The sequence below is a fragment of the Mesoplodon densirostris genome, chromosome 1 (genome assembly GCF_025265405.1).
Source record: "Mesoplodon densirostris isolate mMesDen1 chromosome 1, mMesDen1 primary haplotype, whole genome shotgun sequence".
Taxonomy (NCBI): domain Eukaryota; kingdom Metazoa; phylum Chordata; class Mammalia; order Artiodactyla; family Ziphiidae; genus Mesoplodon; species Mesoplodon densirostris.
Genome location: NC_082661.1, coordinates 87,509,815 through 87,653,993, shown reverse-complemented (window position 1 = coordinate 87,653,993; position 144,179 = coordinate 87,509,815). Strand labels below are relative to the sequence as shown.

Sequence of the window (144,179 nt, the reverse complement as noted above, 5' to 3'; positions counted from 1 at the left end):
TTCTTGTTTAAATCCTATCTTCCCCCCATTAAGGTCTTCCTAATAGGAGTCTGACTGGCTGACCTCCCTTATCTAGACATCTAAATAACATAATTTAAGGTGTTGTTCATGTAGACACATGACCCATGTGTGCTGGAGCTGGCTTGGTTTGGCTTGTGAGAGACAGTTTTGCGCACCCCTTTCCAACTGTGCATTCAGTGATGGCCAGGGTGGGAGTATATGTACCACAGAAACTGGCAAACACTACAAGTCAGAGTTTTATGTTTTCTAAGAGAGCTGATTTACCAATTCACCATTGCATATAACCCATACACTTGTAAACATACCTGTCTCGTATACTTAAAATGCTTTTATAGCTAAGTCAAATATAAAACCTATGATCTCCTTAGGGATGGAATCATGTTTTATGACTTTCTTAATCTCACAAGTGTTGGTCAAACAGTAGGCGTTTCATAAGTACTTTATGATCACATTAAAAGAGTGTTTTCATTTCTCCTCTTGCCATGGTGATTCATTAATGACATCCACTTTTCCCTGTTTTTGTTATCCTGAATTTTAAAATGCTATTTGAAATTACTCTGATAGTTAATTGCTTTCTCTCTCCCTGTGAGGTAATTTCATAAACATTGAAATATCAAGTCCTTATAGCCCAGAAAGATCCATTCCAGTAAATGATAGTCTCTCTGGTCCTGTGCATCCCCTGGCAATGCCGAGCTCTATGACCCCAGCCACTTGCTCGGTCTATTTCTCAGCTGTGCTCTCTGCACATTCCGCATCACCCAGCAGGTCTCTTTTGGAGGCCTGGCTTGATGCAAATCATTTATTATGAATCTTGAGAAAGGGAGGGGTGGAGTGAGGTACATTCTTCTGGATCAGCAAAGAGTCCTTAGCAGGGACCACAGGAGCTGTCAGAGTGACACGGAGTCAGATGTGAGCAGTAACAGTCGTGTACAAATTTCTCAGAGTCCTGGCCTTTTTTTTGTTTGTTTGTTTGCGATACGCGGGCCTCTCACTGTTGTGGTCTTTCCCGTTGTGGAGCACAGGCTGGGGACACGCAGGCTCAGCAGCCATGGCTCATGGGCCTAGCCACTCCGCGGCATGTGGGATCTTCCCGGACCGGGGCACGAACCCGCGTCCCCTGCATCGGCAGGCGGACTCTCAACCAGTGCGCCACCAGGGAAGCCCAGTCCTGGCCTTTTTATGTCCCCATTTCTCATTCCACTAATTACACAGCAAAGCGTTATTGGAGAGACTGACGCTCATATGTGCGGACCATGGTCGGTGCTCGTTACAACTCTTATGCAAGTATAGAGATTCTCACAGATCAGAGGTATGTTGCATACAGCCTATCCTGCCTGAGGTGTTCTTTAAGAGACCAAGGATAACTGAATTTTTCTCATTTTTCCTCTTTCTTCAGTAAACCACTCTAGTATTCCATTACTTTGCCCATTTTGAAATGGTAAAAAAAAAAAAAAAAAGTTTTTATTTTCTTTATTCTAGCAAAATGAAAATAAAGAGTAGGTTATGATTATACCCTGTATTCTGAGAATTTAAAGAAAGTTACTTGCCAGCTTTCTTTTCCCCCATCATATTTATGGGGTGTGGAAGGGTAGGGGATAGAGGGTGCTTTATGCTCTGAGATACGACTGTTTATTTAGGTTTATGCTACACCAGTAAATGAAACAGCAGCACTTCCTTTTCCCATCTTGCCAGAATTCCCAATGTCCAGATCACTTAGCTCATTCTCAGTCTGAAGATGTTGCCTCAAATTCATCCTCCTGATATCTGCCCCTTTTCAGTGCCCTTTAATAAACCCTCAACCCTAGGGAAGGAAGCAAAGGCTATCAACAAGTTTCCCCTTCTTTCCCTTGTCAAATGGCTTCAAAATTCTCACTTTGAAAAGAAAAGGCTTTGCAGAGGTGGTGGCTTCTTTCTCTTTGTGTTAATGACAGCTAAAGAAATTTGTCCCTCCTGCCACCACACTCAGTATGACCATGGTGTGCGCCCACAGCAGCTTCACCAGCCAGTACTGTGCCCACTGTTTTCCAACCCAGCCTGTGACGATAGGCCAATAGCTCACTTCTGGCTCAACTGGAACCACATTTCTGTTGGTTTCCTAAATCACAATCCTTAGTAAGAATTACACTTTTCTGATCAGTTACAGAATGACTGAATTTAATCATCACTCCACAGGTCCATCTGTAAGAAGTTTTTTTTGTTTGTTTGGGCTGAAACAGAGGAAGTAGGTAATATCCATCTTTCTGAACCACTCATGTGCACAGGGGCTGAGGAGTTCTTAAGAAAAAACACTAATCACTTTCTATGGTTTGAGTCCAGACATGTCTGATAGATGAAGGGCAACGGAAACCAGATTAATAGTTCTGAGGATGACAAGAGAGTCTCTCTATAAGGGAGAAAGGAGACTTGCAAGATAAGCCAGACCTATCAACAGCACCCAAGCAACATTTATTTCAATATTTAATTCAATAAATGTTTATTGGATACCTACCATGTGCCCGATCCTGCACCAAGTATCAACCTTAATTTTGCATGTTTTATCGTCTGTGACCCATTTGGCGGTTTCTACATGTGCTTTTGGCAGTCAGGACAATTATACTATTGTGGCCTTTATAAACTTGGCACTTTTAGAGAAATGATTAATTTTGGTAACTGCTGATATTCAAATTGAGTTACATTTTAAATATTAACTAATGTTGCCTAAGATACTGGAATAAGAACCCTAGAAATGTTAAAATATTTCAAAATATTTATCAATGTAATCTAATAATTTTCATGTGAAATACTATTATTTCAACAAAAATTGGCCATTCCATTTTATATGATTTTATACAATTACCTGACAGAGGTAACTTCCCATCTTTTTTGGTCAGATGCTTGATTAGATATGTCTGAATCCCCCAATGCATTAAACAAATTAACACGTTCTATATAATTTCATGTTCATGTGCTGTGTATAACTGTGTTGGCACGTCTGTCTTGCCATCTCATCTCAAACAAAGGCACCAAACACTCAGAATATAGAATGAAAACACTGGTGGGTTTGAAGTGAGGTGGAAACTCACGAATCTTGAGTTTTTGCCCTACCCAAAATTTGCCCATCTGACTTTGATTCTCAGGGTAAACCCTGAAATGATGTGGTAGTTACTGTGTTGCTGGTGATAGTGTAAATGCAATGTCACTGGAATTTGTATCAACTTCTGCTCCTGGGCATATTGTACCAGAGGAACGGTGTGTGGTGGAAAAGAGGTACAGGAGAGTTGAGATGTACCCAGTTTGCATTTCAAGACATACGTGATCCCAGAGGGCAAAGTTGTAAGGGCATTGGTGAGCACAGACCACTCAAGCTATTCTGCTCATGTTAAATGAAGAAATATTATGGAAGCTATCAAGAATCTAGGTAACCTTTCCCAAACAGCTGGACATTCCACCTCCTCTGTGGCTTTGGGAGCAAATCCATCTATTGCTGAAAGTTTTTCACTATAGAGAATAGGCAAATAACCACATAAAGAGGCACATAGATATAAAGAAGACCAGAACCAACTTCCAGCTATAAGAGGAATAAGGTCTGAGAATCTAAGGTAAAACATGGTGACTGTAGTTGATAACACTGTATTGTATAATTGAAATTTGCTAAGAGAGTAGAACTTATTTTTTTTAATTGAAGTGTAGTTGATTTACAATGTTGTGTTAGTTTCAGGTGTACAGCACCTGAAAGTGTTTCAGTTATACATATATATGTATATATACATATATTCTTTTTCAGATTCCTTTCCATTATAGGTTATTACAAGATATTGAATATAAGTTCCCTGTGCTCTACAGTAGGTCCTTGTTGTTTAATCTGTTTTATATATAGTAGTGTGTATATGTTAATCCCAAACTCCTTATTTATCCCGCCCCCCACGTTCCCCCTTTGGTAACCATAAGTTTGTTTTCTATGTCTGTGGGTCTATTTCTGTTTTGTATATTAGTTCATTTGTATCATTTTTTTAGATTCTACATATGAGTGATATCATATGATAGAACTTAAATGGGCTCACCAAATAAATAAATCAATCAATAAATGAATGTATTAATCAACTAGATGAGGGGGATTCTTTATCATGTTTATGTATATTAAATCACCACTATGTACCCTTTATATATCTTAAAACTTAATAGGTCAATTATACCTCAACAGAGCTGAAATTTAGGGACTTCCCTGGCAGTCCAGTGGTTAAGACCTGCATGCCACGCAGCGTGGCCAAATAAATAAATAAATAAATGCTTTAAGAGGAATAAATAAATAAAACTGAAATAAAAAAAAATACCTACACATAGTGAACCTCACTTACTGCTGTAATGTGTAATGTTATAACTCCTGATGACACAAACTGTCAGAAGACAGGAATTTCCCTTCATAACATTCTGGGTATAGAGATGAGACTATCTTCTCATCTTCATAGTTGAAAGTCAATGTATCAAAGTAACTTAGCAGATTCTCGGGCAGCAATGTAAGGGTGGAAACTTCAAAACCACTCACCACTTCCCACTTCCCTGCATCTAAAAATATTCTAAGCCCATGTCCTGAGACTGTGATCCATGCCTCCAGCCTTGGAGTTTGTTACAGTTGCTTATGTGGTATCAACTTCTGCTGCTTTCCCGACTGTCACATCATGCTAGGGGAAGCCCGACTTTCCCTGAGGATAACATAAGTGGATTGGGCTTCCAGACTGCTTCCAATAAATTTCCACTATTGTTTGCCTAACACATGAGGAACCACTACCAACCATATTATACAGCAATAATAGATACGACTAATAATACCTAAGAAAAGTAGCATTGGCGATTCTGGTACCTGGTGTCATCAAGTCATCCAAGGCTACAGGAATTGTCAGCCCTAAGAATCAAGAAGCGGGTAACTGAAGTTCTAGGACATTTTCCACTGTGAGGGAAATATCCACATTGGGACACAAATATCAATTCCAATGATGACTGAGTACAACGGCTGACAACACAGGATGCCAAAGAATGAAGTGTCCTGGAGATTCAGTTACACTCACTTTGTAGCAATGCACAGGAGAAACAACAACAACAAAACTGTATAGTATACAACAGACCAAAACTCTTCAAAGTTTGGGGAAAAGCAATAAAGTAACTAGGGATCTCATTTAATGCCATTTTACATTTTCCTAATCATGCAATATTTTAAAGATATTTTGCCAGTTTGTCAGGTAGCATATCAACCTTCAACTCTTAATGACTCATAGTCAACATGTGAGGTGATGTGGATTCTCCTGTCACATTCCAGCTCATTTATTTCTCTACCCACGTTAATCACATGGTCCAGTATTATACTCCCTCTGGACACCCTCCTAGCTTTTCTGATGCTCTGTAAAGTTTTCACATCAAGCCTTTCAGCAAATTGCCACCAAGTATACATATTCCAACTGCCCCTTATTTGAAAACAAGTTTTTAGCATTTTATAAGTACTGGAATTATTTTGACTATTTTGGGGGGCAACAATTTCAATTTCTTCAAACTTTAAGCATTTTTAGAGTTTTCTATTTTTGGCCAGTTCTTCAAATGACATATCAGCATTAATTGTGTATGTTTTATCATCAGTAACTAAAACTGAGTATTCCTTTTCAAATACTAAAACCATTTTTGCTAAATCAGTAATTTTTGGCAAATTGGTCATTCAATTAACTGAATCTTGTCTTTCAAAGTATTGATTTTTGGGTGAGTTGATCTACAAGGGTTGGAGGTTCTAAACTAGCTCCTGCTTACATTGAACAACTTCTAGAGAACATAAATATACATTAACATTTTTGAAGCATTTTGGCTACAGTAATATCTCAGATGGAAAGCATATACATTAGAACACATCATGTATGATGTAAGTGATTAATAAAAGGACAAGCCCTTGAGAGATTTAGGCTCCAGAAATTGAGAATCATCTTTACCACAATCCCAAACAGACTTTATAAATAACCCCGAAGGCACAGGACTCTGTTTATAGATATTACATTTCATCCTTCATCAGGGAACATTGCTAAACACTGCTGGGCCTTTTGTGTGCTTATTTATTCATGATACCTTATAGGAACTTTTGTTTCACTGTTTCGGCCATGAAGTTCCCACTTGTTAAAAGTTGTAATAATAATTACAGTTTGCATGATAATATATTGCTTATAAAATGTTTTACATACCACTATCTCTGTTAATAGGGCCAGTTACCTCACAGTGCATTTTTTAATAAGGAGGGAGAATTTTGTATAGTAGTGTAGAAGAATATTTCAATTCTTCAGTTAAAATTTCATCTCATGACACATTCACACGTAGAAATTTCAGTTGAGTCAGGATTCTGTGAACAATCACCTTAACACTCAGAAAGCCAAGCTCCTGTTCCCTAAGTTGGTTTAGCATGGACTTATGCCTTCATCACTACTATGCTTCAACTCTAATGTAGCCTCTTGTAAGACTGAAGATAACACCTTCAAGAAGAATTTATTTAGCTGAGGCTAACACTAGGATGGAGATTGTTAGAATGGCTTTTTGATAAAGTCAGGAAACAAACTGACAGCACCAATGAAAACTGGGATATCTTTGGCTTCATTGATAAGACAAAAAACCCAAGAAGCAATGTTTGGCTACAAAACTGAATAATAGCAAATGTGCACATACCAAAATTTTTCCCTAGTATTCATGAAGTGAAGTTACTGTCCCTAAGTTTCCCCCAGCCATCCCTGCCCCCACCAGGCTCTATTCCAATCTATCCCTGGAAATAGTACAATCACTGACCAATCTTGAGCTATATTCATATTGGTGACTGGCAGGGACTAATATCCTCTCTGAATTTCAGTAAATTCCTCTGAATAAAACCCATGCACAAAAAACCCACTCTGATTACAATATATAAGTATGGTATAAAATTAAGGAGCAAAATCTCTGGACACTGAAAAACAAAATAGCTTCTTAACCTTTTTTCCTAAAATAGGTTATATGAAACCTCCTTTTATAAAGAGATAATTAACCACCATAAATAGTATAATAAAAGCAGTCTTTTGTTTCTGCTGCAAAAATTGAAATATATTCATGACAAAAGAGAACACTCTTGAGTTCTAACCTTGATTTTTAATACAGAAGTCATTTTGCAAAAATATCTGATGTGTTATTTTATACAGTTGTTAAGCTAGCTAAGACTTTTCTATCAAATGGTTACCTGCTTGGGTACTGTTAAATGACTTAATTTCCAACATATTTCTTCACTTAATAATTAGGGCCATTAGTCACACTTTAGCCCATATAATTTATAAATGATTGATATGATTAAAACTTAACTCATGATCTAATTATGGGAATATGCCTATATATAAAGCAGAGGTTGCAGTGTGAGAGCATATTTTTAAGGTTGTAAAATAACAGTTTGACCAGCTGAATCCTAAGTTTGAGAAGTTTTATAAATTAAGGATAATAATGCTATCAAAATAGCAAACTATCAAAAGTGTCCTTCCTGCCCTGTGTTTTGAGATCGTCTCTACCTTGTCATTGGAAGGCCAGTTCAGAATCCAGTTCCATTTTATGCTGTTAGTGTAGAGCTCTCCCCAAACGAGGAGTGATCAAAGACATGATGATGGCAACTGGAAAGATATGAAAAGTTGCTTCTGTGAGGGTGGGTGCTTACAATGTAAGGCAATAGAAGGCAAAAGAATTTTGTGATTAGCTTTCACCATGGCCCGTGCCCACGCCCCCACCATCGGGGATGGTGGTAGCAAGAACTACCCAGTGGTCTACAATGGGCCTGGCTACAGGCTACAGGCCATGAGAAAAAGCCCATGGTCATCTGCCCATAAATGAACCATTCAGCTCCAGAGGTCAAAACCAATCATCGATTGAGAAGCCCCATCTTAATCTTGAAAAAGTCTGCTTCAAACAGTGCGGCCAATAGTCACATATAGCTTGGCATTGAATTGATGAAAAAGAGTGAAGGAAATCATGTCCTATAACTCTGTCTTACTATGATAAAAACAAAAGAAAATCAGTGGATGGTATGGTCCAAAGAGGGGGTCAGTACCATTTGACATATGCTAAGAAAGACAGGCAATCATGATAATTATAATAACAGTTACATTTGAATGCTCACTCCATGCCAGGCTAAGCATTTTATATACTTATCTCTCCAACCTTGCAAGATAAATGTTATTATTACCTCATTTTATAGATAAGGAAACTAAAGTTTAAAGAGATTAAGTAAATTGCCCAAAGACACACGATAGTAAGTGTTATTAGAATTTGCACTCAAACCTGTATCATAGACACCAAAGTTCTATTGTCTTCCCAGGACAAATGGGAAGGGACAGCCCTTGGGTTTCCCCTCAAAAGCTGAAAACCTTGGGGGTAGGGAAAGAGGTGAGCTGCATTTTTAAAAAATGGAATTCTCCTCCAGATTTTGAACTCTGGCTATAAGGCCCCTATTTTGCAGATGACGTTCTTGGAGGTTGAGTAATTTGCTCAAAGTCACACAATTATTAAGTAGCACAATCCAAATCTTGCCATCCTGAGATGAATAATAATATGTTTGTAATGAGTTAAGGCTGAACCTCCATGTTTGAGAAGCTTGTGAGTATTAACCTTGGAAATTAAAGTGCTGATCAAAACAGAACATATTTTCCCCAGAAAAGGACTCTGCTATGAACTGAATTAACAAACCAGATGGAGTGCCTCTGGAAGGTACTTTTTCTTTTCTTTCCTTTTTTTTTTGTTTGCTTTTTTTAACTTTTTTAAAAAAATTGTATTTATCTTTGGCTGTGTTGGGTCTTCGTTGCTGCACGCGGGCTTTCTCTAGTTGTGGCAAGCGGGGCTACTCTTCGTTGTGGTGCACAGGCTTCTCATTGCGGTGACTTCTCTTGTTGAGGAGCATGGGCTCTAGGCACATGGGCTTCAGTAGTTGCAGCACATGGGCTCAGTAGTTGTGGCTCGTGGGCTTAGTTGCTCTGCGGCATGTGGGATCTTCCCAGACCAGGGATCGAACCCGTGTCCCCTGCATTGGCAGGTGGATTCTTAACCATTGTGCCCCCAGGGAAGTCCTCAGAAGGTACTTTTTCCTCAGGGTTCCTCAGGGTACAGAGACAAGGCTGTAAGATCAGGCTTGGTCTCTTACAAAATTGTGTGGAATAGCAATTGGCAATGTGGAGAAATATTTGGAAGAATAGATCATATTGGCCCAGAATCACTCAAGAGCTAAAAGACAAAAAGGTATTTACCGTGTAGTAACAGCCCAAAGGGATGATTACTGAAAAATGACCAGCCTCAGTTCAGTGGAATTGAACTAAGTTTCGAACATAGTTTGGTAGTTACAAGACTTATGTTTGTAAATTTTATACTATGTATTGATGCTAATTGAGAGATTAAGGTTTAAAACACATTTAAGATACAGCAAAGGACATTCATAGTGTATGTCTAAGGTAGTGATAAGAAAGTTAAAAAGGTAACAGAGACTAACAATGTAGGTAACTGTGGTACTCTAGTTATAGCTGTGCCTTAATGGCCCTATATAAAGTTTCTTCTGTTCCCCTAAGAGATATTCTTTGTGATTTCACTTCCACAGAGCTGTGCTGAGGAGTTCAGGAATGAAAAAATATTCTAATAGGATGATAATCTATTCTCTGTAGTTCTCAAACTTTAGAGTGCTTGGAACAGATTTCAGTGCCCCAACCTCAGAGTTTCTGACTCATCAGGATTTGGGTGGGGCCTGAGACTTTGCATCTCTAACTTGTTTTCAGTTGATGCTGATGGTGTTGGTCCAGGGAAGACACTTTGATAATCTCTGACCTAACTGTATGGGCAGATCTGTTGCCTTAGATGAGAGACACCCGGGAAAGTCTGTTTTTCTCCATATGTTTCTAGCAAGGACCAGTTTCACATGCATGACAAGGTTAGAGTTGAGGTTTAGAAATGAAAAAAGTGTTGGCATCTCTATTCCAACCCAAACACAGAAGCCAACAAAATGCTGTAAGATGAACCTAAAATCAAAGCGCCAAAAGAGAAACCCCCCAAAGCCCCCAAAAGGCCAATCTAACTTTCCATAAGATTTTGCTGTGTTATATGGACACATTGTATTATGATTTATTTGGTGAAGACAAGCAGTAACTCTCAATAAAATCATGTGAGAAAAGCACTATTTCTTCATTTAGCAGTTAACAAAAATGCAGACTTGAATGGCAGTAAATAATTCACCCATTGCAGCAGACTAAAGGAATGGTAGAAGAAATGAAGACAGAAGAAAGTCACAGAAAGAGAAAAATTATCAACTTTCCTATTTTCCTTTGCATGTAAAGTACACATATCACACTTGTATTGATATGAGTAGGAAAGATTCCTGATGGTCCTGTTTGTCTATCATAGGATCATAGAATGTGAGAGCAAAAGGGGATTTCATTTTACAGAAAAGGAAAATGGGGCTCAGAGATCAAGCAATCATTGCAAGTTTCTCTGGCTGGCAAGGAGAGACTTACTGGAAGTCCTGGGGCTCTGATCCAGTATCCTCTCTACCACCCAAGTTAATCCAGTTCTAAAGACAAAAGACTCTCTGGTTGAAACAGAAAGAGCACTATGCTAGAGGCTGGGTTCTGGCTGTCCTCTCTGGACCTGTTATAAAAATCGATCTGATTTCAGTTTCTTCAATTCTCAAGTGGGAATAACAATTCCTGCTCCACAGGGTTGTTCTGGGGCTCCATGATGGGCTGGACATGATGTCACATTTTGTAAACTGAGAAGCACTGCATGGATCGTTAATACTCTGGTGGTACATCTGGTGTGACTGATGGGCCTGTTGGCATTTTAGAGCTAAATGTAAGGTTATAGATAGAAAGGGGCAAGGTCTTAAACAAAAAAATATATCCAAAATAAAAAGCCAATAACAAGTAATTCCAAAAGACTTCTGGTTCACATTCCTGCTGCTGAATGGCATATGCTTTTGAAAAAAATAGAAAGTCAAAAAAAAAAAAGAAAAAGAAACAAGCAAAAAGTAAGAAAAGATTTAACCAAGTCACATCCCATAATACCCAGGTTATCCTCTAGGCTAGCACTGGCTGGGAGAACTGAGTAAATCACACTATAAGTCTTTTGTATTAGTGACATATTCCATAGAGCCCGTGAGCTAACTCTAGCTATTCATGCCAAGTTGTCTGTCTTCCTGCTTCAGCTGGGGAAGTTCTAGGTCAGTAATACCCAGACCTCAACTTTCAAATGGTTTATGGCTCTTGTAATTACCAAGAGACTCCCAAACTTCTGGGTTTTGTCTTAGAATATCCGTGAGACTATTTAACAACACTGTGGCTCATCCAATTAATGGCGATTGTAGCTGTGAGGCTCCAGAATCCCAGGGCTGCAGATACTACTGGCCTGGGTATTAACTTTGAAGCACTAGAAGTGATATGGTGACTTCTGTGGAAGGACCCAAAATAACCAAGGCCAAGCTGAGATGAAATAAGGAAAACTGAGCCTGAATTAGCACCCATGATATACAGCAAGAAAAACAGGGATTGCTTGTCTCCACAGTCTATGTTTAGCAGACTGTGCTCCTTCGAAAGCTGGAAATGTGTGGCTGTTATTTATAGAAAGCACCGTAAGCATGTCCAGGACCTTTCTGTGGTATAAAAAAGCAAACTATGGTGAGCCACAGAGAGGAATTTATTGTCAATGTTGATAAACCAAAACCACAGTGATAGGGATGTGATTATGCGACTCACTGGGGCTACTTCCCCCATCGGTCATGTGTTCCATGAGGATCAGGGCAGCTATGAGGGTAGAGATGGAAGAGGGAAACATTGATAGTAAGAAAAAAAACTTTTTTAAGTTAAAATAAGTGTTTACTCTTCTGGTATCCCTATGTGACAAGAGAAGTGATACAATAGGATTGTCATCAATACTCATGCTATTGAGTAGAGTGGACCAAAACAAAAAACAAACAAAAAAACCCCCCAAAAACAGCTATAAGAAATAAGCCATGAAAAGAAATAAGAACATATAATTTAAGTCATTTGCTTTCACTTTCCTTCTGGCATATTATCAAGAAAACCATTACCTTTCTTCTTCGATAAGGTATTCATTTAGTTTAATAAGCACTTATTGGGCATTTATGTGCTTAACTTTTATAGGGAAAATGTTACTTCTGTCTTTATTTGTCTGTTTTGTGTTTCAGAAGAATGCATCTTTCCTTCAAAAGAGTTTTAGGTCCCAGGCAGGTTTGCTTTGTTTTCAGTAGGGCCACTGCTGGCCTACATGGTGCCATTGAAGGCGTGCAGGCAGCCTCGTGGGCACATGGCTTAGGGTGAGAAGTGAGGGCTAGATTTCAGCTCCCACGTGTGCTCCAAGCTAGGTGTCATTGCGCAGTGCACAAACTACATACCCGTACTCAGCAGCCTAGCTTCATGTAATAATATGTTTTTTAATAAGTTGCGTGTGAATTAAATGTATGTGGACTCACTATGATCTTTGGTTTCCACATAAGAGGAGATTTTGTAAATTGTCAGGGCAGTGTTTTATACTCTGAAACCAAATATTTGCAGCAATTCCATGATGCATTGTTTGTTAAGATGAAGCATTATCTCACAATTTACCCATGATACAAATCAATAAGTAATAGTAATATTATACCAATTATTTAATTATTGTAGAATAATTTAATGAGGAATTAAATTAAGCTCAGCTCACTTCCTCATGTCCAGGGTGGCAAAGAACCTCTATTTATGTGCCCCAGAGTTCTTCAGAATAAAAACTTTATTACCAGCTATTATGTAGAAATATGTAATACTATAAAAATTTATTTCTCACTGTCTGATGGTCAGGAAAGTCTCCTTGCAATATAAAATTCTTGACAGTCAGCAAGGAATATACTAAAACAGGAGTGCTACTGGTGGAATTCCAAAAATTTGTTTCTCTGCTCTGTCAACCCTTACCACTACCCTCCCATCTACAGCTGCAGAGTCTAAGTTTAGTGATAAGGAAGTGTATGCCATCTCCAAAGACAAAAGACAAAAAGTATTTTCCCCTTTCTCTCAGTATAAACATGAACTTAATGTGTTAGTGAGAATTTTTATAAACACGGCGTCTTGGTCAAAACTATTTTGGTTGTAAGTGACTAAACCCAACTAGTTGGCAAGGGGATGTAAGGAAAAGAGTGGAGATGGGACCTAAGAACAACATGATACCAGGTCTCAAACTCTGCCATTCCTACTATCTCTCCTTCTCTCCTCATGGTTTCTGTGTCTCAATTTCTCCGTTTCTGACTACAGAAATATATATGTATTTACATATAATATACATTATATATATGTAAATGTCTATATATTTACATATAATATACATTAGGTCTGGGAATATAAAGGTCAGCTTTATATTCCCAGACCTAATGTAGAAACACCAGCTGCTCTCATGCCAGACTTCTCCTAGCTTCGCCACCAGAGGGAGACTGAGACTAAGGTCCCAGCTGCAAGATCAGAGGGGAGGACTCTGATTGGCCAAGCTTGTGTTCACCCAGCTGGGCCCAAACCTGTTCCAGTCATCTCTAAGCAGGGCCAATCAGAGGAGGCACGAGAGAGTGGGATGGGCAAGTGAAGGGCAGCTCCTCTTTGCATATGGGTAGAGTAGGGGAAGGAGCATTTCCCAGAAGAAGACATGCGGTTGTAGGCAAACAATGGTTACTGTGCCCGTTCTTACACCAACAGGTGAGAGTTGAGCTAACAGGCTCCATCATGTTTGTTTCACACGTATTTATTGAACTCCTCCTTAACTTCCAGGTAGGAAGCTTGGAGTTGGAAGACATAGTTAATTGGTGTATTCCAGAGCCCAGTGCAATGAATGGCATTTAGGGGAAGGATGCTTAGTGATTAAGAACTTGGGCTCTGAGATGAAGACAGGAGCTCAAAGCTCAGCTTTACTATTTACTTGGGGTGTGATCTTGGGCAAGTTTTTTTTTTAACTTCCTTCAAATCAATTCTTATTATACTCAAAGCACTTTACCAAAGAGCATGGCATAAAGTAAGCACTCAATAAGTGACAGCTATTATTATTTAAAAATCATACGGAGAGGGTCTATACTGTTTCCTTTCAATGGGTGGTGGGGGATGCTTAGGTACCTCACCAGAGCAGTCCCTGTTCTGGCACAGAATATAGAGAACCCCTGTGCAAACTAGACCTTACCGCAGAATGATTTTCTTATTATGGTGGCACCTGGTCCTAAGTGCCTTGTGTGTCTGGATTTTGTGCATTTTCCCTGACCCTTCTCTAATACCTCCTGCCTCTCAGTCTGTGCTGTGATTCTCAGGTTCCTGACATCCTTGTTGTTTCTGACTTTCTCTACTTTTACCTTCGTGGCAGGTGTTCCTGACTCTCCAGACAATTGAGGCCTCCATACTTTCATACCGTTGCTGCTGTAACTCATAGTGTACAGAGAATGAGGAACACACTGGGATATCAGCACGGCACAGGAAAAGCAAATGGAAAACAGGGAAGGGTTGGTGAAAATATTGGAGGAGAGAGGGATAGAATGTAAGTGGACCACCAAAGCCCTTATAAGAAGAGAAGGATACGTCCCAAGGATCAGCCAGTAGCTAAATTTGAGTGGAGCGTTGCCATAAGGCAGTCTATGGGCTGGTCCAAAAGGGACTGGGAAAGAGCAAGGCAAGGAAAATGAAGACACACTGCCAAAAAACACCCTCAGGTAGAAGGATTATCAGGGAGCCACTAAATTGCCAGAAGGTGGAACTATCTGAGTTGGAAATGGGCAGGCACCAGGGCAGCTCTGGAAGAACAAGAAGGAAGAACCCTAGCAAGGTCTCCTGACAGGTCAGGGTACCACTGATGAAATGCATCAAGCCCCTGTGTTCCTTCATTATGTCCCTCACTCCAGATTCAGAGACCATGTGATTGAAGGAGCAAAGCCCTTGCTGTCCTGGGCCTTTGAGAGGAAAGATCAGGTCACTTTAGCTCCTGTGGAGGGAAGCCCCTGGATTCACCATCCACCAGCAGCACAGTCAGTGGGAAAGAGGTAATTCCCCAAAAGGAAATCAGGGTGCTGCTAGGAAAAGGGAGTATATCCCAGGCAAATATCCTCCACACATTCCTGAAACATGATATTTTGGTTATTTCAATGCAGAAAAATGATTTGCTTCGATTGGAAAAAAAATTAATGTCTCCACGATTCCATCATTCAGGGATTTAGAATTTTTTCCCCTCAGAATCTATTTTTTTATTGTAAATTTTATGTAGAAATCCAAATGTAAAACATAAAAAGCAAAACTCCTGGGGTAGGAAGGGGAAAGAACCCTCCCCCCACACACATTCAGCCCCAATTTTGGCAGCCCTGAGGTACCACCATGGAAAACCTGTGGCTTTGAGAAACACATTTTGAAAACCTCTGCAGAAAATCTCTAATGGTGGCTATATTTTTTTTAAAAAAAAAACTTCAACCACATATCAAAAGGCAATTCTCACATTAGAGTTTTTAGAGGAGGAAAATATATGAACCAGTGTATTTATATCCTAGTTCTTGTCCTTCCTTCCTGTCAACCAAAGGTTAAATTATGGTTGCTAAGAAATTCAGATGCAATGGTGATAGACTGCCTATAAAAATGTTTCTTTGCTTTTTTAGATATTTGTCCCTTGTTGCTGTGTCCTTTCAAGCTGTTCCTTAAAAGGCTAGAAAATTTATTCTTCATCATTAACATGTTGTACTTGGGACTTGAAAAGGATGAGACTGAATGCTGTGTGATTGTTAGAAACACTGGTACAGCCAGCAGACACTGATCTCTACACAAGTAGCTTCAATGGAGAAGAAACTAACACCTGGAGGGCATGAACTGTACAATTGCAGAGTATTCTCTCCAGCTCAGAATGACAGTGCATTGACTGGACAGAAAAGCAAATTGCTAGCACTAAGCCCCATGGTATGAATAAGGGAGTCAGAGGTATCTGCATTACTGAACAGGCACGGTTCAACAGCAACAAAATTTATAGTCACCTTTTTTTTTTTCCAGTTTAAAATGGTTTCCAGCATCTTCAAACAGCAACTTGCATAAAATTTGTGAATACGTGCTTGGTTCAAGTTCTTAGTCTTTACACTTAAAACACTTACTCCCAAACTTCCCTTTGCTTAATTGCAAAATTAATCATGCCTACCTGAAATGATAAACTTTAGCAGCTTGTTCTTCTCACAAGTAGAAAAAGAGAACAAAAAATGATGAATATCACTGTTTAACATTTAGGATCAGAGAGAGGCAATTCAGGAATGGAAAGAAGTACTTATTACTGTTGTTGTTATTATTGAAAAGTAGACTCATAATATCCAGCACAAATTCTACTAAACCTGCTGACTTTCATTTCAAATGAGAAGCTAAATATGGGTGAGAGAAAATCAGTAGTGTGGGGAATTTCAAAGAGATCTCACATTCTAATCCTTCCTTTCACAATTTGTGATATTGTTCAATATGCTTTTATGGGAGAGTTGGGGGAAATGCTAACATTAATTAGCCCTTGAGGAAAAAAGAAAATTAAATGTATTTCTCAGCAACTCATATTTATATAGGAATTAATTTTATCCTCAGGGAATTCATTGTTGTGCCTGTGAGCCAGAATTACTGGGGCTGAATTCTTACATTTAGCCCAAGCTAGAATCATACAATGACATTTATAGGACATTTATAAGCCTTATGTGACTTCTGACTTTTCATTCCTGATGTACCACCTACATAGACTGTTGATAATTGCTTTAGGTACCTAATGATGATGATGATAATGATAATAAAAATAATAATAAATAGCCTTCTACAGTTGGGAATTTATAATCTAGTTGGGCAAGTAGCACATGAAAAGCCATATAAGAAAGTAAAGCAGTACTTATTTAAGGTCCAAATAGGGTAACAGTGCCCTAGGAGTTAGGAGAAGAGAGAGGTCACCATGAGCTGTAATGGTCATCAAAAAGTTTGTGGGGGCTTCCCTGGTGGCTCAGTGGTTAAGAGTCCGCCTGCCAATGCAGGGGACACGGGTTCGTGCCCCGGTCCGGGAAGATCCCACATGCCGTGGAGCGGCTGGGCCCATGAGCCATGGCCACTGAGCCTGCACGTCCAGAGCTTGTGCTCTGCAACGGGAGAGGCCACAACAGTGAGAGGCCCGCGTACCGCAAAAAAAAAAAAAAAGTCTGTGGATTGGGTAAGATTCCAGGTGGGTTTCTACACATTGGTAGGATTTTGATTAGAAAAAATGGAGGGAAGAGAGTATACACTTTAGGTAAGAGAATTCCCATGCACGATACTGAGGGTTGCATTAGGGTAAATGGCACTCACTGTTATAACAATCTTCGAGTCTCAGTGGCTTAACACAATAAACCTTAGTTATTCATTTACATCCCAATCTAACCATTCAGAGACCTAAGCTCATCTATCTTTTGATGTCATCATCTTCCATGTGTGATTCCCAAGGTTACCACAGAAGAAGAGGAAATGGAGGATTGGGGATGGAAGAGTTTTATGGGCCAAGGCTCACAGTGGTGTAAATTGCTCTGCTTGCTTACATTCCACTGTCCAGAACACAGTCAGATGGCTCCAACCTGACTGCAAGGAGATTGGGAAATGTAGTTTGTCTGTGTACTCAAGAGTAAACTTCAGTTATTGAACTAGGCATTGTTTTTGCTGCAGGAGGTCATGTGAAAGACAGTAAGAAAAGCATATCATGGTGGCAAACTTTAATGGCAATTGCTGGCCACGTCCTTAGTCCCCTTTCCTTCTCTTAATATTACCCCAATTTTGGTACCCTATGTACTCCTTCACTTCAAGGGATATTGACACTAAGTTTAAGTACAGCTGGAGAAGAGAAGTTCAGACTAGATATCAAAGATAGTAAATTGGAAGCCACTGCTGGTTCCTTTTTAGAGAAGTGACATGGCAAAAAATGGTGCTAGTAGACAGTGGTATCAAGATATTGAAAAGAGGGTAGAGACCTGAAAAAGCATAATATCTTTGTAATCTTTTAAACCATATTTTTCTTATTTGTCTTTTTTTATCCCTACAATCTCTTACTATTACTAGACCAGGAGATTCTGGACTTTTGCTTAGGGAAGAGGAAAGCAAATGCTGTCCTAGGGAAGGTAAAAGAAGCTAGGGTGATATTTAAGTATCTGAGAACTTAAATGGTCTCTGGGGGGAAGTGCAGGAGGAGAGGAGGGGAAGAATCTAGAACTGGCCAAGCTTAAATGCTAAAGGACTGACCCTATAATAATCTAAAGAGACTTTTTAAACCGAAAGACGCTGAGTTACCTTGGACCAAATAAGTACTCCCCCACCCCAGTTACAAAGTAGAAGTGGAAACTTCATTATTGCAAATATTAAAAAAGTATATTTCTACCCGTTACATTTAGTTATGAAAAAAGTGTATCTGTTATAGACCAGTTAGGAGGCTGCCTTGGCCTGGGTGTTCCCAGAAAGTGAAGGTCTGAGGCGTAGCTTGCGTGCAGGTAGTTCATTTTGAGAAGTGATCTTGAAGAACAAGAGTGGGGAACTGGGTAGTGGGAAACAGGTAGGGAGGAGAGCCAACACAAGGGTGTGTTGTCTGGTTGGTTGCCACTGTGGGCAGCTGGAGCTTCCTGCCAATGGCACCACCTGTGGAACCATGTAGAAATGCCTCAGATCTATCCACCCAAGGGATGGAAGAGAAGGGAATTTGGTTACCCTGCCTCCAAGCACAGACACTTTCGGGCCACAGGTGTGAGTCCCGTAGGTCCCACAGGCATCCCACACTGAGGCGTCTGAGGAGCCCCACAGTATTATGTGAGAGAGCTCGGAGCACCTTGTGTCTGGTGCTGCAAGGTGATCCTCTGTGGAGCTGGGTGGCACTGAAGAAGGTTAGAGCCTGGAACAGTAGGTGGGCTGAGATGAGGTGTCTGAAGCAGGTGCAGTGTTCCAGCCCCAGGATGATGAGGGCACAGATTAGAGTACTGAAAGCTGAGGAAAGGAAAAGATGTCATGTTACCCTGCCCTTCAGCGGCAGGTCTCCTCTGTCCTTTTTTTTTTTTGTAGTACGCGGGCCTCTCACTGCTGTGGCCTCTCCCGTTGCGGAGCACAGGCACCGGACGCACAGGCTCAGCGGCCATGGCTCACGGGCCCAGCCGCTCTGCGGCATGTGGGATCTTCCCGGACCAGGGCACAAACCCGCGTCCCCTGCATTGGCAGGCAGACTGTCAACCACTGTGCTACCAGGGAAGCCCGCCTCTGTCCTTTTAAAAAGAGCAACACTCCCAGGCTTCGTAAGAAAGCAAGATTTTACTCATGGGCTTCAGTAGAATATGCTACTTAAGGGAGCCTCTAAAAAATGGAGAAAGGGGAAAAGACTACCAATTTCCCTTTCTAAAAAATCCTACTGATAAACAAAGCCAGACCAATTTGGGTGCCATGGCTCCTCAGTGTCATTACTTAGTCTGCTGTAAATTGCGGCTTCCCAGAGGGTAAGTCACTGGTTAATGCATTTCACTTACTTTTCCTATAGAATTCTGTGATACTTGCCATGACACAGAAAAAGCAGCTAAAATAGTTATGTCTGGCACTGGCCTCCTCTGTGGTGCCCACTGTAAATGAAATGTTTTTGGCTTATACCCACAGTCACACAAATGTTTTTACCAGATAATGGTCTCTGGGCACTGGATTCCTTCCTTTAGAGAGTTTCTCATACTGAAACATTCCATTTTCCATGCTCCTTCACCCCTGCTGGTTTTCACAGTTCAGCGTCTTTGACATTGTCCTTAAGTTGATAGCAGCAGGCAGTAATGTCATAATTAATAGAGTCAAAACTTTACTGCAGGTTCCAAAACAAGGAGATTTGACATGAAAATGAGGATAAAGAAATGTCTTGGTGGGATTTTTCTGTTAATCACTGTACTCTCTTACATTTTTCTAAGCACAAGAATCCATTTAGCTTGTGTCACCTCTTTTAAGTGATTACAACTTCAGTTATTCTGACTGAAAAAATTTCCATGCTGAGTATGTGAGATAGAAAATTACAAGCAAGCTGTGCTTCTATAATATATTGCTAATGCAGTCATTTAAAAAAAACTGTGCTAATATGGGGATCTTTTAAGTCAGTGTTAATACATTTATTCACTCTGCTTATTAAGGAGCTGTTATGTACTAGGTGCAGGGATTCAAATGTGAGGAAGCCCCTACCCTCAGGGAGTGCACAGTCTAGTGGGGGAGAAAAAAAAGTAATTAATGATACTCCCTGTGGAAAATGCTCTAAGAGGAGCATGCATAATGTGTCAGTGGGTCAGAGAGAACCCTAACTTTCTCTGGGTGTGTGGGGTGTGGTGATAGGATGGGAGAAGATGGGGAGGAAGGCTGTGAAGAGGAGGCTGCTCTTGCACTGAATGTTGATGGTTGGGTGAAAAATTGTCAGAAGAACAAAGGGGAAGGGCAAGTGCAGAGGTGTGGCTTTGATCATGGCTTACTTGAAGAGCTGCGAGGCAGAGAGTCAAGTTGGACTGTAGGGTGCAACTGGAGAAGATCCAAGAGGGAAAAACGGATTGTGAAGGGGTCGGCTGAGCTTCAACTCTACACTTCATCCAGGCATTGGGAAGGCAGTCTGGGGGTTTAAGCTGGAGCGTGACATGACCACATTTTCATCTTAGAAAGAAAACCAAGGTGTGGGAAATGGACAGATGGGTTGGTGCAATACCTAGGCAAGAGGCAATGAGTGCCTGAAGGAGAGCAGTGGTGATGGAGTGGAAAAAAAGAGTGTACTTGAGAAATATCCAGAGTGTAAGACTGGCTGGTTCCATAGCCAGCAGAGGAGAGGATATTGAGAGGGAGAGGGTAGGGTCTGGGTTGACTGTGTTTGCTCTTCTGTCTTTCCTCACTGGCATCAGTGGCTCTCTGCTACAATTGCTGCCTGCTGTCCTGCCACGAATTCTCCCCACATAAGTGACAGAGTAAAAGTGGTGTCTCATTTGAATGTACTGGTTATAGTCTTATCTTCTGGCATTTGACCTTTGACGTAGAAGATGAGCTGTTTTTAAATATCTGGGGGACAATCGTGTTTGCATTCAAATTTTAAAATAACTCTGCAGTTTATAAAGCAGTTTTCCATTCGTCATGTCACTTGAGACTCATGTCAGTGCTCTGGTGGGTAGAGCAAGGGCTATGACTATTCGCTTGTTGCCAGTGGGCAGCTGTGAGTGAGGGAGGTTAGGAGACTTGCCCAAACCTGCACAGCTTCTGAGGAGCTGACCCAGGAATCCCATAACACCTTTCTCCATAAATTTACAGTACCCCACATCAGCTGAGATTTTTGGTTTTTAGTTTGGAATGTCATATATTGCTTTTTATTTCCATTTTAATGCTTTTTTATCCAACTTGATTATGATTCTCAAAAGGCTAGGAACTAGGTATTAGACTTCTTCTTCCTTCCACATATACTAACTACATAATCGATAACCATCACTGATAAGAGTGATTTCTTTTAAAACTAAAATGATCTAGGAATTTGGGGCAGCATTTAAAGGCATCACTTAATTACTTCTGCTAAGGGAAAGGAGTGTGGATCAAAGAGTGCGAATCACTACTGTGGAGCTAATAGGGACCCTGGAAAGGCAGTATAAGTTGCTGGTTAAAAACATGGGCTTTTGTATCATGCAGATCTATGTTCTCAGTTTAGCTTCAGCATTTATGACCTAAGGCAAGTTATTTAACATTTCTATGCTTCGATTTCTTCATCTCAAACAGGGAAAGTGATTAAAACCATGTGGGATTGTTGCAAAGAATGCACAATAGAGAACTAGTAAACTCTTAGTCCAAGGTCTGGTACATAGTAAATCTCTCAATACATGTTGGTAATCATTAGTATGTTAGTAACCCCGATGTCAACTCAAGCCACCATCCCATTCCCTCCTTGGAATTTCTGTGCCAACCTTGGGCTCTATTTGTGACTCTGTGAGCTCCTGCCCTACGGAGCTCTCAGTCTCATTGAAGTCTTGCCTCCATTTCTTCGAGTCACACTACCTTGGATGTGGAACTTAGGCTGTTTTTCCTTAAATTCTAACCACACCCTCCCCCTCAAAAAATTAATGTACAGCAAATTATTACTGATGATTCCAAGGAATGGCAAGAAGGTTACATCACAGATTACTAAGACAGACGACTTAAAATATAATGCTAGGCTTCCTTCTTTGTTTCACTAACTCTAGCTTCCCACCAGGCTGCCCATCTGTGGCTCTGCCTCCCTCTTTGGCTGCCACAAATGACTAAAACAACAACAATAACAATGGTTCTTCCTACAGTTGACAGGGTGGGAGCGAACTCCGCAGCTCTCTCCAACATCTATCCTCCAACTCAGTACCAAGCCCCTCATGAATGGCCAAAGACTATGAATGATGGGTCCCTGCTCCAGGTCTCACTCTACTCTCCCCTCCTCCAAAGTCTCTGTGAGGAGGAAAGAGCCATATAGAGATTTATAGAAATTGATTTCTCCACTGAAATGAATTATGCCACCTCTTCCTTATAAGGAAGAACAGGCCACAGCCAGTTTTAGTTTCAGATACATGCTTTTCTCTTAGTAACATATTATTATTGTACATTCTGGTGATGGATGCAGCCTGCTTAATGAGATATTAAAAGATGATATTGAACGGCTTGGGCTTTTTTTAAGATAGCTCTTTGTTTGATCGACACCTTCACTCCCATCCCAGGACTTGTCATCTGCACTGACTGTAACATTGCACAACTCCTCAGGTGATAACTTAAAAAGGAGTTGGGTTTGCATGAGATGCAAGAAACTCCTTGCAAAGCAATGCCATAATTTTCACTCAGATAAACCACCTCTTAAATAGCTAATTATTCCTCAGCCTGTGGAATAACAATGTGTCTTACAATTACATAGTATCTATAAATTACGGCAATGTTTCCAAGTTACCTCTACCATTTGAAATAAAGGACATCTTGTTATTCTGGGATAAGGAACTAATGTGTTTGTCTTTGCGCCAGTGAAAATGAGGCAATCTCAAATTCATGCAGGTCTAGAGATATGGTTCTTAAAAAGGTGAATCCCTGAACTCACAATAAATAAAAAGTTCAGTTAGAAATTTGAAGTATGCCTTTCATTTCATAGGAACTCTTTTTAGATTTTTTCCAGTAACTCAGGTCATTCACTATCTTGTGACTGGAAGATTTTAATACAAGCTGTTGAAGAGGAAAGGATGATACACGCTGTTACTTTCCAATACATGGAGTCAGCTCCCTAACTAAACTGTCTTTTCTGACAAGCAGTCAGAAATGTTGATATGAACCCAATCAAGTTATGTGACTTTACATCCGGGCTTTTTAACTGACACTTTGATGGAGCATAATAGATAGTTCCACTCAAGAATCTTGCTTTGTTATCTCTAATCTGTCATCATTTTGATTTGGTAATATACATAATGTCTCTGGTTTCAATTTCACTCCTCTTTCAATTTACATTTGAAGATTAGACATGTGTGAATTCACATATCCCTTCAATTTAGAAAGAGAATGAGTCTTTAGAATGATTAGACAGAAGACTACAATTTTCACTCAATTCTCCAAACTTAACTGGTATATTAAGAAAAAAATCTTAACTTCTAAAGAAATTAGTGTTGGATTCAGAATTCTTTATTTTGACTTCTGAATAACATTTGTTTTCCCCTGCAATACTTGCTATTAATAGAATAAAATTTCAACACTAGTCTGTTGTACAATAGTAACATAGGCAACTTGGTTTTGCCTGCCTAGAATCTTTTCCCTCATCTTCTGAGACAAAACCTATGTTCTCCTTCAGAAACCAGCCCTCCCACATTGTCAGTCTAGGCGACTGGGGTAGGTGAACTCCTGTTGCCAGCGCAGGGTATGTGAGGAGACCCGCCCAATCAGAGCACTGTATCTCTCAAGGATGGGCAGAGCCAAGAGATGCAGAAAGAAAGAGCATTAATTATGTGAGCCTGGATCCAGCTGGGCCAGAATTCAGTCCATCTTGGAGCCCCTGACTATGTAAGCTAAGTTAGTTTCATTTAGGTTTCCTGTTACTTAAAATAGACAAAGTCCTGACTATAAGGAATAGCTTACGATTATATTTGGCAACATCTCGAGAAAGATGTCCCTTTAGTTTATCTCTATTTTGCCAATAAGTAAGTTCTTGAAGCTAGTTATAAGTCACTTACAGTGGTAATTTCAAAGGTGACACAAAAAAGCACATTCGAGGATTTATTGTTTCTGCTTCTGGAGTGGTAGGTGGCTTTTACTCACATGTTGCCCTCAGGAAATCTTATACATAAATAAAAGTTTCTATTACCAAAACGGTTTCTGAAATCTGGGTTTGCATTTCATTTATTTTCTGAGACTTTGCTTCCTGTTTCTAAACTTTCTATGTATTGTTTCAACATCTCACAAGAGAGAGAGAAACTGGACAGTATGAGATGGGTCTCTTTAGTGGGGAAGCAACACTTTCAAGAAACCTTGTCCTTCTGTGCTGCATCACAATTTACATTTCTATCTAATATTTTCTGTTCTCATTTTTATGTAAGAATTTACTTTTATGTAAGAATTTCTTTGATTACTAAGACATAAGAATTGAGCTGCTTTTAGCTATAAGAGGAAAACTCCAACTCAAACAGCTTAAGTAAAAAAAAATTATTATTTTACATAACAAGAAGGCAAGCAGGAATGGCTTCATAGCTAGTTAATTCAACAGCCAACTGGTGGATTCCTTCTCTCTTTTCAGTTTGCCATCCTCAGTAGGGTTCCTCATTTAGCGAGATGGCTACGGCAATACTGGACATTCTTGCACAGATAATAATGTCTAGGGAAAGAAGACCTGTTTCTTCTCCTGTGTCTCTTTTCATCAAATGACATGATATTATACATAGAGAATCCTAAAGATGCTACCAGAAAGCTACTAGAGATAATCAATGAATTTGGTAAAGTAGCAGGATACAAAATTAATGCACAGAAATCTCTGGCATTCCTATACACTAATGATGAAAAATCTGAAAGTGAAATCAAGAAAAAACTCCCATTTACCATTGCAACAAAAAGAATAAAATATCTAGGAATAAACCTACCTAAGGAGACAAAAGACCTGTATGCAGAAAATTATAAGACACTGATGAAAGAAATTAAAGATGATACAAATAGATGGAGAGATATACCATGCTCCTGGATTGGAAGAATCAATATTGTGAAAATGACTCTACCCAAAGCAATCTACAGATTCAATGCAATCCCTATCAAACTACCACTGGCATTTTTCACAGAACTAGAACAAAAAATTTCAAAATTTGTTTGGAGAAACAAAAGACCCCGAATAGCCAAAGCAATCTTGAGAACGAAAAATGGAGCTGGAGGAATCAGGCTCCCTGACTTCAGACTATACTACAAAGCTACAGTAATCAAGACAGTGTGGTACTGGCACAAAAACAGAAAGATAGATCAATGGAACAGGATAGAAAGCCCAGAGATAAACCCACGCATATATGGTCACCTTATCTTTGATAAAGGAGGCAGGAATGTACAGTGGAGAAAGGACAGCCTCTTCAATAAGTGGTGCTGGGAAAACTGGACAGGGACATGTAAAAGTATGAGATTAGATCATTCCCTAACACCATACACAAAAATAAGCTCAAAATGGATTAGAGACCTAAATGTAAGGCTAGAAACTATCAAACTCTTAGAGGAAAACATAGGCAGAACACTCTATGACATAAATCACAGCAAGATCCTTTTGGACCCACCTCCTAGAGAAATGGAAATAAAAACAAAAATAAACAAATGGGACCTAATGAAACTTCAAAGCTTTTGCACAGCAAAGGAAACCATAAACAAGACCAAAAGACAACCCTCAGAATGGGAGAAAATATTTGCAAATGAAGCAACTGACAAAGGATTAATCTCCAAAATTTATAAGCAGCTCATGCAGCTCAATAGCAAAAAAACAAACAACCCAATCCAAAAATGGGCAGAAGACTTAAATAGGCATTTCTCCAAAGAAGATATACAGACTGCCAACAAACCCATGAAAGAATGCTCAACATCATTAATCATTAGAGAAATGCAAATCAAAACTACAATGAGATATCATCTCACACCAGTCAGAATGGCCATCATCAAGAAATCTAGAAACAATAAATGCTGGAGAGGGTGTGGAGAAAAGGGAACACTCTTGCACTGCTGGTGGGAATGTGAATTGGTACAGCCACTATGGAGAACAGTATGGAAGTTCCTTAAAAAACTACAAATAGAACTACCATATGACCCAGCAATCCCACTACTAGGCATATACCCTGAGAAAACCATAATTCAAAAAGAGACATGTACCAAAATGTTCATTGCAGCTCTATTCACAATAGCCCGGAGATGGAAACAACCTAAGTGTCCATCATCGGATGAATGGATAAAGAAGATGTGGCACATATATACAATGGAATATTACTCAGCCATAAAAAGAAACGAAACTGAGCTATTTGTAATGAGGTGGATAGACCTAGAGTCTGTCATACAGAGTGAAGTAAGTCAGAAAGAGAAAGACAAATACCGTATGCTAACACATATATATGGAATTTAAGAAAAAAAAATGTCATGAAGAACTTAGGGGTAAAACAGGAATAGAGACACAGACCTACTGGGGGTGAGCTTGGGGATATGGGGAGGGGGGGACTGTGACAGGGCGGGGGAGAGGCATGGACGTGTATACACTGCCAGGCGTGGGATGGATGGATGGTGGGGGGTGGCCGCGTGGCGCGGGGGGATCGGCTCGGTGCTTTGTGGCCGCCTGGAGGGGTGGGATGGGGAGGGTGGGAGGGAGGGAGACGCAGGAGGGAGGGGATGTGGGAACAGATTTATATGTATGACTGATTCACTTTGTTGTAAAGCAGACACTAATAAAAAATAAATAAAATAAAAGGAGAACAAAAAATAGAAAGAAAAAAATGAAATCAGATCTCACTGGCTGGAAGTGTATCATACGATCAGGCCTAAACCAATTTCTGACAAAGGAAATGGAGATATACTATTGGCTTATTCCTCTCCCTTGGATTTGAGGATGGGACAAGCCTCCCCCTACCTAAAAGGATGACCATGTGAAAGCAAAGGAATATCTGAGGATGGCGTTGGGAAGTAACCAAAGAGTTCTGCTCAGGGTCAGTGTCATGAATGTATATCCTGGACAGCAGCACAGAGACCAGCCCCAGAAGGGCCCTGCTCTTAGTTTAATCCTCTGCTGTCATGAATTTCTTGATACATTTTGAACAAGGGGCCCTGAAAATTATGTAGCATGTTTTAGCTGTGGTAAATCAAATAGCTATGCCAGGGGCTTGGTAGAGTGTCTTCTTCATCTTTTTCTTTTCCTTCTCTCCTTGGAGGAATGTGAAATAAAATTTTGCTGTGTGGAAGTGAAGCAAAATTAGGCAGAAGAAGGTGGAAGACAGTAGCTATGAAAGTAAGGAGGAAGCTGTCAGTAGAGATGTGAGCAATCAGAAAGAGTAAAGAAGGGATGGAAGATGGAATGTAGGATACAGGAAAAGACAAGAAAGAAGTATACCCTGAGGATGGGCCGGAACAGGTCAGCACAGCTCATTTTCAGGGGGCTTATTACCAAGAGAATGTGCGTTCTGCAGGAATTGGTCAAGGCAAAATGCTGTGATTAACTTTATAGCTTTTTAATAATCCTCATATTTGTTTATAATTATTTCTGTTTGTTTGTTTTAAATCTCTCTTTTAATATTTGCTTTCTTTTTCATGCTATTCCTTTTTCTTTCTGTCTCTCAGTTTTTCTGCTAGAGGGTTGCTTCCCTCACATCAGTTATTGTCTCTTTCCCCTTTTCAAGAACAGTTTCTGCTGTTAGGTAAAAAGGGACCTGCCTCCCCTGCACGTGCAAAGGCCTGGTGAGAACATGGGACTTGGACTAATAAAACCCTCTGACCTAACGCAGGAATGCAGCACATGTATCCATGCAGCTGTTCGTGTGGTTGACTTCCACTCCCAACCCCCCTTTTAGGAGTGGGCCCATGGTGTAAGCCTGGCCTATTGGTAAAGCCCAGTCCCCTGGACTCAGAGGGCTTTTCAGGAATGGACACTTTATTTCACCACTGTGTTAAATAAAACGTAGCTCCAAGATATCTGCCAAAACAATTGGGAAAGAGCTGCCCACTATTTGCTGGAGTTCATGGACTGATAGGATGTAAGCCTAGAGCTGCTGGCTGCCACTTTTCTCGTGACTTGTTCAGAAACTGGGAGTGAAGTTATTAGCATAGAGATAAGCAGAGTTGAGAAGTGGAGGGAGACATTTCTAATGACAGTATTTGAGCATTTGGGTTCAGATGAGCTTGAACTCTCACCAAGACTTTCAATTATGAGGACCAGCAAATTCCCTTTTGGGTTTAATTCAGTTTGGTTTAATCCAGTCACTTTTAATCTAAAGAGATCTGACTCATACATATCGCTACCACCAGAACATATAACTGTGTAAATATTTTCAGCCACTTTTAAGGAAGAGATGTGTTTTGAAGGAAATTTCATTTACTATCTTTCCAACTGTTTAATATCTACTCAGAAAAATAAGGGACAGTAAGTGTGACCTGCCCTTGCACACGTGCCCTCTGACTGGCTAGGTCCAATCAGGCCAGTGGATTCAGCCAATCAGAACTGAGCAGCACGTGGGCGTCAGCTGCCGGGAGGAGAGGACTGTTTGCCTTCACATCTCACAGAGACAGTGCACTGGAAATTTATGTGGCCCTAGGTAAATAACATAGATCAATTGAAAGGTGACTAAGTCCAAAGTCCTTAGCTTATACCCATGGCAGAAATGTCTTCAAGCCATGGAGAAAATGAAAAAGACAGATTTTAAATCAGATTATGAAAAAATATATATAGATAGATAGATGAGGAGGCAACCTTAGAAAACGTCACTACTCCCTATAGGCCTTTCACATGGCCCTCAATTTCACACACTCTGGAGTTCCATTAGCCTTCTTCTTCTTCTTACCTTCTTGTTCTTATTATAGTAGAAATAAGAATAAAAAGACAGACATAAAAATTGTTGTTGTTGTTAATCACCATTGAGACTAAAGTCTGTTTTCTGGTAATTAGCCCCACTTGCTACAGAGAGTTTTTGAAGAATAAATGTACTTATATAAATTGTGCCTATTATGTTAACATCACCAAAACCTCAAAAATTCATTATTTCAAAGGTATAGTGACTCCTAAATTTAAGAAGCAAAACATCTTTGCGCATTTTTAAAACTAAAATCCAGTGTATAAAAACTTTCATTCTTTTTTCTTTCTTTCATAGACAAACTCCTCAAAAGTTGCTCTACACTTAGTCACCATTTCTTCACTTTACTGCCCTGCTTCTAGCCAGCTTATACACATGAATATATCAAGAAGATACGGCAGAAGTGAAGTAAAGAGGATGTTGGACTTACCTATTAAGTCTTTTTTTCTCCTGGGTAATAGGTGCCATCGAATGGCTGACAGTAAAGGGCTATTGTGATAGGATTAAACATACTCTATACACACACACCCCAGACCATGAAGAAGAATTAGAACCACTCGCCCCCAGCCCAGAGCTCTCAGCAACCGCCCAGCTTCTCTCCCTGGGCTGCAATCTGTTTCCCCTCTAACCCTGTCTACCTAGCCTCACACCTTTGCTCTGCAGTCCCAACTTGAACCTCTTGGAAGTTGGCTTCTCCAGGGCTCAAAACTTGTCTTTTCTCAAACAACTAGAATCTAATTCCCTTCACCCTACCACCTCCCCTACACATGAGCTCTTTTTCTGCTTTGAGGAGAAAATTCTGCCCTTAAACTTTAGGGTAAAGAACTCACTCCAGACAACACAAAGAACAGGGTGGGGTGAGTCAGGGAGTATCTGGAGGCGGCTAATGGTGAGGGGGGAGGATTTGAATCTCACTTTGAATTGACTTCTCCAGCACTCTGGCAAAGGCCACAAGGCCTTCTACTTGTTAAATCCAGTGAAAATCTTTCAGAACTTAATCATACTGGATTTCTCTGGACCTTCCGACATTGCTGACAATCCTTCCTTCCTAAAACATTCTTCTCCTTTTCCCCCTTAGGCCTCTAAGACACACCTTCTTTTGCTGAGCTTTCTTTTCCTCCAGCCATTCTTTCCTATTCATACTCCTCTTCGTTTCACTGATCCTCAGGAGTCATCTTATCCATTCCCATGGCTTTGACCTACAACCTACATGCCAATGGTGTTCAAACCTTTATCTCCACCCTGTTCTTTCTCCTGAGTTCCAGTCCTATGTATCCAACACCTATACTGAACAACCCTACCTAGGTAGTCACAGATAGCTCCAGGATGTCAAAGACAGAACTCTTCATCTTTACTCCTTAATTCCATTCCACTTCCTCTGCACCCAAGCTACCCCACATCCTGCATTCCTTATTTTAGTAAATGGCACCGCAATTCATCAAGAGTGCAAAACAAGAAACTGTGAGTGTCACCAAAGTCTATGTTCTATCAACTCAACCTCCCAAATAACTCTCCATCTCTTCCCCCATATTAGGCTCTCACTGTCCTTGTCTTAACTACTATAATTACTCTGTAGTGGGATTCTATGTCTCTAGTCACTTTTCCCTCTAATTCTTCACCTGATGGCTCTCAGTGTTATCTTAATAAAACAAAATCTTATCACATTATTCCCTTCTTGCAAGCCATGTGATGACACCCTATCAATCACCCACAAGAGAAAATGTTTTAATAAGAAAGTTCACTGCCATCTTTATTTCACTTCTGCCATATTTCCTTGATAACCTCATTTAGACACACTTAGAGACTATTTTCCCCCTAGTTCTCTCCTCTTATTCAAGACTTTAAGACTACATACCCTAAAAGAAATTAATTTGTGTTTGATTTCTCAATATTGCCATTTCATTTCCCTTCTATAGATTAATGCATACTTCCCTTTGTACATCACCATATGTTGTGGCATGAGGGATACAAAGATACCCCACAGAATACCCCTAGTAGGACCCTGTATTATAACAGTGCTGGTCAGGCAATGGTTAGCATGTAACTTATTATTTTATACAAGTAAAAAATAAAATTATCTTCAGAATTATAAAACCTCATCTCCTCCTACTCCTCCCCTTCACTCTATGCTTTCCAAAATAATTCACCTCAGTTTTTTTTAATATAAAGACTGCTTACCATAATTGACTGTGATTTGATTTACAGAAATCTAATATGTGCATAACTTTGGGGGAAAATATTTGCATAAAGCTGAGTATACTACACAAATATGTATTAACTTTTAGATTTCTCTTTGCAAAGGACTATATGTTCTGCAAGCAGAAAGAATAAAAAAGTTTTGTGTTTAAGATTAGCCCACTATGCTAACTAAAAAAAAATTAGAGCCAATAAAATTGCCCATTGGAAAGCAACTAAAGAGAGCTTAAGGAGGGCTTCCTGAAGGAAGGGGTTTCCTGGGCTCTCTTTGCAGAAGAAATCATTGCCTGTTCTCCCCACAGACATGTTACATGCTGAACATCCCTGAATCCCTGTGAATGGAGTAATGGCTCCAATGAATAAGAAGTCTCTAGAATTACAATAAATGGTGAAAGACTGAGACATTCTGCAAGTGAGAACATATGTAAATTTAAAAAGATACTTAAACTAAGGTATCTTGATTTTTAAAATTTGAAGAGAAGCATTGTTTGCCCAAACATAGAAGTAATGTGCTGTATATCCAAGTGATTTTGGCAATTAACTTGTAAAATCTGGTCTAATTATTATTCTCCTTTTCTTGGATTAAGGTGGGCTTTTAATTTGTTCTCTTTTTAAAAGAATATGCTACAGAAGAGACTTTATTTTTCACATAAAATAGCCTATTTTTTATTTGTGGGTTATTGGGATTGAATCAAAGTTGATGTTTTAGTGAAAAACTTGAATATATTCATTAATTCATTTAAAGTGATACTGTTCAATTTATAGTGTTAACAAAATATGGCGGTTATGTTTTATTGAAAGAAAAAAATAACAACAATAAAAAATAAACAAGGCAATCTTTGAGAGTCATAAGTGCCCTAAAGGAAATAAATAAGATGGTATGAAAATACATATGAATAATAGTTAACATTTATTGAATACTTATTATGTGCCAGCATATTACATTCTTTACATGTAATCCTGTAATGTAGGTACTATCATTATCCTTATTTTATGGATGAAAAAACTGAGGTATATGGAGCTTAAGTGATTTATCCAAAGTCACACAGCTACAAAGTAACAGAGTAAGGATTTGAAGTGAAGCAGATTCCTGTGTAATGGTGGGCTATGATATTTGAATCAATTGTCCTGCTGAAAATAACCAAAACACTTAAAAGAAACCTCTTCTTAACATCATTAAAAAGATGACAGTTTTTAAAAAGGCCAAAAGTGAAGGGAAAATGAGAACTCTGGAAGGTAATGGATACAGAAGGGAAGTGAGCATTGAAACTGTTTTTGACTTAAAGGTACTTCCTAATCTGGGGAGATCAGAAGCTTTGTTTTGATGGCCTTGTTGGACAAGGGAGATGACCTGGTGGAGAATCTAGTAGAAGACCCTCCTTTCAACAGACTGAGAATCCTCCTCCAAAGGGCTGCACATTCAGGATAGGCATGAATTAGAAGGGAAACAGCCCAGAAGATAACTTAAAGCCTCTGATTTAATTGCTATCTCGAGACTTAGGCTTATGGTTTAAAGTAGTAATGCCCCAGAAGCCTAGCAAAAACAGGAAAAAAAAATTCTCTCTGGAATTGAGTACCTTCATCTGTGGGTCTCAAATTGTTTCCACAAATAATTTTCAAATATAGTGTTCTACACACAAAGAAAACCAGGAATATAAGGAAACTAGACTTGCGACCCCAAAAGACTTCAGAGGGAGACAGTAAAAGAACTATGCTGACTTTGTTGAAACAAATAAAAGATAAGCTTGAAGACAGTAGGAAATAGAAAACTATAAAGTGGCTGCTTTGTAAAGGAGGAATTTAAGATGGAAAATGATAGAGACAACAATTAAAAGGCCATTGTAGGGCTTCCCTGGTGGCGCAGTGGTTGAGAGTCCACCTGCCGATGCAGGGGACACGGGTTCGTGTCCCGGTCCAGGAAGATGCCGCAGAGCGGCTGGGCCCGTGAGCCATGGCTGCTGAGCCTGCGTGTCCGGAGCCTGTGTTCTGCAATGGGAGAGGCCACAACAGTGAGAGGCCCGCGTACCGCAAAAAAAAAAAAAAAAAAAAAAAAAAGGCCATTGTAATAGTTTGCACAAGGGATATTATTTAAAGAATATTAATGTATAAATAGGTATCAACCAGAATAATGGATTTGTCTTGGCCACATCTCAACACTATATTCAAAGTATAGATAAAGTTATAAAAATGTCTATCAAATCTGTGGATAATGTGCAGTTAGGAACAAAGGAGACTACTTTAGGTGATAAATTAGTACCCAGGAAGACATCAACTTCTTGGTGTGAACAAATAAAATAAACTGAAATTAAGCAGGGTAAACATAACATAGGAATGACAGGACTTAGTATAGCTCACATAAGGGAAAAAACCAGAGATTTTCTCTGACAGTGAGCCCAAGATGAGTGAACAGTGATTTCAACAGTAGGCTCACTAATTACTCTAAATGATAGTACCACATTTCTTTGTACTACTTAACACAAACCTTAAAGCTAAGGTCATTTATGGGCACCTTGCTAAGAAAAGGGGGACAAAGGTGATGAGAGAGGGCATAAAACCACATCATATTAGGAGTTTTGGAAGAACTGGTAATATTTAACATTGATAATTCAATTTGATTTCACTAATATTTGTTGAACATTTCCTTTATGCCAGAGATTGTTATAGGCAAAGGAAATACAGAAATATACATGACTGGTTCCCAGTCTCAGAATGTTCATAGTTTCATTACAGTGTAAACAAGAATAGAAGATTAGAAATAAAAATAATAACTGTCTTAAAATAATTTAAGGTTTATGATGTGGAAAAAAAATGGCTATGACACCTAGGTAAGATTCAGGACCTGTGAATAAAATATAACCTATTAAAGTGAACTATTTCCTAAAAATTATAATTTCCTGAAGATGGGATGGACTACTTTTCCATCTTTACTACCTTTTAGAGTAGTGAGTTTTATGTCATCTATGCCATTTAAACATAAGCTAGACATGTACTTGGGGGAAATTCACATTAGACTGTTGGACTGTGTGTATACACACACTACTATATATAGAATAGATAACTAATAAGAACCTACTGAATAGCACAGGGAACTCTATTCAGTGTTCTGTAATAACCCATATGGGAATCTAATAAAGAATCTAGAAAATAGATTTTTTAGAATCTACAAAAGAGTGGATATATGTGTATGTATAACTGACTCACTTTGCTGTGTGGCAGAAACTAACACAACATTGTAAATCAAGTATTTGCCAATAAAATAATTAATTAAAAAAAGAAGGTTGGACCGTGTGAACTTAAAAAAGTTCTTCCCACCCTGAGAATCTATTATGCAATGTGTATTAGTTATCTACTACTGACTAACAAATTACCACAAGTTTAGTGGCTTAAAACAATACACATTTATTATTTCACAGTTTCTGTAAGTCAGGAATCCAAGGATGGCTCAGCTGGGTTCTCTGCTTCTCCGTATCTCACAAGGTTCCAGTTAAGTTTTGGCCAGGGCCGGAAGATTTGACTGGGGAAAGATCTGGTTGTTTCCGTTCTTCAAGGGCTATTGGACTGAGGGCTGTTGGCCATAAGTCACCCTCATTTCCTTAGCATGTGGGCCTCTCCAATATGGGAACTTGTGTTATCATAGTCTGTAAGGGAGAGAGTCTGTTAACAAGATAGGAGTTACTATCTTGTGTAACCTAGTCATCGACGTGACATTCCATCATCTTTGCCCTATTCTGTTGGTTAGAAACAAGACTCAGGTCCTTCTCACATTCAAGATGAGGGGATTACACGAAGGCATAACTACCAGGAGGCCAAGTCAGAAACTACCTGTGTCACGCTATGAATAAATAAAAGAGGTGTGTTTGGAGTCTTTAGGAGATAGGAAAATCTGGGGGAATCAGAGAGTGGGTTATCTAGTAAAGAATAAAGGGACTGAGAAAGAGAAGTTAAAAATCCAGCCAGAATTTAGCAATCTCTGATAAAAAGTTCTTTAGGACAAAATCTGTTACGTTGGAAACTTTGCTCTGACAGAGTTATAACTAGTACCAAAATCTGGCAAATGTATCACTAAAAGGAAAACTACACTCCATTCATAAACATGTAAAATCTTAATACCAGGAAAGAGATTAATCAGTATAATAAAAGAACTCTAACCACAATCAAGTACAGTTCTTTCCAGGCATGCAAAGAAGGTTCAATATTAGAAAATCTATTAAGATAATCAATCCTTTGTTTCAAAGAAGAAAAACTCCAATCCATGATCATTTTCACATATGCAAAAAAAGGGGGGGTGGCATTTAATAACATGAAATAGTCACTCCTGAATAAAAAGTCGTGATAAAATGGGAATAAAAAAGATGCTTCTTTGGGGCTTCCCTGGTGGCTCAGTGGTTGAGAGTCTGCCTGCCGATGCAGGGGACGCGGGTTCGTGCCCCGGTCCGGGAAGATCCCACATGCCGCGAAGTGGCTGGGCCCATGAGCCATGGCCGCTGAGCCTGCGCGTCCGGAGCCTGTGCTCCGCAACGGGAGAGGCCTCTCAAGATACTTCTTTAATAAATGTTTTAAAGTGTTAGAAGAACAGTAGCTAGTATGGTAGATTGGTCACCTGACAGTCCCCATTAACAGCCTCCTGGTATTCATGCCTTTTAATGTGAGTTTGCCTCTCCTCCCATCAAGAAGTAGCATCTGTCTCCCATGTCTTGAACTTAAGTTGGCCTTATTACTTACTTAGGCTAACAGAATATGGCAGAAGTGAACCTGTGTCAGTTTTAAGCCTAGTCCCCAAGAACCCTAGCATGCTTCCACTTTCTGTCTTGGACAGAAAATAGCACAGACTCTGGCTAGCCTCCTGCAGGATGAGAAATCACGTGGGGCAGAGGGAAGAGGTGCCAGCCAAGCCTTGGAAGCAGAGTTACCTCGCCATCAAATGGTTGCATGCAGACACATAAGGGAGCACAGGGGATACTAGCCTAAATTACCAACTTGACTTGCAGGATCATGAACTAAATAAATGGTTGTTCGAAATAACTGTTTTGAGGTTGTTTGTTATGCAACAATAGCAACTGATACAGCTAGCAAGTCCATAAAATCCTTGATTGATTTTCTTGGTTTTGGAAATGATAATGTCTGGCTACTTCATCCCTTTATTCAAAAGAATGGAAGGAAGGAAGAAGGCAGGGAGGAAAGGATGGAGGGAGAAGAAGGGAGTTCAGGTTACATCCAATTCACTATTAGATTTCTGTATGGTGACAGTGGGAAACATAATGAAGTGCTTAATCTGTATGAATAAGAGCTTTTATTACTGTTTTTAGATCAGACCTAGGACAGTGATACTTGGCCCCTCATCTCATGATGAAATTATCTCTAAGAACGCCTTGATTCATTTAAAGGAGAATTGGCTTGGATGAGAATTTTAGCTAGGTTATGCCTTTTTCCCTTACTCAAAGCTTGAAATGCAGATCCATGACTATTACTCAGGCTTCTTATTCATGTTTTGTTTTTGCCAAGATGATTACTATAAGCTACAACACTTCAAATCACAGTGGAGGCATAGAATTTCTAGAGGCATAATATTACCTTTACGTTTTGGTTCAAAATCCATCTACTTTTCAACATGTTCTTACGGCAGTTGAGCACTTTCCCCCCTTGTTGTGCAATTAAAATGCAGTCCTTATATTTCCATTTCCTTTTGGAAATTTTCCAGCAAATTATGGAGTTGGAAGGATGGTTTGGGGGACACTATCTCCTTACTATTCAATGCTTTTCATTTTTATTACATGTTACTAATTGCTCTGCATTAAATACTACTACTTTTCCTTTTATGGTGCTCTGCAGGATTGGCTACAATGTAAAATATAACTGAGATATTCAAGGTTATCTTTTGAGGATAGATAGTCATTCTATTATGTGCCATAAAAATTAGTTCTCTAGTTTAGAATACACAAAGCAATGTAAATCTGAGAGGATAAATAGTCTGTTAAACAGCCAAAGTCACGATTAAGTAATCATTGGGAGCTCTAGACAATTCTTGAGGAAGAAGTGATGGATCTTGGGGATTCTTCATAATTCCCCATGATGTCCTTGAATCCAAGATAAAAAGTGAAGGATATGAGTAATTTAAGTCTGTTTAGAATCTCTAGAACTGAGATTTCCCTCTAAACTTAATCCCAACTCTTGAGTCAAATCTTATAAATGAGTGAACCAAATAGTCCTCAGGAGTAAACAGCCTTCCCTCTTTGTTTTTTTCTCTGAAGATCTATTACCTGAGTGTAAGAGGGCTCTCCTGGCATAAAAGCTTTAAAATTCTATCACTGCTTAGTATTCCTCCCATCTCAGGTCTTCTCTTTTTGCTCCAACCTTGTCCTGCTATTTCTCTTATAGATATGTACGGAGCAACTAGCATGATTATGGCACTAAGCCCTATGATAAAGAGGTCATGGTCTTCCCTCAGGAAGAGAGATATTGAAGTTATTCTTTGAAAGACACTACTTTAAAAGGTATTGTTACCTCTATCATCATCAAGAAAGCTTTTTGGCATCCTTTCCTTACGGAGTGCATTCACAGTTCCTCCCCTTTAATAATTAAGAGAATTATGCTTTGGCATCAAGTTCCAACCTCACTTTTCCGGCTTAGAAAATGAATGCACTCTAGCCAATAAACTAAATTCTGATTAAAAAAATACATGCTTAATTGCTTGGCAATCAGTGACTGAGCTCTGGCAGGTTCAGATAGTGAGTTGGGAGGACAGTGAAGATGCAAAAGAGCTTTAAGACACTTATCTTTCCATTGCCATCACTGGAACGCACAATTGTGCTTGGTCAAAAGCAGTACTACTGTTAACCCCATGGAATAGAGGAGTCTGCTTCAGGCAAATTCTTTTCACATCTATCACCTCATCATTTTTTTTTTTTTTTTTTTTTTTTTTTTTTTTTGCGGTTACACGGGCCTCTCACTGCTGTGGCCTCTCCCGTTGCGGAGCACAGGCTCCGGACGCGCAGGCTCAGCGGCCATGGCTCACGGGCCCAGCCGCTCCACGGCATATGGGATCCTCCCAGACCGGGGCACGAACCCGTATCCCCTGCATCGGCAGGCGGACTCTCAACCACTTGCGCCACCAGGGAGGCCCCATCATTTTGTTTTTTGTTTGTTTCATTTTGTTACAAATATACTCCCAAAATTGGGAATCATTTCACTAGCAATATGGTTGTGTGGAAAATGTAACATGGTGTGAAAGAATTATCAACCTCTGGGACTAGATTTGGTGACAATGATCCAGTTCCTCTTAATCATGCAACACTCACACCCAATCAGATATCAACTCCTGTCAAGCTCACCTCCAAAAGTTCCCCCATTTTTCTACAGTCTACAACCACAACCCTAATTCACTTCCTTTCCTCTGTTCTTTTGCTTTGGGCTCTAATTTGGTCCCCCCAATTCCTGTCTTTCCCCTCCCTGTCCATTCTGATTTTAATCATCTTGAGGCCCACTCCAATGTTGTCACTGACATGCTTAAAATTCTTTGCTTATTCTCCATTACCTACAGGATAAAACTCACACCTGTTCTGAGGCATTCACAACACTCTTCCATCTTGACATAACGCCTCTTTCCCACTTTCCTCAGCTCTCCCCACCCTCACACACACTGCTTCTCTCCTATGGCAGAGGCAAATTGATCTACTCACTCTGTCCTATACCCACTCTTCTCTTTCCTGCCCTTCTGCCTCTGCACTTTCAGTTCCCTCTAACTGAAATATCTTCCTTAATATCACTTCTAGTGTAAATGCTATCTTTCCTTCTCAGGTCAAATCAGATGCCGCCTTATTCACAAAATCTCCCTAATATCCCCATGTAAATGGAACTGATCTATCCCACTTCCCCAGCTTGAATGGAAGAAAGAAATATTTTCCCTTTCATTTTCAGCATAAATCACTCTGAGGTTCTATCTTACAGAATATCCTTCCCATTGGACAGTTGTCCCTTCATGGTAACTCCAGTACCCCCAGGCATGCTTTCTCAGTCCCCGTGGGCAATATTAATTACTCTCATCTCCAGGGGGGCAGAAAAACAGAAAACCTATTCCATCAGCCAAGAGGCCCTTTCCTGTCACTCTTGTTGCTCTCATTATCACATTACATTGTTGGGAAAACACCAAGAATCTGGTTATACCTGTGCCACACTTCACGTCCATTATTTGAGGATCCTTTGTCATCTTGAACATGTACTACAACCAAAATCTGGCAACCAGTCAGCTGGTGCAATCCCTGTCCTCTGAAGAAATTCCCTTGGGCCACCTAGGATTACACGACTTTGTTGCTTTGACCGTCATTTTCTCCAAATGAGGGGCAGAAGGTAAAGCCTCTCTACTTGCAGGCACACATAGCTGCCTTCATCCCCTACCACTCAGAATGTTGCTGTACTTTGGTTACTTGGTTCCTCAAGTCTACAACATGTACCCCTAGAGCCTTTGCCCAAGGTAATGTGGGCAGTGTCAGAACAGCCTGTTCTTGAGGGACTTCCATCTCAGCCCCATGATCTACCTGTAGTCCTCCATCCCATGCCACTCTGTGCTTTGCTGCCTGACTTGCATCTCATTACCACGACCAAAGCTTCACATCACTGTCCATTCAGGTACATGTGCCTTCCAGGTAAGCATCAAAGTCTTTAGGAGATATGTTGGTTAAAAATGCCCTTAGTTTTAAGGGTCAAAAAACCTGAAAATGAACAAACAAGAAAAACCTCAAACTGGATTAAACAATAATGAGACTTGCTGATTGACATATCTGGAAACTTAGAGGTAGAATAGACTCAAGGATAATTTAATCCCGTAGATAGCCCTATTTCCTTGTGACTCTTGGCACTGTTTTCCTCATTGTATTGATGTCACCCTCGAGCCTGGTGATGGGGTATCCTTAGAGGTCTGAGTCTCACACCTACACATGACAATACACCCAGAAAAAGAGTCAAGGGGTCACTTCTGCAGACATTCCTGGAGTAGTGGGCAAAAAATTTCCCAGGAGCCCCAGGAAACCTCTCTTCACGTCTCATTGGTCAAAATGGGGACTCACATTCCTCAGCCAATCACTGGCAAGGAGGAGCAAGATTACCAACCAGGCTCACCGCCCCCCCCCCCCATGAATCACATAGGTTGCATGTGGCACAGGAACAAAAGTGGGTTCTGTTAAGAATGACAGTAAAGAATGCTGAGCAGGCATCCTCTAGAGAGAAATTTCATGCATGCCTCTTAATAGCTGCCTTCTTTCTGAACTGGTGATATGGAAAACATCTCATATACATTGATTAAAATCTTAGATACTGCAATATTACTTATTTAAAAAAAAGCTTTTAGAATCTTACAAGCATAATATTGAGAGAAAGAAGATAGACACAAAAGAGAATACGTACTGTATGATTCCATTTATATAAAGTTCAGGCAACAGTCCTTTGTGTTAGCAATAAGAGAGACAAACACTGTAAAGGGGCATGAAGAGTTATTCTATGGATAATGTTCCTTTTCTTGATTTATGCTAGTTACAGCATGACTTTCATTTGTGAAAATTCATCCAGCTGTGCATATATGATATATGTACTTTTTGAGATGCATGTTTTACTTCAATTAAAAAAGTAAATGTTTAAAAATGAAATTACAGGGCTTCCCTGGTGGCGCAGTGGTTGAGAGTCCTCCTGCCTATTCAGGGGACACGGGTTTGTGCCCCGGTCTGGGAAGATCCCACATGTCGCAGAGCGGCTGGGCCCGTGAGCCATGGCCGCTGAGCCTGCGCGTCTGGAGCCTGTGCTCTGCAACGGGAGAGGCCACAACAGTGAGAGGCCCGCGTACCGCAAAAAACAACAACAACAACAACAAAATATGAAATTATAGCATAAAGTGCAGGTATTACAGATATTGAGATAAAGTCTCCTTAAGATTCAAGGACTTCATAGCTGAGTGGAAGATTCATATATGCCCATAACCCATTATTATACCATGTTAGGATACTTTCTATGATATGCGGCATCAAATCCAAGGTCGGGAAAGGCTTTCCAAAAAGGATGACATGTCAGTTGAAACAAATACAATGTGTGGGTAGGAATGTGCCTGGTGAAGGATGAAGGATTGCTGTGAATGCAGAGGTAACAGACTACCCGAGACCAGGTCAGCATGACTGGATCTGAGTGTTTAAGGGGAGAGCACACATAAAGGCTGGAGAGGTCAGCAGAGGCCTTCTAGGTTATGTTAAGGAGATGGACTTTATCCTGAGGGCAAAGGAAGGTCATAGAAGGGAATTGCCTGATCTGTCATGAGCCAAGAGCACACTCAGCACCCTTAGTGAAGGGACTATTACTTGTATGTCTAAAAGATTGGAAGAAACCTCCATCAAGAAGTTGACAGTCCTCAGAGCTTGGCTGAAAGGAATGAGTGGGAAACTGACTGGTCTGCAAGCCAGATGATCTAGATTCTTACTCCAGTTTTCCTATAACCTTGATCTGTACCCTTAAGCAAGGGAGAGCAGGGAAGAGAAAGAGCACTTACTGAATAGATTCACTACTTAGGCACTAGGCTTAAAAGGCAGAATTTCTCCAGGCAGAAAAGAGCATAAGCGTTCTCTAGAGTAGAGGAGAATGAGTATTAAGGCTATGGCACTAACAAAGGCATCTAGGCACTAGGTGTGGTCACGCCAAGTGACCAGGCTCAGAAACGGGAGTGTGGTGAGAGAAGGATGCTGAATGAGTGAGAAGCAGCAGGGTAGGGCCTGCAAAGGTGACTTCAGGCTGAGTTCAATCCTGAGGCTGAGTTCAATCCTGAGGCTGAGTTCAATCCTGGTAGGATGGCAGACTAGATACTCTGAACAGCTCTCCAAACTGCCAATTCCTTAATGCAGTTTTAAAAGCATGCTTTTAAGAGAATTGCTCAGCTCACAAGAAATCAAGAGAAATAGCTTAGGGCTGACTTATTCAAGTGACTGGGAAGGATGATGAAGGGAGGTGCAGGTTTACAAGGGAACTGGCCAGCTGAATGACCTTCAGGAAGTCAGCTGGCTTCTTTATATCTCATTCTCTTCACGTGTGAAATGAGGGTTTCAGGCAAGGAGATGAAGATCTCAGCTCTAATGTTCTCACTGTCTGGAGGCAGGGTACTTTTCCTCCCAAGCCCTTCAATTCTCACTACTACATCTACTGCTCAGATCTCCCTGAGGCTGAGAGGTCCCTTGGAAAGATCATAGTTTCCTTTTTTCTATTCTTGTTGTCTTCCAGAAATTTAGAGCCTAATAAATTATTTAGAACTTTTAAATTTCAGGTAAAAATATAACATCAAGAATATTCAGCTTTGGCCAAAAGCAGCAGAGAAAAAGCAACTGTTATTTCCTTTTTAAAAAATCCTAAATTTACTTCATATGTAGTGAATAATGTAAACAGTGACTTCTGGGGGGTGGGGAGAAATCACTTACTCAGGAGAATGTTTATCTCTATTCCATCAGTAATTTTATAAGCAGAATTTCTAGCTTCAGGTATAGAAAAGTACACAATGAATATTATCTTGGGAAAATGATAATATAGTCACTTAAATGAACAATTTGTGTGTTTTAACAGGCTTATAGTTATGCAAGAGTGAGTGCAATCTTAAAAATCATTGTTTAAAAAGATTTCAATTTCAGAGAAACAATGTTCTAGTATTACGGGAAAACAGTAATCTAAAAAATTTTTACACAGAATACATTACTTGAAAAAAGCATTCACTTGGTTATGTTTATTTTAATTCAGATAAATTATTTTTAGGTTTTAAAGGAGCTGTTAAAAAGTTCTGTTACAGTAAGGAGGCTACTGTTGTTTTCCTTTGGGCTACCATATTTGCTTTGTTCCCAGACAAAAGGATTTATAAATTTGAAATCTAATTTCAAACATGTGTATATAAATTATTGTTAGAAAATAAGATGGAAGGAAGGAAGGAGAAACCCGTAATAAGGAGGAAAAAATAAATTTTCATTAGATAAATATAATTCACAAGTGCTGCTGGAAACTATCCCTGCATCTTTCTCACTTACCAGGCATGAAGAAATGTCATTAAGACCCTGCTATCACTTTAATCATATCAGTTTTTAAATTTATCCTATACTTAAGTCCCCTCTGGGGTGAAATACACATCCTCATGCAGGGTTTTGAAAATCGCTCTGGAAGGAAATCTGTGAAAATCTATATAATGTAACAGAAGGATATGATTCAATAATTACTTGTCTTATCTACCCCATAGGTAACATTTAGTGGAATTTAAACCAACATTTTTCCATTATTATAGGTAACAACATTAATTTTCTTTCTGTATTAAGTAATGTATTTCTTTACAGTGGAATTAGCTTCTCTGAATGACTAATTCATTCCCAGTCTTTCCCATTGGAAGAATTAACAAACATGGTTTGTTAATTACTGAAGGAGGAAAACAACCAAGGTTAGGGTCCTTATTTGAAACACATTTAGGGTCCCTCAGTTCAACCCTCTTTATTTTACCACTTCATTGACTGATGGTGCAGCATCGTGCTTTGGTACTCGTACATTGCTACATACTTCTCAAGAAATAGGCATTGACTAAATCACGAATTAACTTACCGTACTCTCCCTTCTTTAGCTGGGAAAATACGTCAAGAGCTACAGAGTGAAAATATATGACTATTTTTTCTCCTGCATCTTTTAATCCACACCAGAAAATAGGGAAGGAAGAAAGTTTTACGTGCTATATCTAAATTGAAATCTCAGACAAAGGGTAGAGACTGAAATGACAACTGTATATTGTAAAGTTCTCACATGTTACTGAGTGGCTTGCAGTCAAACAACTAGGAGGTTCCAGAATTGTGCTTTGCTAAATGCCACTGAAATTGAACTCAAGAACAGGATTATTCACAAATGATGAGGTCATCAATGAAACACAACTAGGCTTATGTACCAATAAGAAAGAGAAAAGCGAGGGTTGGTTAGATTCATGGTGAGTCAGATTAAACACAGGAATGTTAAGCAGAGAATTGATTCTCCCCATAGCAATAATTATCAAAATAATTAATCAAATGTGCTTATCCTCTTTCCATTCCTGGCTTGACTTGTTATGTAAACCTTATTGATTTTTTAACATTTTCTATTTTTACATCCAATCCTTCTACAACACGGCTGGAAGCTCCTAGACTGCAGGAGAAATTGACTTTAAAAAATACCTTCCTGGGTTTCCCTGGTGGCACAGTGGTTACGAATCCACCTGCCAATGCAGGGGACACGGGTTCGAACCCTGGTCTGGGAAGATCCCACATGCCGCGGAGCAACTAAGCCCGTAAGCCACAACTACTGAGCCTGAGCTCTAGAGCCCGCGAGCCACAGCTACTGGGCCTGTGTGCCACAACTACTGAAGCCCGCGTGCCTAGAGCCTGTGCTCCGTGACAAGAGAAGCCACTGCAATAAGAAGCCTGCGCACCACAACGAAGAGTAGCCCCGCTCGCCACAACTAAAGCCCATATGCAGCAACAAAGACCCAATGCAGCCAAAAATAAATAAATTAAAAAAATAAATCTTCCTACAATGTCTTGCACTAGGTTGGTGTTCAATAAGTATTGATTTGGATAGTGAAATTAAAACAAAAACTGATTCTAATTTGAGGAATTCATTAAAAATTTTTTTCTACTTAGAAATAACACATGGTCAGTGGAGAAATTTTGAAAAACACAGAAAAGCTAAAGGAAAACTTAAAAGTCATCACAAGTCCTAAATACCCTGTCAACCTTAAATATAAAATAACCAGTTATTTTACTAGCAAAATGAGTTTGTTTGGAAATGGAAGAGGAATTGCAATTCAGGACATGCTAACTATGGCAAACTGTAGGCAAGTTCAGAGAAAGAAGAAGAGGAATGTTACTTTATAGAGAAAAAGGGGAAGTTGGGAGTGGCTACTTTGAACTGAAATCTATTGGAGGAAAGTGAGAGTTCAGGGTGGTAATGGTTACTCATTGGCTGAGTACTTGCAGTTCTCATTGGCTGGCAAGGAAAAAAATCTTCCTTCTTCCTGCTAGGGTAGTAAAGTAACCTTCTTCCTGCCCAGGAATGCATAGTAAGCTGTGACAGATGGACCCTGAGAGCACCCCGTTCAGGGCTTCCCAACTTCATTTTAAATGAGGTGTCCCTTTATTAATTTTCACAACATTTTCCCTACTCCTCTTCTGCCCCTGGAAATAGGTGCAAATTCTTATAATCTTTTTGCTGTGTTGGTTTGTAGGGGGAAAAAAAGGTATAAAGCTACACATAAAGTTCAATGGCCCACAATTTTTACTTAATGTATTACATGAACTTCTTCCCATGACAATAAATATCCTTCTACAATATGACTTTTGTGCCAGTATAGTATTCTATTGCATGGGAGCACCATAATTACTTTGCCAAAATCTTACTATTTCTAATTTTTTCCATTATAAATTATTCTACTGTGATTATCCATGTTCATATCATATCAAATACACATAGCAATTAATAATTAATCAAGTAATTGATTAATAAGCTCTGATAGGCAGGATGTTTAACTAAAAAGAGACAAAGAATGGAATTAAACAGGTTTGTATAATCATGTATTACATATTTTATATTTTCATATAGAAAAATTACTAATCTCTTGAGTTTTGAAGTGTGACTAAGAAATAAAATACTAAGATTTTACAGAAAAAAATGTATGCCTTGATTAAGTGACTAATTTCATTTTTTACAGTGTAAAGTGCCTATAGATAATCAAAGCCTTAAATCAGTTAACAATAGAACAAACAAAAGGCTTTGCATTTATTTTCTGCACCATTTTCCATATCTCAGTGAGTTACTAAAAATAAATATGGGAAGAATTCTTGCTAATTCAGGAAAGTTTGAAGACAAATGCATTCTATATAAATTATATAAATGCTGAATGAATTGATACATGATTGTTGTTCAATTTCAATCTTGACTTGTGTCACATGTAAAAATCTATGTGGCTTTTTTAAAAAGCTTAAAATTCTGGATTATAATTACATATTTATTTAATTCTAAGTATAATGAGACCATCTATCACAGGCCAACATCAGGTTTTTTTTTTTTAATAATTCTATCACCAACACAGATGGATGAAAAAAACTCAAAAATATCTCAGAATATGCCATTTAAAGGAATCAGTGCATGGACTATTCATTTCTACTTCCTTTCATTGGTTAGCCCTCCTGATAGCTGGTGACCTTTTTTTTAATCCAAAAATTTTAATAGGAGATAAAATATCAAATTATTAATAAAAAAGGCTTTAAGGGAAAGGATTATTACTAAGATTATCAGTCTTTTATCCAATTTGATCCCTTGCACCCAAAATAGCTTTACACCTTAAATATGGGCCAACAAGTAAAATAGTAATAAAAGAAAGTAGCAAGAGGAAAAGTAACAAAATGGAATTAGGCCATGGGATGGAGAAATTCACAAAGAATCTAGGACTTCTGCACTGAAGAATTCACAGTATTCTCAGAATTAAAATTTTAAATCTAGCCCTGTAAATGCAACCAGTTATTGCTTAATAAGGTCATAAAGACTATCAAAGTTCTGAGAGGATGATGTTTAGATAAAATACATTTAGGAAGTATGTAGACCCACATCATCACCATCACTCCCATCCCCACCACCATCTTTATCAGTTTACATCGTTACCTATAACAAAGGAATGTTCTGGTCAAAAATGATCTCCCAAGCATTTATTGAGGGATAGGTTGCTAGAACTCAAGAATGAATAAACACAATCCTCATCCTCAACAGTAACATCCTGAAGGGAGAACAATTTGTAAAAACAGTAGTGGTTGCTCATAAATAACGCATACTTAAATGTCTGTTTTTCCTCACCTTACAGAGTTAATCTATATTGCTACCTTTCCTCCACACAGGACATGACTCTTCACATGTTTCTACTCGCCTCCATCCTCCACTGCCTTCCATGTTGTGATGGTCAGGCAGCCTAAGAGCCCACTTGATATCTGTGGTCTTGATTTAATGTGATTCAATAAGCAGAGCTGTGTTTTCCTGCAGGCTTATTCAGCTGTACAAGTACAAGTAGAGGCATGGTCATAGCAGATTAGTTTTGCCAAGTGACTAGGAGGAAGGGAAGGGGGCAAGGGAGTTGAAGGCGTTATGTGGGGAATGGTAATAATTATAGTTGTGGAGTTTAAGTTGGCTAAGGGGGCATGTGGAATAGAGGAAAAAGGGTAGGATTAATGAATTAAAGATTCTGGAAAGACTGAAGTATTGTTAGAGTTGTGCTACTAGAAAGAATAAATGGCAACTATAGGGGGTGGTAAGGCCAGAGAGTGAAGTGCATGAAATTGCGAGGATGGAGGGACTTGAGGGACGGTTATGACAACTTCTAGGAGTAGAATTTGAGAGGAATAGCTGAGGTAGAGTGTAAGACAAGACAGAGGAAAGGAGCTCAAGAAACTGAGAGAAATATCATCTATATATCCTGAAGCTTCAAAAATTAATATAGGAAAAGTGCTGGGGAGAGTGACAGAGAGTCAGGAGCTAAAACCATAGAGAAATTAGGAGTGGCTCAGGCTTAGGAAGATGCTCCCACCAATGAGGTTAATCAGTGATATCGTTTGATGACATCAGAGTCAAGCTACAGAGAAATCTACCCTGATTCTGGGTCTATAAATACAAAGGGTGTGGAAAACAGTCCCCGCTTGTGAAGACTGCAGGGGAAGATGCGTCCTCAGAAGGACAGCCAGCTTTTCTGTAAAGCAAGAAGGTAAAGGAAACTTTCCGAAAGGAGGTTGAAGACAGCAGATTTTGCTGAGGATGGATCTTGAATTCCAGAAGGAAGAGTGGAAGGGATTCAGGACTTTGGTGAGGGGTGGGTAGGAGACAGGGTTAGAAGAAGAAATGGGCATACCTGATGAGAGAGAAGGGGTGACCTGGAATATGGAGTTTCTTATGGTGAGTGACATAAACATATAGACAAAGGGCATCATGAAGATAGTAAGATAGTCTTGGTAGACTCAAGGCAGACAGTGAGATCATGGGAAGTTTGTATCTGTTAGGAGCAGGGAAAGAAGATATTCAGCATATTCAGGGCTCCTCCATGACCTCAGGAGTTAGAGATAAAGCACCAGAGAAGCCCTATCTCAGAGGCTTCTTGACACCTATTGATGAGGGTGTGTGACCTGGTAGAGGTGTCTTACTCAATGTGTACTAGATGCACCCTTGACACTGCTGGTCAAGGTTGCAGATGGGAATTTAATTGTTTACAGACTCTTTATAGGGCAATTCCTTAGTACCTAAGTAAACAAGAAGTGACTATATACTTTGACTCAAAAATTTTAGGAATTTTCCTGCAAAATATTGTCATGTAGCAATCAACCTAGAAACAAACTAAATATTCAATGGTTAAGTAGCATATAGTAAATCAATATTATAAAATAAGGTAGATAGCAAAGTTAAAGGTTGCAGAACAGGAAGTATAGTATAATTTCCTTTATATATTTTTAAAAGCATCATAAAAACCTATACTTGCATAACATATAGAGCAAACACTTTAAAGAATGTACTATGTGCAGGACACTGTTCTAGGTGCTTTATTTATTAACTCAGTCAGCTATGTACTATTATTATTATTATTATTATTATTATTATTATTATTGCTATTCTATAGATAAGGAAACTGAGACACAAAGAGTGTAAGTAATTTGCCCAAGAACCCCAAAATGTTAAGAGGTAGAGCTTGAATTTTCTCCCAAACAGCCTGTCTCCAGGTCTGTGTTTTTAAGTACACTAAATTGCCTATCGGGTATATAAGTATATAGAAAAAAGCCTGAAAAAATACGTCCCTAACTCTTAACTGAGGTTATTTCTGAAAAGGAGAAAACTTTTAACAATTGGAACATTGAAAACTTTTAACAATTGGCATACATTCACTTGTGTACTTTTTTTTTCACTCCCTTGAAAAAAGAAAGTTGCTCTATGGTTCCACAAGGGTTGTGTACAAGGTACAGTGGAGGCATTATTTAAAAGGGTAAGAGGATGGCTATTAACTTGCTTTGAGGAAGGAAACTTCAAGGAGGAGGAGATTTTTGAGTTCTAAAAGTTGAAGAGTTTGCCAGGCAGACATTTAGGGAAGGGCATATAATTGGTGCTCAATAACTTTTTTTGAATGGATGTATTCTAGGCAGAGGGAACACATACACAAAGTCTCAAAGAGAAGGTAGCAGGAGATAAGAGCAGAAAGAGAGGCAAGGGCCAGATTACCAAAAGTCTTAAGTGTTAGGTAAAGGACATTATCTGGAGGCAATCAGGACACTTTGAAGGGTTTTAAGTGGTGGACATCTCACTATTCTTTGATTGTGGGTTTAATTTAGGCTCATCATTCTATAGAGGCTCACTCCACATTAAACAGAAAGGAATAGTAGAAAAGGGTAGTTGTTGCTGCTGATGTGAGATTCTGGGATATAAAGTACATGGACTCTGATCATGACTGTCTCCTATGATACACCAGTCCTATATTTTCTGTATATAAGATCATTTCGTTCATGGCCACACTGATACCTTGGGATTTTTCATTTGCTTAGGTACTGGTGATTTTTTCCTGCTTTGTACTCAATTTTATATTTTGCATTTATATAAAAGTAGCTTCTGAAACAAATCAAAACTCATGAATAAGATCTTACATGTTCTCACAGAAAGTCATTCTAATTAAACTATTCCATTTTGTTCCCTTAACAGTGCTATAAATCCTTAATGTACTCTTGTTAGCTTATGAGCTTTTATTATTCCTCCTGAAATTCATTTGTGGGTATTGGGCTTTTCCTGAATTATCTCCAAAGTTGTCTTTGTTGATGTTCTAATGTATTTGGCTACAGTACGCATACTATTTCTAGCCAAGAAAAAGCTGATTCTTTTTAAGTAAGGTATTATTGGTAGCATAAGCCTATCAATGCATTTTTGGTAAAAATCCACCTGTGACTCACTATACTGGTTTTATAAGAAAATTGAAGCCATTTATGGTTTGGGAGCCTGCCATCTTCTTTTGGATGTGTGAGAAGCCTCTCTCTCCCTTGGGATTTCAGAATTTAAAGCTGCTGGCTAAACAGCTGAGTAGAGAAAAAAAGTCCTCATGAAACAGAACATCCTATAGAAATGATTTATTTTTGTGGTTCTGTAGCCGAGACTAATGTCTAACTTTTATGAGGAAGACTTTTGTGTGCAGGAATTGTTTGTTTGATACAGATACCAGCTCTTTCGTTATCATGGCTGGGCTCTGCAGCAAGTAGCACCTTCACAGGATCCCAACAAAGTCCCTTGGACAAAGCTCCTTTTCCAGGATAAATTAAATTCAAGCCAAGATTCAAAGCTTCCACTTTCAAATTATATTTTAGACCATTCTCTCCTGTTTTGTAGTCAAACAAATCTATTGTATGCAAAAAATCTATAATCTGTCTTCTTTTTGGTTTATAATAATGCAGATCCTTGTAATTGCTCTCCATTCCCATCTCCAACTCATAATCCTAACAAGTTCTGATTGGGTTGTATCCAAGGCTCAAATTTTAAAAGCCCAAACTTTCAACGGAGACTCAGTTGTCCCCATTTGATTTGTACATGTCCAATTGGACTTTTCCAGTCCTTGTAGATTTAGATGGTGTTGATCAGTGCTTCCCAGGAACCCTCATAGGCATCACTTAAAGTTCCCCTTTGAACAATTATTCCATCGCAAAGAGATTCAACAACCTTCCTTATAAAGGCAATTATTCACAGATTTGACTCACTGATTAAGATGTAGTCCACACAATTAATTTTTTCCCCGCATCTGAAACTCTTCTAAGAAAGGATTTATTGAACTAAAAAGGAATCTACAGTGGCATGTGGATGGTGTTTTTTAAAACTGTTGACATTATAAAAAATATTAACATATATGTTCGAATATTTAGCCAGGACAGTGCAGAGGGATTCAAGCATTATAATGTGATCAGACTAGATATCCTTTAAGATACATTTCAAATCCACATAGTTCATGATTTTTTAGACAGTATAATCTCCTCCCTTTTTCTTTATCCCTAAAGTCCTTAAAGACATTCTACTGATTATAATATCATGTCAAAAGTATTAATAATTGAGCTATATGTTTTATGTTGCTGTGTGACTATCTTGTAATTTTAATTTTTAATCAAAGTTTGCATTAAAATTAGACCACTGAGCATCCCATGTATGTGGATATTTCCGACCTATTTAAGATAATTTATTCCAGGTGAATATAGGGAGGGAGAAGCAGAAAACATTGTCTTCTCTCCCATTTCTCTTTCTTTTTGTATTCTCTTAACTCTTTGCTTAAATTGAGTTACAAGATAAAGGAGTTACATTTGAAGATTAGGGATAGCTAATTGGGGTCTGAGGAGGAAGGGCATGGTTTAAAGCAGTGGGGAAACATTGTCCTTTATATATCCAGAATGTTTAAGTGAGGCCCACTTTCCCTTCCCTAAATCCATACCTAGTTAGACCTGATTAGGCATCAGAAAGTCAAGTCTCTCTTCATCCTCTGGTGGTGAGTAGATATTTATGCTTTTAAACAAAACAAAGGAAGCTAAACTGGTAATATGGAGACTAACAACTTAATTCTATTACCGAATGATTCAGACCTTAGAATGGGATTGCATTTGCAACCTGTAAGTCATGTGCACATAGCACAGAGTAAATTTGACATTTAAGAGCTATATGAGTAGGAAAAGGAAAGAGAACTGCACTTTAGTTTTTATCACCGTTATTACTGTGTTCTAAGGATTCACCCTGCACAAAAATAATATGAATAAGAAATGATTTTAGCTCATTTCACTAATGGTGAATATACTATGATCAGAAAACTTGAACTACTCTATTTTCTCAAACTCCCTTTCTGACAGGTGACTTACATAGACACATTTCTGCCAGTTTTCCATTTGTAAGTGATCAGTACTTTTTCCTCCCTCAAGGAAGGACAAATATAACTTTGAGGAACATGTCTTTAAATAGGTTTTGGAAGAGGGTGGGCAGGGATCATAGGGATTAGGATGAAGCAGAGTTGTTTTTGCCCACGCCAAAAATAGAGGCTGGACAGATTTCATTTCTGTATGTACGTGCACACAGAGGTCGAGGAAGTGAAAGCTAAATATTCACCCTCACCTCTACTCAAGTCTCCAAACACAACAGCATTCTAAGCCTTGAGTAGCAGTGTTGGCTGAGTAGCAATGTCAAGCCACTCCTCAGATTGTCAACACAAAACTATTAGCACTCATAAAGTCTGTATCTTAAAAAGTAGAGGATATTGGGGCTTCCCTGGAGGTCTAGTGGTTAAGACTTCTCCTTCCAATGCAGGGGGTGCGGGTTCAATCCCTGGTGGGGAGCTAAGATCCCATACGCCTCGCGGCCAAAAAAACAAAACATAAAACAGAAGCAATATTGTAACAAATTCAATAAAGACTTTAAAAAAATGGTTCACATCAAAAAAAATCTTATAAAAATTTGTTTTTAAGTAGAGGATATTGATTTCCTTTGGTACTGATTTCACATAAAAATCATTAGCAAATATTAAAAAAATAATTAATAAATTAATGCATTTATTCTCGTGCGAAAGTTAATACAACCCCTCTCAGAACCTAACATACTCTTGAAGATTTCTGCTCTGGGGAGAGCTGTGAATTTTTTCACCTGTAAAATATAATAATTGTCAAGCACTCTGAGATTTTACACTATTTGCAGGCTAACAAGTTGGTCAGTCACAGTTTCGTGGATGCTGGCAGAAGGCACAAAACTCCCAGACCAGAAACAAAGGACAGTTTTTTACTCACAGCCATAGCAGTAGCTAGAGTGTCAGCATTTGTGCTAGTTCCCTGAGTCCCAACTCCCACAAAGTAACAGGAAGGGGGCCAGATGATCCCTGTACATGCAGTGGGTTGCATTACAAGAGAGGAACCCCACGCTTAGGTAACTGAATCTTTTATAAGGATCAGTAAGCCTCCCTGCCCTTTGCCCAGTGGGAGCACCATCTTTATTATACTGGACAGTAAACAAACCTAGTCTTTGCTCCAGAGAGGGACACTCCCTCTGCCTTCCTAAGCCGTTAGCCTTACAAACATCCTTGAAAAGATATTCCAGAACAAAGGCAGACTCTCTCTGCTTGCAAGATGTATAGAAATGGGAGGCACTCATGGAGAATTGTCTTCCAAAAATAATACACTTCTGTTTCTATTTTCTCAAGATTGAGACTACACATAAAGTCTCTAGCTTTGCCTCTTAGCCCTTCTTCCACTCCCTCCTCAAACTGCACCCTTTTTTGACAGTGCCATGGGAAGATGCTGATGAGGGGGCTGAGGGGGTGAATGTAAAATGTTTGGGAATGGTAACTTTAGTAACATGGAAGATAAAAGTCAGAAACCCTGTAGGAAAGTTCCTCCTCGGCCAGCTTGTACTTGGCAGTTCCTCACCCCTCCCCACCCCTGTAAAAAGTATCTTCCTTTCACTTCACTTTAATACACAGCTAGTAATTCCACTAAATGGATATTCACTGCAGTTTTTGAAAAATGTAAATCTCTCAGAGCATTAAGCACTCTTAGATGTTCACACACATTAGTGTGAATTTGTGTAAGGCACTTTCCCTTTAATAGCTAGCTGAGGTTGGTTGCCCTGAAGGAAAAGCAATTTTGACTGGCAGGATATAGAAGGGTGATTGTAAAGCATGGAGCACTTTTTGGGTTCAGCAGGCCAGAGAGATAACATTGTGGGATAATTCAAGCAACATGAAGTCACTGAGTCTATAGGTGCCAGGGAAGGCAGGCACCATAAAGTGGGAAAAGATGTGAGAGAAAGAGTAGAAAGATACCAGAGAGGAATTTTGCCCATTCCCAGAGTTTGTTTGAAGTTGGCACTGTGCCCAAAGCAGAGGAAGTTCTCTCCCTCCTTCTCCTCATACCTGGATTTTCATTCCATAAATATTTATGGAGCATCTGCTATTGCAACTGCCACTGCTACTATTACTAGTTACCACTTACTGAACACTTGCTGTTTTCAGGTTTATGATTACACAGTGTGACAGTGTCAGATAAGACACTGTCCCTGCCTTCAATACAGCTTACCATCCAGTGGGGGAGACAGACAAATAAGTCAACAGTTATGCAGCTTAGTAAATGCTATTTACTAAATACAATTATACAATTTAGTAAATGCTTTTATATGGAGGGGCATCTAAATCAGACACGGCAGCTCCCTGCCTTAGGACCCAGACTTCAGACTTCTATTGTAAGTTCTATAGTTTACAATAGTGAACTAATAATAGGTAATTCTTACCAGTACCTATTAGGTGCAAGGCACAGTTTTCCATGCCATCAACACCTAGAATCTTTATAGCAGCCTTATGAAATAGGTACTATGATTATATCTTCATTTTACGGAGGAAGAAACTGAAGCTCAGAGAGGTTAGGTAGCTTCCCTAAAGTCACAGAGCAGCAGAGGTGGGACTGGACTCCAGGCCTCTGGCTTAGAGTATATGTTCTTACATACCTCTCTATACTGTCACTGAAACAAGTTTAAGTTAAGTAAGCTTTTGTGAGCTGTCCAAGAACTGTACCCGTCACTTACAACTTATTTCTGTAATAAAGTAAATGTGGAGTTCTAAACTTGTGACCCATGAATAAATTTTCAAAACAAACGTTTTAAGGTAGGAAACTACCTGAGACCTCCTGGGCCTGTAAGAGCTGCAAGCATTAGTGAGACCCTGTTAATAGAACCCTGCCAATTCTGTGTAAAAAACACTAGAGTACTAATTACTACATCATACATTCAGGGATCCTCCTTTTTCAGGTTCAATTATCCCAATATGCAGCATTCCCCATCTTACTAGTTTATGCTGCTAAGAAAAATTAATGACTTATGTTTCCTTTCAAAAGCAAAAAATCAAGAGCATGAGAAGACAAGCCACAGACTGGGAGAAAATACACTAGTTCCCCCTTATCCTCAAGGGATATGTTCCAGGACCCCCAGTGGATGCATGAAACTGCGGATAGCATCCAACCCTACATATACACTAAGTCTTTTCTTATACATGCATACCTATGGTAAAGTTTAATTTATAAACGAGGCACAGTAAGAGATTACCAACAATAACTAATAAAACAGAACAATTACAACAAAATTCTGTGACAAAAGTTATGTAAATGTGGTCTGTCTCTTTCAAAATACTGTACAAATTTAATGCCTTTTCCATTTTAACTGAGCACTTATCATGCACTGTGGCTATAACTTTCGCAGTTTGAAGTGTGACAGCAAAACTAGCACAAATTTCTTTTTCCTTCCTCAAAATTTCATGAATAGAAGACTCATTCTTACCATAGATCTTAGCAAACGCAGCATACGATTTCTTTTTTTTTCTTTCCTTAAATCAAGAACTTTCACTTTTCACCTAAAGGAAGCACTTTATGGCTTCTCTTTGGCATATTCAAATTGCCAGAACCACTACTCTTGTGCTTTGGGGCCATTATCAAGTAAAATAAGGTTTCTTTGAGCACAGGCACTGCAATACCACAACAGTGGATCTGATAACTGAGATGGCTACTAAGTGACTAACAGATACCTTACGTCCTGAGTAATGATAATTCACGTCCTGAGTGGGATCGAGTGAGAATTCATCATGCTACTCAGAAAAGCGTGCAATTTAAAACTTATGAATTGTTTGTTTTCTGGAATTTTCCGTTTAATATTTTTGAACCATGGAAAATGAAACTGCAGATAAGCCGGGGTTACTGTATTTGCAAAAGACATATCTGATAAAAGGCTGTTATCCAAAATTTACAAAGAACTCTTAAAACTCAACTATAAGAACACGTTTTTTTTCCTTGATGCGATAATAAACCTGTGTTGTTTAAGCTGCTAAAAAACAATAGACAGCTAATGCCATTCCACAAACTCTTCTCAGGTAAGCATTACCTTCGGACTTCATGTTTCATTGGCCTAGTCTCATCTTGTTGATGGTGCAAAGAAAATCTCCATTTGACATTTTTTGCAACATTTGAATCCATCAAAATACTGCTAAAATATTTTATAAAGAAGTTTGTAACACATAAAGTGCTAGATCTGTATCACTGAAGTGTGCTCCTTGATGTGTACCCAAAGGAGTTGAAAACTTATGTCTACACAAAAACCTGCACACAGATGTTTATAGCAGCTTTGTTCATTATTGTCAAAATTTTGAAGCAACCAAGATGTCCTTCAGTAGGGAAATGGATAAAGAAACTGTGGTGTATTCAGATAATGAAATATTATTCAGTGCTGAAAGGAAATGAACTATCAAGCTATGAAAAGACATGATAGAAACTTAAATACATCTCACTAAGTGGGAAAAAAAGCCAATCTGAAAAGGCTACATACTGTATAATTCCAACTATATAACATTTTGGAAAAGGCAAAACTATAGAGACAATAAAGAGATCAGTGGTTGCCAGAGACGGGGGGAAGGGTGGAATGAATAGGCAAAGCACAGAGGATTTTTAGGGCAGCGAAACTACTCTGTGTGATATATGTCATTATAAATTGGTCCAAACCCATAGCATGTACAAGACAAAAAGTGAACTCTAATGTAAACTATGGATTCTGGTTGATAAAAATGTGTCAGTGCAGGTTCATCAGTGGTAGCAAATATATGGCCCTGGTGCCAGGTGTTGGTATTGGGGGAGGCTGTGCGTGTCAGGGTAGGGGGTCTATGGGAACTCTCCGTACCTTACACTCATTTTTGCTGTGAATCTAAAACTGCTCTAAAAAATAAAGTTTATTTTATTTAAAGCAAAGCAAAATCCACTTGGAAGAGAACTTCTATTCTTAAAGAGGAAAAAAATGTGCACTGGGGCTCCCCTGGTGGCGCAGTGGTTAAGAATCCACCTGCCAATGCAGGGGACACGGGTTCAAGCCCTGGTCTGGGAAGATCCCACATGCCGCAGAGCAACGAAGCCCGTGCACCACAACTACTGAGCCTGTGCTCTAGAGCCGAGAGCCACAACTATGGAGCCTGCCCTCTAGAGCCCAAGAGCCACAACTACTGAGCCCACGTGCCACAACTACTGAAGCCCGCACCTAGAGCCCGTGATCCGAGACAAGAGAAGCCACCACAATGAGAAGCCCCGGCACCTCAATGAAGAGTAGCCCCTGCTCGCCGCAACTAGAGAAAGCCCGCACGCAGCAATGAAGACCCAACGCAGCCAAAAATAAATGATAATAAATAAATTTTTTTTCTAAAATGTGCTCTGTTTGGAACATTATACCTGTTTCCATGCTCTTGCCCCCTTGAGAAAACTTCTAAGTCTAAACTTCATCCTGGGGTGCAAGAATTACTGCTCAACAGTGTCTTCTTATTAGGTGTGTTACAGACAACCTTGGAAAAAGAGAGAGGGAGAGAGAAGAGACAGAGAGACAGAGAACAGAGCCTTCCACAGTATGGAAACAGATTTTAAAGAAGGTATAGCATTTCTTAGAGATTCAGGGGGAAAACTGGAATCCATCTTCTGCTACCAGGTTTTAAAAATTTGCTTTTATTTAATTTGGACTTATGAAAGTTTTGCTTCTCTTCTGCCTAAGTGACCACCTCTACTTGAAAATAACTGGCCTCAACAGTTGATTTTCTGAATACTGAATACTGATTTTGTTGTTGTCGTTCTCCAAAGGAGTAATGGATTTTGAATGCATGTTAGGCACTTATTTCATGAGTACACAGACAGCCAACAACATATATACAGTGATAGACCCTCTTTTACAAAAGAAGAAAACCAAAAAGACAAAGCTGGCTTATGCCAAGGAGGTCCCTATTTCCTCTCTCTTCTAAGAACCTACTTTCTTTAGATTTTCTCTCCTCTGGGCTTTCGTTAATCTCATGAATGCACTTCTTAAGAATAAAAATGTTATCAGTCTCTGGATGAAACTGTTCCCTCAGCCCAGCAGAGTTAGTTTGTGTTATGGGCTGAATTGTGCCCCTGTCCCTCATTTATACGTTGAAGTCCTAACCACCAGTACCTAAGAATGTGACTGTATTTGGAGATAGGGTCTTTAAAGAGGTAATTAAGCTAAAAGTGAGGTCATTACAGTGGACCCTAATCCAATCTGACGTGTGTTGTTATAAGAAGAGGAGATTAGGACACAGACACAGAGGAAAGACCATGTGAAGACTCAGGGAGAAGACAGTCAAGAGAGAGGCCTTGGAAGATACCAACCCTGTAAACATCTTGATCTCAGACCTGCAGCCTCCAGAATTATCAGAAACAAATTTCTATTGTTTAAACCACCCAGTCTGTGATACTTCGTTAGGGCAGCCCTAGGAAACTAACGCTGTATGTAAGAGTAAACCCTCTTCCCTGAGTCCAGCATTCCCACAGTGCTTCTATCCAGAGCCTCATAAGAGCAGTTCACGCAGTTGTTAACATAATTATAAAGAACCTGTAGACTTCCTGAATTCATTCAACATTTATTGAGCTTCTCCTGCACATCAGGTACTGAGCTAAATGCAAAGACAAAAAGATAAACTCTCAAGAAGCTCAAGGTATATAAGACCCCAAACCATCCTCAAGGAATTCAGTCTTAAAAGAGACAGGAATATAAGGAGTTAATCTCAATGTGCTATGACTACTGGTAAGATTGTAGTATGCACAGAGTGCCATGGGTGAGGGTCATGAGCTGTGGGAACTTACTGGGAGGCAGGAGGGATATCAGATTGGATGCCGTACCTAATCTAGGTCTTCAGGGAAAGTAAAAGTGTGCCAGGTGGCTGAGGGGAGAGAGATGTTTCAGTGACAGGAATACCACAGACAAAGGCAGGGAAACAGGAAAGGGGCTAGAATGTAGGGTGATGAATGAGAAGTTCAGGGTAACTGCGGTCAGGATGTATATGAAGGGGGATGGGAGGGGAGACTGAAGAATTAAGGTCAGACCACAAAGGGCTGGGCATGCCAAATTTGGATTTTAACCTGAAAGCAGTGGGAAGCCACCAGAGATTTTTACAGTGAAAATTCATGATCAGACTTGCTCTGAGCATGGTGTCTCTAGCAGCGTGGAGAATGAAATGGTGTGGGGAGAGGTGGGCTGCAGAAAGACTAGATGGCAGGGAGGATGATGGGAGCCTTAACTGAAGCAGTGGTTTTGGGGTACGGAAAGCAGTCCTGCTTTAGAGATCGTTCAGAGGTGGAATTGAAGGGGTCTGGAAACTTGCATTGTGAGGATTTTGACACTTCTATACGTGCTGGTATGGGAAGGGTGCTTCCAACTGTAAAACACCAGACATTATTTGTTTTTTCTGTACCAGATGTATAAATAAACATCATTGTTTCCTAAAACATACAGACATTATCATCTTAATAAAACACACAATATATTATTTACTTCTTAAGACTGCAGTTCAAAAGAGCTAAATTTCCTTGTGCTTTGTTTAAATTTGAGAAGAATTGCTCTTCAAAAAAATACAGTATAATTGGACAATGGTAAAAATGAGTATCTTATTTCATAGTAGTGTACCTGGTATTTTTGTGATTCTTCCAAGTTGGACTTGCTGGAAAGCTGTTTATTTGAGGCAATAGAAAGCTTTAGAAATTACACTTGCCTAGGTCTCATCTGAGTTTTCTATTACCTACCTTGAGTAGTTTACTCAGTCTCTCTAGGCCTCAGTTTTCTTATTTCTAAAATGAGGGATAAATTTCTTGATCCCTAAAACTCATTCTGACTAAAATTCCACAAGTCTTTTCTCCCAGAAGAAATACTGCTCTTGAATTTTAAAATGCAATTTTTAAGTTTTAAAAAGAATACTTTAAATTTTGCTGGAAAATATTTCTTGGAAAGTATATAAATCTTGTTAGATGTTTTGAGATTCATTTAAAACAAACAAACAAACAAAAACCCCTGAAGCATCATGCACGATTAAAACATTACCATTCTTGGCACTCAGGGAAATGTACTTAAACCTCTGTAGGTTCAACGAAGTCTTAGAGTAAGTAACACAACGAACCAATGGTGCTTGTTGAAACAAATATAAAGTTGAACAGGGTAAATACAACTGCAGGAAAATTAACAAGCCAGACGACTTCCTTTTCCCTTCCTTGGGAAACTTGTATCTCTAAATGAAGAAGGGCTCTTTTGGAAGAGAAAGGGGAAATTGGGGAGGGAAGTTTCTCTGATTTCCTTACTCCCTACCTGCTGGTCTGTCTGATTTCCTCTCCAGCTCTCACTGTCTGATAAGGAATTGATTCTTCCCCTCTTCTCCCTCCCTCCTTCCCTTCCTCCCTCCCCCTTCCTCCCTCCCCCTTCCTCCCTTCCTCCCTCCCTCTCTCTCCTTCACCCTGAGTAACTGTACTGTCCTACCAAGTGATGCTGTCGGAGACAGGAGACGGGCACGGAGCGGGCATCGCCGTCGCCGCCGCCGCGGGGCGGGAGAGCGTTTCCCAGCACCAGCGGCCCGCTCGGCCCCGGGCTTCCTCCTCACAGCCACGGGCGTGGCGGCTGCCCCCACGGTTTAATGGTGGGCGGCGGCGGCGACACGGCTTTGGTTCCCGCCTCTAACTGCTCGGTCTCGGGCCGCGCCGTTCTCTCTTCCTGCCTCCCCGCCCGGGGCTGCCCGGGACTGCTGGAGCCGCGGGAGGTAGGGAAGGGGCGCCGCGGGGAGACCGCGCGGCGGCGGCGGCGGTGGAGAAGGAGGCCGCCGGCCGGCATCCCCGCGCTCGGACCGCGGCCGGCGCGATGTCCACCAAGGTCAGCAAGTGCAAGGAGCAAGCGAGGGTGACCTTCCCCGCGCCGGAGGAGGAGGAGGAGGGCGAGGACGAAGGCGCGGAGCCGCAGCGCCGCCGACGGGGCTGGAGGGGCGTCAACGGGGGGCTCGAGCCGCGCTTGGCGCCCTGGCAGCGGGAACCGCAAGACTACTGCCTGCCGCCCTTCTCGCCGGGGCCCGACATGTGAGTACCCGGCCGGCCCGCGGCCCGCGCCTCGGGAGGACCGCGCCTGGCGGGGGGCGGGAAGGCGCGCCCACGGCCGCCCCGAGATGTGCCCCGGACCCTCAAGGCCCACCCTCCACCGCAGTCCTATGCGGGGAGGCTTGCGTGTACGGTAGACCTAGGGCGGGGTCTCGTACCCTTCGTGCTGTTCTGTAGAGGGACTTGAGGGGCGCCGAAGGCGTGGCCGGGGTGTCCGTCCCGGCTCGAGCGCACGGAACAGCCCCGCGGACTGACACAACGGACGCCAGGCACGCTTTCCAGTAAGCAGACGCCTGCTCTCCTGCAACCGAGGGCCGGCGTGCCCCTGCCCGTGGTCAGGGGACCTCGAGGAAGATGGACCCCGGGGTCCCGGAGATTACCTCAGGAGGTCAAAGAAGGGGAAGGGTGCTTAGACACCGGCGCGAGCTCGAGCGCCGGCCTCCTCCCGGCGTCCAGCGTGGGGCCACCCTGGGCGCCTCAGTCCCCTCCGACGCTCCCGGCCGTCGGGCGTGGGGAGACGGGAGGGGGCGGTGTGCGATACAGAGTGTGGGGTGAAGGTTCGCCCTGTCACCTCTTTTCCCGACGGTCCAGTCACAGTTTGGGGGTAAACTGGAGCCGAAGCCCCAGCGGGTCTCCCGGGGAGAGAGCGGGCGCGGGGCGGCCGCCGGCACCGCTTTGAGGTAATTGGTTGTGGTTCCCAGGCGGCTCAGGGTCAGTAGCTGTTTATTTTTTAAAGGAAGGTAGAGGCCCGCGCTTTAATGTGTGAGAAAGAACAACTTTTCTTAATTGCTAAATCTTGGAAACAGCCTTTAACCAGCTGCGAGACGCAGAGAGTCATGATGAAGAAGAGAGTGGTTCGTTTTATAGGGCGCGTGCTCTCTGTTTCTTTTGTCACATACCTTGGGCGTCTGTCTTTTTTAGGAGGTAGAGAACTTCGGGCCAGTCGTGACGGGCTGCACTAACCGCCTAGGCCGGGGAAGGGGTTCTCCCGGGAAGGGACGGAGGTTCCGCAGCGCCCCCTGCTGCCCGCAAGCTGCCCACAGGCGGGGTGCACGGTCTCTGGGGCGACCTCGAACCGGTCGGGTCGCGCACTGCTCGGCTGGTCAGAGCCCGCACCTGGCTCGGCCGGACTTGTCTATTAAAAACGCAAATCACTGGCTGGGAGTAGATCGTCTAGGGAAGGTTTCTGATTTAAAACGAGCGACGCTTCCCAGTGTGGTTCACATATTGCTGAAGATTAGCCTGGATTGGAAATGGCCCAGGAAATGGAGGGAAGGTAGGTCCTTTCGGATTAAAGAGCGGCCAGCTGGCTTCCCCGCCTCCCTAAGGTTTTAAGACATTGTCCATTTTTCCTTTTGCCAATTTGGTTTTTATAACCCAGCTCAACTTCTTGATTCTTTAATTTTTTTTTCTTTTATAGTAAATCCACAATAAATGGGACACCAGAGCACTCTTATCTGAGAAAGTAGGGCGGAGCAGAGATTACACACTTTGCTTTTTGAAGCTTGAGGTCAATTACACAAAGCACTGGGACAAATTCTAATGTAGACTCGATGTCTAACTCGTAAGAGAACATCTGTCCTATCTTCTGACTTTACATAATTCAACAGGTAAATGTTGTAGTGTACTTACTTTGTAAAGTAAATACAGCTGGCTGAAATGAAAAGACCCAGTCATTTGAAGGAGATATCCATTAATAAAGCTTCCTTCTAGAGGGAGAGCAGCAAGCTCTTCTTGTTTCTTTGAGGCCTGTCACTTGGTAACGGCAGAGACTAAATTGATATCTGTAGCAGAGATTAGCTCTTTATTCCACCTTTGAGTAGAATATGGCCACAGTTTAATAGCTCAGAAAGTGAACATACAGCCCCAGGATGGAACTGGAGAAGGATACTCAGTCTACCAAAGCCCCAGGGTCATTTTCAGTAGGCAGAATAGAATAGCTGAATTTAACATCCAGCAGAATGCCAAGGGTAGAATCCCACTTTTACCAAAAGGATTCCTTAGCATAACCCTGTTGCTCATTTCACTGCTCCATGCTCCAGTATTCCATCTGGGAATTTTAAACAGACTGACTTAGGAGGAAAAGTGTCGTCTACTATATCACTAAGAAGACTTTTTTTTTAATCCTTTGATAGAACTCTTTATCCAACCATTGATTCAAAACAAGACTTCTTTTTTCCCAACTGTTTTCAAATCTAGGACCAAGTAGTATGTCACTGGCAAGATTAACTCATTCTCGAAGTTTTTAGTTATTAAATAGGTCTGATGCACTCCAAAAGCACTTGAAGGCAGTTCTTTTGAGTTTTAATTCAAAGGCATTTCTTAAGCATTTACATGTGCAAAGTGCAGACTAGATATGGTAAGCCACAAAGATGAGTACGACAACTTTACTGCACTCAAGGAGTTTAAAATCTCATAAGGGAGAGGTGGAAATGAAACTATGTATGAACAATTATTCTATAAGTTAGAGTAAAATAAGTGCTTAAATACATACACACAGGTTAGAGCTCTGATGAGTCAAGTGCAAAGAAGAAATAGACAACACAATGTTGTGGAGAAATCAAGAAAACCTTTATGAGCCTTAAAAAGTAAATAGGATAGGAGGCAGAGTCAGGGTGGGCAATTAATTCAAGCCCTCCCACTTCCAAAATGCCAGGCATGTCCAGGGAATATTAATTGAGTTTTACTGAAACATAGCTTATTTGGGGCATTAATGTATAGGATCTTGTATATCAAGGGGAGGCAATAGGGAGCCATTGATTGTTTCAAAGCAGCAACAGTTTGATCAAAGCCACTCTGAGAACAGGATGGATTGAAGTGGCCATTGGCAGAATGTGAATAAATAAATTAGGGGCTATTGTAGCTTTCCAGGCTGAGATTAGGATCTGTAATAGTGTAGGACTGGTGGGATGGAATGGGGAGAGATAGGAAAAGAGAATACACAAAGAGTCTATGGGAATTTGCCACTAACTGTCCATCAGGGGTTTAAAGAGAAAGCAGGGTCAGAGATGACTTGGTGATTTTGATGTAGATGACTAAGATCGTGATGTCATTGTTGAAAAGAAAAGAACAAACAGAGTAGAATCTGATTTTTCAGATAATTTTGATAGAAGTGTCAAGCAGGAAGATGGAAATGCAAGTTTAAAGCTTGGGAGAATTTGAGCGTCTACTGTCTAATGGGAATTGTTATAGAGTTGTGTGAGTTCATGATATTACCCAAGCAAGGAGTGCGAAGAGAGAAACAAAGGGAGCCTGAGCTAGTTTTCTGAGGGGAACTTTTTTGTTTAGAGGGGCAGAAAGAAAGAGTAGCAAGCAGAAGACACAGAAAAAGATGAAGGAGCAGGTGGTACTAAGACAAGGCTGCCTAGAGAGAAGAGGTTCAAGAAAAGGGAAGAATTGAGCCATAGTTGGCAAATACTTGGTAAATAAAGAGAAAAACTTTGTGTTTTGTCTTACTTTTAGTAAGAAGACTCAATCCTTACTCATTAACATACATGCAAGAAATCATTAGATTTCTCAGCAGTGTTATCTTTAAGAGAGAAAGGCTTCTAGAAGAGAGGATTCTGGGGAATTCCCTGGTGGTCCAGTGGTTAAGACTCGGCGGCTTTCACTGCCGTGGCCTGGCTTCAGTCCCTGGTCTGGGAAACTAAGATCCCGCAAGCCTCTCAGCCAAAAAAAAATTATAATAAACATACTTTAAAAAAAAAGAGAGAGGATTCTGTTTAGTTTTTCTTGAGGAAGTGCTGCCAAAAATTTGTCATAATTAAAGCAGTAATTTGTGTTTATATAATACCTCATGCTGTCATTTAAATGAATTAACTTGAATCTCACCTCTTTAAAGCAGGTTTTCTCATTTGGCAAATGAGGAAATTGATACACAGTGAAGTTAAGTCCATTTCTAAAGATTATTTAGTAAATCAATAATAGAGCTTCTGTATTCAATATAGTATTATTAACTATAGTCCTCATACTCTACATTAGATCTGTAGACTTATTCATCATACATAACTGCAACTTTGTACCCTTTGACCAACATCTCCCCAATTTCCCCACCTCCCAGCCCCTGGTAACTACAGTTCTACTCTCTCCTTCTATGTATTTGACTTTTTTAGATTCCACTTATAAGTGAGATCATGCAGTTTTTTTCTTTCTGTGTCTGGCTTATTTCATTTAGCCTAATGTCTTCCAGGTTCGTCCATGTTGTCACAAATCGCAGGATCTCCTTTGTAGAGGCTGAATAATATTGATATTACATTGTGTGTGTGTATATATATATATATATATATATATATATATATACCACAGTTTCTTTTAACATTCATGGGTCTATGACACTTAGGTTGTTTCCATATTTAGACTATTTGCTAAGAGGGTAGATTTCAGGTTTCTTCATCACACACACACAAAATGTAACTATGTGAGGAGCTGGATATGTTAATTACCTTGCCTGTAGTAATCACTTCACTATTTACAGTTGACTCTTGAATAACCCAGAGGTTAGGGGTGCCGACTCCCCGCACAGTCTAAAATCCATGTATAACTTTTGACTCCTCCTAAAACTTAACTACTAATAGCCTACTGTTGACCAGAGCCTTGCCGATAACATAAACAGTTGATTAACACAGATTTTGTATGTTATATGTACATATTATATAATTGTATTCTTCAATAGAGTAAGAGCAAGAAAACGTTATTAAGAAAAGCATAAGGAAGAGAAAATACATTTACAGTATTGTACTGTATTTATTGATACCATGCTTATGTCATCTGTTTACAAAATGAATCATCTGTCAGTACCTACAATGATGTTGTCTTATATGATACAGAACACTGAAGACATTATATGTATTATTGATACTAACACTAGACATCAAAAATGAAAAAATTATGTGAAAAAGAAATTCATATTTATTTGCAGGTATAATGATTCATGCATTGATAACGAAGAAGCAGCAATATGATTGCTTTATGGTAGCCTAGGTAATCGATATGGCTGCTTCACAGTAGCCTATAAACTAACAAACCATTATAGAATTCTTGTGGCATATGGTATTATTACCATGCCATATTCATAATACAGTATTGGAAACATGATTATGTTTTTTTAAAACCACTTACCTGTGATGATAGGCTGACAAACATCTTCTCCAATTGAAAGAGAGAGAGAGAAGCATACTATATGGTAATGTAATTCTTTGAAAGCAAAGTTATAAAACAGTAAGAAAACTAACATTATTGCTATTATTAAATATATTTAAAGTATATTATTTAATTATTTAAACATTATAATTAAATGTCACTCACCTTATGCCTATGTAAGGATAGACAAGTATCTACATATATCTTAGGCATTAATGACATACCTAACTTTTTCTTAGTTTTTTCAATATTTCCAGGCTACAGAGTTTGCCTGTGAGTTTTTTTCAAATTGTCACAAATCTCCAAAACTTTTTCCAATATACTTGTTAAAAAAATATGTGTACAAATGGACTTGCACAGTTCAAACCCGTGTTGTTCAAGGGTCAACTGTATATATTTATGGTATATATACCATAAATATATACAATTTTTTTGAAAGTTATATAAAATAAAGCCACAGAATGATTAGAAGATTTTAAAAAAATAATAGAGCTTCTGATGCTCAACTTTGTGTGATAGGGGATCTGAAGATGAGTACACAATGCCTCGTAACCCAGATTGTCTACTTGGATGTTAGTTTCTGTGGTACTGGCCTGTGAAAATGTTCCAGTCTAGGTTTAGCTTGGCTGTGGGATTGAGAACAGTGTTGTGCATGATGGCTTGTGTTTCAGACTGGAAGTAGCACTTCCCTTCCACCACTGGAGTGGAAATCAGAGATTTTCCAAGTCACTGTTGAATCTCCAGGGATAGGAATTTGGACTTTAAGGACTGAAGTCAAACTAGCATTATTAAGGAAGAGGCAGGTTTCTCCATAGTTATAATTTTCAAGAATAGTACAGCACGGCATTAGACTTGAGACCTTTAATAATCTGAAACTTTGAATTATATTTTTAGTTTATCCTGTAGAGTAGTAATTTCACTATGTACAATAGAGAGTCGTCATTTTTGTTGGTTTGTTGTAAATTATTTTATATAGTATCAAAGTAATGCAAGAATATAGTTTTAGGGCTTCCCTGGTGGCACAGTGGTTGAGGGCCCGCCTGCCGATGCAGGGGACATGGGTTCGTGCCCTGGTCCGGGAGGATCCCACATGCCGCAGAGTGGCTGAGCCCGTGAGCCATGGCCTCTGGGCCTGCGCATCCGGAGCCTGTGCTCCACAACAGGAGAGGCCACGGCAGTGAGAGGACCACATACCGCAAAAAAAAAAAAAAAAAAAAAAAAAAAAAAGAAGAATATATTTTTAAAACTTAATGCTAAAAAAAGTAGCTTATAAGAACAACAGCAAACCCATGGCAGTTCCCTGGTTTTCTCCTTTTTTCTTCTTGTCCCCTCCATTTCATTCCACTTACAACTCCTTCAGGTATAACTATCTTGTTATTCATGTTTTTAGATGTCATCAGTATTCTCAGGCAACAATTTTCACTCACTTATACCTTTTATTCTCCCTCATCCTCCATCACATGGTTTGGTACAATTTGTGGTTAATATCTTACTTAAAGTCTTCATTATTATGATCATGTAACTATTATTTACTGCTGAGTCAAGTAGTATAGTATGATTGCATTTCTTTTCTTTTATAATTAATTGTTTTTCATGGAGTAAATATTTGTTCCATCTTGTTCTTGCCTCTTTAGCAAAATCTTTTACAGTCTCTTATTGTGTGTGTTTTCCTGAAGACATCCCTTCCAAAACCCTCTGACTTCCTTTGTTTGTGGTTTTTAATTTTTTTTTTCTTCAGGATGATTTTAGAATGATCTCATCATTAGTGTTGTTCTGAAATGTCTAGATGATATGCCTTGATATGGGTCTTTTTTTCATTCAATGAACTGGATACTTGGTGAACCCTTTCAGTATTTGGAGATTATGCCCTTTGGTTCTGGGAAGTTTTCTTGTATTATTTCTTTTATTATTTCTTACCTGTTATTTTCATATTTCTTCTTTCTTTCTGGAAACCTATTATTTGGACTTTGGATCTCCTGGTCTGATCCCCTAGTTTTTGTATCTCTTCTATCCTGCTTTCCAGTGATTGTCTTTTCTGTTCTTTCTGAGATATTTCCTTGGCTATATTTCCCAACTCTTTCACTGATTTTTTTCCCATTTTATCTATTATATTTTTAATCTCTAAGAGCTCTTTTTGTCTTATGAGTATTCCTTTGTTGTAGCATTCTTTCTTATTTCAGAGATGCAGTATCTTTTTTTTTTTTTTTTTAATGTCACAAGGGAGAAGGGGTTGGGAGATAATAAACCTGGCTGCTAGTATTCTGGAACTGGCCAGGGTTCCCCCCATTCTTAGTCCCTACCCTCCACTGGGCCTGATATCCCCACATTTAGAGAATCTCTGTTTCTATTTCTCCAGAGTTTTCGTATCCTATATTTCTTATAGGGATGTGGGAGGGTTGTCACTTGATCATATCAGTTGGAGGTTAGCAATCTAGGGGGAGGGTTACTACACACCACTTACACAAAATTTCAGCTGATTCCTCCATTTTAGGCTCCTGCCTTGTCTCTGCTTTCTGAGATTTCTTTTGCCCTTAGTTTCCAAGTCTTTTCTGGTATTGGGTGGATCAGCTTATTTTTTGTTATAGGCACTCTGGTTAGACCTTCCTTCTCTCTGTTAAATCATTCACCATTCTTCCAACTTATCTCCTTTTCATATATTGTGGAGTGTGGTTACAAATACTTCTGGTTTCATGGAAGATGAAATATGTGTTCTTTGTTTTCTATGTTGTTTAGGGGGTAATTTTTGAGAGGTGAAGGGATGAGAAAGGCCTTTATTCCATCATCTTGAAACCAAACATCCTTACAATTGTGTTTTAGGTATTCATTTAAGCCCAAGTGAAGACAGTATTATTTATGTATGTATTTATTTATTTATTTATTTTGTGGTACGCGGGCCTCTCACTGTTGTGGCCTCTCCCATTGCGGAGCACAGGCTCCGGACACGCAGGCTCAGCGGCCATGGCTCACGGGCCCAGCCGCTCCGTGGCATGTGGGATCTTCCCGGACCAGGGCACAAACCCGTGTCCCTTGCATCAGCAGGCGGTCTCTCAACCACTGCACCACCAGGGAAGCCCATTATGGCTGAACTTATTAGGCAAATGAAGTAGATAGTAATCTATACAGTGTGATTTGAGGATCATCTGAAGTCCCCCAACTAAAATCATCTTAGAATCACACTTCCTAAATTTAACTGATGTAGAATACGATGAAGAATAGAATGTTTGAGTCGAAAAGGATTTCATCTAGTCCAGTTGAGAAACTGAAGCTGAAGGTTGACATTGAATTCACAGCAGCCCCAGGCCTTGTGAAATCTCCAGTTTCCTTTGACTGTAATGTTTACACTATGGCCGAGTTTGGGTTAAGCATTTCTCTCTTCCTCAAAGAAATTTTAGATGCATTTATTCCTAGGAGGAGCAACACAAGAAACTAATAATTAGTATTAACTCATTTATGAGATTCAATTAATTCATCATTTCAATTTGACTACTGATGGCAGATCAACTTGAAAAAGTTTTAAACTAAGTAGGAGGATTAAGAATTGGGCGGGGGTGGGTGGGTAGAGATAAGAATATCTCAAGGAACAATTGACCCCTGCCAAATATCATTTATGGTTTTTTTCTTTTCTTAATATCAAAGAGGTAAAAGGATCCTGGACAACATCTGAAGAGTAGATTAGAACTTTAGGAAATTTTCATTACTGTGCTAGGATAGCAAACGTCTGTCTGCTCATGTTTTCTCCTTATAAAACTTAACAGGAAATGTAATGGGAGGAAGACAACTGTTTTTGCAGAGCTCTCTGCTCTCCATAGGAAGGAATACTTTCAACTTCCTGGCTCAGGACTGAGATAGCCCCCTTCAGGCAATCAACACTACGTAGTTATCAGTCTGGCAGGGGAGCTGGAAGAGTGGCCTGTGCAGGGTGTACACAGAGGAATCTGGCCCCAGATAGAAGGTCTGGAGTTGGGAACTATGGGTGCCAAATTCACACTTGTGCATAAGGGGCTCAGCAGTGACTTTATGAGAATAATTAGGATTGTTATAGCATTTTGTCTTTAATTTAGTATCTAGGTCAGGGGTATTTGTCTACACTTATCTAGTCAGAAAATTTCCCCTGTTCAAAAGAAAACTCCCGTCTTTTCTTTGCACTATTCAAATAATAGGTGACTATATGAATTTGGCCCTAGACCTTTCTTAAAAATGAGATTTAAATGTCCACAAGTGCATGATGTGTTAAGGAAAGAGCATGACATTATGAAATATTTTACACCAGTTTTGCATTTCTAAATACATTTTGTCAAATAGGACTGATGCATATGGATTCTCTGTTGAAAAATAGGTCGCAGGGTGATGAGATGGGAACAAGAATCTAAAAACTTCAGACTTTTGACTTCATATATGGATGACAATGATAGAAAACCAGATCCTTTTGCTTTTAATAACATTAGAAGTTAATATATATCTAATTGATAGTGACTAATATGTTTAAATAGCTGAATATGAACTTCTCTTGGGTCAGTAGAGGTTTTTGATTTTATTATTGAGTTCATTTTATCTCAAGTTCTTGATCAATTATAGAATGAATTTATATTTCATTTCTAATTTCATTGTCACTAATCTTCCTGAAATAATTAAAAATTAGTTTTAGAAAGTACTGAGTTTAATAAATGAGTTTGTTTTTGAAGATAAGCTTAATTGTTAACTATAAAAGCTTATTAATTCTAAGATATATCCTCTGTTTGCCCTCAAATTATCCTGACAAAATGTAACTTTATGTAAGATCAAAATCACAAGCTGTAAGATTCGTCAGTTATTTTGTGGTGTAACTAAGAATTGAATGTGATTAAGCAGAAATCTGTTTTGAAAGAAGAATGATTGTTTACATTACTTTAATTCCTGATAATGTTATATTAATGTATTCATGACATTCTTTTTTATAGAAGAATTACTCCAAATTCCCCTCCACCACTACTTCCACACATTATTTTATGTGACCAAGGGTATGCTTGAATCTGAAGGGGATAAGTGTCTTTTCCCTAGGTCTTCAGTCTTAACGCTTTAAGCACACACACATCTGTGCCTCCAATACATAGATATTCATCAGCCATTTACTAACAGCCAGGCATATAGAGATATAGACAGACAGTCTCTGCTCTTAAGTATGTTACAGTATTGTTGAGGAGACTGGCATGAAAGCAGATAATCACAAAACAATAAAATAGTCAGTTCAATGAAGTTACACACAAAATGCAGTTCCTGGAAACAGAAACATCTAAGTTCTAGAAGTCATTTACCTAAACGCTTTTCTGGGCACATACGTTTAAGAAGCATCACCAAGAACTCATTCAGGCAGTGGTTAGGGGTCCTCACCTCTGCTCCCAGTGGACTTTTAGAGGAAACAACACACTCTTAAAAGCTTTTTTGCTTTTCTGGTCTTAACTGCTAAAGGGTCTCCAGAACTTTCCTGAGAGGGATGATGGGGAAAGCGATGAAAAGCAGAGACAGGAGCTTCCCTCCAACAACAGCTTCTTGTCTCCGACTGAGTCATTAGGGCATATACCAAAATTAGCAGATGTCTAACAGATTTATTAAAATGATGCATGGAGAATTCTGAATATAACACTGGCCAACAGAAACTCTCAGGAAATTAATTACTGTGGAGATCCAAATCTCTCCCCAGACTTAGAAGTTCTGGAATCTCTACATTCTAACTGTTTTCTGGGGTGGGACTCTTTAGGCATGAAAGCGACGCGTTCCTGTTTCTGAAGCGGAGTGCCTTGTCTTGCTGCTTTGGCCGCGGTCGTGACAGCATGTTGTCGGACTGTACGTGGTGATGGTAGAGGCAGGCTCAGCAGCAGGTGGTGTGGAAAGCGGCGCTACCCAGAGCGCTGTCCCCGCTACAACAGACAGTCGGACTGATTGGGCTGCCTCTCTCTAGCCTTGCACGCTGGTGCTCGTCGGGGCTACTCAAGTTGAGTGCCCCGCCACTCTACTGCTTCCCCTCCACAAATACACATACAAGAGATTTTTCAAAACGTGACATTATCGAGACTGTCAGATGCCCTCTCCTCATTCCGAGCACACTGACACGTAGGCATAGCGTGTAGCTGTCGGATGTCTCCAGAGGTGACCACATTGACTGACAGGTGCCTGCTTCCCTGGGGGACTGTGGGGTTTGTCTCTTTTTTGACTTTTCATCTCTGACTTTCTTGTCCTCTGTCAGGTGCCTGCTGCTTCCCACCTTCATTACCACTTCCCATTATCAGCATCCCTAATACAGTAGCTAACATGGTGGTGGCTCTCGAACACTTCTTCCCCCTCCTCTGTGCCTTTCTCACTGCTTATCTTCCGTGGCTCCTCCTGCTTTTCTTGCCCTTCACAGAAGGACAGACCGGATCCTAGCTGGTGGGCACATGTGCCTCCTTCAGCGTGGTGAACTGATTAGTCAAAGCAATTTGACTGTTATTCTTATTGCTTTGGCTCACATTGTTGGTGCTGTTTACTTTGCTTGGTTGCTGTCTGGCTTGCTAGATAGATTGAGTAGCTGCTTAATTCTTCACCTCACTTAAATCAAAGATTTGAGGGGACTTCTTTAATAATGTCCCTTTGTTGCTGAGTGCTAAAGAGCTTGTGATTCAACCCAAAGAGCCATTTTAGAGACTGGGTTTTTTTTGTTTTTGTTTTTGTTTTCTGTACGTGGGCCTCTCACTGTTGTGGCCTCTCCCGTTGCGGAGCACAGGCTCCGCCTATATTTTATTTTATTTTATTTTATTTATTTATTTATGGCTGTGTTGGGTCTTCGTTTCTGTGCGAGGGCTTTCCCTAGTTGCGGCAAGCGGGGGCCACCCTTCATCGCGGTGCGCGGGCCTCTCACTATCGCAGCCTCTCTTGTTGCAGAGCACAGGCTCCAGATGCGCAGGCTCAGTAATTGTGGCTCACAGACCTAGTTGTTCCGCGGCATGTGGGATCCTCCCAGACCAGGGCTCGAGCCCGTGTCCCCTGCATTGGCAGGCAGACTCTCAACCACTGCGCCACCAGGGAAGCCCTCAGCCTATATTTTAATAGTGCTATTTTGATTTGCAACTTGTTATCCATTTTTCTTGTTCCCTAGAGACAGCGTGGTAAAGTAGAGAGACCCTAGGAGAGAACCTCTGAGCTCTCATTTTCTAATTCTCTTCCTTTCAGTGACCTTAAGGACATTAACATTCTGAGTCACTTTATCTGCAGAATTAGTATCAATTGACAAGTATTTTTGAACATATACTAATATATTAGGCACTATAGAGGTGGCTAAGAAGTATGAAAAATAAGATAGGAAGCATGGGGCATTTATTCTCAACCAGATTTAGGGGACATGAATATCATAGGAGACAATAATCAAGGAGACAGAATCAAGGAGAGGGGAAAAAAAGTGTATAGATTTATGGACAGACTAGCAATATTGCAAAAGGTCAGGCTGAAGTGGTCAGGAATGGTTTCAGAAAGGTTCAGAAGATAACATTTCAGAATGAACGGAACCTTGCAGGTCTTCTAGTTACTGCCGTGTGAAGCCTTACCCTCTGTTTCCAGAGGTGTAATGTCAGCTGGGCCACAGAAGGTAAGAAGGATTTGAATTGTCACAGGGCAAGAATAAGAGTATGCCCAGGGATAGAAACAAAAGGAACATCCCAGAGGCAGGTGTAGCAGGAACAAGAAACCAGAACAACTTGTATGGGCAGCATGTGGCTCGCATAACAGGCCTTTCCCCTGAGCCTCCTACCTGCTGACTAGTGGGGAAAAAAGTTGACCAGATGTTCAATCTGTGGTTTAAATTAGTTTTTAAAATTCTGTTTTGTTTTTTGCTTGCTAAACACATTCATTCTCATTCAGCAAATGAATTAAGCAATCAATAAATTAAGCAATTAAGTTAATTAAGCAATTATGTGGGTTAATAAGATGGGAATTCTTGACCTGCATTATCTCAGGGACCTAGTCAACTAGAACAGTGCCTCCCTGTGCGGTGAGCCGGTGTCTAAGGGACCTTTGCTTACTGATTCCTCCCTGCAATCTCCATAAGGGGTCGGAGTCTCTTTCTGGTCTGCATGTCCACCCCCAGTTCAGGGCACTCTGGAGGGATGCTGTGAGGCCAGTTTCACTGATCTTAGTTTGATAATACAAAGTAAGTTTCCTTTTTAAGAAATACTGTCTCACTTGGATAAAATTGCTCAGGCTCTTGGAAAGCTTCTCCTTCCCCTGCTCTTCTCTGTAGCATCTGGGCACTGGGGGAGGGGAGCTTATGTGTCCCCTGGAGGGAGGAAAGGGTGCTATTCTCTGACTCTTCTGGTCTCTGGGCAGTGTTCATTGTCTGCTGGGTGCTGCTTGTCAGTGGCAGTAACTTGATCTTGGCTGACTTGACTTTGTCACCCAGATGTGCTCTCTGGCATATGTGGTTTCAACTCAGCTCCTGGGGGCTACAAACCTGGGTGCTTGCAACATCCTCTATCCAGCTCATGGCACCAGCAGTCATCCTTAGTCTTGGTGCAGGCTCCCCGGCTCTCAGTGCAGGGTCCACACTACATGGAAGCTGAGGGTGGCTTGAGAAAGCCCAGACCATTCCCTACTTAACCAAGCAGGACTGTTCCAGATCTCCAAATCAAATAAGCAGGGCAAGAATCCCTCTACCCTCAGGGGTTCCTCACCTTACTAAATCCACATCTTGACTTTTACTTCCTTTCTGTTATTTCTTTCTTCTCCCAGGACAGTAAGCATCATGGCTTTGTTGTCAAAAGTGGGAGAATTATCTTGTCTGTGTGACGAGAGCACTCAGTGATCAGGTTCTTTTGGAATTAATTAGAGAAATAAAGGAACTAAGCAAATTCTTCCTCAAGACAATTTCCCTTTTCCCAAATTCTGCTTACAAAACCCCATTTTTTTTGCAAAAAACAAACAAAAAAACCACTAAAAATTACCTTGATCTCTCTATGTGAACTCCTCCTCTAAAATTTATCTTATTTCCCCCTAAACTCATGCAACTCTATACTGCATCCCTCCCACACCCCAAGGCTGAAGCAAGATGTCCCCGAGTTAACCAGGGTCAAGATCTTGTATTTGGAAAGGCAAAATCGAAAAGCACCTTGCTAATTTTTCAAAAAAAATATCCTTGATGGTTTAGGATATTTTATACCTGTACCCTTTACAGTACAGAAATAAGCAGAATAATATGTTTATAAGACAGTGAAGAATGAATCTGAGGCTCAAGGAGGAGAAGGTTGGTTGGGGGCGGGGGCAGGCTGTCAGCATCCCTGAAAATCAGCTGAGGACCTAGTTTGTTTTTGTTTTTGTTTTGGTTTGGTTTTAAGAGAAGTGTGGGGCTTCCCTGGTAGTGCAGTGGTTGAGAGTCCGCCTGCCGATGCAGGGGACACAGGTTCGTGCCCAGCTCCGGGAAGATCCCACGTGCCGCGGAGCGGCTGGGCCTGTGAGCCATGGCCGCTGATCCTGTGCGTCTGGAGCCTGTGCTCTGCAGCAGGAGAGGCCACAACAGTGAGAGGCCCGTGTACTGCAAAAAAAAAAAAAAAAAAAGAAGTGTGACAGTAAAAGCAGAATTTAAGAAGTGCAAGCTGCTGGGGATGTCTGTGGGGATACAAAGAGGAAATCAGGAGCAGCACGAAGAGCCAGGAAGAATAGGAGTCAGACAGACCCTAGGTTGAATCCCAGTTCTGCATTTTACTCTGTGTATTACCTTGGGCAATTTCCTTTGAGCTCAGTTTCCTTATTTATGAAACAGAAAATAATACCTGCTTCCTAGCAGTGTTACAAGAATTAAATATGAGAGTTCATGAGAAACAGACACATATACCAGGAACTCAGTAAAGTTTCATTGCCTTCCCTTGTGCCATCTCTGCCGGAAAGCTGTTCTAATAATCCAGCCACGACGAGGTAAAGATCTGGAGGATAGCGCTGGCAATGAGAATTGGAAGGAAAGGTCCAGTACAGGAAACATTCCAAAGGAGAAGCTTCAGAACTTTGTGACTGACAGGATCAAGACAGTGAGTCACAGATGACCTTGAAATTGCTAAGCCTGAATAACTAACCTGAGATGCAACTGTTAGGAGGGGAGCTGGTTTATGGGAGAACGTGAGTTGGGGCATTTTAGAGTGACCAGAGGACAGATAGTTGTACATGTGGGAGCTGAAGCCAGGTGAGAGGATAGGGCCCAGGAAGAGATTTGAATACTCAGTTGAATAGATATTTATTGAGTATCTACTCCCTGTGGGGCATTGAGTAATGACAAATAAAGCCTGACCTTACCATCCAGGAATGTGGGCAGGGGTTGCCCATATGAGGGGGTATTTATTAATACTCTGTTTTCCAGAAAAGAATTTAGATAACCATAAAATAAGTTTAAGACACATGGAACACAGGATAACTGATTTTAAATCTATGTCAGAAATCATTTAGGAGAAGGGGAAAGACTGTGCCAGAAACCTGGGTTAGGATACTGATGGTAATTGAGCACTTTTAGATCTAAGCTAAATTCCTGGGTACCCTGGGCCACAAAAAAGACAAGGGTATACAGTTCATATTATTAGATCAAGGGAAGCAAACTCATCTGGAGAGACAGGCTTCTTTTTTTTTTTTTTCTTTTTGCGGTATGTGGGCCTCTCACTGTTGTGACCTCTCCCGTTGCGGAGCACAGGCTCCGGATGCGCAGGCCCAGCGGCCATGGCTCACGGGCCCAGCCGCTCCGCAGCATATGGGATCCTCCCAGACCGGGGCACGAACCCGTATCCCCTGCATCGGCAGGTGGACTCTTAACCACTGCGCCACCAGGGAGGCCCGAGACAGGCTTCTTGATAAACAATTCTACGATAATTTTAGCACTTGAATCCTCATAAAACGTACAATAGATACTATAATGGAAAGCCTCTTTAAAGGCAGTTTTGAAGGAAACATAGTAACCCTTTTAAAATATCAATCCTTGGTAAAAGAAAGAGCATGACATTAAATGGTCACTGGTGAAGGCATTTTACAGGCTTCTTATTTACTGTGATTCAGGTGAATAGCTTCCTGAAGATCAAATTTTAAGTGGTAATAAAGGGTAAGGAACCTAAGTGAATGTAAGGCTGCTTGTCCCTTAGCCTGCACTACTCAAACATGTTATTCCAACTTTGCTTTTGGCAGGGCCAGTGTGACAAGTGTTTACAGGCCTCCTAGCCTGGAGTCATTGATCCAGGATATCTCCATTGTTTTTATACTAGAGGTTTCCAACCCTCAGTGTGTGTAGGAATTGCAAAGGATGCTCATTTAAAATATATATTCCAGGGCCCCACCCCTGAGAGTGATTTAGTTCATCTAGAATGGGGCCCAGAAATCTGAATTTTAACAGGTATTCCAAGTGGTCTTGAGGCAGGTGGGCCTCAAGTCACACTGTTAGAAGTCAGATGAGTGGATGGCAAAGTTACGAAAACTGAGGAGCGTTGCTTATATTTTTGCCTCTGAATAGAATAGAGCAAAGGATTGCCTTTGGGTGCACAAAAATATTTCTCAGGAAGAACTTTTTATCTGCTTAAGTGTTTGGACAAGTACTAGGAATCCAAAGTTTGTTTCATAAAGCATGAAAAAAATTTTTTTTGCCTTAAGATGTATGGTCAGTGTCTTACTCAGCTTGGGCTGTCATGGCTAAGTACCACAGACTGGATGGCTTAAACAACAGAAACATATTTTCTCACAGTTCTGGAAGCCAGAAGTCTGAGATCACGGTACCAGTATGGTCAGGTTCTGGTGGGTGCTCCCTTCCTGGATAGCAGATGGCTGCCATCTCATTGTGTCCTCACAAGGAGGGGGTGGTGAGAGGGTAGGGAGAGCAAGCTCTCTGTTTTCTCCTCTTACAAGGCACTGATTCCACCATGAGGGTTCTGCGCTCATAACCTTATCTAACCCTGATTACCTCCCAAAGACCTCATCTCCACATACCATATTGGAGATTAGGGCTTCAACATATGGATCTGTGGTTGTACAGAGTTCAGTCCATAGCAATCAGATATTACCAGCCATCCATATCAGCCATGAAGGAGCTTGCACATTGTGCTTGTAGGGCAACTGATTTAGGTCAGTGGTTCTCCAATGTTTTTACCCGAAAGAAGGCCCTGTCCAATGCACCCTTGCAGTGCTGAATGAGTTGACCCACTGGGTGAGGATCTAAAGGTAAGAAAATGTCTGGCAAAATGATTTTAGTGTTAGCATTACTAAGGTTAGGCATCCTCTCCCATTCACCCTCACTCTTTCCTTATTTCTCATGCCAGAGGAGATGCATTGTCAAGACCAGCCGAGATTGAGGCCCTGCTAATGCATTGTGGATGAACTGATTGTGACTCATACCATTTTATCAGTCCAGGTTAATGAAGTTTATCTTAATACTGTAAGGAAAGTTAAAAAAAAAAGACACTTCTTATGTGGATTCACCATGAAGACAAGTAGCACTAAGTCAGTACTTTTATTTTGAAATAGCAGTATAACTTGTTCTAACTGAAAAATCTTACTTCACACTTAACTCAGTGTTAGAATCTTTTAAAGACAAAATCAAAATGGCTCATGTGACTTGTGTTGTATAGTACTAAAACCCCACATTTCAGCTCAAATACACAGAACGGAGGTATAGGTTCCAAAAGAAGAAGAGATACTAAGAAAAAAAACCTTTAAAATACTAAGAAATGCAAAGAAAAAAATTATGAAAGAATCATTTTCTGGTATTTTCAGATCACTCTCTTTTGGGAGAAAAGGTAGGGTTTTTATGAGTAATTTTCTTTGTAGGTAGCAATCATTAGATAAAAAGCCCTATTCCATTAAGATGTGACACTTGAATAATGAATTTATTTCCCCAAAGATAACCTATCTGAGATAGACTGGAATTCTGCAGACTTACATATTCTGCATATATATTCTGTAGTCATAAATAATGTCAACATATTATCAATGGTAAACACAAAATTCATCATTTATACAATATGGAAGTTCTAGCCATTTGAAGAGTACCGGTTTGTAGCTTAATAGTAATATTTAATCTAATGAAGTCATTAGATTGTACTAATGTAATAAGTATGTCAACTTATTACAATGACAGTATTTTTAAGATTTTTAAAAAGACCCTTGTCATAGAGTTTGATCTTAAAACAAAGGTCTCTTCTATGCAGTTCAGTGAATCCTATTTCCCAGTTCTTGTCCACCTAAAAAATCATCATTCTACAAACAAAGACACACACAACAACACAAAAAAACACACACCTCCAACCAGCCTTGCACCTCCTTGTTTCACACACACACACCACACACTTTACACACCTCACTCCACACACTATTCTACACACCATACCTACTAATAATAAATAGTCAAACATATGGCATTTATTTAGCTTCAGAAAGATTATAGTGTAATGGTTATGCATAATGTAATATGTACCTATATTTTAAAAATTTTTGTCAACTAAGGGATTAAGATTTTTTAAAATTTAAACATAAATTTTATTTTTAATAAAAATATTCAAACTATGGCTAAAACTATTCATAATGTGTAAAAGCTGTAAGTGAAAAGTAAGAATCTCCCTTCCCCTGTGCCTCCTCAGTTCTACTCCCCAGAGCCCCAGGTATAAATACAATGAAAGGCTTCTTGTATTGCTTTCTAGAAATTCCTACACATAGATACATGTGTGTGTACATATGTGTATATATAAGTATATTCATATAAATGTGTGTGTATATATAAATACTATATTTAATTTTTTAAAGTTCATCACCTGACACTAGTTGAGCCCTTAGAATGGGGGGCCACTCACAGCACCCTCTACCCTTGGACAAATTTACAAGCTTGGTGGGCGACTTCTTTGGTTTCCTTACCTCTATAGGTTTGCCTGGCCACATTTCCTTGGTCTCTATCTGGGAAACCTCTGACAGTGGCTTCAGTGCTCTTTTCTTTTTTTTTTTTTTTTTTTGCAGTACGCAGGCCTCTCACTGCTGTGGCCTCTCCGGTTGCGGAGCACAGGCTCCGGATGCGCAGGCTCAGCGGCCATGGCCCACGGGCCCAGCCGCTCCGCGGCATGTGGGATCCTCCTGGACCAGGGCACAAACCCGCATCCCATGCATTGGCAGGCGGACTCTCAACCACTGTGCCACCAGGGAAGCCCTCCTTTCTTAATTTGGGGCCCACAGAGCTGAGAACTGAGTGGACACTGCTACTTGCCTCTGAGTTCACCTGCTAGAGATGCTCACTAATGCCCACCTCCAGGCCCCCCGTGGAGGACAATGCCTCTCTAGTTAGTTTTCAACCCCTGACTATGTGAATGCTGTTTTGTCAACGGTAGCTGCTTTATTCATAAAGTAATACTAGTGATTTTTAAACCATAAATCATACCATATCCTTTTAGTTCAAAAGAGGTAACTATATAATATTGGTAATTAAACAACTCATTACAAAGACACAGTTATTTTCAAAAAAATAAATCTAGGGCTTCCCTGGTGGCGCAGTGGTTGAGAGTCTGCCTGCTAATGCAGGGGACACGGGTTCGAGCCCTGGTCTGGGAGGATCCCACATGCCGCAGAGCAACTGGGCCCGTGAGCCACAACTACTGAGCCTGCGCGTCTGGAGCCTGTGCTCCGCAACGAAAGAGGCCGCGACAGTGAGAGGCCCGCGCACCACGATGAAGAGTGGCCCCCGCTTGCCACAACTAGAGAAAGCCCTTGCACAGAAACGAAGACCCGGCACAGCCAAAAATAAATAAATTAATTAATAAAACTCCTACCCCCAACATCTAAAAAAAAAAAAAATTTAAAAAAATAATAAATAAATAAATAAATAAATAAATCTAGATTGATATTCTCATTTTACAATTGCTAAATCTTGTCTGTGTTATTGAAAAAAATGAATCTTGTAAGTTTTTTGGAGGGGTGAGGTAGTGGAGTGGGATACCCTTAAGAGAAAAAAAAATAGCAAATCTAAGATCCTGAAAGATAATACTTGGCCTAAATACTGGGCTTTGTGTGTGTGTCAATGATTTTATTTAGTTAAGAATATGCAGTGATTTGAGAAGATTGTTCTGGCCTAATTCTTGAAAATTTTAATTTCTTTAGCCTTCAAGCCTAGTGCTTTGGTGCCAGGTACCTGCTTGCCCCTATTTTCAAGACTTTTAAGAGCAGTAGTAAGGTTATTTCCACAAGGTATGATGAGTCCCATCTTTGCCAGGGTCGCAAGGGAGACGCAGGATGTCTGGAAATCGTTTATATTATTATTCCTTGTGAATGTCATTTTCTACGGAACAGGAACTTGTTCTGAAGGGCTTCCGGCCCCTCTCTGGGTTCTAGCACCCCGTGTTAGGTACAGGTGTAAATTTCAGGCGGGTGTCAGAAATGGACCTGGCTGTCCTTGGGCCACAGATGTGCGCGGTGGCTGCTGTGTACTCCAGAAATGGCCGGACATCTGGGAGGAAGCAATATGCCTTAATATTATACATCTGGGGTTTTTTTTTTTTTTTTCTTGTTGCTGTTGCTGATTAGGTCAATGGAGGAAAGTCCTTCCCTGAGGCGCAAGACTGTGATGCGCGAGAAGGGCCGGCGCCAGGCTGTCCGGGGCCCGGCTTTCATGTTCAACGATCGGGGCACCAGCCTCACTGCCGAGGAGGAGCGCTTCCTCGACGCTGCCGAGTACGGCAACATCCCAGTGGTGCGCAAGATGCTGGAGGAGTCCAGGACGCTGAACGTCAACTGCGTGGACTACATGGGCCAGAACGCACTGCAGCTGGCGGTGGGCAACGAGCACCTGGAGGTGACCGAGCTGCTGCTCAAGAAGGAGAACCTGGCGCGTATCGGCGACGCCCTGCTGCTCGCCATCAGCAAGGGCTACGTGCGCATCGTGGAGGCCATCCTCAACCACCCGGGTTTCGCGGCCAGCAAGCGCCTCACCCTGAGCCCCTCTGAGCAGGAGCTGCAGGACGACGACTTCTACGCCTACGACGAGGACGGCACGCGCTTCTCCCCCGACATCACCCCCATCATCCTGGCGGCGCACTGCCAGAAGTACGAGGTGGTGCACATGCTGCTGATGAAGGGCGCCAGGATCGAGCGGCCGCACGACTATTTCTGCAAGTGCGGGGACTGCACGGAGAAGCAGAAGCACGACTCCTTCAGCCACTCGCGCTCGAGGATCAATGCCTACAAGGGGCTGGCCAGCCCAGCGTATCTGTCCTTGTCCAGCGAGGACCCCGTGCTCACCGCCCTGGAGCTCAGCAACGAGCTGGCCAAGCTGGCCAACATAGAGAAGGAGTTCAAGGTAAGCTGTGCGCTCCACCCCGGCTGCCCTGCGCGCACTTTTGCTTCCGCGCTGCCACCAGGCGCCTTCCGTAGTTTGCTCCTGAATCAGTTTCGCCCAGTGGATTTAAAACCACGAGGGACTGGGAGCATCGTTCAGAAACGACCTGATGATTTTCCTTTCTCACCACGGAGCTGTGATAAATTCGCTCTGAGGATGGGTATATACTAGATCAGAGAGCTGTAATTAAGGTGCTGCTCTGTGTTCTGGATAAGCGTTAAGTAGTACACGAGACTTCTCTTTTGTTGAAGGAGGGATGTGGTGTGATCGTCTCCCTTCCAAATTCTTCCTCTTTTGTAGTTGATTGTATGGTGGCACCCAATATAGAAAATATAGAAATAGTATTATTTTTGCATGCACTGTTTATTGGCCCAAACATTTGTATATCTCTCTTTTAAAAATTTATTTTATTTTAATTTATTTTATTTTTGGCTGCATTGGGTCTTTGTTGCCATGCGTGGGCTTTTCTCTAGTTGCGGTGAGCGGGGGCTACTCTTCGCTGTGGTGCACGGGCTTCTCATTGCGGTGGGTTCTCTTGTTGAGGAGCACGGGCTCTAGGCGCACGGGCTCCAGTAGTTGTGGCACACAGGCTTAGTTGCTCCGCGGCATGTGGGATCTTCCTGGACCAGGGCTCGAACCCGTGTCCCCTGTATTGGCAGGTGGATTCTTAACCACTGCACCACCAGGGAAGGCCTTTGTATATCTCTTTAGACTGAAAGTCAAAAGGCTAATATAAAATTTTAAATGAATGACTAAAGTCATTTTATTTGTGACAAAAACGGCTGTACCTGAAATCCACAAGTGAAATCCACAATATTCAAAATGGTGAGCCATAGACATGAGGTCAACCCAAAAATAATAAGGACAGCAGATTGATTTGCTTTAATAGATTTTTTTGTTTTTGTATGAGTGAACTTTTTTTCTGGACATCATCTCCAGTCAAGCAGAATTATTTATTTTTATTAAAAACTATACGTTAATAGTGGAACATTTTAAAAATATAATTATTACAGCCTGCTGTGCATTTTGGATGGTTCTACCTATTAAATCTGGGGCAAAAGGAGATTTTGTAGATCGGGTCAAAGTCAGACTGTTTTTCAGCAGGTTCTTGCCTCCCGTTATCCACCTAAGAGGATGATTCTAGGCATAGATTCCTTGAATTATTTTCTGTATGCTGAGTTAATCTTTTTAATTTAGTGTTGTGGTATCAGATCACAGAAAAAGTGATGATTCTGCTTTTCAGATATTATTGCAGTTTTTCACACTTAAGTATGAGCTACACAAATGTGACTAGCAATATAATTCAAGGTAAGTAGTTGAAAGAAAATGGTAGGAAAGTTTTGTGGGGGGTTTTTCCCTTCTGTATGCACCAAATTCCCTCGACATCCATCAACACTCATCTTGTCCTTCTGGAGATCTGGCCTTAGTATAATTTTATTTGTTATTCCATGACATTCTTTTCTAATATAAAAGCTACACATATTTATTGTAAAAAATTTGGAAAATGTGGGAAAATAAAAAGAAGAAAATAAATATCACCTATATCTACTCCCGTTGAAAAGATTCTTTGTGGTATTTGAAAAGATTTATTTGAATCTTATTATGTGGTATTTGAAAAGATTTATTTCCTTGTACCTAAAATGAATTATTTTTTTGACAGAACTCATGTAAAGCAAATTTAAAACTTCAAATTCGGGGCCTCCCTGGTGGCGCAGTGGTTAAGAGTCCGCCTGCCGATGCAGGGGATACGGGTTCGTGCCCCGGTCTGGGAGGATCCCATATGCCGCGGAGCGGCTGGGCCCGTGAGCCATGGCCGCTGGGCCTGCGCGTCCGGAGCCTGTGCTCCGCAACGGGAGAGGCCACAACAGTGAGAGGCCCACATACCGCAAAAAGAAAAAAAAAAACTTCAAATTCTGTTTGAAGAGAAGAGAAAAGCATTCAAAGTCTAAGTGTCACTTTATTTCAACATAGTAATAAAAAGTATAATTCTAAATTTGTTAATTCACTATTCCAAGTGTCACTCAAACCTTGTTTTTAAGCGTTTTGCTTGATATATACTGAAAGTCTGTAGAAGAGGTTCTACAAAAGGGAATGTTCTAGATTATGTTTTTTGTTTTTTAATAGATATTTATTGGAGTATAATTGCTTCACAATACTGTGTTAGTTTCTGTTGCACAACAAAGAGAATCAGCCATATGCATACACATGTCCCCATATCCCCTCCCTCTTGAGCCTCCCTCCCATCCTCCCTATCCCACCCCTCTAGGTCATCGCAAAGCACCAAGCCAATCTCCCTATGCTATGCTGCTGCTTCCCACCAGCCAACTATTTTACATTTGGTAGTGTATATATGTTGATGCCACTCTCACTTCGCCCCAGCTTCGCCCTCCCACCCCATGTCATCAAGTCCATTCTCTATGTCTACCTCTTTATTCCTGCCCTGCAACTAGGTTCATCAGTACCTTTTTTTTTTTTTTTTTTTAGATTCCATATATATGCATTAGCATACGGTATTTGTTTTTCTTTTTCTGACTTACTTCACTCTGTATGACAGACTTTAGGTCCATCCACCTCACTACAAATAACTCAATTTCATTGCTTTTTATGGCTGAGCAATATTCCATTGTATATATGTGCCACATCTTCTTTATCCATGCATCTGTCAATGGACATTTAGGTTGGTCCCATGACCTGGCTATTGTAAATAGTGCTGCAGTGAACATTGTGGTGCATGTCTCTTTTTGAATTATGGTTTTCTCAGGGTATATGCCCAGTAGTGGGATTGCTGGGTCACATGGTAATTCTATTTTTAGTTTTTTAAGGAACCTCCCTACTGTTTTCCATAGTGGTTGTATCAATTTACATTCCCACAAACAGTGTAGGAGGGTTCCCTTTTTACCACACCCTTTCCAGAATTTATTGTTTCTAGATTTTTTGATAATGGCCATTCTGACTGGTGTGAGGTGATACTACATTGTAGTTTTGATTTGCATTTCTCTAATAATTAGTGATGTTGAGCATCTTTTCACGTGTCTCTTGGACATCTGTATGTCTTCCTTGGTGAAATGTCTATGTAGGTCTTCTGCCCTTTTTTTTTTTTTTTAAAGAAGATGTTGTGGGTAGGAGTTTATTAATTAATTAATTAATTATTTTTGCTGTGTTGGGTCTTTGTTTCTGTGCGAGGGCTTTCTCTAGTTGTGGCAAGCGGGGGCCGCTCTTCATCGCGGTGCCCAGGCCTCTCACTATCGTGGCCTCTCTTGTTGTGGAGCACAGGCTCCAGATGCGCAGGCTCAGTAGTTGTGGCTCATGGGCCTAGTTGCTCCTCGGCATGTGGGATCCTCCCAGACCAGGGCTCAAATCCGTGTCCCCTGAATTAGCAGGCAGATTCTCAACCACTGCGCCACCAGGGAAACCCTCTTCTGCCCATTTTTTAACTGGATTGTTTGGGGGTTTTTTTGATATTGAGCTCCATGAGCTGTTTGTATATTTTGGAGATTAATCTTTTGTCTGTTGCTTCATTTGCAAATATTTTCTCCCATTCTGAGGGTTGTCCTTTTGTCTTGTTTATGGTTTCCTTTGCTGTGCAAAAGCTTTTAAGTTTCATTAGGTCCCATTTGTTTATTTTCATTTTTATTTCTGTTACTCTAGGAGGTGGATCAAAAAAGATCTTGCTGTGGTTTATGTCAAAGAGTGTTTTTCCTATGTTTCCCGCTAAAAGTTTTATAGTATCTGGTCTTACATTTAAGTGTTTAATCCATTTAGAGTTTATTTTTGTGTATGGTGTTAGGTAGTGTTCTAATTTCATTCTTTTACATGTAGCTGTCCAGTTTTCCCAGCACCACTTATTGAAGAGGCTGTCTTTCCTCCATGTATGTTCTTGCCTCCTTTGTTGTAAATTAGGTGCCCATATGTGCGTGGGTTTATCTCTGGGCTTTCTATCTTGTACCATTGATCTATATTTCTGTTTCTGTGCCAGTACCATACTGTCTTGATTACTGTAGCTTTGTGGTTAGATTATGTTTTAATAATTTCCGAAAGATGGTGATGTATGCAATTCTGTCCAGAGAAGTAGTCTCAGTGAAGCAATGTTAAGAAAAGTTGTTATTCACAGTTTTCCCCTTGAAGCCAGCTAAACCCATATTGATAATACTTGGAATCTCTTTTACCCTTACATAAAGAGTCACCTTTGATAACCTTTCAAAGGTGGGAAACTATTATAAGTGAAGAGGCAAAAAGAGGAGAAAACACAACTGAGTTTAAGAAGGCATCCATAAAGCTGCCAAATATCTAAGGGTATGCAAAAATCATCTAGATCTCACACTTCCTTTTTCTGAATTATATGGAAAGCAGTCATGTAGCATAACCATCTCTGAGCCAAAATACAGACACTTCTTTGGAAGTTACAGTCTCTGAGGACTACGGGTCTCTCTCCCCTGACTAAATGTTCCTTTTCTTTCCCATTCTCACTTGTCCTTGTTATTCTTTTCTTATCTGTCTTCCTTTCACCTCTTTGCCTTCTCATCCCACACTCATGTCCACCTGTCAGGGTTTTCGACAGAGAAAATAGTGCTTTCACAGCACTGACCCAGAGACTCGGAGCTCTGAAAGAGCAGGAAGTGAAGCTTATTTCTGTGGCAGGGTCACTTAATTTGCCCTATTCCATGGTGTTCACTATATTCTTTCCATAGACGCTTTGAGCTCAAAGTACTGGCCTTGAAATGAAAAAAAAAAAAAAAAAAGACAACGTGTTCCCTAGTGAAAAAGACGTGATTTTTTTTTCCGTTTCAGACACATATGACTATTTTATCTTATCAATGGCCTGTAAGATCCAGTATCTCATCCTTCAAACTGCCATCACTTAGATGCTTCACGGAAGGTTCTCAGCCACCGTGCAGTTTTCAAAGTTCCTTTAAGAGTGCAGGAGGGGCTTCCCTGGTGGCGCAGTGGTTGAGAGTCCGCCTGCCGATGCAGGGGACACGGGTTCGTGCCCCGATCCCGGAAGATCCCACATGCCGCGGAGCGGCTGGGCCCGCGAGCCATGGCCGCGGAGCCTGTGTGTCCGGAGCCTGTGCTCCACAACGGGAGAGGCCACAGCAGTGAGAGGCCCGCGTACAGCAAAAAAAAAAAAAAAAAAGAGTGCAGGAGGCATGGTGCCGAAAACATGTGAAGGTCATTACCCCAAGGGTTGAACATTCTAGGATATAGATATAGATAGATTAATGGAGGACAGCTTGGTGACAGGTTATTAAAGAAGTATTTTCGATGTGCAAATGCTATCTGAAGCTATTTTGAGAAACAGAATATTGGACAGGATGGATTCCTTGTCTAATCCTTCAAATGTCAGTGGCAAGGAAGCTGGTCATTTATTAAGCTGAAATTTACTAATTTCCTAATTCTGAATCAGATGCACTTTTTTTGAAAAAAAAAAAAGCCATTTGTTTTCTCCGTGCCTCAGATTTCCCCTCTTTAAAGCAGAAAAACAATTTCAACTTATATCACAGTAGGACTGTAAGGAAGAGGAAAATGAATGTAATCCAAAAGCAAGATAGCATTTTATAGCAGGAAAATACTCTAGGAATCATCTGACTATACACACCTCTCATTTTACAAATGAGAAAACAAAGACTTTAGCCAAGGTCCCATCTGCTAAGCCTAGATTTGGGTGCCTTCGGGTCCCAGTCCTAGCTATTCTACGTAACATGCTGTACCTGGTAACACTGAAGCAGTTCTATAGTATTTGATGTGTACCAAGCACACTCAAGGCATTTAATCCTCATAGTAGCAATATTAGATAGGCTTATTCTCATCAGAGAGGCTAAGTAACTTCTATAAGATCACACAGTGGTAGAAGCAGTAAGTGGTAGAAGCAGTGTTTGAACCTAGGAAGTCTGGTTTCAGATTTATCCTTTTAATCACTACACTATCCTGCCTCTTTTATTATTAGGGAAAGGATCTGACAGGACCACACCTGCTTAGAGTTGAATTTCAATTTTCCTGTTAAGGATAAAAAGGGATTAGAATGAAGATTAAACCATACACATTAAAAACCTGCTGAAACCTGTAGACAGGTTGTGATGAGGCACAAGCTTCGTTGTTCTTCCTCTGGCTTTAGCAGTTCTTCCAGGTTTTGAGTTCCTGCTCTGTAAAGTGGGCTGCAGATCCATCTGGTAACTTTGTGGAAGGCCATGGTAATGGAAAAGCGACACAGTGAAGATGATCAAGCAAAACTAAATTAAGATGACAGCATCATTAGAAAATCCAGACCAGATAAACGGTCTGAGTTGTGAAGCAACATGAGACAGGACCTCCTGGTAGAACGGACAGAGTCAGCTCATGATGCAATTCAGACTTTAGATAGTTCCTTTTGCAACTGAGGAAAGGCCATCTTTAGTGGTGCTCTCCACCTTCCCTGAGAGCTCTGCATATATTGGTAAATGGTATCCCACAATCCCAGTAGAAGAAATCGCTACGACCTCCAGCTCTGATTATTTTCTGTACTTGGATAGCAGACTTCTTCCAGCAGGAAATGTTTACATTGTTATGAAAACAGTGTTGTCCTTGCAACTTGGTTACCTGTTTTTTGCTTCTTGACTGATCTTTTAGTAGATATGAAAAAGCCACAAAGCTTTCCTTAAGATCGGATAATTTTACAGATTATAATTTTTAAAAAATAATGAGTTATTATTCAGGTATTACTGAAAAATTGGTTCCTATGTTTTCTTCAAGAATAGAAAATAGTCTCTTTTATTTCTGATCAATGGAGAATTGGCCATCCTGTGTTGCACCAAATCTTACAGAACAGTCTGAACTGACGAGTAACATGAGGAAATTTCATCTAAAAACTTGTATTAAAAGGGGAGCTTTATATGGAAACAGACATGGATAACACTTCTTCTGGATGCTATAATAAAATATTTCATTAGTCTTTCAGGAATGGAAGGCAGATGGATATTTAACTGACACTCTGCATAGAAACCAGAGACTGAACATTTTATTAATTTTATCAGTTGCATGGTACCAACTTGAATGGAAACCAAAGATTGAAGTTTTTATTCATTTTATCTGTTCCCTTATGAGGGGAAAAGGATTAACTGCAACTGTTCTTTATCTGGATTTCTGATATCTGAAATGGAAACTATTCTAGTCTGTGTAGGCTTTAAACAGTCTCTCCTCTTCTTGTTTATTTTAGTTGGTGACATGATTTTTGCCCATCAAATCAAGTTAATTAATCATTTAAGGGGAAAAAAATTGAAATTCTTTATACATCGTTTTTAAAGTATGATTTTTGGAAGCACAGAAATTCTGCTGTGCTAAATATTACTCAGTTATTAGACATATACAGTATCTCAGGACATGTTGGAATGGGGGATTCTATTTTCCTCAAGTGCACCAAATTCGATTATCATCTGATTAACTTTCTTAATAGGCTAAAATTTTAGTGAAAGCTGTAGAAGTGGAGCTGGGGGTTGCAAAAGTAAGGCCCTTTCCCAAGAGATGGCCATTGACACCTAGACTGGAATCAATGGGCTAGAAATAGAGCTCCATTCAGTAGGTAACAGGGAATGCTGACAGCTGACTTCCTCATACCAGTCCATGGCACTGTATAAATATGCTAATGAAATTAAAGATTCACAGATTATTTTTAGCAAGGTGTTAGTTCCAGTAGCCTGAAAATTTTTCTCTCAGGTATTTATATTCTGCAACCCTTGAGAATTCAGTTACATATAATCAGACATTTCTCTCTTTCTAGAAGCTCTGCAGGACATTATAATGTGCCCTTCAGACAAACAAGAAAAAATACCCTCCATGTTGGTACCTATTCTTCTCTTTGCCTTCACTATGAACCATCATTCTCAAACATAAATGTGTATCAGAAACACCTGGAGAGTGTGTTAACACAGATTGCTGGCCCTCAACGTCAGTTTCTAATCAGGATACCTGGGGTGGGATCTGAGAATTTTCACTTCTAACACATGTCTAGGTGCTACTGAGCGAAACTTGCATCCACCTGGGGGCTGCAACTTCCTACCCAGAGGTAGGGAGACTTTTTCTAATTCACAAAACCCCTAAACACTTTCCATTGAATTAAAGCACATTCTCTGTATTAAACTCTAAACCTCTTGGTCTTAGAATGACTATCGCAAGCTCTCCATGCAATGCAAAGACTTCGTAGTGGGTGTGCTGGATCTTTGCCGAGACTCAGAAGAGGTAGAAGCCATTCTGAATGGAGATCTGGAATCGGCAGAGCCTCTGGAGATGCACAGGCATAAAGCTTCACTGAGTCGTGTCAAACTTGCCATTAAGTATGAAGTCAAAAAGGTGAGTGGCCTACTTTCATCCAGCTCCATATTAGAATAAACATGTAATATCAACTATGCCATAATCCCAGGAAAGATTTTTAAATAATAGCAGTAATAGATGTTATTGATAAGAAGATTTATTTCACTTCATGAAAGAGATTAAATGAAGTATCACGGTAAAGTTGTGAGTCAAGTATCTAGCTCTGATCCTTTCCACTTTTTATCCATTTTTGGACCTTGAAGAAGTCATAAAACTTCTTTAAATTTCATTTTCCTCATATAAAAGGAAAATAATACCTCTTATCTGTTTCAGGGTCTTGGTGGGATTTCAGTGGATTAAGATATGCAAAAGAGCTTTGTAAACTGCTCATTAAAATGCAGTTAATGATAATAAAATCTGTTACTTGTAAACATTTTTGTAGGGCACTGTTACTTACATTCGCATGTTAATCTTGCAATAAGCCTTTGTTATTATCCATTTCAACTATAAAATAGGTGTTCGATGATGAGATTTCTATTCTATAAGGAAACCGAGGTTCACCAAGCTTAGATGATGTGTTTAAGATCACACAGCTATGGAATTTTATGCAGTTGCCAAAAAAAAATTATGATTACTTTTTTACTCTGGTTACTGAAGATAGAACAGTTATGTATTATGTGTTTGCTACTTGTATGGGCCTTTGAAATAATTCATGTAAATTGTAGTTAGGACGTTTCACTTATGATAAAAATCTCAGTTATCCAGAATCTAATCACTTATACATATTTTATATAACTTAAATTTTTGCGCTTTAAATCACGAAGAAGTAAGCTGTTGTCAGGAATAGATCTGGTTTCATGAACTGGTCAATCTATGGAATCTTCTCTCCTTCCTGCAGTGTGACATGGTGCATAAGAGGGCAGGCCCTGGAGCCAACTTGCAAGAGTTCAAGTCCTGACTTGTCTTCTCTGTGTGACAGGGCAAGTCACTTGATCAGTCTAAACCACGTTCTGCTCGTTGGTGGTGGGGACAACTACTGTTTCGGTTGTTTTAAGTATTACATGAGCTAATGCAAGTAAAGTAATTAGCACAGGCATAGTACATGGTGATGCTCAATAAGTATTAGCTAATCACATTTCTGCATTTGAAAATTCATTCTCAGAATGATGGCTCTTAAGCAAGTTCAGTTCTTAGTCATCAAAGACATTTCATGTTTATTGTGCTGGTTCTGGTTCTTAGTGGTAGACCATAGCCAATTTAAACAGAAAATAATTCAGTAAAGGATATTAGGAGGCTCACAGAATCATTAGGAGAGGTGGAGGAACAAGCTTATCTAAGCTGTGATTGCAGAAAGCTTACCCAGAACCAGGCCCAGAACTGACCTGGTAAGGGAGTTTCTGTGGCCCAAACAGAACAATTCTGCCTCTGCTGCAGATGGCCAGCTCCCCACCAACAGAAAGGATGCCCTGAGTGCTGCCTGTTATAAAAGGCCTCTTCCAAATCAGAGGTCTGCACATATGCCTCTGACCCGTGGAACCTAGGCCAAAGTTTGCACCCTAGTAGCAAATGAGGATGGGGGAATCTCTCTCTCTCTCTCTCTCTCTCCTCTGTGTGTGTGTGTGTGTGTTTCTATGTGTGTACACACACACATACACAGTTCTACCACAATGTAGAGAACTTCCACATTGTACTGTTCACAAGATTATAGCCAGCCATTAATGACACTTAATAAGATAGTGAAATGTGAAGATTCTCAGTAAATACTGAGGTAAAATAACTTTTCAAGGAATTGTCAGTTACAAGGTAAATGAATTGGATTAACTGCCCTCCTCTCAGAACATTCTTGCTAGTTGAAGTTTTGCTGTATTGGAAGAAAAAAGATAGTTTTGCATAAGATTGATATTAAACTGTTTTTAGAAAACTGTCTGGACATTTATTCACAGATCTTGCAATAGGCATCTCTCCTCTTTAGCACCTGAGAGGAGAGAATTGATTTCAGTTGTCACTGGTTCTTTATCATTGCTTTGAAAGTGTCATATTAGCAGAGACAGCTCATCTACAGATGTGCTTCTGTTAACCAAACTGTCTTGCAGAGTGAATGTCTTCTTGCATGTTGATTTTAAATAAATTGATTTGTAGGTTACAGTGTATGAGGTGTCAATTAATAATAAATTTGCTATCAGTCAACTATCAGGAAACAGCAACAACAAAAATGTATTCAGAACTGAAAGGAGATTTAGGACTTTGTAGGTATTTCTGGTTTTGTCTTTTTTATGCTATAAAAGGAATATTAGTTAAAATCTTTGATTTGGAATCTTCACCCAATAAATGTATATAAGAACTTTATTCTGGAATGCCCCCCACAAAGCCCCAGTTCCTCTTTCTTTCTCTCCAAGACTTCCTTCATCTTCACTCAACACTCACCCATCTCCATCTAGCAAGGAGCAAAAATACCCCCACCCACTTCTGCTGCTTCCTTTTTCCATCATCTCATTTCTAGTCCCCAAGTAAAATAACTTCTTGGGTTATAATGATTCATGAACCCTACCCACTGTGACACTGAAGTAGCCCATAGCTGTATGCATGGCATTGAGATTTCAAAATACTTTATATGTTATGGAATTGCCCCCCCCAATAGTATAATAAACTTGTATATGTTCAAATCAACCCATAATTCCACCAAGGAAACCAGTTTGATTAATGTTAATTTGTTTAGGTCCCATAAGAGACTCAGGATGTCTCTTATGCCATCTGCCCAAGATCTACTCCCAACTCTGATTCTGAGTCTGTTGGGTTCTTTCTGGGCTCAGGTCTTCCCTAGGAATAACCATGAGTTCACCTTAGGCCTTAGAGACTCAATGACAGTTAATGAAGAAAATGAAAATATAAAAGATCTGAATAGGAGAGGTCTGAACATGAATTTAATGTTTATGTGGGAAAGGATTTTTTAATATAAAAGCAGTAGAAGAGATAAAAAACAAAAATATAAATTGTTTGACCACATGCAACTTAAAACCTCTGTACATCAAAAAGATCATAAACAGGGGCTTCCCTGGTGGCGCAGTAGTTGAGAGCCCGCCTGCCGATGCAGGGGACGCTGGTTCGTGCCCCGGTCCGGGAAGATTCCACATGCCACGGAGTGGCTGGGCCCGTGAGCCATGGCCGCTGAGCCTGCGCATCTGGAGCCTGTGCTCCGTAACGGGAGAGGCCACAGCAGTGAGAGGCCCACGTACCGCAAAGAAAAAAAAAAAAGATCATAAACAAAAAAGGTGAAGGGCAAACTGGGAAAATTTTTTTCTATACTATAACTTACAGAGGATTGATATTCTTTTTTTTTTTTTTTTTTTTTGAGGTACACGGGCCTGTCACTGTTGTGGCCTCTCCCGTTGCAGAGCACAGGCTCCGGACACACAGGCTCAGTGGCCATGGCTCACAGGCCCAGCCACTCCGTGGCATGTGGAATCTTCCCGGACCGGGGCACGAACCAGCGTCCCCTGCATCGGCAGGCGGGCTCTCAACCACTGCGCCACCAGGGAAGCCCTGATATTCTTAATATCCAAAGTACACAAACAAATTTATAGGGAAAATTTCCAGAGCCCTGGAGAAAAATAAGGAAAAGGCTTGGATAGGTAATTCACAGAAAAGAAAATTCAAATGGCTAACAAACATATTTAAAAATTCCAAACCCTCTAGTAATAAAAGAAATGTATGCTAACATACAGATACCATCTCCTCTCACTCAAATTATTAAAGAATAAAAAAATTACAATTCTCAGTGCTGTTGGTGAAATGAGCAATCATACGCTACTAGTGGGGAACAAACAATAATGTATCTTCGATCAGGAAGTGGATGTTGAAGCTTATTCATCCCAGATTCACTTCTGAGGGGTCTTTAAGGTAAATAATAGAACTGGAAAGATAGTAAATGTTATTACGTTTGTAGAGTTACCCACATTATTCTACAAAAGAGAATGGAATAGAGTAGAGGGTGAAATTTGGTTTTTTGAAAATAAGTACAAGAAAATTAAATTTTAGGCAAACCATTCATTATTTTGCAATCAGAATAATGGACTATTTGCCCTCCAAAAAGTCCTGAGCTCTATTTATGACTGTACCTCTATCTTCTCTGACTTGAGGATGAATATCAATCCACTCCCCCCATAGAAGTAACGGGAGTCCTACCTATCTCAAGTGAGCTTTGTCTATTGTAAGAAAGCCCTTGACAAAGATAAAAGATACTAGCACTGGATGGATTATCAAATCTGGAAAACCGAGCTCTTGAGAAAGGAAATCCTTTCCTGAGTTCTTCCTTCTTGCTCTATTTCCTCCAGAGAGAGATTAGGTTTAACCATAGAAAGATCATCTAGAAACGAGACATGCAGCAATATAGACACATAAAATTATCCACTGTGTATGCAGAAAGTGTGAAAAGAAAGCCCAGAAAGTGAGCAGTACAATGAAAGAGTGGTAAATCCACTGCAGAGACTTTGACATGCATGTGGCAGCCGGCACAGGAAGGGGTCCTGCCCTGTAGGGCTTCTGTCATGTTTGTGCTCAGGCACCTGAAAGGTAACAGTCGGTTAGCTCTTGGTAACAGCATTTTGCACTCTGTGGGTTTGAAATCCAGAAAACGTGTACAATGTAAGTTTTCAGGGGTTTTAACAAAAATTTTTTTTTATTGATGTAGAGTTGATTTACAATGTTGTGCCAGTCTCTGCTGTGCAGCACAGTGGAGTTTTCAGTTTATATTTCACAATTCAAAGAACTTTAAAAAGAAGATGAATGATCTAGTTTTATTCACAAGAATATTTTCTTTTAAATATTGTAAACTGTGGCTCCAGCAATGTCATTAAAAACAAAAACAGAGTGTTCCTACCATGTTTTTGTACAACAGTGTTCCCATGAAGATAGTTCTTGGAAAAGTTAATTTGATAAAAAGACAGTGTAATTTTTTTAGGTTGAAATTTATCAACTGCCCTGATTGGTGGTTCGGTTTACAATCTGTCAGTCACTTGGTAGGGAATAAAGTTTGTTCTCTATGCTCCAGTAGTTTTGTTCCATTGAAAGACTGAGATTTTCTTGTGTGTCAAGCATTTTCCCTTTATATCAGAAAACCTCAAATAAGGGTATTATTTCTGTAATAGTTTCAATTTGTTGGTCCACTGAAGTTAAGAAACAGCATACAAATTTTATCCAGCTGGCTGTGACTGGTGTGGCAGCATAAGGACATTTTTTAGGAGATAAAACAGTTTTAAGAGATAAAGGTTACTGCCCTATTTTGAAGTCATTGAAAAGAGCAAAACTCATCTCCTAGAAGGATTAGCTCTTTTGCCCTCACTTGCTACTATTATACTGGTTTTATTTTCTTTTTTAAAATGTTCCTTGTGTACTTGTATTAGGATTTTATATCATTGGAGGAAAATATCTATTTGAGTTTGCTTTCTGTGGATTAAATGCCATATGGTGCTGTATTATGATCTCAGTTAAGAAGAGGGTAGAATTAATGGTATAGGAGATATACCTGTTAGGTTGAATTTTAAAGTATAACAAGTGAAGTGCAAACACCATGATTTTGGCTAGTATTTAACATATATTAAGTGTCTGCACTGTATTGTACAAGTCACACCAGGTCAAAGATTGATCATTGCATAATGCCATATGGAAAGGATTGATTTCCACCAAGTCTTTGAGGGCCTTGTAAACTTTATACAGTATAATTAATGCCATAAAGCATTTAAAGATTCAAATTTAAAGATTAGCCTAAGGAGGAAGAGCAAGAAGAGGGAGCCATACTACAACATTAATATTTCTGTACTCAAGAGTTTAAAACCTAAGAAAGAAAGGCTGGACAACCACAAAAGGGAAATTTGTCCATCAATTTCACAGGGACATGTGTCCAAGTGTCTCTTAACTTCATGTGGATTTTCTGTTTTACAGAAACCCTTTGCCTATAAACAAGTGCGTGTTGACTTCCCAAGTGGTAATCTGATCTGATGACATTGTATGCTCTACCTGTAGATTTATCTGAATGCACCATTCCCATTCCTAAGCTGAGCCTAGATGGAGTCACAGGACTGCCTTTTAGTTACATCTCTCCAACTTCCCACAAATGCAGATCCTCCAAACACCAAGACATTTGGACCAACATTCAAATTAAGACTATTTTAAATGCTGATTATTTATCTTGGCAAGCATATGGAATCCAAGTCTCCATTATAATAACTTCTTCACATTTATGTAGAGCTTACTGTGTGCTCTAGAACAGGGACCACTTATCACTTACTGCAATACTGATGTTCCCGTTTTGGTCTTCTTGTACCAAATACCTAACACCTGCCTGGCGTGTAGGAGGGACTTATGACATTTTGAAGTAGGAATGAATGAATGAGACAGACATTTAAGAACCGTAGAAGGGGGACTTCCCCGGTGGTGCAGTGGATAAGAATCCACCTGCCAATGCGGGAGACACAGGTTGGATCCCTGGTCCGGGAAGATCCCATATGCCGCAGAGCAACTAAGCCTGTGTGCCACAACTACTGAGCCTGCGTGCCACAACTACTGAGCCTGCGTGCTGCAACTACTGAAGCCTGCGTGCCTAGAGTCCGAGCATCACAACAGAGTAGCCCCTGCTAGCTGCAACTAGAGAAAGCCCACATGCAGCAATGAAGACCCAATGCAGCCAAAAATAAATAAAATTAAATCTTAAAAAAAAAAAAGAAGAAGAACCGTAGAGGGGATGAAGATTCTTAACACAAAAGGAGGGGTGATGCAGGAAGGTAATGATTCAATAGAGTACAGGGGCAGAAGTGGAAGTTTGGAGAAATTCTCAGTAAGACTCCTAGGAAATTGTTACATAGACCCCAGGAAGCCTTCAACCTTGATTTTATTTCATCATGAGTTCAAATAATGACTGCATTGATCTTGAAATACTGTTTTCAAAAATCAGGACTTTGGAATCTTGAATTTGGAAAGAAGATCTAATGTATACTTAGCCACTAGCAATGACCCGTGAGCCTCAGGACCTGGGATTTTTATAACTAAATTAAAAGGAACTTACAAGATAAAATATGCTTTTTCACATTGAACTCATCGAGCAAGAAAAAAATAGCATCTTCCTTTTAGTAGTTTCAATCTCCCAAATCCTGCTGTTCATTTCCTTTGTATTATTGGAAAAAAAATCAGTTAAATATTTCAAACCTGATATTTGTAAACTCATCCTCACCACCTCTGTCAATGGATTGTCAAGTTTTCCTTCTGCACAGTGGTGGCAGCTGTCATAGCAAAGTCAGTGGACTTCCCAGAGGGCGGGTGCACACTGGGGGAAAGAGTGGGAATTTGAGGAAAATTGTGCCTCTACCGCCCAACCTGGGAGATGAAGTTTCATTTTTGTTTTTTCTTTTCTTTTTTTTTTTTAAATTAGAACAGCTGATGGGAAACTCTACACCACTAAGTGGAATCCTGTTCATTTCCTTGTAGGTATGCTATTGATAAATAGCCAGGTAACTTGAGGAATTGCCTAGAGTTACTAAGAAGCATTCAGATCATTAACTAGAACTTGATTAAAGTTGAACCCTTTGCTTAGTGGGAACTGCGACTGCTTCCTTTGCCTCTCAGAATTTGCAAAAACATTTCATGGGTACTTCCTAGCAGATTCTTTGTTATTTATAGCATTTTATAGAAGACAGTTATACCTTGATTTTTATGTTGCTAAGCACTCTTTTTAAAAATATGTTGACACTCAGTAGCTGATTTGTGAATGACCCTGAATAATTCCCAAGCTTGGGCAAAGTGCAGCTGGCCGTTCAAAGAAAGGCATATCCAGCTGCAGATAGGCACCTTTTGATGTAGGGGCCTTTTCACATGAGCCTGACTACAAATATATTCTGCTACCTTAATGAAGACAGGACCTTAATGAAATCCCAGTCCTTCTATATAGATGTAGGCAGATGACTTAGCAAAATCAGATGGCAAAAATAAAATAAAATAAAATAAAACAAAATAATAAAATAAAATAGCAGGGCTAAAATAAGTATAATTTGGGCTTCCCTGGTGGCGCAGTGGTTGAGAGTCCGCCTGCCGATGCAGGGGACACGGGTTCGTGCCCCGGTCCGGGAGGATCCCACATGCCGCGGAGCGGCTGGGCCTGTGAGCCATGGCTGCTGAGCCTGCGTGTCCGGAGCCTGTGCTCCGCAACGGGAGAGGCCACAACAGTGAGAGGCTGCGGGTACTGCAAAAAATAAAAATAAAATGAAAAAATAAAATAAGTATAATTTGCTCATGTTCTTCCTGATTAGAGCTGTAATTATAAAAGAACTGATAGAGATAAATGTGTTTTTTTCACTTGTGATAGAGGAAGCAACAAAAAGAGTACAGATTACTAAAATAGGATGGATGTGATATTTGATGCCAATTCCTGGAAGCAGAGCAAATGTGGATCAAGCATAACACTTGGAGGTTCATTGAGTTTTTGCAAATCTTTTGCATATTTGCTGTGATAGGGCATACATCCACATAGGACATATCATGTATATATTTTTCATAGATGTATCATTTCATGTATCATGAAACAGTAACATTTCTCTTTTAGCTATAGTATCCAGTAAACCAAATAACTATTTTCTTTTCCATTTTGAACTGAATGCAAGTAAGCTGGCAGACAGCAACATGGGACACGTTTTCACAAAGGAAAGCATATGTCACCCAGATTCCAGAGAGGAGTCTGTAAATACAGAGAGAAAGAGCTATGATTAAGGACAACGTCAGTTTTACCCTCATGTTTCCACTTTAGTTCTTGTAATAGTTCTGAAGCAATTTTGAAAAACAAAGGGAAGGTAAAGAATATTACCAGAAACCTTCCAGTGCCTATATCTGGAAAAAAAATGTGCATTAATATCTTTAGGATGCACATGCAGTTGGTAGCTGAACTGTCGACAATGACATGGTAACCTACTTCTCTTTTTCCCTCTCTCTCTGTCCCGACCAACAGTTTGTGGCTCACCCCAATTGCCAGCAGCAGCTCTTGACAATCTGGTACGAGAACCTCTCAGGCCTGCGGGAACAGACGGTAGCTATCAAGTGTCTGGTGGTTCTGGTCGTGGCCTTGGGCCTTCCGTTCCTTGCCATCGGCTACTGGATTGCACCTTGCAGCAGGGTACGGGCTTTTCCACCTCTTGTTTCCTCTGTGGTTGGTGTACCATGTCCTTTAAGGATGAAAAAGGAAAAAGCTTCCTACTTAAGGCTCTTATCAGTTTTACCCTGAATGTTAATTGACTCAAGAACACGAATTCTGCTTTTTAATGACCAGATTAGTTCAAATAAGGGATGAAAAGAATTTGGTACTAGTGGGATAGATCATATTTGCAGGCATATAATACTTAGGCTTTTAAGATAAAATCCCCATGGTAAGCAGGAGGAAAAGCTGCTTAAGTGAATTAGCAATTGTACCGATTCTATTGCCAGCTTAATAAATAGTCTACCAGGCTGGCCTGTGGAAGAGGAAGAGCCCTACTGCAGTGGTTCCAAGAAACAGTAAACCTGAGAACTGAAAAGACAGCTTGGTTGAACCTGTCAAAAAGATCTGAGGCTGCGTGTATTAAGCTCGGTCTGAACAGTGGTATTATCCAAAGTCTTCAAGAAAGCACATGTCAGGTTCCCCTAGCCCTTTGTTCCTTCAGGAGATTCTAAAAAGTGTTGAATTGGGGTTTGGGGGCTTTGGATTTTTTAGATTGTTCATCTATTTAGTTTTGTTTGAATCATTTTGTTCACTACCTTTATCCCTCTCTCAACTTTGCCAGTATACAGTCAATTTAATTGTGGCTAAGAGATCCTCTAAACAAAATGTGGAAAGGAATAGGAGTCATGCTAACAGAATCTGTATTAGGTTAATAAAGGACACTGCCAGGGAGAAGAAACAGTTCTGAGATCCTTCAGTCCTATGTTTATAGTCTGAAATCTGGTTTCGTTAAAATCAGAGGCAGTTTCAGGCAAAATGAGTCAAGGCCACTCACAAATGAGCCTGGAAATCCGTCATCTCTCTGGCGCATCTGTCTCCCCCTGCAGAGTCCTGCTCTGCAGGCCCATATACGTGTAAGAATATTCATCCATCTCACTTCGTTGTTGAGCTGCCCATGCAGTTTAAGGCACAAATGTTGTCATTTTGATGAATTTTGATGACTCAGCTAAGTTCCTTTGTTATATATCATGGGCAAATACCTTAAGATTCTGCTAATACATAAACACTAAAGACTAAAAACTATAAATAAGGAGAGAGCATGCATTAAAGCAAAAATCATATCCCACCCAAAGAATTTCGCTTCCTGGGAGAAATGAATTGGAATGTTCAGATTTATACGTGTTTGTCTCTTAGGGCAGCTTACCCAGTTAAAACATATTGAGTTTGAAGTAGGCATCTTGAAGTCTATTCTTTTTTTCTCTTCACTTGTAAAAGTGCAGCTAATGATGTGGTGAACTCTGCCCAGCAGAGAAGGGAAAGGAGGGAATTGAGTTGTTTCTGGAGCCCACATTTATACCTGCCATATACCACTTATCCTGTGGTGAAAGGACAATATAGTAAGAATTCTCCCCATGTATCCCATTTTTAAAGATAGGCATGCTGCTTTTTTTTTTTTCATGTTATTTAACATTTTCAAAGATCAACCTTTAGGAGAAACAGACTTGGCAACTCCCCCGAAATCACTATGTGCTATGGATGAGCTACCCCAGTGTGTCCTCTCGGCAGCTGTGGAACAGCACAGTGATATGTAAATGAGTGGTTTATTTTTCTGTGTCTAATATGGAAAATGTGACATTTGTCTGTGTGCATTCATGTCCAATCCCAGAAATGCTTGACATTCTTTGGTTATTTGTTGACATCAAATTAAGTTTCTGGACATACAAAAACATTTGTTTGAAGTTACAGTCTTTTAAATGTGAACCTTGGTACTTTTTAAGGTCACAGACTGAGTTTGAAAATAGGGTCTGAGTATGCAGAGGAGAGAACTTATCTGATAAATCTACCAAATATACCTAATTCTTAGACTGCAGAAGCTCTTGGGACAGGAAGAATTGTTTTTCATTTCTACTAGAACATATGGCTTTTAAGGACATTATATCACATGGGATTTAAAAAGAGTTACCTTAAAATCATTATAAACTGAACTTTAAAAATGCTTTTGTACTATTTATATGATTTTCCAAACTCAGGGATGACTTTTTATTACGTTAACCTACTTAGAGGTTTTAATTATTGTGTATCTCTCTGCTCTTATTGGATAGTAACAGATAAAATATTTATGTTTATTATAATATTGTCTGCCTTTTTATATCATACAAAGTACAAATTGATTTTGGAATATGTAGAAGTGAGAACAAAAATTTACTTCTATAGTAGTAAGTTTTTTTTTCATCTTCAAAGGCTTTGTAATGTGCTACAAAAACATCATAACATTTCAATCATAAATGAATGAGTCTACAAACTCATCATAACATTTCAATTATAAAGAATTACATATTACAAATTTGGAGTTTCTTTTCCTAGACTCTAAAATCCTGACACTGCATAATCTTTCACGTAAAAATAAGAATAACCAGTATATGCCTTGTAATTTCCAGAAATGCATCTGTGAATGAAGTACATCCTAAGACAAATTGGATATTTAGAAACAATGAAGTTTGAAGACTTCTTAAATTATTCTGAGAGGAAGCATCCCCTAAAAGGAGTCATTTTTACAATGTATAACTCTTCAGAAACAAAAGCAGAATTTTGAGAGTGTTCTCATTTTATCTGTTTTGTTTTTTTTTTTTATCCTGTATAGTAGTTTTCATAAGTGGAAGCCAGATTTCCTAAAGTAAAAGGTTTTGGTGTTTTTTGTTTTTATTGTTTGTTTGTTTGTTTGCCTTCTTACAGCTGGGGAAAATTCTGCGAAGCCCTTTTATGAAGTTTGTGGCGCACGCTGCTTCTTTCATTATCTTCCTGGGCCTGCTTGTGTTCAACGCCTCAGACAGATTCGAAGGAATCACCACGTTGCCAAATATCACTGTTACTGACTATCCCAAACAGATCTTCAGGGTGAAAACCACCCAGTTCACATGGACTGAAATGCTAATTATGGTCTGGGTGCTTGGTAAGCCTTTTATTTCAAGTATTCTAATTTCTACCAAAATAACATCTATATAATGATTGCCATATTCTATTTAAAATGCTGTGGTACATTATATGGTGACAACATCCCCACTGTAAGATAAGCAGAATAGCAAATACCGGAATAATGTGGCAGCTTGATAATGCTGAAGGTATCCCTTAACACTAAACAAAATTTTTATGAGTAACATAAGCTTAATTATAAATATACCATGTTTCAGAAATCCAACTTCAATTGCTGAATAAAATGCCATTTTTATATATACACTGCCAACTGTAAAATAGATACCTAGTGGGAAGCAGCCGCATAGCACAGGGAGACCAGCTTGGTGCTTTGTGACCACCTAGAGGGGTGGGATAGGCAGGGTGGGAGGGAAGGAGATGCAAGAGGGAGGAGATATGGGGATATATGTATATGTATAGCTGATTCACTTTGTTATAGAGCAGAAACTAACACACCATTGTAAAGCAATTATACTCCAATAAAGATGATAAAAAAATAAATTAAAAACAATAAAATATGACTCATTGTGATGATCAAATATTTAATTGAAATAGTTCTGAAATAACCTAGTGGCTATTAACTGATGATTAAAGAATATTTATTGCTTCCGTTTCAGAGGTTTTTTTAAGGAGAGTTTCCATTTTCAGAATGTTTGTTACTTCACCTCACAATAGCTCATTTCGAATAACTATGTTAAAGTAAACATTTTAAGCAATATGAAAAAAAAATAAAGATTGGAACCAGTTTATCCACTGATCACTAATCCAAAGTCGTTTTTGTATATTCTATTTCACACAGAATGTTTCTTATTATCTTCTCAGTTCCCAAATTAATGGGTTGGTTCTCCTCCTCATTCACTCCTGTGGCCTTAACCTGGGTCAATTAATTATTTTATGAATTTTATTTTGAGCCACTACATGTCTTTTAAAAGTGCTACAATATTTTCCCCTTACATAGTCAGGACAAGTTGTTAAACTGGCATATTTTGTCCTCTTCTCCCAGAACAACATTTTCTGCTTTCAGTTTCTTCATAATATCCTAGGGCCTCCTGCTTAAGGGTTTCTTCTTTTTCCAATGACATTCCTCACCTTCTCAGCATGAAGCTGAAATGAGGAGAGAGGGTAGGGGAATGAGGTAAGTGTCCCTGGATGACTGGAAAACTGTTCTTGTTAAAAGTGTAGAGTAGGGTTCTCAATTAGGGGCTGATTTCTCTAATAATCACCATGATTTGGTAATTAACCATTGTCATTTTATAAAGATGAATTTTCTCCTCTCCTCCAAGTGTTTCCTGGGCCAAAATCATTTGATGTGAAGAGCCTTCCTTGCTTATTTCCTTCCCTCCCTCCTGCCCTACCCCCATAAGAGTAGCGCCATTTCTTGTGCCATATGTAGAATTATGTTTCAGCAAAATCTAACTTGATGGAGTGAATCATTCCTTCAGTCGAAGCTTCTTCTTTCACTTAACTCTGCCCAGCACCTCCCTTCCCGAGCTGTAGTCCATCAGTGCTTTACAGTGCCTAGTGGCATGCTTTACACTGGGGCATTTTATAGGTGGGGACTGATGGTGGACGAAATAGTAGCTTCCCAATCCAAGCAGTAAACTCTTGTCTGTAATCTGTGCATCTTGTGACAGGAATGATGTGGTCTGAGTGTAAGGAGCTCTGGCTGGAAGGACCCAGGGAATACATTTTGCAGTTGTGGAATGTCCTAGACTTCGGGATGCTCTCCATCTTCATTGCTGCTTTCACAGCCAGATTCCTGGCTTTCCTTCAGGCAACAAAAGCACAACAGTATGTGGACAGTTATGTCCAAGAGAGCGACCTCAGTGAAGTTACACTTCCACCAGAGATACAGTATTTCACTTATGGTAAGTTATCAGCTGCAGAGTCCTCTTTTGTCTCAGGAAGGGTATTACAAGCACATTTTGGAAGGGAGTGCCAATAAAGAGTATGTTTAGTATAAGATGCATGTTGAATGTGTAGAGATGGTAGAAAGAACATGAGCTTTAAAGCTGTATAAAACTAGATTCATATCATGGCACTGACTCTCCCTAGCTGTGTGACTTTGTTCAAATTAGTTTACTTCTCTGTGCCACAGTTTTCACATCTATAAAAAGGAGGTATTTCAAGGTGGGAGAAAATTACCTTTAAGCCTAACATCACGATTATGCTTATATATTCTTAGGACATGAAATTGTCTTTAATTGGGGGGAAAAATAGCTTGCTAAATTGTTTGATGTGGAAGATGAGTCCCTGAGAGCCTGGGTTAGAGGAGGTAAAATAATAAAAGGTGCTAAACTGCTGTAGAGGGAAGTGAACAAAAATTCAGCAGAGGCAGGAAATAGGAGCTAAAGTGACAGTGAGAATGTAAGCTTTGCAGAACCGGCAGAAATGCTGGGAAGGATGTTGTGCTCCTATGACGGGATGGAGAAGCCAGGCTTCTCTAAATCATGAGAGCAGGAGACCCCAGTGACATTAGATGTGCATGGTTACTGATGCCTTCCTTGCCCACTGCAAACCAATATTAAGCAATGTTAGCTTCCCTTCCCTTAAGGCGAAATTGGGAAGCCACAATTAGCAAATTTTCATATAGTTGCAAAATCTTAAACCTGGAAAAGATTTTAGCAATTATTGTCTAACCCTCATTTTACAGATAAGGAAACTCAGGCACAGAGTTTAAATGCGTTCTGATTGTGAGGAATAACTCTTTAAAGTACATTGTGATATGTACCAGCAGCGTGTTAACATTATTGAAGAAGGCTGAGTGCATGCTCTAAAATGAAGGTGTACGTTTTACACATTGTGAAATTTAAACACATTATCTCTTGTCAGCAAGCAAAGATTTTTATATACCAAGGACCAAATGAGCAAGTGATTACCACTTATAATTAAGGAAATAGCTTAGATTGTATTTGTGTGTAACATGTATGTTGACTATTTCAGTACCTTCTTACGTAAATTTACTTGTGTGTGTCTAATGACTGTCATCTGGAGGAATGGAAATTTGTGAATTTAGGCTTCACTCCTTACTGTGATTTTGATCAAGTTTTTAACCTTTCTAAGTCTTGGTTTCTGCATCTTTGAGAAGAGAATAATAACCTCAGATCCATAGAGTCATTGAAAGCACAGTGTCTGGTACATATTAAACATTCAATAAATGTTCATTTTTGTTGTTGTTGGGAATGTTGTTGGGACACTCCCAGTGTCTGGGAGTGACCCAGTTCTCACAGAATTAACCACAGAGTGTTTTGCTGGTATTCCAGGGAAACGAGTATCCAATAGTCTGCTGTGAACTTACTAAAGTAACCTTGAAAGGGGTGTTGGGGGGTCCTCATTTAGAATCTGTTGCCAAGATTTTTGCACCTCAGTAGCATTTTATACTTTCCAGGAACCAGCTGTGTTGCTCAGACATCACATTGACAGCACCGTTGTGATTCAGTGACATTTTCACTTCTTATAATATGACATTTTACTTGCATAAACTGTTAGATGACCTAGTTTTCCCATGAAATAGGGAAAAGAAGATTTGTGCCAACTGAGCCTATAGGATGATAAAATAGCCGGTCCATAAATCTGGTAACTGAGGGTACAAATCAGTCAGGTCAGTTGTTTTGTCATCCTGGACACAGTCTGTATCTAATGAAGCATTTTCACCTCTTTTTTCATCTCTTGTACTTTATTCTGCTTCTGCTCAATGTGAAGTCAGCTTTGTATCTTTATAATAGCATTTCCTCCATTAAAAGAAACCATATGAATGTAGAATTCATATGTTTCTGGTTTAACATGAAAAATAGTGCCTGGACAGTTCATTAAATGTAGAGTAGTTTCAATTGAGATAATAACCACCTACCTACAAGGTAGATCCTATTTAAGGTATTCCAGTAGTTAGCAATGAATAGAAAGTTCCATCTTTAATCTCTCTCTCTCTTTTCTTGTAGCCAGAGATAAATGGCTCCCTTCTGACCCTCAGATCATATCTGAAGGTCTCTATGCCATAGCTGTCGTGCTCAGCTTTTCTCGGATCGCCTACATCCTCCCTGCGAATGAGAGCTTCGGCCCCTTACAGATCTCTCTTGGAAGGACTGTGAAGGACATATTTAAGTTCATGGTCCTCTTTATTATGGTGTTTCTTGCTTTTATGATTGGCATGTTCATACTTTATTCTTACTACCTTGGGGCTAAAGTAAATGCTGCTTTTACCACGTAAGTAAAACATTTTACAAAAAAAGGTAGGATGAAGGGAAATTCTAACAAGTCTAGATGAAGCAAAAAAATTTTTTTCAATGATTGTAATAAAGATGTTTTTAAGAGCAGGAAAATAATCCATTAAACATAGTTAGTGCCTCAAATAACAAATGTTAGCGAGTACGTGGAGAAAAGGGAGCCCTCGTACACTGTTGGTGGGAATGTAAATTGGTGCAGCCACTGTGGAAAACAGTATGGAAGTTTCTCAAAAACTAAAAATAGAACTGTCATATGATCCAGCAATGCCATTCCTGGGTATATATAAGAAAAAAACAACAAAACTAATTCAAAAAGAGACATGCACCCCAATGTTCATAGCAGCCTTATTTACAATTGCCAGGATATGGAAACAAACTTAAGTGTTCATCAACAGAGGAATGGATAAAGAAGATGTGGATGGACTTGGAGTGTGCTAACTGAAATAAGTCAGACAGAGAAAGACAAACCGTGTGCTATCACTTATATGTGGAATCTAAAAACTACAACAAACTAGTGAATATAACAAAAAAGAAACAGACTCAGAGATGTAGAGAACAAACTCGTGGTTACCAGTGGGGGGTGTAATAATCGGGGGGGGGGCGGCTAGGAGGCACACACTATTGGGTGTAACATAGGCTCAAGGATGTACTTTACAGCACAGGGAATATAGCCAACATTTCGTCACAACTGTAAGTGGAATATAACCTTTAAAAATTGTGAATCACTGTGTTGTACACCTGAAACTTATGTAATATCGTACATCAGCTATACCAAAAAAAGAAAAAAAGGAAAGGGATGGAGAAAACCTAAGAAAACAAAAAACAAAAACAGTGCTTTTGTGAGATTACATTGCTCCAAAGGCTTATCTCTTTGAGTTTAATGAATGTTTGATCACAGAGTGGATCAAAACTCAGGGAAATCCTAGATAAAACTAGCTATTTTAAGAGAATTGGGTAGCAAATTTTTAATACTGGATATCTCTTACATTATGTATGACATTAAATTTAGTTTCATCATTTTGTAGCCATTACTATTATTTCAAAAAGAAGCATTGGCTTTTTTTTTGACTGCATTGGGGCTTCGTTGCTGCGTGCGGGCTTTCTCTAGTTGCAGCGAGTGGGGGCTACTCCTCGTTGTGGTGTGCGGGCTTCTCATTGTGGTGGCTTCTCTTGTTGTGGAGCACGGGCTCTAGGTGTGTGGGCTTCAGTAGTTGCAGCACACAGGCTCAGTAGTTGTGGCACAAGAGCCCGAGAGCTCAGGCTCAGTAGTTGTGGCGTTCGGGCTTAGTTGCTCCGTGGCATGTGGTATCTTCCTGGGCCAGGGATCGAACCCGTGTCCCCTGCACTGGCAGGTGAATTCTTAACCACTGCGCCACAAGGGAAGTCCCAGAGCACTCGCTTTTATGTTAATGTATCATTAATCAGTACAGGGAGTTGAAGAAGAAGAAATTATAGTTAAACATTGTACCGTCCACTATACAGTAGTACCACTTCCTTCCTTTGATCATACTGGCGTCTGCACTGGAGGCTTACCTTCCGCATGAAGTCTTCCTTGAATAAGCTTTTCTAGTTATTGTCCCTTTAATTTCCCTCAGCATGGAGAAGTCCACATTGCCAGATTCTCTGTCACCCATTGCTGTTTAGCGGTCAGGGAGGCGGGCCCTCCGTCTGTACTGTGGTCCTTCCAGGTGAGGAGATCAGAAGGTCCTCCGTGCCTCCCTTTGTACCCTCTGTGCCCTGTAATGCCACAGCTGAAAACAAACTAGACCTTCAGTAAGTTCCCTGTGGACTAAAGTAGAATATCAAGCCCTTCCAGGCATCTAAATTGTTTTGAAATGAATTTTTCCAAGTAGTTAATATAGAGCAGATCGTAGGGATGAAAGAGAACTGAAACTCACTTTATTGTAATGAAAAAAAAAATTCTGTTTGAACCCAGGGGGAAGGACAGAGAGATCCTGCACACAGTAGTACCCCTTTGACCCCTATGAGAACTCATCTTATACACTACATTTCGTCACTGCTTTGTGTGAGGACCTGGCAACATGATACAGTGGAAAGACCATAGGCTGGAAAATCAGGCAGACCTGGCTGTGAAAGCAACGTCTGCTCTTTTCTAGCTGTGGTCTTTGGTTAAGTATCTTAACATTTCTCAGTATTAGTTTCTTGTTTTTAAAATAAGTATTATAGGGGCTTCCCTGGTGGTCCAGTGGTTAAGATTCTGCGCTTCCACTGCACAGGGTGAGGGTTCAATCCCTGGTCAGGGAACTAAGATTCCCCCATGCCCCGCGGTGAGGCCAAACAAAAAAAGCACAATAAGGTTTGAATCAGGTCATGGTAAGGATATGGAAGGTAATTTATGTAAAGCCTCTCGCCCGTAGTAGGAGCTCAGGAACTGCCAGTGTCCTCTCCTTTTCCCTCTCCCCCTCTCCCCACACCTGTGCATTCTCGGTAATCTATATTCCCAGCCTTAGAGGTGGGAAGGTTTGCAAAGGAGGAGGAGGGAGTGGGGACACTTTGAGATGCTGTTAAATTCACGGCAGGAACAAAGAGGCTAATAGTCTTTCTTATTCTTCCTTTAGCATCTGTGCTATAACATCACATCATCAAATGTTTCATAATCGAGAGTAACTCTACAGGAACAGGAACCTTTCTATTGAACCCTCTATCCCCAGGGTCTAGCACAATGTCTAAAACATAATAGGTGCTCCATCAATATTTGTTGAATGATTGAATTAAGCTAGTACTAAAACCTACAAATCTATAAAATTGTTGTTTAGCATCTGTTGTAACAAACCAAAAAAAGTACTATTTCCTTGGAAAAAAAAAGGGCTTACTTTGGAACCCTCCTTTTTACTGGAATTCTACATGTGTAACTGTTTAAGGATTATTCTCATGGTTCACAGATCAGTAATTACCCCTCGGTTATATGACAAAACCAGCCAAATTCAGTCGGCATAGTTCATTTAAGGGATACAAGTAGGTAATTAGTCTGGGGAGGGCTTAAGTGCTAACTGCTGTGATGGAAGAATCAGGAAGTAGACTATATAAATTAAGGGAAAAGAATAGGAATCTTTAATTCTGTTGCCTTCTCTTCACTTCCACTTAAGTAAAACTTTTAGGTAGGTAATATATTCTTGTGGCGAAAAATACATGTAGAGCAGTATCTACAGTGAAGAGCCTGTCCCCTTCCTCAGCCTTGGACACCAGTCTCTTAGTTCACCTTAGGTACAGAGGCAATGGTTTCTTTTGGTTACTTTCAGAGATGGTTTTTGCATAAGCAAGAATATAAGAATTTGTATACCCCTCTTTGTTATTAAAACAGTAGACTATTTTACACTTGTTACATCTCATTTTTTCTCTAATAATATATCTTGGATATCATTTCATATAAACACATGAAGCCAGATATGTCTCATTTTTTCCCCAGTGGCTGCATAGCAATCCATTTATAGATGTACCAGAATTATTTACCCACTCTTCTATTGATAGATATTTTGTTAGTTTTCATTCTTCCCTGCTGCCATGCTGCAAGGAATAAGTTTGTACATACTTTTTTTGGAAGTGGGTATATAATTTTAATCCTAATCTTGTTCTACGCCAGAAAACTTGACTTAAATTCCTAAACCACATACAAAATCAAACCCCAAACTTCCATCCTTCTAGGAAAGAGGAATGGGTATTGGGGCATGACTTCAGCTTTCCCCTGCCAAGCTCAGAAAATTTTCACTTGATGATAACTTAAAGAAAAACTAGGTATTGGCACCATTTAATCACCAGTTCCTAAAAACCTGAGAGAAAATTTTCTATTAAATATTATAACAAAATTGTTATTATCAGGGTATTATGATGATAGTTTAATACAATAGCATTTTACATCTGTGCAGTATTCAGACCTTAACTTGTTTTTGCTTTTGACTTTTTCATACTGAAAACTGTTTATTTATTTACTTTGTACCTTATTCTTTCAACAGTGTAGAAGAAAGTTTCAAGACTTTGTTTTGGTCAATATTTGGGTTGTCTGAAGTGACTTCCGTTGTGCTCAAATATGATCACAAATTCATAGAGAATATTGGATACGTTCTTTATGGAATATACAATGTAACTATGGTGGTTGTTTTACTCAACATGCTCATTGCTATGATTAATAGCTCATATCAAGAAATTGAGGTAAATCTGCTTCCTACCCACTGTGTCTGTCCTTGCCATTTCGTTCTAATAGCACACTGCGTCTGCTTTTGTGCCCTGTGCTGGAGCTCCTGCTCTTGTCAACAAAGAGGCTTAGACCAAAGCAGGGCCTTTCTCTGTGTTTTCCATCTGGATAGGTGGTAATACACCTTCTAGTATCTTCTAGGAGCACAGCAGGGTCCTCATGAATTTACCATCATTCTGTCTTCTCTCAGGGTATATTGCTGAATTAGTGTCTAGAAGAAGTATTGGCCATAGGGAAATTATTCTCTCCTACGTTGGCCAGCCAACCATCTGAAAGATCCCAGTAGAGAAATTACTAGATGCCTGGTAAACTTTGATGATGTTCTTTATCTAGTCAGGATTTTTAGTATTCTAGAAATCACTTTATTTTTGTTTGGGATTGGGCTCGATTTGGTGCCTTTCTTCATCACTGTATATATGTTTTCTTATGTACTCCAGTTTAGTGTGCTGTATCTCTTTAGTGCTTTACTGTTTGTTAAGTCCATCGAGTCTCTATCTGTGTTTTAGCAACACATAAGATAGTGTTCTCAAAGCAGAATTCAGGTCCTCCAGAGATGAAAACTTGTACTCTGAACACCTGCTTGGGTGTAGTAATGGCAGACTGGGCAGTGTGAAATGACTGAGCCAACTTCTTCCAATCATGGACCGGCTCCGTTTCTTCTCTCCATTCTTCCTACCAGATAGAATGTTTATGCCACCACCAGGGGGCAGCCCTGAGGATAAAAGGAGATTAAGACAGAAATAGGCCACTGAGGGCCTTATGTGACATTTGAGTACATATGGCAGACACATAAACTCTAAAGTGCAATTCATCTGAATGCTGCTGTCTTTTTCCTTTGCCCTTTATAATATGCTGTGTCTACAACCTGGCTTGGACGGGTGTAGATGAGGAGGGGAACGGAGAACTATTGTTGAATATGCAGAATTGGAGGGGGTGGGGAGGGAGAGAGGAATTAATCTTTTCATCCTTCCTCGACCCTGAATTTTTCTTGTGCTTATGCTTTGTTTTTTGGATAGGGGACAGGAAATTCTGGTTAAATTTCAGTGGGTACAGACAGAGGCATATGGAAGAGAAAAAAATGTTAAATATCATGAAAATTATATTACTTAGAATATTATATAGCCCAGTAGAGATTATATGCAGATAAATGTATATATGCCACTTTTGTATTTCAAAAGCATAATGTATGTTCATTGTAAGATCCTACTGAAATCAATTACTAGAATTTTTAGTTTTTAAAATCAGTTGTTATATTTTTTCTGTTTTTGTGACACAGGATGACAGTGACGTAGAATGGAAGTTTGCTCGCTCAAAACTTTGGTTATCGTATTTTGATGATGGAAAAACATTACCTCCACCCTTCAGTCTGGTTCCTAGTCCAAAGTCATTTGTTTATTTCATCATGCGGATCATTAACTTTTCCAAATGCAGAAGGAGAAGGCTACAGAAGGATATAGAAATGGGAATGGGTAACTCAAAGTCCAGGGTAGGTATCAAAAGCTTACTGAGACCTGAAGATAAATGTTTTGTCTTTCTCCTTGTCTTTTGACGTTTGTTCAATAATTTTTATGTGTGAACTTAGAAGATGTTGAAAGTAACTGTCCATTCCATAGTCTTTCATAGACTAATACTTAATATCTTCATAATATATCAAGAAGTCACTTAGTCTATGCCTTGTTTTTGGCCAGAATTTCATGTAAACTACCAAATTAGAAACAAACAAACAAAAAACTTCTTTAACTTGTTAAAAGTAAACAGAAAAGTTATTGCTAGAAAACACTTTGTTTTTTTTGTGTGTGTTCCATGCTTCTCAGTTGTTATTCTGAAGTTAAATAGTTCTCTCCTCACATTTTTCTCTTGGTTGTATATATAGTTCACCACCAACATATTATTCTTATTTGTAGAAACCCTTTATTGGGCTAAATAATCTTTTTTCCTTTAATATCATAAACTTGATACAGGCTTAAGAGCACCCCCAAATATTAACCATAAATGCTCCCTTTTATAAATAATCAAGAATGGTTTGTTCTTGAGTCATACTAATTGAGTCATACTTTGATTTTAACAAAGATAAGTTCCATGCTAGCACTTTAGTATCAGGAACTTAATTTGCAGAGGTAGAATTGGTATAGGAGATAGAAAGATATTGGCAGAACCTCAAATAATAGGGAGTGAAGCAGACAGGAGCAAAATTAAAATATAATTTTGCCTAAAAGTTGTGAAAATGGAGCCCACAAGATAGCAATGTTACCTCCATAAGGTACATATTTTTTCTCAGTTGATGCTGGGGAAAAAGACAGGGTTAGTGCAATTTAATTTCTCACTTTTTAAAAGAGATGTGCATTTCCAAGATTTGTAATACTTTACATCTTACTCTTTAAGAAGGTAGCCTTTTAAACCTTCTTTGTTTGACCTGAATATGGGCTTTTAAGGCTCTTAGGTTGCAAGACAGTGATTGGCTATGATTTCAAATAATATCTCACTGTATACAGTGAGAAGCCACATAATGTAAGGAAGAGAGCCTTGGCATTAGACCTGGGTTTCAATTCTGGCTTAAGGCTTATTAGAAAGTAACACGGATAAATCACTTCATTACCCTAAGCCATAATTGTCTCACCTGAAAGAGAGAAAACTTCACAGGGTTATTGTGAGGAGGATATGAGAGGCACAAAATTCCAGCCTCAACAAATATCAGTGCCCGTCCTCATTCACAGTTTACAAAGTGCTTTGCCGTACATTTGAACCTCATGCAACGCTGTGAGGTAGGTATTATTATTCCCATTTTATAGATAAGACCACTGAAGCCATTAAAACAACTCACCTATGCAAGGTCACAAGAGCTAGCCAGTGTGGGGTAGTCGTGGAATTGGCGTTTTCCAGCCTCAGAGGTCTAACTCTTTCTGCTGCACCTGGCTGCCTCCTGCTCAGCAGGTGTGGCTCTGGCTTGGTTACTGCCCCACCTCCGCCCCACGGGCTGTGCCTTTAGCTGCAGCTTAGCTAGCGTCTTAAAGGGGTTGGGTTCTAATTGCCATCCTGGGCAACTCCTGCTACTGCTGAGATGGACTTTGTTTGGAAGGCAGTTTGTTTCTCTGGGGATTGATTATTATTCTCTGAGTCTTTATTATTTAAAAGGGAAGCTATTCAAACATGGGAACTCACAGCTCCAGCACTTCACACCCTCAAGTTTTCTTTCTGTAGGCAAATGATTTCACTGACATTTGACTTCATTCCTGATACTGTCATAATGTAGAAGGGGAGAAACTCTAACAGGTTAAGAGGAGCACATTCAAGTTGGCTGTGGCTATAAAAAACAAAACAAAACAAAAAACCAGCTTGCTCACAGGGATGTGAGGGCAGCAGATGTGCTCTGTTTAGGGTGTCCTCTCCTGCCTGTATTGCAACAGTGGCAGGAAGAATAGCTTTCTTCAGAGACGTTGCTGGAAACAGAAGAAGGTTGAGCACTGATCTTTCAGGAGCCATGCCGCTTGGCTTCCTAGTCTCCCCATATCTGGTTAAAATCTGCCATTTGGGGACTTGCCTGGTGGTCCAGTGGCTAGGACTCCGCGCTTCCACTGCAGGGGGCACAGGTTTGATCCCTGGTCAGGGAACTAAGATCCCGCACGTGGCATGGTGGAGCCAAAAAAAAAAAACCCTGCCGTTTTGATTTTATTTCTTAAATTGTTCATGGAACTGTTTTTATCTCTTTAATCTTATTAATCTTTATAGATACTCTCTGTGTCCTGAATTTAGTAAACATTTGGAGAAATTATGTTTCTGCTTTTCTTTTTTAGAGGACAGGAAGGAACCTCAAGAAATCAATCTAACGTTTACCTCTAACCTCAGTCAACAGTCAGAGACTGACCTCTAGTGGCAAATAGGAGAATTAACTTTGTTAGCTGAGGTTTTCTCCTGCCACAGTCGAAAGAGGACAAAACCGGGAGGATCCTTACCTTTAAGTGCCACTTCCTTCCCTTCTAGTATCCCACCGCTTCCTAAGTTATGATGGTGGGAAGACAGGTGGTGGAGTGAATACATTTTCTTGGATAAAGGGCCCCGCCTTTGAATCACACTGTATAGGTAGCAGCTTATCTGTGAATAAGATGCAGGCCCTGTTCACATATGTGAAGGGTAGACAGTAACGACAGTCTCCTCTTGCTTTCTGTTCTTACCCACTCAGAAGTTAAACCTTAAAAAGAGAGAGAAAAGAAAAGAAAGCCAAAATACCTTAGTCCAATTCTCTCCAAAGTGTTGAACCTGGCACAGTGTACTTCCAAGATACTTAGGAAGACGTTTTGTTTTGCTCATGCTTTAGGATTACAAAATACCAAATGATACCCTATACCCTCTGAACTTGTAGTGTGTAACTGTTCAAGTGTAGGAAAGGAACACAGGCTCAGGAGCAGATAGAGTTGCTTCTGTGCAATTTCTCCTTCTAGATGCCATGAAGACATTTTGATAAAGTGTATAAGGACCCCAGGAACAATTATGTTTAACACGAGCCAACTTTTTTTTTTTTTTTTTTTTTTTTTTTTTTGCGGCACGCGGGCCTCTCACTGTTGAGGCCTCTCCCGTTGCGGAGCACAGGCTCCGGACACGCAGGCTCAGCAGCCATGGCTCACAGGCCCAGCCACTCCGCGGCATGTGGGATCCTCCCGGACCGGGGCACGAACCCGTGTCCCCTGCATCGGCAGGCGGACTCTCAACCACTGCGCCACCAGGGAAGCCCTATGAGCCACCTTTTTAAAATATTTTTTCAGTTAAACAGTTCTATTACAGTACATCTGTCCAACATTTTGATAAATGTGAGCGTGTTGCTCACATTAATTTTTGCCTTTGGAAATATATGAAGTCATTCATAAAACTCAGCTTCCACAAAATGTCCCTCGGAAATGTTGACTCCAGAAATGTTATCAGGGAGAATAAAGTAGATTATATTTATGATTTACAAATAAATGTATTCTAATTTACTAGGCTAATTGTATTTTTTCCTAGTTAAACCTCTTCACTCAGTCTAACTCAAGAGTTTTTGAATCACACAGTTTTAACAGCATTCTCAATCCGCCAACACGTTATCAGGTAAGCATTCATTAGACATATCTCTTTATCTGTATGTAGTTCCACATATGTCTCTGTGTTCATGTGTGTGTGTGTGCATGTGTGTGTGTGTGTGTGCGTGAGAAAAGTGAGTAGATTTATATTCTTCAGTTCTTCAGATGTGCTATGAGGGTAGAACAGAACAGAGAAAATGGTATGTTAGAGGGCACTTTAGAAATCAGAGTCCAAGTTCTTCCTCTTCTTCTCCTTCTTCTTCTTGCTATTGTTTTGTTTGTTTGTCTGTTTGATTGAGGAAGAAGAGTTCCTTTGTGATATTGAAAGCAGAGTGTTGCCACAATTTCCGAAGATCACTTTCATACACCTTGAGCTGGAGAAAACAGTGGGAGATGTGGTATATTAGGAAAATAATTTTCTCACAGTACAAAAAAACCTGGTACATTTCTCCAGATAATCTGTTTTTCAAATGGAATCTTAGGCTGTACTGTTGCATCAGTACTACTTTAAAATATCTGTTGTGCTTTGATCTTGGATGTGACATTTCAACACTATTTTCTGACTCAAAAGAGGGTATAGTCCTTCCCATCTGGTTGATCACTTTGACTACCAAATCTTTAGATTTCTGTTGAGTACAAGATCACAAGAATGAGGACCAAAGAATTTATAACGAATGGTAATGTCAATTAATGGGTATACTCCTGTTCATGTGATTTTTTTGGAAGCAGCACATTCTGCAAAATTGCTTAGCACACTGACTGTCAAAGTCTTACTTTGTAATGGTTACGTTATATCCCATTATATGGTTGTATTTAATTTATCAGCCTTCTATTGATGGAAATAGAGGATATTGCCAATATTTAGCTATTACAAGCAATACAAGTAAGTAACCTTCTATACATGATATTTGAAACGTGCAAGCCTATAGAATTGCTGGTTAAAGTATATGTGTATTTTAATTTTTTAGCTGTTATCAAACTGATTTTGATGGAGCTTGTACCAATTTATGTTCTTTTTTTAAAAACATCTTTATTGGAGTATAACTGCTTTACAGTTTCTGCTGTATAACAAAGAAAATCAGCTATATGTATATATATATCCCCATATCCCCTCCCTCTTGCGTCTCCCTCCCACCCTCCCTATCCCACCCCTCTAGGTGGTCACAAAGCACCGAGCTGATCTCCCTGTGCTATGTGGCTGCTTCCCACTAGCTATCTATTTTACATTTGGTAGTGTGTATATGTCAAAGCTACTCTCTCACTTTATCCCATCTTACCCTTCCCCCTCCCCATGTCCTCAAGTCCATTCTCTACATCTGCGTCCTTTATTCCTAAATGTATTCCTTTATTCCTGTCCTGCCCCTAGAACCATTTTTAGAGCCTTTTTTTTTTTAGATTCCATATATATGTGTTAGCATACGGTATTTGTTTTCTCTTTCTGACTTACTTCACTCTGTATGACAGACTCTAGGTCCATCCACCTCACTACAAATAACTCAATTTTGTTTCTTTTTATGGTTGAGTAATATTCCATTGTATATATATATACCACATATTCTTTACCCATTCATCTGTTGCTGGACACTTAGGTTGCTCCCATGTCCTGGCTATTGTAAATAGAGCTGCAATGAACATTGTGGTACATGACTCATTTATTTATTTAATTATTTATTTATGGCTGTGTTGGGTCTTTGCTGCTGCGCATGGACTTTCTCTAGTTGCGGTGAGCAGGGGCTACTCTTTGTTGCGGTGCGTAGGCTTCTCATTGTCATGGCTTCTCTTGTTGCGGAGCACGGGCTTTAGGCGCACAGGATTCAGTAGTTGCGGCACGTGGGCTCAGTAGTTGTGGCTTGCAGGCTCTAGAGCTCAGGCTCAGTAGTTGTGGCAAGCAGGCTTAGTTGCTCCGTGGCATGTGGGATCTTCCTGGGCCAGGGCTTGAACCCATGTCCCTTGCATTGGCAGGCAGATTCTTAACCACTGCGCCACCAGGGAAGCCCACATAACTCTTTTTAAATTATGGTTTTCTCAGGGCATATGCCCAATAGTGGGATTCCTGGGTCATATGGTAGTTCTATTTTTATTTTTTTAAGGAACCTCCATACTGTTCTCCATAGTGGCTGTATCAATTTACATTCCTACCAACAGTGCAAGAGGGTTCCCTTTTCTCCACACCCTCTCCAGCATTTGTTGATTGTAGATTTTTTGATGATGGCCATTCTGACCGGTGTGAGGTGATACCTCATTGTAGTTTTGATTTGCATTTCTCTAATAATGATGTTGAGCAGTCTTTCATGTGTTTGTTGGCAATCTGTATATCTTCTTTGGAGAAATGTCTATTTAGGTCTTCTGCCCATTTTTGGATTGGGTTGTTTGTTTATTTGATATTGAGCTGCATGAGCTGATTGTAAATTTTGGAGATTAATCCTTTGTCAGTTTCTTCATTTGCAAATATTTCCTCCCATTCTGAGGGTTGTCTTTTCATCTTGTTTATGGTTTCCTTTGCTGTGTAAAAGCTTTGAAGTTTCATTAGGCCTCATTTGTTTATTTTTGTTTTTATTTCCATTTCTCTAGGAGGTGGGTCCAAAAGGATCTTGCTGTGATTTATGTCATAGAGTGTTCTGCCTATGTTTTCCTCTAAGACTGATAGCATCTTTAGGACTCTCTGTGTATAGGATCATGTCATCTGTAAACAGTGACAGCTTTACTTCTTCTTTTCCGATTTGGACTCCTTTAATTTCTTTTCCTCTCTGAATGCTGTGGCTAAAACTTCCCAAACTATGTTGAATAATAGTGACGAGAGCGGGCATCCTTGTTCCTGATCTTAGAGGAAACGGTTTCAGTTTCTTCACCATTGAGAATGATGTTGGCTGTGGGTTTGTCATATATGGCCTTTATTATGTTGAGGTAAGTTCCCTCTATCCTACTTTCTGGAGCGTTTTTATCATAAATGGGTGTTGAATTTTGTCAAAAGCTTTTTCTGTATCTATTGAGATGATCATATGGTTTTTCTCCTTCAATTTGTTAATATGGTGTATCACATTGATTGATTTGCATATACTGAAGAATCCTTGCATTCCTGGGATAAACCCCACTTGATGTGTATGATCCTTTTAATGTGCTGTTGAATTCTGTTTTCTAGTATTTTGTTGAGGATTTTTGCATCTGTGTTCATCAGTGATATTGGTCTGCAGTTTTCTTTTTTTGTGACATCTTTGTCTGGTTTTGGTATCAGGATGATGGTGGCCTCGTAGAATGAGTTTGGGACTGTTCCTCCCTCTGCTATATTTTGGAAGAGTTTGAGAAGGATAGGTGTTAGTTCTTCTCTAAATGTTTGATAGAATTTGCCTGTGAAGCCATCTGGTCGTGGGCTTTTGTTTGTTGGAAGATTTTTAATCACAGTTTCAATTTCAATGCTTGTGATTGATCTGTTTATATTTTCTATTTCTTCCTAGTTCAGTCTCAGAAGGTGGTGCTTTTCTAAGAATGTGTCCGTTTCTTCCAGGTTGTCCATATAGTTGGCATATAGTTGCTTGTAGTAATCCCTTATGATTCTTTGTATTTCTGCAGGGTCAGCTGTTACTTCTTCTTTTTCATTTCTAATTCTGTTGATTTGAGTCTTCTCCCCTTTTTTCCTATTGAGTCTGGATAGTGCTTTATCAATTCTGTTTATCTTCTCAAAGAACCAGCTTTTAGTTTTATTCATCTTTGCTATTGTTTCCTTCATTTCTTTTTCATTTATTTCTGATCTGATCTTTATGATTTCTTTCCTTCTGCTAACTTTGGGGGGGGGTGTTCTTCTTTCTCTAATTGCTTTAGGTGTAAGGTTAGGTTGTTTATTTCAGATGTTTCTTGTCTCTTGAGCTAGGATTGTATTGCTATAAACTTCCCTCTTTTTTTTTTTTTTTTTTTTTGCTGTACGCGGGCCTCTCACTGTTGTGGCCTCTCCCGTTGCAGAGCACAGGCTCTGGACGTGCAGGCTCAGCGGCCATGGCTCACGGGCCCAGCCGCTCCGCGGCATGTGGGATCTTCCCGGACCGGGGCACGAACCCGTGTCCCCTGCATCGGCAGGTGGACTCTCAACCACTGCGCCACCCGGGAAGCCCTAAACTTCCCTCTTAGAACTACTTTTGCTGCATCCCATAGGTTTTGGGTCCTGGTGTTTTCATTGTCATTTGTTTCTAGGCATTTTTTGATTTCCTCTTTGATTTCTTCAGTGATCTCTTGGTTAGTTAGTAGTGTATTTTTTAACCTCCATGTGTTTGTATTTTTTACAGTCTTTTTTCCTGTGATTGATATCTAGTGTCATAGCATTGTGGTCAGAAATGATACTTGTTACAATGTCAATTTTCTTAAATTTACCAAGGCCTGATTTTTGACCCAAGATATGATCTATCCTGGAGAATGTTCCATGAGCACTTGAGAAGAATGTGTATTCTGTTGTTTTTGGATGGAATGTCCTATAAATATCAATTAAGTCCATCTTGTTTAATATGTCATTTAAAGCTTGTGTTTCCTTATTTATTTTCATTTTGAATGATCTGTCCATTAGTGAAAGTGGGGTGTTAAAGTCCTCAGATGTTATTGTGTTACTGTCAATTTCCCCTTTTATGGCTGTTAGCATTTGCCTTATGTATTGAGGTGCTCCTATGTTGGGTGCATAAATATTTACAATTGTTATATCTTCTTCTTGGATTGATCCCTTGATCATTATGTAGTGTCCATCTTTGTCTCTTATAATCGTCTTTATTTGAAAGTCTATTTTGTCTGATATGAGAATTGCTAGTCCAGCTTTCTTTTGATTTCCATTTGCATGGAATATCTTTTTCCATCCCCTCACTTTCGGTCTGTATGTGTCCCTACGTCTGAAGTGGGTCTCATGTAGACAGCATATATACAGGTCTTATTTTTGTATCTATTCAGCCAGTCTATGTCTTTTGGTGGGAGCATTTAACCCATTTACATTTAAGGTAATTATCAACATGTATGTTCCTATTACTATTTTCTTAATTGTTTTGGGTTTGTTTTTGTAGGTCTTTTCCTTCTCTTGTGTTTCCTGCCTAGAGACCTTCCTTTAGCCTTTGTTGTAAAGCTGGTTTGGTGGTGCTGATTTCTCTTAACTTTTGCTTGTCTGTAAAGGTTTTAATTTCCCCATCAAATCTGAATGAGAGGGCTTCCCTGGTGGCGCATTGGTTGAGGGTCCGCCTGCCGATGCAGGGGACACGGGTTCATGCCCCGGTCCGGGAGGATCCCGCATGCCGCGGAGCGGCTGGGCCCGTGAGCTGTGGCCGCTGGGCCTGCGCGTCCGGAGCCTGTGCTCTGCAATGGGAGAGGCCGCGGCGGTGAGAGGCCCACGTACCGCAAAAAAAAAAAAAAAAAAAAAAAAAAAAAAAAAAATCTGAATGAGATCCTTGCTGGGAAGAGTAATCTTGGTTGTAGGTTTTTCCCTTTCATCACTTTAAATATGTCCTGCCACTCCCTTCTGGCTTGCACAGTTTCTGCTGAAAGATCAACTGTTAACCTTATGGGGATTCCCTTGTACATTATTTGTCACGTTTCCCTTGCTGCTTTTAGTATTTTTTCTTTGTATTTAATTTTTGATAGTTTGATTAATATGTGTCTTGGCGTGTTTGTCCTTGGATTTATCCTCTATGAGACTCTCTGTGCTTCCTGGACTTGATTGACTATTTCCTTTCCCATGTTAGGGAAGTTTTCAACTATAATCTCTTCAAATACTTTCTCAGACTCTTTCTTTTTCTCTTCTTCTGGGACCCCTATAATTCAAGTGTTGGTACCTTTAGTGTTGTCCCAGGGGTCTCTGAGACTGTCCTCAATTCTTTTCATTCTTCTTTCTTTATTCTGCTCTGCAATAGTTATTTCCACTATTTTATCTTCCAGGTCACTTATCCGTTCTTCTGCCTCAGTTATTCTGCTATTGATTCCTTCTAGAGCATTTTTAATTTCATATATTGTGTTGTTCATCATTGTATGTTTTCTCTTTAGTTCTTCTAGGTCCTTGTTAAACGTTTCTTGTATTTTTTCCATTCTATTTCCCAGATTTTGGATCATCTTTACTATCTTTACTATGAATTCTTTTTCAGGTAGACTGCCTATTTCCTCTTCATTTGTTTGGTCTGGTGGGTTTTTACCTTGCTCCTTCATCTGCTGCATATTTCTCTGTCTTTCCATTTTGCTTAACTTACTGTGTTTGGGGTCTCCTTTTCGCAGGCTGCAGGTTCATAGTTCCCATTGTTTTTGGTGTCTGCCCCCAGTGGCTAAGGTTGGTTCAGTGGCTTGTGTAGGCTTCCTGGTGGAGGGGACTGGTGCCTGTGTTCTGGTGGGTGGGGCTGGATCTTGTCTTTCTGGTGGGCAGATCCACATCCGGTGGTGTGTTTTGGTGTGTCTGTGAACTTAGTATTAATTTAGGCAGCCTCTCTGCTAATGAGTGGTGTTGTGTTCCTGTCCTGCTAGTTGTTTGGCATGGCGCATCCAGCACTGGAGTTTGCTGGCCGTTCAGTGGAGCTGGGTCTTAGTGTTGAGATGGAGGTCTCTTTATAGAGCTCTCACCAGTTGATCTTACATGGGGCTGGGAGGTCTCTGGTGGTCCAATGTCCTGAACTCGGCTCTTCCACCTTAGAGGCTCAGGCCTGACACCAGGCCAGAGCACCAAGACCCTCTTGATGTCTGTTTTCCTTCCTATTACTTTCCTTCTCTCCTCCTTTAGAATCCTCTTGCCAGCAAAGCTGCTTGGTTTTCTCTGCCAGCCACAAAGAAGCTGTCTTTAACTCTGTCCAAGGTTGGGTGGAAGTACTTGAGTGCTCCTAGACAACCAAGTCAGGTTTATTATCCTTCCCCTACACAGTAGGAGTTTCTCATGAGTAAACAATTCTCTATTAATAGTGTGCCTTTTATCAGTCTCTTGGGTCTTCAAATGATTGTAACAATTTTCCCATTTTATACTAGACTGAATGGACTATGGTTCACTTTCCTTTTCACACATGTTCAACTCTTTTGCTCCTGCCTCATTTTGCCAGGATACCATTTCTTTGTGGGTACTTCTGCAGGTGAACTGGGTCCTCTGCTCAGGGCCTCACACAGGAGGCTGCATGGGAGCTGCTGGTCAGGGCTGGAAACTTATTTAAGGCTCCCTGTCCTCTAGCAGGCACATGGTTGTTGGAATTCGCTTCCTTTTGGTTGTTGAGCTCAAGCCCTCAGCTGATAGAGACCATCTGCTATTCCCTCACATGTGGGCCCCTCTCCAAAATGGAAGTTCACTCCTCAGGCAGCCGTCCTGTCACAGAGTCACCTGAGGGCTGGGCGTCCTGTCGGGGGCTCCTTTCCTCAGGTCCCAGAGACGCCTGAGCGGTGGCCTCCTGTCAGGGGCTTCCCGGTCAGGTGCAGTCACCTGAGGGCCGGGCGTGGTGCCTGAGTCATGTGGGGCACTGGGCACTCGCCTTCTCTGCTCCCGAGTGCACCATGGGGGGCTTCGGCCGGCATCTGAGCCCAGTTTATATTCTTAACAATAAACGTACAAGAGTGCCCATTTCCTCCCTAATTTACCAATAGTATGTTACCAAAGGTTTTTATCTTGTCCAAATTGACAGGTGAAAATGATACCACAGTGTCACATTTTACTTTGCATTCTTTGTGATGAATGAATTTGACCATCTTTTTAGGCTTAGTTTTCTATATGCTTAAGACCCAATTTTTATTTGCTTTTCTTGATGGGCTCTTTGTTATAAATTAGGAATAATTCTTTTAAAAATTAAGAATTATTTTAAGAAAATCAGCCCTTTACCTGTGATAGGAGTTGAGAATTTTTCCCCCAGTTTGTTGTGTGTCTTTTTAATATTTGTGGGTATTTTTTCCCAACCTTTTAGAATTGTGTGTAGTCAACTTTACAAATTGTTTATGACTTCAGATTTTGTGTCCTATTTCAAAAGCTCCTCTCCCATATGAGGATATTTAAGAAATGTTTTACCCACATTTTCCTTGGTACACTAATGGTTTCACTTTTTACATGATAATATTTGATCTGTATAGAATATAATTTGATGCAATGTGTGGGTGGGGATCCAAATTTATTTTTTTTCCAGATGATTACACAACTGGATGTGTCGAATAATCTGTCTTCTCTATTGATTTGAAATATCACTTTTATCATTTACTAAGTTCCCATATCTACTTAGATTTATTTCTGGGCTTTCAATATGCTATAGAACCACATTGTTTTAATTACTATAGTTTAAAACAAAATCAAACAAAATACACAGAAACACATACATATGTCCTTACTTCAAGACTCTTACTTGAAGAGACTCTTACTCAAATTATTTTGCATCATTTTCCTGGTTATTCTTTCTTATTTATTTTTCTCCTTAAACTTTAGAGTCAGCTTGTATAATTTGCAAAATATTCTGTTGGTATTTTAGGGGTTGTGTTAACTTAAGAAGAATTGACATCTTTATATGTGTCTTCCTTTTCAAGATTATGACACACCTTTCCATTTGTTCAGATCTTCATTTGTGTACCCAGTATCATTTTAAAGTAGACCTCAGAGTGTTCATATTAATTAGGATTAAGTGGTGCAAATCACACAGAACCACCAAATACCAACCACTAATAGCTGAAAGAACATAGAAATGTGTTTCTCTCTTCTCTTCAAGAATTCTGGAGGTGATCATTCCAGGGCTGGTATGGTACCTACCACTGTCAGGGGCCCAGGCTGTTTCTATCATGTTACTCTGTCATGATTGGCTTTCATTCTAACATGATCTCACAGTCCAAGAAATCTACTGGAGCTCTGGCTATTATATCTGCATTCCAAAATATAGTCAGACAGTGATAGGGAAGAAAGATGCCTCCTTCCTGTAAAGAACTTCTGTAAAGTTACACAAACAACATGTCTGCAGTGGAGGCTGCGAAATAAGTCTTAATTCCTAGTGGCTGTGTGCTGAGCTAAAAAACCAGGGAAGAGAATTGGCAGTCTCTGCCAAAGTGGATTATATTATTTGTCTTGGTGCTTTACATATACTTATATCTGTTATTTGATTTATAAGTTTCAAGTTTTATCTTTTGACCCTCCAGCTCTAAAATATGAAAAAATCAGTATATTTATTTTATCTTTCACCATTTTTCCCCTCCTCCTCTCAGCTTTTGCTAGTTAAATCATTAGAATTGTACAGGTGGAACAAAAAAACCTTTCCTTTACCCATTAGGTTCTGTATCTGGGGCCTGTGAATTAAACTAACAAAAGGCAGATTAACAGAAGAAAAAAACAAAAACAAAAACAGAGTTTATTTATGCATGCAAAGTGCAAACACATGGGAGAATTTGGTGATGAGTACCTCAAAGGGGTAGGTAGAAATTGAGGCTTATATATCATCCTAAAAAGGGCAATGAATTGTGGAGAAGTGACAAGACAAAGGAAAGAGGATGTCTTTGGGCTCCCAGGAGTGGTAAATTGTGGGAAGGTAAGTATTTATATGGGGAAATTAATGGAAGATTAGGGTTACTGTAGTAAGGTTTGTGTTTGTGCAGACCCATTTCTGAGCCAACTTTCTGTTTCTAGTGATGATGCTTGTTTCTCTTCCTCTTGGTATGGAAGAGGGGAGGGGGAAGACCTTCACAAATGGAAATTTATGTCCTGTTCTTGGGCAGTTGGGAGGAAGGCAGTGAGCTCCTTCTGTGTCTTCTGCTTCTTAATTGCCTTCAGCTCAAAGTAATCCTATGTCAAAGTGATATATTTGGGGGTGATATTTTCTGATCCCCTTCACTACCTTGTAAGATTATAATTCACATTTGTTTTAGTTTTAGTCCCACAGCTAAACATTCAGTACTCACCACCAGTCTTTTTGCCTTAATTTTCCATTAATCTCTTTGTCAGGTAAAGTTTGTCTTCCTCCAGTTTCTTCAAAAAGAGCTCATGGGAACTACATTCTCTGAGTTATTTTATGTCCTAAACTGTTTCCTATTTTCTATATATTCATATTGACTAGCTGTAAAATTCTTAGATATGACTTTATTTTCTTGATGTATTTGTAAACATTGCTCCACTGCTCCTAGAATAGAATGTTGATATGGAAAAGTTTGAGGCCAGCCTGATTGTTTTTCTCATATAGTTGACCTGAGATTTTGATTTGAATGCCCAAATTTTCTTTGTTTATCTTTTGAATCCAATAACTTGCAATTGATTGTTCTGTAGGTGGATCTACATGAATTTTTCCTGGCATGGAGTATGTCCTTTCAAATTGTACATTCAAGTCTTCTTTTATTTCTGAATAATTTCCTTGAATTATACCTTGAAATATTTTTTCTGTTCCATTATTTGAGGTCTCATCTTCAGAGATACCAATTAGATGCCTGCTGAATCTTTTTTTCTCTATTCCTTTTGAATTTTTCATCCATTTCTCTCCTTGGCTCCTTTTTCCCCATCCTGTCTTTTATTCCTGTCTATCTTCATATGGGCTGCTTCAAATATATCTTTCATTTCTGTGATGATTTAATTTTTTTCTTCCTCCTCTTCTTGAGATTTTCCAACTTATATATCATTTCCTACTTCAACTTACCATATTTTCCTTGTGCTCTTATTTGAAGACATGATTGGTCCCTATTTTTAAAAGATTATGTTTCAATAATGGCATTATGTGTTTCCATCTCTTCTTTAGCATTTTTCTAGTGAGTGTTCTCTATTTGCTATTTGTTTTTTTCCTTTTTTTCTTGGACTGTCTTAGTATAGATGTTTTGTAGATTCCTTACTGACTATTACTCAGTTTTGAATGAAGTAAGTTCTTCTCGGACCAGCTGCTTTCAGGAGGTTGGAGTGGGGTCAGAGAATTCCAGGGCCTGGTCCCAGGCTAGTAGGAATTTGCCTTTAGGCACAACATTGTGTATGTGAGTTCAACTTATTCTTTATTATCTCTTGTCAAAAATAGCACTGCAGGGCTTCCCAGGTGGCGCAGTGGTTGGGAGTCCGCCTGCCGATGCAGGGCACACGGGTTCGTGCCCCGGTCCGGGAAGATCCCACATGCCGCGGAGCAGCTGGGCCCATGAGCCATGGCCGCTGAGCCTGCACCGCAGCGGGAGAGGCCACAGCAGTGAGAGGCCTGCAAACCACACACACACAAAAAAAAGGTCAAGGACATTCTCAGCCATGAATGTCTGCTCTTGGCATTTCTCCATACCCCCATTTGACCTTTACATATAACCTTTCTTAAAAAGAATATGGATTCCTCTCAGTCTCATTAATGAAGGAATTAGTGTTTCTGTTTCCTATTCTCCTTATTACTTTTGAGTGATTTAGAAGAAGTGGAGAAACTTTTAAGTATATTGTTAAATTGAAAATGGCTATGCCTCTGCATGAAATGATCCTTGCTAAATGCCTAGAGACTCCAGAATCCTGTATATTTCGTATTTTCTAAAGAGAAGAATTCCCTGCGCCTGTGGCGTAGTCTTCTATAGCTCCCCAAAATTGATAGCAGAAAAAGGGAAACTGAGGGAAAAAGTCTCAATCAGCTATATATACACCAAACTTCATATAAATGTCTTGATTACATTTAGATAAAAATCTACCTGTTATGAACTCCATGAGTGATAACAATTGGTTTATTTGTTATGAATTTTTTTCATGTAGTGTGATTATGTGATTTACCTTAAAGAAATTCCAAATCTTAATCTGCTAAATGAGGATTTTTCCTTCAAAGGTGTGACCTTTGGAATAAACTAATTCTAATGGTTTATATCACAGATCAGAATATTTTTGGAATATCTCTAAAGAGTTACTTCTATAATTAGTTTATAAGACACAAAAAAGTGCTTTGTTACTTTCTCAGTCCTGAACTCAGCTAATCATTCACCTTATTAACAAGACAGTGCCATCTGACTTCACATTTTTTCAAAAATAGTCACATCCTGGGACTTCCCTGGCGGTCCAGTGGTTAAGACTGTGCTTCCACTGCAGGGGGCACAGGTTTGATCCCTGGTTGGGGAACTAGGATCCCACGAGCCGCAGGGCTCAGCAAAAAAAAAAAAAAAGTTACATCCACCTTCAAAAAAATATGTGGCCATCACCAATCGGGTCATCATCTTACATGTTTTACATTCAAATGAATGTTTCCTCTCCATGACAATTACTTCAAAGACAGAGATTCAGATGTGTCTCAAAGGGCAACAAAGGAAAATTTTTTAGGTGCCTTGATCAATGGCAGTATTATTTATACTAACATTAATTATTACGAGCATGCAGAGGTAATTTTTATGTATATAAAGAATTTTTTTGAAAAACTGGGGATGATTTTTCTGGGAGAACATAAAGACTTGGAGGGATAGCTATGATTGAATTCTGCTCATGAATACCTGTGTTAATTCAAGTTAAAAGTACATAGATATGCTAATATGACCTTGAGAAATGAGAATATATTGTAAGCCTCCACAAAAGCTGGGCTGTAGGTTCTTTTTTTTTTTTCAGTACGCGGGCCTCTCACTGTTGTGGCCTCTCCCGTTGCGGAGCACAGGCTCTGGATGCACAGGCTCAGCAGCCATGGCTCACGGGTCCAGCCACTCGGCGACATGTGGGATCTTCCCGGACCGGGGCACGAACCCGTGTCCCCTGCATCGGCAGGTGGACTCTCAACCACTGCACCACCAGGGAAGCCCCTGGGCTGTAGGTTCTTATCTCTCTGCCCTCTTCTGTGGCAGCTCTGCCTTAACAACCTTCTTTGGCTTGGGAATACCTCTGGCTCAGATAGTGTTAGACTATCTTCGGCCCACATCATGGTCTCTGATCTAATTCATGTAGGCTTGATTTTACTGGAAGTACATGGTAATATGAGGAATTCACCTTACGCTTCATGGCACATTCAGGATTTCCTCTGTTACACATGGTCTTAGGTTGTAAGACTACAAATATACAGTCCATGGCTTCAAGGATCTCTCCCATGGAGTGGAAGGGCAGCACGGAGGTGGAGAGGAAGGGAAGGAAAGAAAAAAGTAGGTGAACGTTCATACAACCTTGGGATATGGGTATGTGGTATAAGTGAGATATAAATAAAATGGTATGGGAACCCAGGGAAACCCAGAGGAGGAAAATATTTGAAAGCTGATCAAGTAGAAGAAGAAGGAAATCTATTCTCTGTTTCTCCAAAGAACAAAACTTGGACCAGTAGTTAGAAAGTACAGTGAAGCAGATTTTGGCTCAATACAAAGGAATTTTTTAACAGCTACAATTGTCCAAAAATAGACCAAACCAACTGTCTGGAAAAAGTAGCAGGGTCTGAATCACAGATGTTTATTCAGAGGCTGTGCAATGGTGATCTGTCAGGGTATGTATGTCACAATGAGTGGTATGAAAAAATGAAAAACACATGATTTCCAAGGACCCTTCCCTCCCTAAAATTCTGCTCTCTACTTCCAAGTTCTTCGTGTTTGTCCAAATCAATCTAATTACCTTATAGTCACACTTTATAGGTTGCTAAAATTCAGATTGTAGAATCTACTGATGTCAGTCAAATTTGGCTTCTCTGTAGGAGTAAATGAGGAAATAAATGTAAAAGTATCTGATAGATTACTTAACAATTGTTAGTTGAATTTGAATCAGTAAAAAATAAGCAAGTGAAAAGAAAGGCTTTGATTCTTTTTGGAAAGTCAGGGCATACACACATATGCAACCATCCAAATCTCATTCCTTCTCCCAGTCTTAATCGAGGGCTGAGAAATGAACTTGGATTTATTTGCAAGAGATAATGTTTGAGGTAACTAGGACCAAGCTTTCCACACCTTGGATAGAGGAAATCCGTAGTTCACTCAATAATATTACAATGTCTTCCTTAAACAGTGACTCACATGCTCATATTGAGAAATATGGATAATTCCTGGAGGTCTGTGGAATGTGGAAGTTAATTTATAGACTTCTGTTGCATTAGTTAGCAATTTGACCAAGAGGGAAAGAAGATGATTCGTTATTGATCAATTTAATTTGTGGTACTGGCTTTGCTTAAAGAATCCACCAGAAATTTAGGTAAAGATAATATTTTAAATGATACTTTTACTTATTACTCACAAGTTTCATGATCTTTGCCTACAGTACCAGCATTATTAAGATGGGTTAATCAAAATTTTCTTTATAAAAGAAACATAAATTATAATAAGGAATAATAGTTACATTAATTGAGCACCTTCTATGTAATTAACTTGTATTATCTTTTACAAGGTAGATGCTAACATTTCCACTACACAGATTGTCACCAAGATTTGATTGCTTCTAAATAATTCAAAACACACTCAAATCCAAGCTATTTGTCCTTGTAGCCCACTTTCTCAACTGCTATACAATACTACCTTGGGTTCACCAGACAAGCTACCTAATAGAATGGAAATGGCTAAACTTTGCACCTTCTTTGAGCTGCAGATCATTTTGGAATTCACATCAGTTATCTTTCCAACATGAACTAAGGGATGGACTATTACCAGGTAGTGTCATATGTGGGGAAACTGATTTCAGTCCAATAGCAGGTGTCTTCTTGCCTTTTAGAGAGACTCCAACTTGGTGCAGTGGTAAAAAAGTATATTTAAGCTATTATTAAGGTGAACATTTTTGTGGGATGCATGGAAAGCTTAAAACACATCAAATTTTGAAGGGAAAAATTTAAGCCTATAACTATAATTTTCCCTGCGGGTTAAAGACGAAATGGAGATGAATATGCCTTCTTCTTTTCCCTTCAATGAGGGAATTTAATCTGAATAGTTTTGTTCAGGATATTTCTAGGGAACTTGAACACTATATGAATGTTTAAAATATTTTATTTTCCTGTTATTGTCCCTTCTGGCAGTAAATGTAAGTTTTCATAGACTTTCTAAGTGTGGTTTTGAATAATGTTACATAAATGTTTTAGAGTATTATACTAGGGAATGTGGGTAGCAGTATCTTAGTCCTCAAACTTTATAAATAATACCAACAAGAGCTGTCCTTTTCTAAGCAGTAACTATGCTTTTTACATGCATTTGATTATTTAATCTGTACAACTTATTAGTTGAGTTTTATTACCCCCATTTTATAAATGAGGAAATGGAAGCTTAAAGAGTTTAATAAGCACCTTTAATTCACTCAGCTAGTAAATAAAGGCCTACATTCAAATTCATAGATTTTTGACTCCAAACTTCTGCCTCACTTAAATTTTTAGAAGTTTCATTTTTTCTGGAGATAGTATTTCTAAATGATGCACTTCTGAATGGTACTAAATAAGACCCTTATAAGCCCTGAGTTATTCTCAGTTTCTTTACAACATGAAGTTTTTACACCTTTGTTTATAAAAGTGCAAAATATTTGTTTATCATGACTGAAGAACTGTTGGCTACTGAAGATGGAATGAATGCCCAGGCTAGTGAGGCACATCGATTTGCTAGGCAGCATTAAAAACCTATTTATAAGAGTATTTTAATTGTTTTTATTATATTTTAAATTTTGATTATGGACGATTTCAAACACAGAAAGATATTGCAAAATGTCTTGTTAGACGTCTATGTCACTACCATCTTACTTTAATAAATATTAACATTTTGCCATATTCTTTTTGGATCTTTTTTGTAAGGAAATTTTGATACAACTAAAATACCCCTACTCTATTACATTGGGTTTCATCCCTCCCCAGCAATCTTCACTATCTTGAAGTTCTTGTATGTTCTTCCCATGTATACTTTATTTATTATTTACATAAGTATATTCATACCATTATGTATTGATACTAGTTTTATGTGGTTTTGAAATATATATAAATAGCATTACATATCCTGGTTTTTTCACTTATCTTTATATTTTTGAGAATTATCTATATTGATACACATATATCTTGTTTTTCATTCTAACTGCTCTATAATATCCCATTGTATGAATACACAATTTTTGTTTATTCCTCTGTTGATGAAAATTTAGCTTATTTTCCATTTTTGCCTATTATAAATAATGCTGTATTGAACATTCTAGTAAATGTCTCCTTTTACACATTTGTAAGTGTTTTTCTGGGTTGTGTACCTGGGAGTGGTAATATCAATTTCTATTTCCAGTAACAGGGTATAAGAGTTTCCCAGTGTTCTCACAAGAACTTGGTATTATCAGAATTTTTAAATTTTGCAAACTACAAAACAACTTCCCTTTATACTTCAAAAATGTCAGCATCATGAAAGACAAGGAAACGCCAAGGAGCTGTTCCAGATTAAAGGAGACTGAAGATACATGACATCTAAAAGCAACATGTGATCCTTGATTGGGAAAATGAGACAGAATATAGACTATGTATTAGACAGTTTGACCCATGTTAATTTTTCTAAAGTTTGATCATTGTAGCATGGTTATATAAGAGAACATTCTTCAAAGATACTCATGGAAATATTTAGGGATAAAATGACATGATGTCTGAAAATTATTTTCAGATGCTTTAGCAATATAATAATAATAGACACAGGGAGCAAGATAAAGCAAATGTGGCAAATTTCTAACATTCATGAATCAAGGTGAAAAGTCTGAAGTCACTTTATTTTACTTTCAACTTTTCTGTGGGTTTGAATTTTTTTCAAAAGAAAAAATGTTTGCCAAACGTGTATGTGTGAATTGGTATTAATTTTTTAAATGTACTCTTCTCTGATTACCAATCAGATTGAACATCTTTTCATACATTTGTTGGTCATTCAGTTTTCCTTTCTTGTGAGTTTAAATTCTTTTTCCTAATTCTTCTTGGCTGTTTGTCTTTACCTTAGTGACTTGTCAAAATTCTATCATGTCCTGGATACTGATTCTTGGTCAGTACGTTTTGCAAGCAGCCTCTCTCCCTCTTTGGTTTGTCTTTTAACTTCATGTAATGGTTCACTAAGGAGTCATAGCCTGTGAATGTATAAAAGTGACTTTGTTTTCAATAATTTCCCACTAACTGTCTTATTTTGAACTCTTCTTTTCCACTGAATGGAGGAGCTCTTTACAACACCTTGTCAAGACTCCATAACTTTCCAGTGACTTTGGGTTATTAGAAAGTCTCACGTTTGTAATTAAAGAGATAGTTATGTTTATTTTGAAACTTAAGAATTCCCTGGCAGTCAGTGGTTAGAACTTGGTGCTTTCACTGCTGAGGGCCTGGGTTCAATCCCTGGTGGGGGAACTAAGATCCTGCAGGCCATGCTGCAGGGCCAAAATTAAGTAAATAAATAAATAAATAAATAAAAAATTATTGAGAGAGAGAGAGAAAAAAAGAGAAAGAAAGAAAGAAAGAAAGGAAGAAAGAAAAAGAAAGAAAAAAAGAAACTCTCCAAATCAATCTAGCACTCTTCTCCTCCTCACTCCTATAGCACAAGCTAAACCTCTGAAGGTGACTCCAGTGGCTGAAGGCTGTGGTCTGCTTTGTCTACACCTCCTCCTGTTAGCTCTTCTAGGTGTTCATCCTGTGCTATGTGGAGAGACAAGGGGAATAAGCTGAAAGGTAAACATCTTTTCCCTTGAGTTAACTGCAGGTTGCAGTCTCTTCCTTGTTGTTCGACACTAGTGCTCTAACACTGATCAAATCCTGATGTCCTGCTTGTGGCCGTCACCAAACTGCTGCCTGTCTAACTGGGCAGGGGCATTTTTAAAGGGTTTGAAAAGGCGATGCACAGCTCCCTGATGCAGAGATCTGACTCTCACTTGAGGTGTGGATCTAATTTTCACCTTTCCCATAAGGATAGCCCATTGTCCAAGCCCCATTTATTGAAGAGATTATCGTTTCCCACTGATGTGTATTCTACCCAACATAGTGGAAATTTGTCTCTGTTTGTCAAATATTGAGAGTACAGGTTGACCCAATGGCTGTTCCTCTCTTATCACAGTTCTTTTTCCTTTCTGACTAAATTACCAGGATCAGGCCAGCAAGCCTGCTAGAACAGACATCTAATTGGGAGCAGGGTGCCAGGCTCCCTTTCCTACAGGCAACCCTCAACTTTACATTGCCTTGGATTTCCTTCTTCCCTTTGCTTCTAGGAGGCAGGCTGCACCTTCTCCCTTCCACACAGGTAAGGGAGAGAATAACCTCTCTCCCCGCAAAGCCCATGATTCCTCCCATGTCTCACTCTCTTTCCTAATGTGAGGTGAGGAGAAAGTAGTTGGTAAGTTCAGTACTGGTCTAGTGAGTCTCAGTAAGCCCTGAGGGGAGGTGGCTGGCTCCAGCTGCAGGGGGCAACGTGGTCTTAGACCATGGTGGCTGATCTGGTACTTAGCATCCTTTTTCATCAGTCTTGGGTTTATCAACAATTCCAGGACAGCAAGAAAAATCCCATCTGACATAAGATTACATGTTACTGATATTCTTCCTTGTACGAAAGTTTTAAATTGTCCTAATATGGTCAGATTTATCAACATTTTCCTTATGGCTTATCCTTTCTGTTAGCTTTCTCAAGAAACATTACCATATTCCTTTCAAAGTTTTTGCTTTTCACATTTAGATTTTTCATCCATTTGGCTCTCTTCTTTAATATATGGTGTGAGGAAGGTCTAATTTTAACTTTCCCTGTAAGGATTGACCATTGACTAGGCCCTATTTGTTGAGCAATCTTTTCTTTCCCACTGATTTGTATTACTGCCTTTCAAGCTGCTTTTAACTGATATACACTTCGTTGTTTTTTCTTTCTATAGGAATATGCCTGCATTGTCCCCTAAACTTAATTATATCCCACCCGTCACAGTGAATTGTTCCAGTGAGGTTTCTTTGGAGCAGGGATTGTATTCACTGTTGCATCTCCAGTGCCTAGTGTGGTACTTGGCACAGAGCTGGTGCTCACTAAAAATATTTGGTGAATGAATGAATGAGTCCTGCCTAAGGTCTGTCCTGGGGTCCAGATTCCACACAACTCAACAAGTTTTATACATATTTTATTATGACTGATAAAATGGGCTTTTCCTTTTTGATAGCATGGGCTCCCTCTCAATCTGTCATTATTCTCTGAGACAGACATTTTGAATTATCCTAGATTTCTCCTTTTTACTTGACCTTGACATCTAGTGGGTCACTTTGGTTCATAATTCATACTTTCTTAAAACTGAGGTACATTTTCCACCCTCACTATATCTGCATTTCAGTTAGAACTTCTTTTCTTTTCTTTATTGTCTTTTTAATGTTTGATATATGCATAAGAATATGTGCAGCACATCAATTATGAAGTATAATTACATGCATACGTAGGAAGCCACCACTTCCATGAGAGTGATAACATTATCTGTCCACTGCCTCTGCATGGGTGCTCCTTCCTAGGCCACACCCTTGCCTCCACCTAAGGGGTAGTCACTATCTGGAAGTTTGGGTTTCTCATCCTCTGGCTTTGGCTTTCTTTTCAAATATAGGTTTATCACAAATATAGATATTCCTAAAACTGCATTATGTGGATTTACTTTTATTTAGTAACTTTATAAGGATAGTTTCATACTTTGTGAAGTCTGCAACTTGAATTTGTCATTCAACATTTATGCTTCTAAGATTCATCCATACTGTTGTGTGTGGCCATGGTTCATTAATTGCATTAATTAATTTCATTAGTGAACAGAATGACATTACATTGTGTAACATACCATGATTTATTTGTCTATTCTTCTGTTGGTATTTGTTTGGATTGTTTCCAGGTTTTTTGCTGTCTCAGACAAGATTGCTATAAACCTTGTCTATGTCTGTCTCTTGGTCCACATGTGCTAAGTTTCACTAGGGCCTAAACCAAGGAGTGGCCTTTCTGAGTGAAAGAATATGCAAGTGTCCAACTTTAAAAGATAATGCCAAATTGATAGGGGATTAAGAGGTAAAAACTACTATGAATAAAATAAGCTACAAGGATATATTGTACAGCACAGGGAAAGGTAGCCATTGTTTTATAATAACTTTAAAAATATTGAATCACTGTGTTGTACACCTGCAACTAATAGAATATTGTAAATCAGCTGTACTTCAATTACAAAAAGATAATGCCAACTTGTTTTTCAAAGTGGTCTACTGTACTTGTACTCATGCCAGTGAAGTACAAAAGTCCCATTGATCCATATCCTTTCCAACACGTGGCATTATAAGATTTATTCATTTTTCCCTTTTTTTTTTTTTTTGCGGTACGCGGACCTTTCACTGTTGTGGCCTCTCCCGTTGCGGAGCACAGGCTCCGGACGCGCAGGCTCAGCGGCCATGGCTCACGGGCCTAGCCGCTCCATGGCATGTGGGATCCTCCCGGACTGGGGCACGAACCCATGTCCCCTGCATCGGCAGGCGGACTCTCAACCACTATGCCACCAGGGAAGCCCCTCCCTTTTTAGATATAAAATTGTATCACTTTTTTCCTTTTTTCCAGTTTTATTGAGATATAATTAACATACAGCACTGTATAAGTTTAAGGTGTACAGCATAATGATTTGACTTACATACATCATGAAATGATTATCATAATAAGTTCAGTGAACATCAGTCATCTCATATAGATACAAAATTAAACAAATGGAAAAAAATTTTTTTCTTGTGATGAGAACGCTTTGGATTTACTCTCTTACCAACTTTCATATATAACATAAAACAGTGTTAATTGTATTTATCATGTTGTACATTACATCCCTAGTACTTACATATCTTATAATGAAGTTTGTACCATTTGACTGCCTTCATCCAATTCCCCTCCCCACCCCCATGTATCTCCTTTTAATTGTAATTTGTATTTCCCCAAGAAAAGATTTTGAGATTGTTTTATATGCATGTTGGCCATTCACAATTCCACTTCAATGAAGTGCCTGTTTGTCTTTTGCCCATTTTTCTATTGGATTATTTGAGTTTTTCTTATTAAAGTTCTTCATATATCTTGGATCCAAATTCTTTACCAGTTGTAAGTATCATCAATATTTTCTCCCAGTGTGTGGCTTGCCTTTTTACTTTCTTTATGGTACCTTTATAAACAGAAGTTTTAATGAGGTTTTAATTGTAATGAAGTTGAGTTTATAAATCTGAAAAGTAGAAATTAGAATTATAATTATAGTTGAAATACTATAATTAGGATTTTTTATCTTGTTTAAAAAACATCCAGTTGTACACTGAATTTATAAATATATTCTCCTATACTTTCTTTTAAAGGATTTTAAAGCTTTGTCTTTCATATTTAAGATACATGTGGAGTTCCTTTTTTTGTGCATGGTATGAAGTAGGGCTCCAATTTAATTTGTTCTGTATGGATAGACAGTTATCTTGTAAGAGCATTTATTTAGTTTGAATATATTCACAGTATATATTGCTATGAGAGGAAAACATAGAATATATGGTATTTAGACAACATAAAATGTAATACATATAGTAATTAGTATATATACAAAATTTAAAGATATTGGAAAGACATACACTAAAATAACAACAATGATTATCTTTGGATGGTGGAATAATTGATGATTTTTGTTTATTGTTCTCTGTATTTTCCAAATTCTCCATATTGAGCATATATTTATATATTTTTTAAACAGTGAGAAATAAGGTAGTATCTATAGATGATAATTTAGTGTCAACGTTCCTTAAATAGAAATCATTATTTGAAAGAGAAACCATGAATTGAAGTCTTTCAGCTTAACTTCTTTTGAAGCTTCTTGCATCCCTGGAGTGGGGTGGCAGTGAGGGTGAAGGCTGGGTCAGGGCAATGTTTGTGAATCATGCAGTAAAACTCAGTACAAGGTGAAAAGGGATGAGGTTCTGAAATCTGGGTGAGTCTTCTGTAAATAGTTACATACAGCTTCTCTCCCTGAGTTCTTTGCTTTACAGGTATGTAAGGCTCTTTGGGAGATAGGATCCAGATTACTTATGTAATACATAATTGGTGATACAATTTTTTTTTTGGCCCAACAGCAGATAATGAAAAGACTTATAAAGCGGTATGTTTTGAAAGCACAAGTAGACAAAGAAAATGATGAAGTTAACGAAGGTAAGCACCTTCAATGTGAGAAACATCCTTTTACAACTAATTTAATAAACGTGGGAAAACTTCATATTGAAGGATAGTTTAAAAATCCAATATGGGAGAGTAAAAAATGAAAGTAAAAGTCAACCAGAAATAACTATTGTTAGTGCAATTCCTTCTTACCCTGCTTTCAAAAAAAAAAAAAAGAAAGAAAACAAATTTAAGTTGATTTTGGAGTTGCCTTGTATTTTGACTCATCATAATATATCAAAGCAAGACTAAGCCACTTAATCCCAGTAGGAAAGATGGGGGCATTACTGATTTCAGTACAAAACATTTTAATAATAAATTAAAATTAAAACGTGTGGAAAAGGGAAAAAAAATCCAATCTCAAGTAACTGTTTGGGTTCCTCCAAGATTGACAGGATAATCTTATGCTACATTTCTAAAACTCTTTCTTTTTAAAGAAAAAGTTACTTAAATTGTCAATCAGAGACAGTTTATCACTACAGAATGCCCTGGTTTCTTAGAATGTAAAGTCTGCCATCTTTCTGGGAGTTTTTAATCCCTATTACATAAGTAGTCTGTAGTTTCACTTCTATTTCAGGGAGTTCACATTGAGTGTTAACATTTTTCCAGTAATGCAGGTAAAATAGCGTTGGCTCAGATAGAATCCACATTTCTTCAGAAAAATCTTTACTTTGTTGTCCAGAAAGATATCTCTAACCCATTTTTCTCATCTGGTGTTTCTCTTTTGCCTTTCACTTTTCTTCTTGGCACCTGTTTTCCAGGCATATCCTAGGCAGCACGTCTGTCTGGACTATAACACTTTTCCATCAAAGGCTGGGGTATAAGACAAAGTACAAGTCCAGAGATGGAAAGAAATCAACCAGGGAGAAATAAGTTGCCCTAAAAATAGAAGCTATAGCTTTCAACACCAGTGAGATGCTACTAGGTAGAGCTATGCTGATAAGAAAAGGCTAAACTAAACTGTTGATGGGCTTTGAAGCCATTACTTGATTAATGCAAGGAATCTCTTACAAATCTGAGTCAATACAATGGTATGTGTTTGTAGAAATCTAAGAATGTGTGATTGGAAACCAGCAAAAATCCAATCATGGTGACCTAGAAACAGTCTCAGAGAGACAGGATTGGAATTGAGTTTTAGTTTAGAAAGCAGAAACCTTATCTGTTGTACCATAACCTCCCTGAAAACAAACAAAAAAACTAAGTGAAGGGGGTTAATGGGCCACCATGACAGCATCAAAAACAAGGAGTCATCTTCCAAGTCCTTTTATACAAAAGAAGAAAATGAATTAAGGAAAATTTGGAGTTTTGAACAAAGTTCTAACTAAGAAAGTATATCATATAATTTAACCTGTTCACTGAATAAATGAAGAAGCTAAATCCCGAAGAGGTTGAGTAATTTGTGTTTCCTGTATTGGCAAACTAAGTACAACACTTAGTGTGTAGGCTTCCCATAACTCAAAAACAAGGAAGGGGCTTCCCTGGTGGCACAGTGGTTGAGAGTCCGCCTGCCGATGCAGGGGACACGGGTTCGTGCCCCGGTCCGGGAGGATCCCACATGCCGCGGAGCAGCTGGGCCCGTGAACCATGGCCGCTGAGCCTGCCCGTCCAGAGCCTGTGCTCCACAATGGAAGAGGCCACAGCAGTGAGAGGCCAGCGTACCGCAAAAAAAAAAAAAAAAAAAAAAAACACACACAAGGAAGAATAATGTAGTAGTAGGGAGGTGAAAGGGGGCCCACTGGGCTTATAGTCCAAATATGATATTAAATGCTGTGAGAATCCATTTCTTCCACCAAAGACTGTCCTTGCGATTTCGAATTTGATCAGTCTATTTCCTCTACGTTGCCAAATGTGAAAGGAAAAGCCCCCCCCACCTTTTTTTCTGCCACAAAAAGAATCAAATGTTTTGTGTGTATTCTTGAGGAAGAGTTAGAATTCTTTCAAATAAAAGGTTCTGACATTTATATAATAAAAGAACATAGATTATAACTTTAAAGCATCATAAAGATACCAGGAAATATCATGAAAGATATGTTTTACATATGATTCTATTATGGAAAGCTATTAAAGTGCCAATGATTTAAAGAATCATTTCTTGGATTCAAGATAAATTCATGCCCCAAGGTTTACCTTTCAAGGTCAATGGCTTATCTACATTACAATTATTTGCAAGAGAATCCAGTTATTAATTGCAATCTACACATGCTCAAAGTATTACCACGCTAAATTATGGAAATAGTTGTGTTTTAATAGCCAGAAGTTTCCTATGGAGACTTCTGTGTATGTAAACATTGCCAGTGGTATTGCATCTAAACTCCTTAATTTCACCATTGCTTGTTATTTCCTTATACATCATCCCCTGTGCCATAGAAACTAATTTGTTTGTTCCTTAGCTCCATGTTCATTGCCACTGCCTTCCCTAAGAAATACCCCTACTCTTTTTCCTTCCTTTCCTTTACGTCAAACTTGACCTCAGTTTACTTCTTACATGTGAGTATTTGCCTGTTATATAGATTGATTCATTTTTAGAAATGTTTCATTTTGCTAGGATTCCCTTCCAGCCTAGCAATGGGAGATGATCCATATAGGTGTCAACCCTTATGGCTCAGGGAACCAGACAAACTCCCTGAAGAGAGAAAGGAGATACTCTGATTATAGACCAGTTAACAGAGAAATCACCCTGTGTTAAAAATTGGCTGAGCCACAGGACAGTAGCTGAGATTTACTTTTAAAACATAGCTGAACTACTTTTTATAGCTTTTTTTTGAAAAGCCAGTACATTTTTAAAGGCAGACATTCCTTAAACATTCTAAAGGAAAACACCTAAAGTAACTATGTTGGAGATGTTATCAGACAAATGCATTCATGTATAAATTTCACTCTTTGTTTTTTTCTAAATACGAAGGACAAATTACCAATTATATGTTTTTTTAATACAAATACCATAGGTGAATTAAAAGAAATCAAGCAAGATATCTCCAGCCTTCGCTATGAACTTTTGGAGGACAAGAGCCAAGCGACTGAGGAATTAGCCATTCTAATTCATAAACTCAGTGAGAAACTGAATCCCAGCGTGCTGAGATGTGAATGATTCAGTAACCTGGAATTATGGCTTTGACTATAGCACAAATGTGGGCAATAATATTTCTAAGTATGAAATACTTGAAAAACTATGATGTAAATTTTTAGTATTAACTACCTTTATCATGTGAATCTTTAAAAGTTAGGTCTTAATGATTTTACTGTTTTATCACATGCAAATGGTCTTCATTTTAATTGTCTGCCTTGACATTACAAACAATGACGTGCCATTGTATTTAAAGGCCCAATATTACTACATTATTGATATTTTTGTCCATTTTAGAATAAACTCTATGTCTTTGCACTACCTGTTTGCCTCTAAGAGACTGTAAGCTCCTTGGGGACAGGGACCATGTCTTATTCATCTTTGTGTCTCCAGCATCTAGTACAGTGCCTGGTACATAGTAGGTGCTCAATAAATATTGTCAAAACTAACTGAACTGAACTGCCAACGAAATACAAATAAAAATTAAAAGGCCATCACTATGTAGCATATCTTCCCTTGTCCAAGTGCTAAAGAGATTTTTTTTTTGAAAAATATAAACTGAAAAAATTTTACAAACAGCTATGACTTGGTCAGATTTTCTTAGAATTTTTGACATCACTGATAATCCTAGAACCTTTGAGCCCTGAATGAAGAATTTCACAATGAAATGGGTTAATAGAAAATATAATTACATTACATATTTGTTTCATAGAATTGTTCAAAACAACACATTAAAGATTTTTCTAAAGTATATACTGTTTGCTTACTGTCTTAGATTTTCATGTGGTTTTTTTCAGTAATGTGAATTTAGTCAGTGGGGTGGTGAATTTTGTAAAGTCGGGGGTTATGCAGGGTTGTTAGTTTGTTATAACCTCCTAATTTCTGCCTCTGATGCTTTAATGCTAAATAAGTTATCAACAACTGACTTCATATCTTGCCTGTTAGCTCCACTCTGGGTTTTGGAGGGTGTGCTATGAGGAGGAATAGGAAGGAGCAATGGCTGTGTACCTGGAAAGCCATGTCCAAGCATCACCAGGTGTGTTTCATTTTCCTTTGAGGCATCTCTTGCCATCATTGCTTACAATGATTGACATCCTTTTCCTTATCAAGGCATTTCACTTACACTGCTACACAGAATAGATTGGGATGTATGTGTATGACTTACTATATAACTGAGCTGAACACTGGTAATATCCACAACGCCTCATGACTTTACTAGGAAAGGGGGATACAGACTGGTAAGTTCCCTCCTCTCTTCACAAACCATAAAACGTCAAAGTATATTTTTTTAACCAGCTAGGTTTACATCTCTCATAGAGTTATGCTTACCGTCCTAATTCTCTTCAGTCTGTTCCTCTCAAATCTTACCAGAATACAAATTATGATCATAGCTCAAAGATAGTTTTATAGGTTCTAAAAGCCAATTACATACATAATACTTTGAGTCATTACTGTCACGCAGGAAGGCTTTCTAGACATGAAGACAAAAATGAACATTACATGGAACTACATAAAGCTCTTTAAAGATTATTTCTTAATTTCTACTTTTGAGGACTTAATTAAATTAAGAAGAGAACTTTATACATTTTTTGCTACCATTGTAGGATATTTCATTAGCTTTTGTGCTATGCTAATAGTATTTAGTCTTAAACATTTTTCAAACTTTATGTATGTTATATTATACCTCAGAACAGAATAAAATATTGAATTTTTCATCATTATATGTTACTATACTTTATATTACAACAGTAAAGATATGGAGTTTCCATAATAGACAACACTTTCAGTCTTATACGTAGTATTGTCTAGGATTCCAAGTGTGGATATTTTTGCTTACAGCTATGGAGAAGAATAATAAGTAATATTTTTGATTGGGGTTGGAAAATGTTGAATGTAAAAGTATTAAAAGCAGCTAGTTTAGGATTCTCGGAGTCTTGAATGAAGATAAAACTCATGTCATCTATGCCATGTGAGTACATACATCTTTTCAGTCCATACCTTTCACAACTCTAGAGCTCTCAACATAGGTTTTTTTCTCCTTTATTTACTATGCTTGTGTAAAACTAGTATGTTTTTGATATTTCACATTTTTTCTTTTTTTATAGTTTCTGGGTGGTAGTCCAGAGGAAGATGTGATACCAAGGTGTAGTAGATGCTATTGATACTATGGATGCCCTGCCCAGGTTGCCTTTAATGGACCAGGGCATGCATCTCTCAGATCCTGAGTGTTGACTCCTTAACAGTTCCCAGCTATCCTGTTCCCCAGAGAATTGCCCTCAGCTGAAAGAAAGCAGCCCTGTCTTGGTCTGGTCGTTATGATCTCCCCTCCTCACACCAATAAACGACCAACTGGCGTGGACGCACAAAAAGCTGTCCCCTTGTGTCAAGGTAGGGTCAACTCTTTTGGTGCAATTCATGTTTCATAGCTCTGGATAGGATTAGGCTGCAGCTAGACTCCAGCTGAGACCAAATCTTTTTTTAGCTTCTTCCCTGTTTTATCCTTCTTCCCTCCCTCCTTTTCTCCTGGGAGCATTCCCTCAATGAATCACCACATCCAAATCTTGTTAGAATTTGCTTCTAGGGAACCACCTAAGAGGGAGGTATTACTGTGGTAAC

General features: G+C 39.5%; 1 protein-coding gene across 1 annotated transcript; it reads left to right on the top strand.

Annotated features, from left to right (window-relative positions):
- Positions 1 to 60,573: 60,573 nt before the first annotated feature.
- Positions 60,574 to 142,093, top strand: TRPC3 (transient receptor potential cation channel subfamily C member 3). Its single transcript, XM_060088902.1, has 12 exons — positions 60,574 to 61,176; positions 81,853 to 82,624; positions 90,794 to 90,982; positions 99,930 to 100,094; positions 102,849 to 103,065; positions 104,720 to 104,953; positions 107,024 to 107,288; positions 111,280 to 111,475; positions 112,795 to 113,004; positions 116,511 to 116,594; positions 138,418 to 138,493; positions 141,445 to 142,093. The coding sequence occupies exons 1-12, from the start codon at positions 60,965 to 60,967 to the stop codon at positions 141,585 to 141,587; spliced, it is 2,763 nt and encodes a 920-aa protein (XP_059944885.1). The 5' UTR covers positions 60,574 to 60,964; the 3' UTR covers positions 141,588 to 142,093.
- Positions 142,094 to 144,179: the final 2,086 nt, after the last annotated feature.

Coding starts and splice junctions, on each gene's coding strand:
- TRPC3 (XM_060088902.1), top strand. CDS start 60,965: ATGTCCACCAAGGTCAGCAAGTGCAAGGAGCAAGCGAGGGTGACCTTC. Junction 111,476..112,794: donor GCTCATATCAAGAAATTGAG/GTAAATCTGCTT, acceptor TTTGTGACACAG/GATGACAGTGACGTAGAATG. Junction 113,005..116,510: donor TGGGTAACTCAAAGTCCAGG/GTAGGTATCAAA, acceptor ATTTTTTCCTAG/TTAAACCTCTTCACTCAGTC.